At 35.7% G+C, this 144179-nt stretch overlaps 1 protein-coding gene and 1 pseudogene across 5 annotated transcripts; one reads left to right on the top strand and one right to left on the bottom strand.

Annotated features, from left to right (window-relative positions):
• Window positions 1-18662: 18662 nt before the first annotated feature.
• On the bottom strand, window positions 18663-118854 carry PCDH17 (protocadherin 17). Of its 4 annotated transcripts, XM_079778698.1 has the most exons (5): window positions 116251-118854; window positions 116041-116124; window positions 83034-83092; window positions 82730-82902; window positions 18663-21053 (listed from the first exon to the last, which is right to left on the bottom strand). In XM_079778698.1, the coding sequence occupies exons 1-5, from the start codon at window positions 118705-118707 to the stop codon at window positions 20371-20373; spliced, it is 3456 nt and encodes a 1151-aa protein (XP_079634824.1). In that variant the 5' UTR covers window positions 118708-118854; the 3' UTR covers window positions 18663-20370. The 4 variants fall into 4 exon arrangements, with proteins under 4 accessions (XP_079634824.1, XP_079634825.1, XP_079634823.1 ...); XM_079778699.1 differs by lacking the exon at window positions 116041-116124; XM_079778697.1 differs by having other exon boundaries at window positions 82730-82899; window positions 116041-118854.
• LOC307104581 (small ribosomal subunit protein eS6-like) lies at window positions 38311-41868 on the top strand (annotated as a pseudogene). The gene has a single exon. The product of its transcript is annotated as a small ribosomal subunit protein eS6-like (transcript).
• Window positions 118855-144179: the final 25325 nt, after the last annotated feature.

Raw genomic sequence — 144179 nt, forward strand, 5'->3', positions numbered from 1 at the left:
AGTTATTATATTCATTTACTATATTCTATTTTTATTATATTATATTATATTCATACTATATTTATTGCAGTAGGCTAAAGAGGAAATAGAGACAGAATTGATAGGTAAATAAAACTTTCATTTCCAATGGCATCAGGGTATGTATACTAATGAATGTTTTACAGTAGATCAAAAAGAGATAAGTGGTAAGAGATTTATGACACTGTACGATGCACAGTAGTTTAGCAATGCCGAACTTAAAACCACCTGTGGTCAGTCACTAAACAGAGCATTGTTCCCTATTCATATTCACATTTCAAGTGGCAATTTAGTTTCAACAAAACACAATCATTCATCATCTTAAATTAATTATAGTTAATTTGAGTTTTATTGGATTTGCATCATGTTTATATACAAACTATATTTGTTTCCATTTAGCAACCACCAATTATGGAATTCACATTCAAGTTTTGTATTTATTCTTGTACACATTTAATTAACATAATGTTACAAATAATTTGTTAATGACAGGAAACTTCTAGATAGGTTTTTCTTTGAGCAAATAGAGGTGCTCCAAGGGAATACAGAGAAATCTTCCTCAATACCAGACTTGCCAAGAGAACATTCAATGGGCTAGTAATTTTTTTATAGCAATTGGTCATTCTAGTACAGAGTTTTCTATTAATACATAGATTTTTAAACAAGTCACTATCTTTCAGGCATCCGGGTTTATATGTGCTGTTTACATTTCCTAGAATTCTATTCTTTATACCAATTTCTCCATCTCTCCATTCACTATACGGACTTCTACTTAACCTTTAAAACAGGTAGGTAGTTACTTCCTATGGCAACTCTTGCTGAATATGATTTGGAGAACATCTTATACATGCCTTATACTCAAAATTAATTCAAGTTACATTTCTCAATATGGTCCTTAAATGTCCTAAACCAAAACTGCCATTAAACAAATTGGCCTTAAACACTGGAAATATTAGGGTACATCAATGCATTTCTTATCAATCTCCAGAGAAACATAGCCAATTGGAGAGAGAGATAGATGATAGATAGATAGATAGATAGATAGATAGATAGATAGATAGATCAAATATCTTGTGGAATTGACACAAAACATCATAGTCTTTTATATATAATTAAAAATAAAAATATTATGAAAACAATATATTATAAGAAAATACAATAATTACCTTATTCTCTCCATAATCAATTCGATCCTTTAAAGAATATCATATATGATAATTACTTCAAAACTTCTTATTTTCATACCATTGCTTTGCTAGTGTTCTATTTTTATTTTTTCCTTCTTTATAAGGTATTACAAATGTATCCTTATCCCCTCATTGCCCCCCACCCCCACTCATACCCTCACCCCCCTGGTGTCTGTGTCCATTGGTTAGGCTTATATGCATGCATACAAGTCCTTACCCCCACCCTCTCCTACTTTCCCTCTGAGATTTGATGGTCTGATCGATGCTTCTCTGTCTCTGGATCTGTTTTTGTTCATCAGTTATGTTGTTCATTATATTCCACAAATGAGTGAGATCATGTGATATTTATCTTTCTCTGACTGGCTTATTTCACTTAGCATAATGCTCTCCAGTTCCATCCATGCTGTTACGAATAGTAAGAATTCCTTCTATTTTACCACAGTGTAGTATTCCATTGTATAGATGTACCACAGGTTTTTAATCCACTCATCTGCTGATGGGCATTTAGGCTGTTTCCAAATCTTAGCTATGGTAAATTTTGCTGCTATGAACATAGTGGTGCATATATCCTTTCTTATTGGTGTTTATAGTTTCTTGGGATATATTTCTATATCCCAAAGCAATCTATAGATTCAATGCATTCCCCATTAAAATACCAATGGCATATTTCACAGACTTAGAACGAACTCTCCAAAAATTTATCTGGAATAAAAAAAAACCCAAATAGCTGCAGCAATCCTGAGAAAGAAGAGCAACGTAAGAGGGATCTCAATACCAGATATCAAGCTGTTTTACAAAGCCACTGTTCTCAAAACTGCCTGGTACTGGCACAAGAACAGACATATAGACTAATGGAATAGAATAGAGAACCCAAAAATGGACCCAAAATACTATGGTCAATTAATATTTAACAAAAGAGGCATGAACATACAATGGAGTCAAGACAGTCTCTTCAATAAATGGTGTTGGGGAAATTGGACAGATACATGCAGAAAAATGAAACTAGACCACCAACTTATACCATACACAAAAATAAACTCAAAATGGATAGAGGACTTAAATGTAAGATGGGAAACCATAAAAATCTTAGAAGAATTCAAAGACAGCAAAATCTCAGACATATGCTGAAGCAATATCTTCACTGATACAGCTCCTAGGGCAATGGAAACTAAAGAGAAAAATAAACAAATGGGACTACATCAAAATCAAAAGCTTCTGCACAGCAAAAGAAACCATCAACAAAACAACAAGAAAGCCCACTGCATGGGAGAATATATTTGCCAATGTTATCTCTGATAAGGGTTTAATCTCCAACATTTACAGGGAACTCATACAACTTAACAAAAGGAAGATAAACAACCCAATCAAAAAAATGGGCAAGGGACCTAAATAGATACTTTTGAAACATGCTCAAAGTCACTAGTTACCCAAGAGATGCAAATCAAAACGACAATGAGGTACCATCTCACACCTGTCAGAATGGCTATCGTCAACAAATGACAAGTGCTGGCAAGGATGAAGAGAAAAAGGAACCCTTGTGCACTGCTGGTGGGAATGCAGACTGGTGCAGCCACTGTGGAAGACAGTATGGAGTTTCTTCAACTAAAAATGGCACTTTCATGTGACCCAGTGATCCCACTTCTAGGAATATATCCCAAGAAGCTAGTGTTCTTAATATGTTACAAAGTCTACTTTACAGGGAGATCTAGCACTGAATGTACCATTTACATCTTACACTGATCTTCCAAATGTAGACTCATTAAGTTTTCAAGTACTTAAAATTAAGTTGTGAACTGCATGTCAAATTTAGCTCTTTTTTTTTTTCTTTGAGATCTCCGAAATAAAACAGTAATGAGAATTGAATAGGTATAATTTCCTGAAAAAACCTAAGCCAAGGAACTGAAATGGAATAAAGAAAAACAGCAAAATAATCTAAACTTTATTGAAAGATAGCATATGGGATTTGTAGTAAATGACTCATATTGTCAACGTATTTAGTAGAGTCTGTTGGTGGATATTTAAAGTGCAATAATATGCAGGGTCTGTTTTTGTCAGGTAAGATGGGGAGCTCTGATTTTACTTTGTAACACAAACCTCTTCCTCCCTCCCCTCAATATTCAATAATGCCTAAATATTTTCCATTGGCAGAGATGAGAGCATTATAAGAATGAAAGGAGAGTATTTGGGGGAATATGGGTTTTCGTTGGTAGTTATTTATTTATTTATTTATTTATTTATTTATTTATTTATTGGATATCTTGAGATTGAACTTGAAAGTATATGCATAAGTACATGGGGACATTTATTTTTTAAGAACAATTTAGTCTTAAAAGAAGTAAAAAGAACTACTTAGTGAGTAGAAGTTTTTCTAGAAATAAGTGTGTTCTTAAATCTAAATTATGCTCTAACTGGTTTGGCTCAGTGGATAGAGCATTGGCCTGGGACTGAAGGGTCCCGGATTCGACCCTGGTTAAGGGCACATACCTAGGTTACAGGCTTGACCCTTGGCCAAGGTCGGGGTTCATGTGGTAAGCAACAAATGATGAGTCTCTCTCTCTCTATGTTTCACTCTCTCTTTTTCCCCCTCCCTTGAGCTCTCTCTAAAAATCTATGAAAAAAATATCCTCGGGTGAGGATTAACAACAACAAAAAATCTAAATTATGTCTTATATTTTCAGAAGGTTATTTTTTATATTTGATCTACTTTTTAAAATACTATTGAAGCTGTATGGTTGCATTACATTTTATATTTGGGTTAAAGAATCTTCCACTTAACTAACTTTTCATTTTTATTTAAAGTAAGTCACATAAATTGCCCCAATATGAGCTATTACTATAATTTCTTCTGTGTGCTAGAAATAATTTTTATGGGCATTTTGTTATTTCTGAATAAGATTATACACATTATTTTACTTTCCTTAGAAAAACACAATGAAACAAATGCTAGCTTTTAGGATTTGGGGGAATCAAAAATCAAGTTGCCTTTTCCAGATTAGATACTAATATTTTTTAAAATAATGCTTACTTACCCATGGAAATTTAACTTAATCCTATGCCATTGCTTTATATTGGCATTTAAAACAGTTTTAATGAGCTTTGAGAGGTAGGGTAACTAAGCACTTGCATTTTTTTCCTGGAATTTTTCCTCCCTTAGCATATTTTCTACTTCCTTAAAAGTAATTTTATTGACCTCCAAGAAAACTAACTAAGCTTTTTCTTTGGAGCTATTTTTTTAAGAATTGAAAATAAATAAATATTCATTTTACTTTTATAAATTGTCTCTTTCTTGAACATTTACCCTCCTCATTTTCAATTCTAAGCAGGTGTTTTCAAGTTGTTTTCACATTTGCCACCTCATTCATTTGTGATCCCCTTGCAATTTCCAGGTGCTGGGTTTCATTGGTTGCATATGCTACACAAAAATGAAATCATGTATAATCAAGTGCTTAATGCAGTACTTTAAGTGGAACACAATTATGTGTGATTTTGAAAATAATCTGAGGAAAGGTCAATTCATTATTTTAAATAAGAAATAGTTACAGTGGTGATACATAGTTTTCTAAAATTCCATTAAAACAATATTCTTTTCTGCCTATTGATTTCACTTTTTTAAAAAACAGCATGGATGGAACTGGAGAGCATTATGCTAAGTGAAATAAGCCAGTCAGAGAAAGACAAATACCACATGATCTCACTCATTTGTGGAATATAAAGAACATTATTCCATCCATGCTGTTTTTTAAACTGTTGAACAAAAATAGATAGAGGCAAAGAAGCATCAAACAGACTGTCAAACTACAGGGGGAAGGTAGGGGAGGGTTTGGGGGGGTAAGAGATCAACCGAAGGACTTGTATGCATGCATATAGGCACAACCAACAGAAGCAAGACAGTGGGGAGGGGGAGTGAAGACAAGTGTGGGGGGAGAGGGGAGGCAGGGGAGGACGTCAATGGGGGAAAAAAGGAGACATATGTACTACTATTTGTAATACCTTAAACAATAAAATAAAAATATTAAAAAGCTATAGTCTTAGCAACTATCTGAGTTATACAACAAGACTCAATTAGACCAGGTGGTATTGATTGATGTATTTAATGTTGGAATGAAGATGCCAACCATGACAGAATTGTTTAGTTCTATATTATGGCAAAATGCCACTTCTTTCACAAAGTTGGCTAATAATAAGTATTGCTTACAATGTGATGAAGGCTGTCAAGTAAGTTTATGGTATGCAAAATTCTAAGCTTTCAAGTATTCCTTTGAGATTGGCAGCATGGGCAGCCTATAGTGTGTTCCCTGTCTGTATAAGAAACAAACAAAATTGAACGCAGGATGGGCTGGCTAGTAAGCAGTCCACATTATAATTGATTAATTATGAATATTTCATATTCTATATCTATATTTTCTCTAGAATGTTCTTTTTTGGAGAGTTCTATATTTCACATTCAATTTTTATGTTTACTTGCAAGCATCGCTGGCCAAACATTTCAAAGAGAGTCTGTTGAAGAGGAAATTAGAGGCTGTGATTCAGAATTCAGTGAGTCTAGTCCCTGCAGAAACTTGGCTGAGGATAGAATCAGTTCTTGGGATGCCAAATTTAGTGGCCCTGGGCCAGAGGCTAATTTTGAATGCATGGCACACATCACTTTGTTTCCTGATTAAGCCATGTCTGTGAATCCCATGCAAGCACTGGAACAGATTTTAGTCAACACATGTATTAGCTTTAAGCACAACATAGACTTAATTCTGGCTTTAAACATGTGACAAAAATTACTTCCTAACATTATAAATTCCTCCTCTGAAAAAAAATGAATAAGGAATGCTAATTGACATTTTTATGTTAATGATTCCTTATTTGAATTTCAAGAATACCAATTGTGCTTATTTCTTATACTAGTAAAGACATATTCAAGAAGAAAGAAGTAATCTTACATAAATATAAAAGTTTAACAAATAGTTAAAATTATTTTCCCCTCCACTTCTTGCTTCTCTAGTATATATTAGGTAGAAATGTATTCATGAAATTAGATTTATTTGTTAAACTAATTCAGAAGTCTTAGAAAAGACAGAAAAAATATGCAGCAAAGAAAACTAAATATCAATGTATAAGACTGGATGAAAAGTTTGATTTATCAATATATTCACCTTCCTTGAGTCATACTGCTGTTTTATCATCTAGATACCTCACCAGAGTGCTTTCCACATTGGGAAGCGAACCTAAAGCTTTCAGTGTATCAGAGTCTGCAGAAACACGACCCTTTCCATATAAATACTTGTGGCATTGTTCTAGGTTGAAGTCATTTGTAAATATACGTACATATGTATGTTAAATGTAGAAAAATAAGTTACTAATATAGATTTTTAAAAATGGGAGCTGTTGCTACTGAATGATAGAAAGGATTAATGTGCTTTTTTAATGGACTGACCTTGAGCTGTGCCAACTTGCTTTGTTTTCAGTCCCGTTTAAAAAGACCAGGATGAATCACATTCAGCTGGCTCTAAGAATTATAATGAAATACAATATTCTTGTAAATCTATTGTCTAAGAACTGTATACAACAGCCTTCTATCTATACTAATAACTTTTAAAAAAAAACAACCAATGTATGAGAAACCCTTTTATACAGCGAAAAAAAGTCTACTAGTTAAATGATTGATTTTGTGCTCAATGTTTGTTCTCTACAGCATTTTATTTTCTCTCTGTGTTCCTTTTTAGTGTGTTCATGCAACTCTGAGTATTTATTCACCACTGGATACTTAAAAAAGAAAGGAGAGGAAAAGGCAAGAACCAAATTAGAATCCTTTTGAATTGTTGGCTCTTGTTCCAGCCAATCTTCTTCTGAGTCGGAAATGATATTGCTCTTTTTGGAATTAGAGAGAGAGAAAAAGAATTCAGTGTAAATTATATCGTTATTTTACAACAGGCTTGCATTGGCCTAAGGGAAACACAAATTGAAACAGAAGAAATTTTGAAGCACAGGATGAAAATAAATCTTGTTTCCACCCAACACGGGTTTGACTTTGAGTGAATCTGCTGTAGATTGTGGGTACCATGGCTGTATATAATGGAGATGAGATTGGGGAGGCCTGACATCTCTTAATTTATGTAGTCTGCCAGTGTAATGCTAGCCACCTCCTGTTTTTATTATACTAGTTTAATGCCAGCCATTTCCTGTTTTCATTAGACCATTGTAATGCTAGCCTCCTACTGTTCTCATTAGTGCAGGACTGTGTAATGGCAGCCACCTCATGTTTTCATTATAACAGAGCTGTATGGTGCCAGCTGCCACTTGTTTAACTTTACTGAGAAGCATTTGACCATGGACTACATAGTCCTACAAGCTAGTGGCAAACCAAGGTAAAGGTGTCCAGAGTTCTGGTGAAATAGTGGTTACGTGCTTAAGTGACTTATCAGCTATTAAACATGCAAGGAATATAGTTGCTGGTTAAAATAACTATTTTGTTATCACTGTTGTTTTGTTGTGTTGTGTTTTAGAATCATTTGTCTGACAAAGATCTTTAACAGGATATTGAAATTATCTGTTGTGGTTATGTGTGGAGATTTTTATATTACTGAGAAGAGTCACTTTGCAATAATGAAGAGCATTCATTGAAGAGCATTCATTGTGTCCAAAATGCATCTAAGCTCTTTATGTATTATCTCATTTATTTCTTATAGTTATCTTAGGGGTTAGTTACTCTCATTCACATTTTACAGATGGAGAAACTGAAGTACGTGGTGGTTACATAATGCAGGGCTGGCAAATTTCCTCTGTAAAGGAATGGACAGTAACTATTTTCTGCTCTGTGGGCCATACAATTTTGTCCTAACTACTCAACTTTCCTATTGCACTGGAAAACAGCCATAAACAGCATGTAAATGAATGAGTGAGGCTGGCTTCCAACAAATCTTTATTTCTAAAGTAGGCTGGGGGCTGGATTTGGCCTGAAGTCCATAGTTTGCTCACTCCTGATAAAGTCCCAGAGCTAGAGAGAGTAGTGAGAGGTGTCACTCTAAGCAAATTGCTAGAATTCAGTTGTACAGCCTAGGGTTTTCACCACCATCCAGTACTTCCTCTGTGCAACTTCTTAACTGGAAATACTTCCAGTTCCTTTTATTTGGAAACCTTTTATTGTGCTGTGATTAAAGTTTTCAAAAAGAAAAACAACTTTGCCTAATTATGTGCTTTTAAAACTTTTTTTGTTTTATTATTTATATTTTCATAGTTTTGTCCTGGATGCTTTTATTTATGAAGCACCTAAGACTTCTTTTGAATAATAACCTAAATAGAAAATGAATTATGGAAAATAAAAGAAGCATTTTCTATGCACAAAAAATAAATTTTCAAATATATTTTAACCTACATTTTTTCTTTATGTAAAAATGTTATGGAATTTTTTTTTTAAATCCAGCACTTTGTCACCATCAGATTGCTGTATTGTTAACTTACTGAATAAGGTAATTGACAGATGTGTATAGTTTGTTGAAATGATTAAAAGCTGTTGAGAATTGTAACCTGTCAGTGTTCCCTGGGAAACAAAGTCCGATCCATCTGTTAGGGGACTCTCTAAATAACTGTAATGAGTCACCTTTAAAATGGCAGCTGTCACCCTAAGATTTGAGCCTTGAAGCACAAAAAAAAAAGGAATGCGTTATATATAATGATGCATGTGCTTCAACAAAAAGGGGAAAATATGTCCCCAGATTTCATGTGTTTGATCACAGAAGGGGTCTGAAAGCAATGCTTTGTTTTATTAGTCTGTGATCCACAGTTTGCACTCCTGTCTGAGGCCAGTAAAAGACAGGCAAGCAGGAGTGACGCTAAAGCTGGGTGAGGCATTCTACCTCTGCACATAACTTCTCACTTGCCTTTAAGATTTCTCAAAATGAATACACCCTCACAATGAACTTAGCACAGCTCAGCATCACCTCTGAAAATTACTTTTATTGAACTGCAACAGTGAAGACTTAGGAAGAGGCAGAAGATTGAAGCAGAAAGCCAGTACTAGTTGTGAGAGCAGGAAGCACCTGAGTGCTTCCTGTCCTCTTGGGCTGCTGGGTTCACTGTTGCGAAGTGGGGGTGGGTGGGTGAGACGTTTCTTACACTTACTCTCTCCTTTCACTTCCTATTTTCTCAGTTTTATCTAAAATAGGGCAGGTGGAGTCATAACATTTGCTGTGAAATAAAATGCAAATTCCGCTATGCAAATAGACCATTAGAAAGTAAATTAGCTTGAACAGTAGTGGTATTTCAGCAATTATGCTGCTTTTTAATATAGAAAGATTCAGCATAAATAAAACCCAGCAAGTCTGTGGATGTGCTGGGGAGGTCACTGAGTCTCCACGGGAAGAAGGACCACTAAGGCTGTAGCTGTGGTTCTCTCTCTTCTCTTGCATGCTTTTCTAAGTGTTCCTGGCCTGCTGGCATTGCCACCATTTACTACAGTGCATAACAACGATATTTTTAACACATTTAGTGCATATTTAACCAAGTTATAACAAATAAGTTCTCTAATGTGGATTGGCTATAGTAATTATTATTTATATTCATTAGCCTGTCACCGTGCAGACTTTCCACTTTGCTACTGGGGTTCCTGTCACCCTTTTAACACATTACCATTAATATTTTTAAACCAGAGTCATTTCAAGTTCAAATTCATAAAATGTGCATTGGAACCACCCACCCTGTATTACAGATGGGTAAAACAGAATATGTGTCAAGAGAAATAAAACTTTTGAGAAACCATTTGCACTCACCTTCCCCTCACCTCATTTAGAAAGTCAATTTGACATTTTTGGGAATTCCACATATTACTTTGAAAGGATTAAAGTCAGTACTTATGGCAGGAAGAAGCCTGAGAGATCAATAGAGACATCCATTCTTCTGCATCCAGGCATGTGTATGGTCATCTAGCTTCTGCTCAAATGTTGTCATTCCTTGATCTACCACGTTCCTAACCATCATCGCCTTTTCCATTCTGGCCCCCACAGACTCCTAATGTCATGGTAGACACAGATTCCGCATACACATTAAGGACAGATGACTTGAGGTTGGAGGATGTGTTGATCCTGTGACCTCTAAGGCAATAGTGGACTAGACTCTCAAGATAGTCCCAGAGGCAGACTCTTCGCCTCCCTTTATAGCTGGGGAATGTGTTTCACCTGTCCTCCTTAGGGAATTAGCTTTAAACTGCTTTGGTGGAAGTGAACAGCCATCCCAACCAACACTTTTCCATTCCATGGAGATTCTTCCAATGTATGTGCTATTGGAACTGATTAGAATCTGAGATAATATTTTCAGCTGCAGGAAGCAGACTATACCCCCAAGAAGTTGGAAATAGCTCCTTATGCTAACTAATTTAGAAGTATTTTCAGGACTCCTCCCAAAACTCTGGAAAAAAACATGTCAATCCATTTAGTATCCAATGCCCATTATCTAAACCCAAATGTTGTTCACTACTCTTTTTTAAAATATTTTCTAAGGCAGGATTTTTCAACATGGACATTATTGACATTTTGACAGGATAAATCTATGGGGGGTGGGAGCTGTACTGTGCATTGCTGGATGTTTGGTTACTACTTGATGACAGTAGCAACACAGCACCCCCACCTCTTGACAACCGAAATTGTCTCTAGGTGCTGACAAATATCCCTGGGGGTCAAAATTGCCCCTGGTTGGAAATCACTAATCAAAAGTCATTATTCCCAATTTTATTGCCTAAATAATCAATAATTGTAAGCTCTTCTACTGATATGCATAGAACATTATGGAAGCATAAGATAGGACACATTATCATCAGCCTTTGGGTTCCTGGAACACTGAATACCATGAAAAAATTTCTTAGGAATCAAATTATTCTGCCCAACAGACTTCACACAGCAGATACCAGGAGATGTTTGGAGAATCTTGGAATATTAAAGAAATAAAACTCTTTTTCAGAGATGAAAATCATCCATACTCTTGATCTGCACTTTTTTCTTCTGTCTCGCTTTGCCTCCCAATGTTCCGAACACGATTACAGATTTCAAAGGAAAAATTATTTCTGGGAAGCTGGAAACATACACATAAATACTCTGCTGAAGGCTTGAAGCTGAGAATTGCAAGATTCAGCAAAGTTGGCATCGCCTTTAGATAGTTGGATGCAACCCAAGAACAAGGTGCTATTAGGCAGCATCTTATAAAGAATGGCTCACCAGGCAGCAGCAAGCTGTCCTAGTGTGATTTTCCTGAATTCACATTCAGCTTGGCAAGCCTCTCACAGAGCTCCCCCAGCTAGTGAGACTAATTCAGGTGTCCCCGAGTCTCTTCTTCCTTGGAATAGGCATGTGTGTGACATCTCATCTCAGAATTTGGTACAATTTCCAACTGGACCTATCACACCATTCAACCCTTTCTAATTTCTGACCAGAAAATATTCTGACTTATTTAAATGTTTTTGCACACACTGCCTCTCTTCTTCCCGAATGTATTTCCTGTATATCTCCACTGCCAAAATCCTGTCCCACCTTAAATGCTCAATTCGAATGATGACTTCTCTAAGAAGCTGTTACTGATTCCCTCAGTCACCTCTCGTTTCCTCAGCTGAAAGGACTTGCTCTCTCTTTTTTTTCTCCCACTGCAAGTTGTACTTCTCTCACAGTACCAACTACAAACTGTACTTGTGTAAATATATTTATTTCCCAGAATATTTAAAATTCTGTAGAGACAGAGGCTGCATTTTGTTAATATGTATGTGCTCCATTGTATTAAAAAACACAATGCATGCTCCACAAATTACTGTTGAATTGAATTGGATGGAATTGGATGTCACATTCCCAGAGAAGCCACATTTAACCCATTCATTTATTTCCATTCTTCCTCTGTATTATAAACAGAAAGTAAATTTTAGTAGTTATCCAAAATGAAAGTAATGATGAAGTATGTATAAGCTGAAATTGAGAAGTGGCCAGGGAAGAGATGCAGATTGAGAAATCATGAGCACATAATCAGAGTTAAGAGGCTTTTCTTATCTTCGATCAACACCAAATATTTCACATGATGAGATATTAAAATGAATATTTCTTAACATATAGAAATTTATAATATAGAGTAAAATTATTCACTTTCAACCTTTCAATGAAGTAGCTAGCACTCTTGCATAAAGATTTTAGCTAAGATCCTGCATCCTTACCTATTTACCCTTTGCATCCCTCTGTTATATCTTATTATGCATTTTGTTCATTTTAATACTCCATGTAGGTTATACCTAAAATATATTATTAATTTTCCTATAGGTTAATAAAACAATTTGGACATTTTACACCTTATGTAATTTTGGGGTGAGACATCATTGTCTCCATAATTGATCCATAAGCCTAAAGACATATGGAAATACATATAAACATGAACACCAATAATAGAAAAATAGATAAGAAAAACTACATAATAGTTGATATTGAGATAAAATTATTAAATAAAGGTAAAATAAGAAAATAGTTACAAATAAGACAGTAGACAAATATTATAGAATGATTAATACATTAAATGGATATAGATAAAAACCTGATTTTAAAAGAGAAAGGATAAGATTAAAAATTTAAAAATCGTTATCTCTAACCCAATTATTATATTGCAAACATAGTCTTTCAGCTGCAATAGTAGGAGAAAATATCAAAATATGATTTAATTTGCTAAAATTGTAGTAATGAGATATTCAGCCAATCAATAGAACAAGTGAATATCACATCCCACCTATTTGAATTTAGATTTCCAAAATATAAAACTAGCTAATTAGTGTTAAAAGAACTTTTGAATTTATTTCTGGATTTCTTCAGAATAAGGTTGGTTTTCTGTAAACTGTAAAAAGAGATATGAACAATGTACTAGTAAGTTAAATTCAGGCAGAATCAGAAAAAATTTCATTAACCAGCCTGAAAATGGCATAACTGACAATTGTGATCTCTCATTTTCATATGATCATTGAAGAATTGAATGATGCAATATTGTATCTAATGTAGTTGGGGCAGGTTATAAATTTTTTAAAAATATGTTGTTCATTCCTTAGCCATATTACTACTGCTGAAATACCCACTCTCCTTAATTTTGTGATACTGGTTTTTGGAATATTTGACTCTCATGCCTGTATATATAATATTAAATCACATGTAATGGATGTAATATTTTAAAGTTTCTTCAATATTACTAGAGTTTATGTAATTCTTTCTAAGAAGCCAATTAATAACCCTATTAGTTTAATATATGCCAAATGATGATATAAAGGAATTCCATAAAGTCTATACGACTGCTTTCAAGTGAAAATATATCAAGTTGATGGAAAAAAATAATGTTTCATAATATCATTTTAGAATATTTTGGAGAACATAACACCAATGTAGAAAAGTTGAGGGAATCTTAAAGGAAGCATGATTCTTATGTCATTAAATTTTCTTGGAAACTGTCATTCCTTTTCTCTGCTTTTTAATTTCTTTACTGTTATGAATGATTAACATAGAGGCTATCTAAATTCTATGATGTGACTTAATTTATAGGGGGAGGAATATTACTAGCATAATATAATTTTTCAGACGATAAATTTAAGACACTAGAGAGGCAAAATATTAGATAGGACAAGATTGCAGATTCACAAAATCTGAAACAAACACAGCAACAGGACTTTCAGTCCAAGTGTGGTCTTAAGGCTTCCTCGCTTAACGTCCTTGGATAAGTGCACTTGCCTTTTTGAACTTCAGAATCCTGAACTCTGTACTATCATAATTTTGTGAAAATGCTCTGTAAATTGGAAAGTTTTCTACAAGCAGAATTTATCAGTATTAATTTATATTTGTGTAACTCTTAGTCAGTCTGCCTGGTGCTGAAAACCCTTAGGGAAGTAAGAACGATTTTCATGTAAGCAATGATGAATACCAATATTTTCCACGAAATATGACAATCTGTATAAAGTCAACAGAGAGAGGGTTCCAAATTTAGTTTTTGTTTTTTAACAATCTTAAAAAATATTGTGAAACAATTTGACTGAGTAACATAACTTCAGGCAACTGGATTTTTAAATATAAATCATACTCCAAATTTCATTTATTAAAATGCTACAGGTAATTTAATGTGTATAAAAAGGAGTGGAATAAATATTAGGTCCCTCTTAAAATGAAGTGTTTTATTTGTAAGACAAAAATAGAATAGTTATCTTGATCTAATGGGTGGTGTTAACTGGTGTGATACAGTTTGCAAATGCTCCCTGAAATCTTCCCCCCTTAATCCATCTTTGGATGTAAGATACTCATTACCATTTAAACTAGTTTGGGGAAAAACAGTAATATTTTATGACTCTAAAATACTGAAAATGGGAACCCTCCTTTAAGAATATTGAGAATTTAATTTCTAATGTACAGTGGCTCGTCCAGTATTACAGTGTCTAAAATGAGCAGAAAATGATATATTTCCTTGGTGAACCATGTGCAACCATCTCAAAAACACATACTGAAGAGGTTTGAGGATGGTCCATTAACTTGCTGATTTATTTCTGTGTGCCATATCGATGAACTTTAAGAATGAGTTCTGTTCATATTTTACAAAGAGTCATTGTCTACAATTATCGATTAATTGTAACTTGTGAACATATCTACTTAAAAAAAACATAATTGAAGGGACTTCCATAGTTCATTGCCATGAAGTAAGCCTGTAATATATATTTCATTCATCACTTCCTCCTGATTGTAGCATGGCCAGGTAGGTTCTTCGTTTCAGCAACTCAGTGCTCCCGCAACCCTGATCAGATGGTTCAATTGAGTCAACGAACAGCTTGTTCTCATTTCACTCTTGAAAGCAGTGAATGGCATAATAGGCATGTGGTTTTTGTTCTTCTTAAGAATGAATTTATTTTAATTATGCAAAAGTAATGTTGTCATGGCAACATAAGGTCAATTTCTATTTTAGTGTATATCACCTAGGCACAAGCTATAAGTACTCGGAGGGTAAATTGTAATTGGTTTAGTTCTTTGTACCTCAGGGTCTTTGTGAAGCACCTGATACCTAAGTGTTGCTCAATGAAAAAGAAATAGAGAGGTTGACAAACAAATGAGCAAAAGACTGAGTAGGTAAGCCATGTAGTCTATCCCAATAACTGTAAAACTTAAACATCTTCTTAAGTATGAAAAAGCAATGCACTTTTCTTGATATAAGTTATGCCCTCACAAGAAAATTAATATATATATATATATATATATATATATATATATATATATATATATATATAAATGGGCAGACTATTATGTTGATTTGTAATTTAGGAGATGCCCCTCACTGAGAGTTAGATTGTGGGGTAACTGAGGAAAATGCAAACAACTAAATCCAATTTATAAACAGTACTGTGTATTAGAACTTACGTATTTGTTTCTCTCACCAGCCTGTGACCCAGGCATCTATCCTTTTTTACTGTTTACTCTTGGGGCATAACAGCCCAGGGCAAACACACAACAGAAATTCAGTAAATGTTTGTTGAATGAGTAGAAAGAAACACTTATTATTTTAAGTTGCTAAGATGAACATGTATTTGCTTTAAATTGTCATTTATAAATACGTACTTTCATCAATAATGTAAGATTATGAGAGGGCTTATAAAAATGACTTTTCTAAAGTCCTGGAGTAGTAGGATCTTATACCAAACTAGAGGCGCAGTGCACGAATTTGTGCACAGGTGGGTTCTGGCTAGCCGCCCCGATTGGGATGGGGGGGGCTCACTCAGGGGGGTGGGGCTGGCTGGGGGAGGGGCTTTGGGTGGTTGGCCAGCCGCCCCTGCCCCCTGTTCAAACTCCCAGTCAAATTCCTGGTCGAGGGAAAAATTTGCATATTAGCCTTTTATTAGATAGGATTACCCTCAAACCAGTTCTAAATATTAAAAACCACAAGTTTCTTTATAGTATGAATCCCTGGTAATTATTTGATTAGTCAATTTATCTAAACAATCTGGATGACTGTTAACCATTTCTGAGAGAACCTAGTGACATTATTGGTACATATTTTTTTTTTAAATCTTATTTTACTGTCAAACAAATAACTAGCATAAGCAGTTGTGCTGCCACAGTTGCTTTCCAAATTAATTATGACCAGGGTCCGTGGGGGCATGCAGTGTGTAACACATCACTTGTGTGTTAATGAATCCAAGGGAATGCAATGCCACTATTAGTAATAGCTTTTTATTCGGAGTCCTCATTTTCCAGATAGGTCACATAAACACAGCCATTAAACAATAGCATTGAGATAAATCCATAAAATGTATGCTGCTTTTGATGTTGTCTTTGTTCACCAGTCACGTGGTGCAGCTAAGAACCGTATGGTGTGATGGAGTTGATATATGGGAATAGCCAACCTTCAAAACACTGGGGCCAGGAAGGTCAGGTCTCATTCGATTATGGTTCAAAACAACACATCCTGATGGCCGAGACTCTCACTTGAATTAATGCTCTAATAAACGCTGTCTGTTGTCAAAATAATATAATATAATTAGACAATAGTGAGTGGGCATATATTATGCCAGACCTCAGTTTCCCAGTTGACCTCAGCAACTTCTACTCCATTAGGCAACGAACAGTTTTTAACCTGGTTCTAATAAAGCAGACTGTTCTCTTACTACATGGCTATATTTTTATGGTGTCATTTTTTAGATCAAGCAGTGCCTAGATCTTTTACAGGGAAGTCATATTTTTACAAGATCTCTGCTAATTTCGGGAAACAAAACAAGTCAATTTCCAAACCAGGAATTCAATTAATTTATAGAGCAGTGAGCCAATCTTTGTATATTGCCTGCAATTGGATGCCAGGTTAAGAAATAATATGAAAGCACTGTTTGAAATTGTGAGAAATGTCTCTCTAATGTTTACTTTGGTATAGTATAACTAAGACTGAGTCTTATTACTTTTAACTTTGATGAAAAGATCTTTCATCATTAGCATGTTGTGGAAAGATTTTGTTACTGATTTTTTTAGTTCATCAGTAAACAATTTTTAAAACTTTGACTTTCTATGAAAATTTATATAAACTATTATTCTGTGCTTGACATCAGTTATTTAAGAACCTAAAAGAAAAAGTATCATCAAAGTATTCATTTTGAAAGTGTGAAGTTTTTTTGAGGGTTAGTTAATGGAGATGTGAATTAATTTTTTACATTCTGAATGATGCTGAAACCCCTTGAAACATCTCTGTTTGATTGTGTATCACCTCTTAGAGCAAGTTGCTCCCCAAAAGGGTGATTTTGGCATCTCATAGACTTCCTTGGAAGTCAAGCACCAGAGGTCTGTGATAAAGGTAGTTGCCAGCCAAATGAATAAAAGCAAGATTCTCTCAACTCAATTTTAAAAGCTTAGAGTCCTGACTGCTGAATTACCACCAACTTGAAAATAAATAACCACTACTAAATGCAGATAACATGTTAAACAGCTAACACTAGTAAATCACTGGTGACAGAGAGCCGAAAGGGAAATCCCTCACACATTGGCACACCAATTCTTAAAGTCTTATAGCATTGTAATGTCTTCAGACACATATACTAAATTGAACAACAGGTTACTCAAAGTTAAGAATGTTTTAAAAATAAACCCTACTCTCTTTTTTATGTCATTTACATACTGCCTTAGATTTTACTAAGTGGCTATCTGTCTAGTAAGAGAGAGGCAACACTTGGTAAGACTAAATGGAAATCCATCAAATGTATGCTATCAAGCTAAATCAACCTGTGGTCTCCCAGCAAAAAGTAAGATCATATAACAGAGACAACACATTTCAGATACATAAATTGTCCAAAATATAGACAGTCAATTCAGTTTCACATGTACAAGATCCCTTCTTTTCTAATTTAAACATTTACAAATGATAAAAACCAATAGTAGAGCTTTGGAAAGGCTGTTACTAGGAACCAAATACAGTTCTCCAGAGAATAAGGCTGATGGGAGTTGTTCACTCTTCCTTTCAAAGCAGTTTGCAAAGGAGGTACAGTCTAAAATCTTGACAGCATTTGAGGGAAATATTTTCAGTTGAATTTGTTGAGGTTTAAAATTACAAAACTTAATTGAGTTCAGTGTTTGTTTTTACTCTTGTTTTTGTTAATCTAGGACTTTATGACATTTATGCTGTTTCTACACTAGCTTGGTGGCCGGAAAAGAAGGCACAGAATTCTCCACCAGTTTGCAAATAATGCATTTTTCTGCTCCAGTGCACAAACAGCCTTTATGTAACTCAGCGCCACGTTTTCTAAGGTATGGGCTGGAAGCTGTTTGTCATGAAGCTGTAAAATGCCAAAAAATTTTTAACACTGAAGGAAAATGTCAATCAAGGCATTTTCCCATCTGCTGCTACTTCTGCAAGTGCTAATTTTATTTTTTCCAATTCCTGAAATTTGAGGTTTCCTAGCCTCACATGGAAGTAAGTTTGAAACTTGCTAAATGACACAAGAAAAAAGGTGCAAGCAAATGAAGGAATAGAAGGTGTATTTTTCTCAAAGGACACCAATAAAAAGAGGCAGAAGAACATTGAGAAAAATGGAAAACATTCTGTTAAGACCCAGACCTCTTGAAAAACACTACACAATGCAAATAACCAGGGCTGGTATCACACATGCATTAAAGCATTTTTCATGGTTTTGAAATAAATGGGAACACACATCTTGAACCACATAAGATACTTTTAAAACCAATCAACAGTATGATATCTACAGAGGCAGAAACTGTGTGTTATTGAGAAAACATGAAGAAATTTCAGGTATTGGTACAAATGCAATTCTTGTGATTTAGCATGACTTTAATAGAAGCTTCTACAAGGACTTGCACATAACCATGACTGACAGATGTATTTTTTGACCTTTCAGATAGCTCCATCGGCTCACTCAAACACATTTTGAACAGATTATGTACTGTAGTACTTGGTAGACTATACATTAAACAAGAGACTTTGCTCTGAGGCACTGCTTCCCACACTCCATGGGGAAAAGGAAGCAGGAAAAAACAAAACTCATAGAGTTCGACAGCTACTGAGGCAACACTTGCCATTTACAATATAAGCCCAAATATTTTTGCAACACAACTATATATTAATTTAATAAAATACACAATATAGCTCTTATACACTCAACAATTTGGCTCATATGCACTGAATCTGCAATAAATCAATAAAAATATGTCATTTGATGTAAACACATTGAATCTTCTTACATTTGCACATAAAAATGATCATGTGATTCGTGTATGTCTAAGACATTTTCCCTTTCCTGAGCTATTTTAGTGTCCACAAATAAGTAAAACACATTAATCATGTTAATTTTCTCTAAATAGTATTACTCAATGGTAACTATTTTTCAGAATCTCTCTAGGTCAAATTAAAAATATACCCATCATTATTTATATGTTTGTTGGACACTAAAATGCTAAAGAGAAATTTTAAAACTTCAAATTTTCTCCTCTTTTAATGAAGTGAATTAGTCTGTGTGTGTGCAGGACAAAATGGACTATATCTTTTTACATTTAACTTTTATACGACATGAGGTGTCTTACAAATGACCAAGTATTTAAAAAAATTTTTTTTCAACTAATGATATGGAATGTTCTTTGTGTTTATATGTGTGGCAGGTAACTTTATACAGAAATGCTTACCACAAATATGTATTAATGTTTGGTGTAGCTTGGACTACTGCAAGGTCTTTGCGGGACTTTCAGTAGAAGCCTGCGATGACTGCTAAAAATCCACCACAGATCACACATTATGACCCTGCTTTGTATGGGGTTTATAGGTAAACAGTGAAGTCAGCATAAATCACGGAGGACAGTCTTACAGTGATCCGAAATACTTCACTCCTCACACGGCATACCTTCCTAACAGATTGTCAAAAGGTATCTTGCCTCCTCATCCTCCTTTTTCTTCTCTGTTTTTCTTTCCTCTTTGAGCATCATCAATTCTGTCCTAATATAAGTTTGGTCAAAACAAAACCATTGTTATCTCTGGGAGAAAAAAAAAAATAGCAGTGAAAAGGACATACTTGTGGGCACTTCAGATGTTCACGGAAAGCCTTAAAGCAGCATTGGTCTCTCTTCATCCCTATGGACCAGGTTGTCACCTGGAGGGATCATTTTTAAATCAACAGAAGAGATAAGAAAATGCCAATGCTTTTTTTTTTTTTTTTCCCCTCTCACTTTCTCACAGCTACAGGGTCATTTCCCCGACAGTCCTGCAAAAGCTTATCAATTTCTCTCACGACTTCCTCCGCATCCACCGACTCTCGGCCCAGATCCCTGTTGGGGTGGTCAAGCTGCTCCAGAACGGCCCCCATCTCGCTGGAATCGCGGCTGGCTCTGGAATGGACATCTGCGAAGACCCTTGCCATCTGATCGGAAGCCATGAAGGGAGGGTCTCTTGGTTGCTTACTTGGCGACAGATACTGACCGTCAGCGGGCAAATACTGGCTGCTTGCTTCGGCCAGGGCTCCTGGTTTTGCTTCGCAACCATCCTGGGAGCCTTTCGTTGAGGTGCAAGGCTCCATGCATGCCTTGGTGGGGCTGCTTGATGCTGAGGGGACCTCTTGGAGGAGAGGGCTCAGGGCACGTTTGGCTTTTAAATAAGGTTTAACATTGGCAATGAGAATAGTGTGCTCTCGCTTGTCTTTTCCAAATGTACAAAAGGTCTTTTTCCCAGTGGGATTCACAGTTTCGTAAGTCTCAGTCTCAACATTAGCTTCAACTGTGGGTACAAAGAGATTTGTGCGGTAATCTGCATTTTCAGCCTGGTTGGCTGCAGGGAACTGTGGCATCCAACACCTGTCAGAATGACCAAGCACTCGGCATTCATCTGTGCAATTAATGCACTCTTCTGGTTCTGCAAGACAAAAGAGAAAAAGCAAGTCCAATCATTAGCGTTGCCTTTACATTTCCACCAAGACTCTCTCAGCTCTCAGTGGGCCTGCTTGACCTCTGGTCTCTTAATTAAAAAGGAAAAGAAAACAATAATTAATACATTTCAGGATGGTTGCATAAACCTGCTGGTGGAGACAATGGTTTTATTTAAGTCTAGTCTCTAGATATTAACGAATTCCCATAGCCTGGGAAGAAGAAAAAGTGGCCATTGGAGAATCATTCTCAGTAGAATAGAACATCACTGTAAACTACTTTCCTTGGGATATCAGCTAGTCTTTGTTCTGTATAACCCATCCTGGAAACAGTGAGCGTCACAAAGGATTACTCGGATTAATTTTTCAAATCAAATAACAGGGCAAAAGCTGGATTGCAGACTTCTGTAACAAGTCCTAAGCTTATTTTTAATGTTTTATCCCTATTTTCCTTGTAATTGTTATTTTGGTGACAGTCATAAAATAAAAGGTTTCCTTTAAAAGCCTATTTTTCCTGCTGAGAGTAGCAAATGGAAATTTCTATCAGAATGTGTTATGAATAAGCTTGTCAAAAAGTGCACATTTCTATTTTATTAGATATGGGTATGGATCATGTAATCAGTTTTCTTCACTTTAGGTTTTTGTTTCTGGTGTAAGTAGGTGAAAATGGATTTAGTCAACAGATATATTTCAGAGTGAATGACGAATCATGATTTCCTATTTTAAATGATAGTGCTTTCTGTGAGAATTTTTGCTTATCTCTTTTGCCAATAGAAATATAGATAATCTAAATAAGCTTTTTTAACGATCCTATTTCAAAGATGCTGAATAAGAAAACATGAAAGAAAATGTCTTCATTACGACAACAGCTGCATACTTCCATGACCACAATATTTTAAACTATAACTTTGTCTTCCTAGTTGTCCTTTTCATCTAAAATAGCTATTCCCCTTAATGTTTAATGATCCTTTAAATCAGAAACTTTTTTTTTAAGGAGAGGATATTTACAATTTACCTCTGTGTGATGGAAATAGAATTCCCTACATATTTAAGAACCCTTGGGATTGACATTAAATTGACGCGAGAGGATCTTGACAAATTTATAGTGTCATGTGCAAGGAGAAAAATGTTCAATAGGAAAAGGAAATTTAATAGCATTGATAAATTTATACAGTTACTTTTCAAAGCCATAAATAAAATCTTAATTCATATTTAAAATACATAAATAATTCCCTCTCCAAAAAAAGAAAAAATATACAATACAACTCAATTTATCTCAGAAGGTTTTAAGATGAAGTAATTTCCTATGACATTAACATTTTTTAAAGTTATCTAAATACTGTTATGACAGAAAAAAATACTGTGGCATTGCACAGCATGTATCATTAACACGTGAAACATTTAAAACATATTTAGGTATGCCATATTTTGCCATGTTTTTAAAAATATATTTACCTGTGAATAAATTAAATATGTTAAGTTTATTATGTAATGCAGGTAAGTATGTTGAAATGCAGTTTCCAACTGAACTTTCACCCAGAGACTGGAATATTATCTGACATGAAATTGTTAAACAGATGAACACAAAGAGAAGCAGGAGGATACAGAAACATAAAATTTTCTAAAATGCCTTCTTGTATAGATTTAAAGTAGAGTAGAAATTTTATAGAAAAGAATATCCTGAAAAGTTTAATATCTGGTATCTATTTTCTTTACCTATTCTGAATGGGAATCATAAAAAATACTTCCATATATGTGCCAGTAAGAGTTAGGGGGAAAAAAAGGTATTATTTCATTCAACCAATTTTTCCTCCAAAAATACAGTAGAACACTTTACTACCTATTTCACTTGGTGATACTTTTGAATCTTTTAGAGTCAAAATTTTTTAAAAATTCATTTGTAATCCATACACTCTCTTTGAAACATAATAACATAGTTTTATATTCCAATTGTGACTGGCCTTCAATTTCAGCTATTTGGATAGTCTAACACTGAATAAATTCAATATGAATTTTAAAAGAGAGTGAAAGTGATAGAATAATGCAGATATATGAAAGTGAAAATCGACCTTGATTTTCAACATGAAATGATTGTTTGCACTTTACTGCTGAAAATCTGCAGCTTTTTACTTGTCTCATTCATGTCACATCCTAGGGAGCAAATTTTGAGTATTGATTGTGATACATTATAAGCTGTTCACCTTGTGATTAGGCTGCAATTTTGACGGCAGCAGTTCACAGAGAGTGAAGAAAATAGAATGGACACTTTTGCACTAGCAGCAGAAACTATGAGCATAAAGTAAACAATAGCTGCAGGGGTCAAATAAGAATTTATGACAGTAAAATTATTTTTGAAGTCACATCAATAAAAAGATAAATAGGTAGGTACTGAAAAGAGACATATAATGTATGATTAGCTAGACCAAAAAGAAAAAAAAAATCAAAGAAAAAGGGAAGAGAAGCTAAGTGAAGGGAGAGAGGCAGAGGAGGGAAGAGGAGGGGGAAACATTTTAAAGAAAGGGAGTTGTATTAGGAGGATTTCTGCCATGTGTATCTTTCGTCATATATTTGCAAAAACCCCTCAATAACCTAAGTGTGTATAATAAAGAATAATACTGTTGAGTGTTTTCTCAAGCCCTAGAACTATAAATGAAGGTAAACTTCTGCATCTTAGAGAAAATGGATCCCAGAATAGATATATTGAATTAGAAGATATAGAATTTTTTTAAAAGCAAAGTATAAAGACTACCCTACTTGCATAAATTAGTGTAACCAAAATCAAATATTTGTATTAGAAAACAAATCTAGAGACACTGGGCAGAAGAAATAAAAGCAAAAATAATTGATCCAAGATTTACTTTTGTCTTCTGGAACAATCTGGGATTAAAAGGGAATTGTTTACTTTTATTTTAATGCTGTACTCAATGTAACATGATTTCCCTTCAACAGAATGCACCCTCTACCAGAAAAATGGACTAATCCAAATGGTATGCAGATGAGAAAAATAGAGAAATAAGCATGTTTATATTGCAAAGACAAAGCAATTCTGAAGACCAACTGCTAAAAATCTAGACAGTTCCAATGTCTAATTTTTTAAAATGTATGATTGCCTGAAGAATCATGTGACAATCAGATAAACTGGAATACTTGTTTAGTATTAAGAATCATTTTCTGTAGTCATATAGCCTCATCTAACTATTGCACAAGCACCCATAGGGAGGAATCTAAATACTGTCATCCTAATTAGTTTAATTTTGCATCTTAATTTGTAAGATATTTTTTCAAATGATATAAAGTCAATCAAATGACTACAGTATTGCAGTTCATTCTGTGCCAAATATCTCTCTCTCTCTCTCTCTCTTTCTCTTTCTCTCTCTCTCTCACACACACACACACACACACAGATCTTTGTTTGTATGTGTGTGTGATAAAATTGCGCTTTTCCCAGGATACATAGTCCACATAAAATTTAAAAACTCAAATACATAACCAATGCATTCCTGAAAATTAACTATCAGTAATTACCATAAGCAATGTACAGGTGAGTCATTACAACATACAAGAATGTTCTATATTCATAATATGAGTGATAACATAAATATAGGGTGTCCCAAAAATGTATATACACTTTAACAGCTGATAGTTCAATTTTGAAAATGAAATACATGTTAATAAACACTGCCTTTATAACTATTCAAAGTGTGTGTATACGTTTTTTGGATATTCTCTCTATATAAAATATAAATATATATAAAGCATCACAAATATAATGAATATATGTATGTATAATTCTTTTTATCTAAAATCTATCATTGGCCCAACAACTTGACTACCTCTGATTTTAGAATTTTATACAATGCAAATTGATTTAGACATAAAGATGTCTGAAATACACATATTCACATTGGCTGACATATCTGAAAGCTCTCTCTCTCTTTTTAAGTATGTTTTTATTGATTTTTTTTAGAGATAAAGGAAGGGAGAGGGGTAGAGAGATAGAAATATCAATGAGAGAGAAACTTCGATTGGCTGCCTCCTGAACACCTTCTACTGGGGATCGAGACTGCAACCCTGGCAAGTGCCCCCACTAGGATCCAAACCAGTGACCTCTTGGCCCATGGGTCAATGCTCAACCACTGAGCCACGCCCGGCGGGCTGAAAGCACTCTCTTTTTTAATGTAGATTAAGCAGTTTAATAACTTAATCTTAGAGATAGTAGGTAAGCAATCATTTTGTGCCAAATATATCTTCAAAAGAACTGTCATTGAGGAAGTTACTAGTATGTGTATGTAAGGAAAAATATTTAGGCAAAACATCAAATGATGTGATCTTAAATTATTGGATTTTAGCAATCTTCCATAAAGGACACCATGTTTAATGCTTACAGTGTGATTTTAACATTGTAAAATCACCATATTATTAGGAATGCATGGCCATTTCAACAACGGGTAATACTCCTTGCATGTTATGACTCCGTGGTGCTCATTGCAAATGAGACATGTCCAGAAACCAGTCCATGAAATTTCTTACTTCAGAGTAAATCTACGTCTTTATTCTAATCTGTCTCATTCTCAAGCGAGAATTTATCACAAATCAGAAGTTAAGTTTATTTTCCCAGTCTTGGAAACACTAAACCACACCACCCAAAGAGAGATGCTTGGCAACTAATTTGTTACCACTTAGGGAAATATTAGAAAACATAAAAGGATTTCCTCTCCTTAGTTTCAAACTTGCTTTCTGCCTCAGGAGCCCACACATTTGTAAATCTGAAAATATGCATATAGTTTCTATCACTAGAACTTCAGATATGCATCTGATTTAATTTTTATAATGAGGAAATAATTGAGTCTTAGAAATGTGAAAACCAAAATCTATAAGTCAGGGCTTGAATGAGCAGGTTCTAAAGTGCTGTGGCCAACGGGGAAGGACATCTGAGAGTTTTCTCTGCTTAATGACTGTTAACAAAACGGCTTTATTTCTGCTTTAAATAGGAATTATGCTCCTCTATTAGTGTTGTTGTAGTTGTTAATGTTTCTAGCAGCATCTTAAAATTAGCATTGTTTCCAAGTAGACAACTCTATAAATGGAAGTCTGTTTTTTATTTGTTCTCATTTTTCTTTTTTATTTCAAATTTACCTTTTTTTCACTAACATAAGCTTTCATAACACCTAATTAGCTGTCTAGAAAAGCAGGGAGCAGAAAACATCTCCACTTATGGCTGGCACAAGTGTTCTGGAGATTAACTCTACAGAATGTAAACTAGGCACCCATCGCAGATTATCTACCCTCAGACAGATGAGCCCAGAATGTAGACTGGCAGTTCATTTATACTACGTTCCTACTAAACGGTTCTAATGGTGTAACAGCAGTTTGCTTTTACTGCCTTTTTCTTCTTCAGCACACACATACATACACACACTATACATGCACACACACACTACACATGCACACACAATTTCACACATACACACATACTTCCCTATAAGCCCAACAAATTGTGATTTACCCAAATATATTTTAACATATCAGAGAGAAAACATCGATACTAAAATAGAGATCTAATCAGAATAGAGTCCAACAAAGCTCTAATGAATGTTTCAGTAAGTTGATATAATTTGCAACATTCTGTGAACTGACACTTTTGCAACCAACAGTTCTTCCTTTTTTTGGTGATGCTGATTATTATTTACTTACTACACTTTACCATCTTATAAGCCCCTTACACTTGTTATAATAGGGTGAGTCATTCCATTAAAATAGCACCTTACCAATCTATACTCATTCAAATCATTTCCATTTGTGACTTCTATGTCCCATTTACTAGCATATTAGTTAAAAATAAACCTGATTTTACTCTATCTGACTATAAGAGGGGTAAAAATTTCACTTTCAATATCATTTCTAGAGACAGTGTCAGAAAGTTGTCTCAAAACTTTTTTTCCCACTGTATCAGAATAAAAAGAAATGAGTATCCCAATATTATAATTTTATCACACACTTTTTTTGCCTGCTAGTGTTCACATGCCTGCCAGCCTTAATATTAGCACAATTTTAATAAGCTTGGTGTAATACCTTATGGAGGGAAGGAATCATAAGGAAAAACAGTCACATCTGAGGACCAGTCACGTTTTTTAGCTAAGTAGCATTTCATCTATTACATTGTATTTCCTGTGTTTCTTACTTGTGCTCAGGGATCTATGTTGTTTTACTAATCAAGTAACTGGTACACAAATACACAGATGGGGGATGTCTTTTTGCTTCCTTTATTTCCTAATGTGAGGGGAATCATGCATTTTGTTACAATATGCTCATTTGTCATTTTATGAGGATGCCTGTTCCCACCGGCAGTGATATAATGATGAAACACTAGGCATAGGACTGCAGAAATATAATTTTTCCTAATAATTGCCCATAATAAATCATAATTTAGAAACATAATACACAATAAAAATGCTGTGAGACAAACATGTATTTTCAGGTGGATGCACTGCAAATCTGGCTTCTCGATTTTACCTCCCTCGGTTGTGAAATGCCATTCTATCTGCTTTTGATAAGTAGAGAGCACATGTTGAAGAGGAAGTTATTATAACACTATCAATAGTCAAGCAGTGCAGCTCTGAAGTGCTAATCCTCTAGCGTGCACCTGGATCGCACAATGCTTCTGTATGTATTGCCAGGGCTGCATTCAGACACCAGAAACCACTGGCCTGTGTCATGTTCAACTGAATCCCACTGCAGCTGTGTATTTGGGGGATTGGCACGTTCACACTCACTCTGCAGCCCAGCTGTACACCTTCGGGGTGGTTTTCAGTGTTTGGAACCCTTTGGACTTAACAACCTGTCTACCCGAGTGAACTTTTTGGCAGGTATATTGATATCATGAAGATAATACTCTGAGATAAAGAAAACTTAAGTTAAATGGAAACTTATGTTAAGCAATAAGAGCAAAATGATAAAAAGAAATTTGATGTGACAGCACCAGAAATATAATATATATACACACACAAACTCTCTCTCTCTCTCTCTCTCTCTCTCTGTGTGTGTGTGTGTGTGTGTGTGCGTGTGTGTGTGTATAATGAAGAGAGAGAGAGAGAGAGAGAGAGAGAGAGAGAGAGAGTCTAAGCCATGCATAGGGAATCTATGGCACAAACATAGTGATTATGTCCCAAAGCACACTGCTCTGAGATTAACATTCAAAATTCAGCTGCCTGCCTCCCCCAGTCTCATACTGTAGTTTCCGCCATCACCTGGGGCAGCAGCAGATGTGTGGAAGTGCGGGCCCAGATAAATGGGGCCATCTCTTTTTTAACAGGTACCCCGAGGAGAACTGGCTCTGAAGCTCAATACTATTCTAATGGAGCAAGTTTTTGTTTTGTTTTTTGTTTTGTTTTTGAGAAAAGGACTCTGAAAGAGCCTCTCCAAGGAAAGAAATACAGCTCAAATGCCTGAGCCGAGTAAAGACAGCTCAAATTCAGTGGGGACATTAGATGTGTGCAGTTCAGCAGTTAGTTTAAAGAAGTTATACTCAATCATCCATAATGCAGTTTTCAAGGAAAGGCATCTTGAACAGAATATAGTAGAATAGGTGTTATGTCAAATAGAGGTTTATGGTAAATGAACCTAAGTCTATCCACCTAAAATCCTCCAGTCTCGCCCGGCCGATATAGCTCAGAGGTTGAGTGTCAACCTATGAACCAGGAGGTCTCGGTTTGATTTCAGTTGGGGTACCAGGTTGCAGGCTTGATCCCCATGGGAGGCATGCAGGAGGCAGCCAATCAATGATTCTCTCTCATCATTGCTGTTGCTATCTCTCTCTCCCTTCCTCTCTCCAAAATCAACAAAAAATATATATTTTTAAAAATAAAATAAAATCCTCCAGTCTCTGATTATATCTCTTCACCTAGGAGTTTACACTTCAATTGGAAACTAGAAAAAAAGCTTTGAAACCATCATAGGGGAAATAACTCATGATAAATTACATTTATCATGAGTTATATTTTATCATAGCAAAAACACAGATAAAAGTCACCTATAATATGATAAAAGGCTTTGTACAAGAAGTGGTGTCTGATTGTAATTCAAAGGATGATCAGAGTTTCAACAGACAGTGGAGAGCAGGCAGAGCGTGATCCAGGTGAAAGGATTAGAAAGTGAAATACTCACCACACAGAAGTATGCATCTTTCAGGGTAATAAGAAATCAGCTTTGCAAGCCAAAGGACATATGTTGCAATGCCAAAAAAAATAAAACAGTAATGTAGGGGGAACTGGCTAGGATTTACAAGAGAATGGAAAAACTCTAATTAAATGAACAAATTTAATGTAGCAGACAATGGAACACTAATACAGGTATTTGAGCAGTTTATTGCATGTCTTAGAAACAACATCCTAGTACTTGATTGCAAAGGTACTGGGCAACATTTATGAACACACAAACCTGGGATGAGCCACAAGGCAAGTAGTATTCAAATCTGCATTATTTCTAAATAGAGATATCTAGAGGTTTGGTGCCAAACAAGGATATCTCCAACAGAGCACAGTAGGCCCTGGCATGATTCACTGGCTTAGTCATTCTGACCCCAATGCCACCCCATTCTGCTTGCATCTCATCAGACTTTTCCTAAACTACAGAAAGCTTTAATGTATATTTACTCAATTGACATTTTATATTAACAGTATAAATCTTGCATTTTATAATTCTGTATTGGAAAAATATATCTTCTTCCTACATCTAATGTATCTTGCCTCTTCCTCTACTTCATTATTTTTAAACAAGCATAAGAATGCATATGATCACATGTCTTAAAGATTAAAGAATTCCTTTAGAAACCCAGAAGAGGGAAAATCTGAGAAAGAAGATCCTTTTAGGTGTCTAGGAGAGAGAGATAATAAATACTCTTGAAAGGCACAGAGACTGACCACAAATAATGTAGATATTGAATCTATGAAACTCTTCAAAGTTTATTCTGGATATCAAGAAGAATTAATAATTAAAGAAAAGCCCTAATAATTTCCTCTGAAATAAGCATTTCTGTTTTGGATGAAGATAATGTCACCATTTTCCATTGAGTTGTATATTTTTGCATTCCTCCCTAACTCTTAGTATTTTTTAGTCTCTTTGCCTCTCACTGAGATCTTTATAACCCTTGAGGTTCAGACACTGACACCATGGTATGTTATTTCATGATCAATCCCTTGAGTACACAGAACAAAAAATTCACTTTTCTGAATTTGAACAAAGTACTGTAATTTAAAAAGGTATAAAATATTATTGGCAACCTACACTGAGTGGCCAGATTATTATGATCTCTGAATGCATAATAATCTGGTCACTCAGTGTATATCCTATATAATAAAAGGCTAATATGCAAATTGTCCCCTCGACCAGGAGTTTGACCATCAGGCAGACCGGCCAATCAACCGCCCATGTCCCCTCCCCCTGGCCAGGCTGGCTGGACCCCGCCCATGCACGAATCCATGCACCGGGCCTCTAAAATATATATATATATACTGAGTGGCCAGATTATTATGCATTCAGAGACCATAATAATCTGGCCCCTCAGTGTATAATAGAAGTGACTACCCCATGCAAGTGACTCATTTCAAATCCATTCATATGAGGATGTAATGTCAGTTACAATTGACACATACAGTAAAGTAACATCAGATCTGTCTGTTAAATACTATGTTTATATGAAAATCCAAAGTTCTTTATTTATTATTGAGGGAACCATTTTAAATACAATAAATCCTGCCTGTCATATATCCCCCTAAAACATAGAGGTCAGAGTATTTTCCCCTGAAGAAGTTTCTTAAACCAATGATACTTTTATTAAAATTAAAGCTTATATTTTAAAAAGTCACCTCTTTATAATTTTTAAATTATGGAAAACAGTAAGTATCTTGAAAAACTACACTTCAGCATCTATAGGTATGTTTCTTCTCACCTAGATTTTTCCTTTTATCCTGTTTTGATTCTACTGCATTGTCATGTCAAATATGTCATTTTCTCTCTTGTTTTAGTTAGCTGTCCTTCTATCTTATACTTTATCTGGCAGCTATCATCAACATATAAATTAATTTAAAAATCTTGTAATTTCAAAGTCTTGAAAGGGTTAATGCAGCTTCCAAAAGAACCTGATCTAGATGCAGTGAGAAACCTATGCTCTGGCATGCAATAGTTAGTAAAAGCTGTTTGGTTTACAAGGACAAATTTAAAATTCTAGCAACTTCACACTGTGAATTTCAGATCCAAGACTATTTAAATATGCCACTATTCTTCATCTTCAGAGAGGACATTTTCCTTATGCTTTTATTGCCTGTGAAAGCTAACCCTATCTCTGATAATGACACCATTTTTGATGACATGGATGAATATATGTAAAATTTAAGTTATCCTCCTAGCAAAGTGGTAATCCTGTAAGGAAGGTCAATGAAAGCATGCCTATTAAGCCAAAGTCTGTGTAAGAAGCAAGCAAGGTAGTCTTAGTGATTTTCTCTCAAGCCTGCTATCTTATTTCTACTAGAATGTACATCTATTTACCAGGTTAAATCCCCTCGTTCATCTTGTTTCTAGCACTTGTTTGTTTTCAATTGCTAGAGATAAGTAAACAGAATCAGGTATCATTTTTGGTATTCTCAGAAAAAAGTTCATTCAGATGCAACTAATCCTTCCCTACTTATTATTTAGTAAACAATAGGATTTGGGAATCCCGGAAGATAGATTTTTAAAAAGATCCTAACATTTTTATATTTTAATGACATTCTAATCTCCAAAAGCTATTCATTAAATTTAGAGAACTCTACTCTAGAAACAGACCTAAAGTTTCAATGAAGTTATCTTATGGACATGGTTCCAAAATTAACAGATGGGTGTGTTTTTCATATCAATTATATACACATATATTACATATTTAAAAAGAGAAATAATACAGAATACATTTTATTTTAAGAGTTAAAGAATGCCGAAACCAGTTTGGTTCAGTGGATAGAGCGTCGGCCTGAGGACTGAAGGGTCCCAGGTTCGATTCCAGTCAAGGGCATGTACCTTGGTTACAGGCACATCCTCAGTAGGGGGTGTGCAGGAGGCAGCTGATCAATGTTTCTCTCTCATCGATGTTTCTAACTCTCTATCCCTCTCCCTTCCTCTCTGTAAAAAATCAATAAAATATATATATTTTTTAAAAGAGTAAAAGAAGTGGGAAACATATATGAAACTTTGCCTCTCCATAAATGATTCCTACAAAAATTACTTATATTATAATTAAAAATAAACTGAAGCTAAATGTCCTCAATGTGTATGCATACACACACACTACAAGATAATATGTATTTTCACCAAAAATGCCTCTTGTCAAATGAAGTTTTTCCTATAGAACTATTAAAATTAATAGTGTCTCAAAAATAACTTTAGAATAAAATACAGGCAATTTGGCCCTGATTTTACTAAAACAACTCCTACCACTAAGCTGCTAATACTGCTACTATTATTGCTATTATTATTATAGATAGTTTTAAAATACATAAAGAGTAGGAAAGATAACAGACATTTTAAATAAGCTGTTCTGGAAATTACTTCTCTAAAACCATTATGCCATTACCTTTAGTGTGCTGTAAGTTTGCTGAAAGCTGTTTTTTATCCTGTATGATTGGGTCATCCCAATAATGAAAATTTGAGCAAAATCAATAAACTCAATATCCATGTTCTAGAGTAAATACACAGAAGTGTTTCTTGTAATGGGTTTTACTGGCAATGACAAACCATTTTTCTAGTAACAGCTTTAATAATTTGTAATCATTAAAACACACAGAAGCAATGAAGAAATTGGGAAAAGAGGTCAGGAGACACATATAGAAAAACAGGAGATTGGCCCCCTGGGTCACCCTGTTATGTAATCAAACCAAGGGTTGCAAAGCAATTGGACATGGCCATCCTTAAATCAGAACAAATATAAAAATATGCTTTTAAAAGGTATAAAAGCCCACCCATACATAATGCAACATGAAGATCAAAGGGTGTCAGCAGTGGTGCTTAGAATACGTTCTAACCTTAGAGTGTACTTTCGTGACTGAATTGATAATCAACTGCTCCCAGAAAATGAGCAGACAATAAAAGTGAAATGGATTGCTCATGAGTAATAATAACAGAGGAAAAATATAAGCATAGAAGAACTAATTGTATGTTTGCACTTATAATCTAAATCTAATCTGGAGGAAATTCATATTGACATCCCTGGGAAAATTCATTGAGACAGCCTTTTTAAACGCTAGCATGGTATAGTTGAGTACTTCCATTTAAAAATCTGGGTGCTCAGTCTCAGAAAGAAGTGATGCTTTGTGCTGCCAAACTTACTTTTGAGTAGCTGCTTAACAATTTCCTTTGCCATTGATGAAAAAGGTTATAATCTGAACTGCTCAGTTTGGTGTACAAAACCCTCCATAATCTGGACCAAATAAATTCTTCAGGCAATTCTACCATATAAGAAAAACAAATAAATTTAAATTCTAACAAGTCAAATTTGTACACTTTCCTTTACAGCAAATCACTTTGTAATCTTTAGGAAAGTGGCAGTGCTTTTCTGATTGAACTCTCTCATGCCTTTAGAATGTTGAAGGATTTAAGTCAGTTGGAGAATGTGTAACCTTTTACATAGTTGGCATCACAGTGTCTGCACAAAGGGAAAAAAAATTAAATTTGAGCAAGTCTCACTCTAACCTTCAATTATAAGTGATTTATTTTAAATTTTCAGGTTCAGATGAGTGTATGCCTTGATCTAAAATTATCTACTATTAAATCCAAGGTCTACCTATAAATAGAATAAAAATTTAGTATGTGATTTTACAAATTAAAATATATACATATATTTTTGCCCTAGCTGGTTTTACTCAGTGTATAGAGCATCAGCCCGTGGACTGAAGGATATTGAGTTCGATTCTTGTCGAGGGCATGTACCTTGGTTTCAGGCTCTATCCCCTGCCCTAGTCATGCAGGAGGCAACCAATCAATGTGTCTCTCTCTCTTAGTCACTCCCCTTCCCTTCCACTCTCTCTAAAAATTAATGGAAAAATATCCTCAGGTGAAGATTAACAAATGTATATACTTGTTAATGTTTATTTGTTTAATGTTTTTTATTAAATAAATAAAAATGTACATAATCACAACAGAAAATTATCTAGCTAATTATTATTGTAAATATGGTCATTTTGGTAAGCATTTGGTAAGCATATTGCATAATGGAAGAATCATTAATATAGAACTACTTAAAAAATAGAAACGTCCTATCTATTGGGTATAGTTGTTTTATTATTAAAAACATATATCTGCACATAATTTTGTATAAAAATTACAAATATAAATTATGTGTTATAAGATTGGTTATTTATTTTAAAATAGTATACTATCTAACATATTTAACTCATTGACCTACTTATTACCCATAAGCATAAGGATTATATCTATATGAACCATATGTTTGTGATATAGTAGTGATTTAAATAAAAATATATAGTTATTTTGATTATTTTATAACAGACATATAAAATTATTATATATAATATTTCTAGTATAATAATAATCAAATAAATATATATAAAGATTGCACTGAGAAAGCTCTGATAATTGAGTTCTAAATTCAAGAGTTTCATTATAGCATATATGTTAATGAAAAATATCCACAAGATTCACTATCTTGATACTTTGAAAATAAATATGATAACTTCCAATATGTTAACTATCAACAAAGAAATGCAACTAAAAACCAAGCATGCATATCCTTACATCCATAACCACTGTACGCATTACAAAACACATCCCTAATCTAGATGGGAATGAATGGAAGAAGCTTTGCCTAAAAACAAAATTATTCTAGAACCATTTCGTAAATATAAAAATAAAGGCCTAAACCTCTAATGACAGCTTCTAGTTTCCTGAGGTTCAGTTACAACTCTCAAATAGCTTTGTGTTTTAGGTTGTTAGACGGTCATGGGAAAGCAGAGGTGTGCACATGCACAGACATATACATGTACCAGGGAGCATACACATGTACATGATAAGAAAATGGATGTCAGATAGAGAGAAAGATTTTTCAGGAGCACATAAAATATTGCAAAGAAATGTATGCTCTAAAATGCTTTGTTGTTATCCTTGAATTAAATTTCTACAAAATTAGAAAATAACTCCTTTTCCCAACTGATTATAATTTAATGAAAGTGAACTCACAACTATTTAAGTTAGGTAGCAGGAACATTTTAAGTCATTGCATGTGTGTGTGTGTGTGTGTGTGCACGCACACATGTTAAACTTTCCATATCACCCCAAAAAACACTAACAAGTATAACTGTCCTAACTCCAATATTATTTAAGAATTTTGCTCATATTTTCTCCTCAGTTTCCATTCATTTCCATACAGAAAATAAGGCAAGCTCTTCTTTTTATTCTGGCATGAGTAAAGCCACACAATTATAACAGTGATTGTCAGATTGCTATAACATACATGCATATATTTCAAGCACAGCAACAACCGGATGTACTGGTTTTCTCAACAGGCTTGTTTCTCTTATGTAGGGATTAAACTACTCAGGAACCAAACAAATCTCTCTAAAGCATTCAAATGACTCAAAGACTTGGACTATAGAGTCTCCAGATACAGAAAATCATGTGGTGAGCTAAAATTTCACCTGAGATAGATACTCCTTCCTGCCTTTCACTTAATCCATCCAGTTATTTCAAATTTCAATGTGTTTTCTCAGAGTATCTGTCACATCCGGAGCATACTTAAGAGATTAAAATATATTGGCAAAATGTATTGAGTTCGGGAATTTTAATATTGAGCTTTATTAACTATTACAACTCATATGACTTTTGTTCTGCCCTGGTTTAGGAATCTATATTAATGTGGTGTGTAAGGATTTTACAAAGTAATGTGCAAAAAAGTCTTTAATATATTTCCACAAAACAACACTTGTCTAATATGGAGTGTAATTGCCTGTTCAAAAGAAAAGAAGAATTTGGGGACCCAGTTTGTCAGGTGAAACACAATTCTTCAGGTTGTAATAGTGAAGCAGGCTGATTTATACCCATAACTAATATCTAAAAAAAAAAAAAAAAAATCAAAACCCTTTCCTGTATCAGCCAACTTTTCATTCCATGAATTTTTCTTTAGCATTTCCTGCACTGTTTCCAAAGTGAAATTGCTATGAGTGAAAGATTTTTCATGTTGAATAATTGAGAATCGAGCCACTTAAAACTCCTTTAAGAATAATAAGCTTGGAAAGCCTCTATGTAAATGTTTAGATTCTCGTTTCAATTCCTAACACTACACAGCTTTTCCTGAAATATTAGTAGTACCAAAGCAGGTAGAGTAGAATAAATTTCTTAAAGATATTTTCCTTTAAAAAATAAAGTCTACAAGTTCTGCATGGCTATATATAGAGAAAGCCATTTTTTTTTGTGCACATATTCTTATGAGTGCCATCATCTAACAAGTAAAATTCAGATCACAGAGAAGAAAGCTAACAGATGAAGAAATTGCTCACCTGTAGGAAGCAGATCAACAGACTGAAGTCTACTTGTGATGGTGTGTAGGGTGAGGATAGCAAAGGAAAGCAAAGTCGGGAATGCTTGAAAAATAAAATATTTTTAGTTAACAAATAGAAAAACCAAGTGGGAAAAAAGGGCCAATTGAATCATGAATATTTTATTGATTTCCAATTATCTTTTAAAATCCTTTAGATTGACCAATTCCTAAAAAAATAAGGTCATTTGGCATTTCCCCAAATAGATAAGACTTATACTTATTGGAAGAAAACAACTGTTTTGGATAATTTCAATTTAGATGAGATAGAAACAGTACAAAGTAACTACAGTAATGCATAGGTTGATGGGAAAAATACTTTAGTGATGATGATGGATTCATTTATCCTAAATAAAATAAAAACTTTTCAGCAATAGTGGGTAGATGTAAACAAGCAGGCCAGCAATATTAAAGTTGTAAACTGTCTATTTTTTAATTTCCTTAGAAAGCAAGGCTTTAATAAAAACATTTACTGCATCTTAATTTACTTACACAAATGTCTGGAACTTGAAACAACAGACTACTTAAAATTTAATTCTTTAGTCAATCACATAGAAACCTTCAATTTTTAAAAATGTATTGACTTTAGTAATGAGAAAAAAAATATATTTTTGTAACAATTTCTACTCTATTTTTACCAAAAAAAAAATTTATGTAATATAAAAGTAAGGAAATATTACATTTTTTGTTTTGTTTTTTATGACCATGTAACTTAGGTTAAGTATAGATATATATAATTGATCAATTCCTTAGACTTAAAAAAAGAGAACATTTTGTTTGCATTGATCTTATTTATATGTGTAGTGAATATATGAAATTGATTACTGTCTAAAATGCTTCCAAAAAAATGTCTGTCAGTGAGCAAAAGTAGCTCTATATTTTAAATACTCTCACTTTCTTATTTTCAACCTTATTCAACATCTGTTGTTTGCTCCTCCCCTGGAATGTAATTATGCAGGATTCCAATGTAAAACAGGTTGCATAGTTAATAACAAGAGCTCAAACGTTTTTCCACATTGTTGGCCTACAGATGTTTCTTTCATTATTTTTCTGTTATCCCCTGGCTTCTTGTTTAATTTGTGTATGTTTCTCACCTATTCTTAAAGTATATTCCCACAACAGATGGAAACACCTGAAAATAAGTCTGCCTCATACACATGTTTAAATGATGCCTATTGTGATATTTAACATTGTAAAGAGAGTAGAGGATATCCAGAATATTTGTTTAGGGGAAAGGAAATAACTAATATGTAAATTACCCTGTTACTATGCTCAATTCAAAATTCAGAGGAGATAATCTAGTTCTTGCCAAAGACATATGAGGAATATAGTCTACAACCTGTTTGTTGTTTCTTTTTTTTTTTTTTTTTTACCAGACTCACTTGTCTTTTTCTGCATTTGACACAATACTCTTAAATTTTCAGTCCTACCAGAAATTGAAAATTTTCTACCCATTGCCCATTTTACAATGCAAAAGGCACTTTACATTCTCTTGATAATAATCCAAATTCAGAAATCAATATCTAAAATATTTTAGATATATTCAAAATATGCCATATATATGTATATACACACATATATGTATATATTAGATCATATATATATATATATATATATATATATATATATACACACACACACACACACTCATATATATTAGATAATATAACCAGAGTCATATAAGGTATAGAACCCCTTTAATTCAGAAAAAATATATCCCATTCAAGTTGTAGAATAAATAAATGGAAAACAGTATAGGCTGAGCACTGGGTTGTATATTATCTCCCCCAGTAGTCATATCCCCTGTAACAAAAGAATATGATCTTATTTGAAAATAGGGTCCTTGCAGATGTAATTACTTAAGATGATGTCATATTGGATTAGAATGGATCCTGATCCAAAATCTGGTGTCATTACAAAAAGAATAAACTGGGACAAAGAGTTACACCAGGAGCAAGCCACATGATAATGAAAGTAGAGATTGGAGCCTTTGTCTAGGCTTGCTGGCTGGGACAAGGGAGAATTCTCCCTGGAGCCATCAGAGACCATGGCCCTGCTGATACCTGGATCTTGTATTTCTGGTCTTCAGAACTGGGAGAGAATAAATTTCTATTCTTTTAAGCCACCAGCCCAGTTTATGTTTTGTTTTTTTTTGTTTTTTTTATTCTGGCAGTCCTAGGAAACCAATACTGATTGTGGTACCTGGAAGGGAAGTGAGGTGCTATGACAACAAAAACCTAAGACTATGGCACTGACTGTGGAATTGGCTAATGGAAATAAGCTGGAAGAGTTTTGAGATGCATGATTTTTAAAAGCCTTGATTGCCTTGAGTAGACTATTAAAAAATATGAACATTAAAGGTGATTCGGCTGGTATTTCAGAAAGAATAATAGCTGTAGAGAAAAGTGTCTATCGTCTTAGAGAATAAATTTATGGCTGTATTATCATGAACAGAATGTAGATAGAAATGTGAATGTTAAAGGTGATTCTCCTGAGGTCACAGACGGAAATGCTAATGGACACTGAAAGGCAATCCTTGTTATAAAGTGGCAGGAAACTTGGCCAAATAAATTGTTGGACAGGAAGTGGAACTTATCAGTAATGAACTTGACTATTTAGCTGAAGAAATTTCCAACAAAAGAGTGATATGAGCAGCCGGGTTTCTCTTTGTTGGTTACCGTAAAATGTGAGATAAAAGAGATTAATTGAGGAATGAACTGTTAAGCAAAAAGAAACCAGTACTTGATTTGGAAATTTTTCTGTCTATCCAGTAATCATGCTCTGGGAACAAGGACAAAGGTGTGGCTGGACAGTCATTTGGTATAATGATTAGACGTGCGACTCAGGGCCCAATCAACCAGCTCAAGAAAAGTCAGGGTTACAAATGGGGTCATTGAGGAAGAATCTGGGGAGGATACTCTTGTCTAATGGTGTGGATTCCCTGAATGTCCACAGAAGACAAAGTTATTAAGAGTTTTATACTAACAGAAACACTGCTACCATGGACTGAGAGGAATAGAGATGGGGAAAAATGAAATACAAATGACTCCAAGAATACTGATGTAGAAACCAGGAAAGGCAAGTTACTGCCCCAGAGTGACAAGCGAGTTTAAAGTAATAGAGAAAGGTAAAACATAAAGAATTACTCTCAGGTCCTGGTCAGTGTGGCTCAGTGGGTTGGGCATGGTCCCGAGCACAGAGGGGTTGCCAGTTTGATTCCCGGTCGGGGAATATGCCTGGATTGTGGGTTCAGTCTCAGGTGGGGGCGATCAGTGTGTCACTCTCACATCAATGCTTCTCTCTCCCTCTCCCTTTCTCTCTCTCTCTCCAGAAATCAATAAAAAAATTTTTTTTAAATATTAGCATTACTCTCAGGCCTTGAAATCTCATGAAATTTGCCCAGCTGCATTGCCAGCTTCCTTTGGACTAGTAACCCCTGCATTCTTTCCATTTTCTCCCTTTCACCGTGAGAATTATCTATCCTATACCTGTTGCACCATTGTATTTTGGAAACAGGTAACTTGCTTTGTAATTTGATAGGTCTGTGGAAGGAGCAGAATGTTGTCCCAGGAGAGACCCACACCACACGTGATTTAGGTGGTGAAATTTGGGACTTTTTAAGTTACTATTTAGATGAGATTTTGGACTTAAGATTTCATGCTGGAAAGGGTTAAGATATTTGGGTGATGTTGGGAGGGGGTGAGTGAATTTTGTAAGTGGGATGGACATGAGTTTGGGGGTCCAGAGGGTAGACTGGGTTGAATAGAACTCCCTCAAAATTTATGTCCACCTAGAAAATAAGACCATGATCTTATTGGAAAATAGGGTCTTTGCAGATATAATTACTTAAGATAAAGTTACTTAAATTAATAGTTGCGTGTGTCCTAACCCAATGACTGCTGTCCTTATAAGAGGGTAAACGAGAGACAGAGACAGTCACGCAAGAACACCGTATGAACACAGAGTTTGGTGAGGAGCAACCACCAGAAGCTAGGAAGGGGCATGAAGGATCCATTCCTGGAGCTGTGAGAGGTCATGGCCCTGCCAATACCTTGAATTTGGATTTTAGTTTCCATAACTGTGAGAGAATAAATTTCTGTTATTTTAAGCCACACACTTAGTAGTATTTTGTTACAGCAGCCCTAGGAATCTAATACAGACTGTCAAAAAATAAACTTCACAACAGAAAATATCCAGATAGCAAAGCATTACTGTCCTGAGTGAAAAATGGGACAAATTAAAAAGTAAATTCTAGGAAAGTAAAACGAGATTAATGTGACTAAATTAAAATGTTGTCTTCTATATTCTGACTCATAAACAAAATTTGGCATAAGAGATAAGTACACATGCCAGTAAAATTGATGCTGCTGCCACTGAGCGTAAAACTCAACCGATCTCTTTTTTTGTGGTGCCTTCAAGGTTGTAGGTCAAGCATGTCAAATTCATGAGGCATGTGGCCCGCTGGCCGCGAGTTTGCCATGCTGGCTGTAGGCTGCTTCAGGATGAAGCTAAACATCTCTTTCCCAACCACTGGCTGCCAGAAACTCATTGAAGTGGATGATGAATGCCACCTTTGTAACTTTGTTTGAGAAGCATAAGGCCATAGAAGTTGCTGCTGACACTCTGGGAGAACAGAAAAGTTATGTGGTTCTAACCAGTGGTGGAAGGACAAACATGATTTCCCCATGAAGCAGGATGCCTTGACCCATGGTCATGTCTGTCTGCTGTTGAGTAAGGGGCAGTTCTGTTATGGATCACAGAAGACTGGAGAGAGAAAGTGAAAATCTGTTCAGGGTTGCACTGGGGATGTCATTCTCAGTGTTCTCAACTTAGTCATTGTAAAAAATGGGGGAGAAAGATACTCCTGGTCTCACTGATACTACTGTGTCTCCTCCCCTAGGGCCCCAAAATGCTAGCAGAATCTATAAACTTTTTAATCATTCTAAAGAAGAAAATGTCTGCCTCTAAACAAAGAAGGTAAGAAACCAAGAACCAAAGCATCCAAGATTCATCGCTTTGTTACTTGCTCCACATGTCTTGCAACACAAATGTTGGTGTATTGCCCTGAAGAAACAATGTACTAACAAAATTAAAGCCCTAGCTGGTTTGGCTTAGTGGATAGAGCATCTACCTGAGGACTGAGGGGTCCCGGGTTCAATTCCAGTAAAGGGCATATACCTAGGTTGCAGGCTCAATCCCCCACCAGGCAACCAATCAATGTGTCTCTCTCATATCAATGTCTCTCTCTCTCTCTCTCTCTCTCTCTCTCTCTCTCTCTGTCTCTCTCTTTCTGTTTCTCCCTCTCTGCTCATTCTCTCTAAAAATCAATGGAAAAATATCCCCAGGTGAGGGTTAACCAAAAAAATAAAAAAATAAAAAAAAATAAAGAAATAAAGAAAGGAAAAATAAGCAAGAGGCAACAGAATATTCTAAACTTGTGGCTAAGAGAATGAAGAAGGCCAAAGAAAACGCCAGAAACAGATTGCCCAGAGATGTAGGCTGACGCCTCTAGAGCTTCTACTTCTATGTCTGAGTCTAGTAAAAAATGAGATTTTCTACCCTGACCGATTTGGCTCAGTGGATAGAGTGTCGGCCTGCAGACTGAAGGGTCCCAGGTTCGATTCCGGTCAAGGGCATGTACCTTGGTTGCAGGCACATCCCCAGTAGGGGGTGTGCAGGAGGCAGCTGATCGATATTTCTCTCTCATCAATGTTTCTAACTCTCTATCCTTCTCCCTTCCTCTCTGTACAAAATCAATAAAATATGTATTTTTTTTAAAAAGAGATTTTCTAAGAGTAATAAATAAATCAGAACAAACTAACAAACAAAAAACTAAAATCACCCACAAAAATTGTGTTTATATGATTGTTCCAAATCTTACCAAATACTTAGAAAGAGACTATTTTCTTAAAATACTTGCAAATTAGTTGCTCTTGTGCTTATTTTATGACTAGAGGCCCGGTGCATGAAATTCGTGCATGGGGGGGAGGGGGTCCCTCAGCCCAGCCTGCACCCTCTCCATCGGGGACAACCCTCTTGCAATCTGGGACTACTGGCTCCTAACCGCTCACTGGCCTGCCTGCCTGATCTCTCCTAACCACTCTACATGCCTGCCTGATTGCCCCTAACCCTTCTGCCTGCCTGCCTGATTGCCCCTAACCTCTCTGCCTGCCTGTCTGATTGCCTGTACCTTGCCCCCCTGCCTGCCTGAGCACCCCTAACTGCCCTCCCCTGCCGGCCTGATCTCACCCCCAACACCCTCCCCTACAGGTCTGATCTCACCACCTAGTGACCTTTCCTGCCAGCCTGATTTCGCCCCCAACTACCCTCCCCTGCCAGCCTGGTTGACCCCAACTGTCTTCCCCTGACGGCCTGGTCACCCCCAACTGCCCTCCCCTGCCAGCCTGATTTCGCCCCCAACTGCCCTTCCCTGCTGGCCTGGTCACCCCCAACTACCCTCTCCTGCCTGCCTGATCACCCCTAACTGCCTCTGCCTCAGCCCCCACCACCATGGCTTTGTCCGGAAGGAAGTCGGATGTCTGGAAGATGGCCGGTCAACTGAGTCTAATTAACAGATTACCCTTTTATTAGTATAGATAATTGACTTCTCTTTTCAGTTTGTATTATATTTTATTTTATGTATATTAATCACATTTTTAGTGCCATCTGCATAGAAACCTTACTTAAAATTTCCATGTATAGCCTGATTGGGTGGTTCAATTGGTTGGAGCATCATCCCATACAGCAAAAGGTTGCAGGTTCGATTCCCAGTCAAGACACATACCTAGATTGTGGGTTGAATCCCAGATCAATGTTTCTCTCTCTCTCTCTCTTTCCCTCTCTCTGTCTCTCACTCTCGCTATTGCTCTTTCTCTCAAATCAATAAAAATATATTCTTAGGTAAGGATTAAGAGAAAAATTCCCTATATACTAGTGGGCTATTAAAGAAAATGTGTGTCTGTAGGTATGTGTACATATGTGCACGAGTAATTGGATTATCAATAAAATAGTCTCTTATAAAGAGAAAACATATCTCCATTTTTGTAAATATGACTTCAAATTACATGCATGCTTTTAACCAGAAACTTACTATAGATAAAATGGAGAGATGATTCAAATGCACAGAGATTCAACCAAAAAAAAAAATCAAGGTACATATTAATGCATTTTTCCATTGTTTAGGGGGATAAATGCACAAACATTAAAATACTCATTTTTTTATACATTTAGTAGGAGACATTTGGCTACATTTTTAATTTAAATAAAAAATAAGGTAAATATATTTCCCTTAAGAAGTATGATAATAAATTTCACCAAAAATATATTGTACATCAGCAATAATTATATGCACAATTACCAAAAGCATTACTTTTTTACATTAATTTAGTACACACACACATACATTGTGTGTTATTTTGGCCTTTATATTAATACTAGCGTTCCCGTTGCAGGAAAAATCCTGCAATAGGGTTTCCTGCTGCACTCTACCCCACCCTGCCTGCTCTCCTCCCTTTTCACCCGCCCCGCGATCTCTGCCAGCCCCTCTGCTTTTCTAACTTCTCTGCCAGCCCGCTCTCCTTCCTTCTTCCCTGGCCCCGCCTCCGCTCCTCCCTTCTCCCCCGCCCCGCCTTCTCCGCCAGCCCACTCTCCTTCCTTCTCTCCCGGCCCCACCTCCGCTCCTCCCTTCTCCCCCGGCCCTGCCCCTTCTCCCCCGGCCCCGCCTGCTCAACTTCCTTCTCCCCCTGCCCCGCCTCCGCTCCTCCCTTCTCCTCCCCCTGGCTTGCTTGCTTCTCTGCAGCTTTGCTCCCTTCTGCAGCTCTTGGCTTCTTTCTAAGCTGTCGCGATATGCAAATTAGCCGCCATCTTTGTTGGGATAATTTGCATATTCGTCCTGATTGGTTGGTGGGCGTGGCTTGGCTAGTGGGCGTGGCTTGGGCGTAGTGAAGGTGCGGTCAGTTTGCATATTTGTCTATTATTAGATTAGATTAAATCATCTTTTTTTCTGTGAGACACTTGTCTTGCTCCATTGGGCTGCTATAATAAACTACCATAGATTGGGTGCTTATAAACAACAGAACTTTATTTCTCACCATTCTGAAGGCTGAGAACATGTCCAAGCTCGAGGCACCCACAGATTCTGTGTCTGGAGAGGACCCACTTCCTGGTTCACAAAGGCAGCCCTTTCCCTGTATCTTCACATGGAAAAAGGGAGCCACTTCCATAAGGGCACTAATCCTGTGCCTGAGGGCTCCACTTCTATGATGTACAATTATCACCTCCCACACGCCCCACCTCCTAACACCATCACACTGGGGATTGCCTTTCAACATATGAATTTCAGAGAGGTAGAAACATCCTATATAATAAGAGAGGAATATGCTAATTATCCGTTTTGCCTTGAGGCATAATGACTGACCACGTAATGACCGGATCACGGATCAGCAGGAGGGTGGGGCTGTGAGCTACAAGCAGCGGGCAGAGAGCTACAGGAGGGGGCAGCAAGATATGAGGGGGGCTGGGGAGAGCTACAGGAGGGCAGGGCAGCGAGCTAAGAGCAGCAGAGAGCTACCAGCGGCTGTGGGCGGGTGGCCAGCTGAGGCAAGCGGCAGCAAGCTACTTGCACATGGATTTGTGTGCAGGGCTACTAGTTCAGTTAATAAAAACACTCTACTTAATAAAAGAAAATAAGTGCCGTGGGAAGGGAGAAGATTAAATGTCAAGTAGATCTAAGAAGAAATTGAGTCAAATTCACAACTGGCCTGTTTTGGAACTACTTAAGAATAAAATAAATAAATAAGTAAATAAATAATCCCCCCAAAATTGGATACATAAGCATGCATCTGTGTCTGTGTGGATATACATGTACATATACACATGTGATTTATTGAGTATTCATGTGTCCTTTGCAAGTGGAAAACCTAAAAATCAATCCCTCCAATTTACACACTAAATTTGCGTGTAAAAACTGACAGGATCTTATACACAAATGCAAGAAAATATTTCTTATTATTTTGTTATACTGTTCACAGTATACTCTTTTTATCAAGTAATTTCAGTTTCTTTAAATGAAAAGAAAAATCAATTCATCCTTTATTGTAGCATAGCAAATTACCCCCTGTCACTTTGTTTCAAATAATATCTTCAAAGTGCCATGCCTACATCTTGGGTTTCAGTGGGTTCTTGCTAGGGATTTGAGTCACTGAGCCAGGCTTTACAATAGGAAACAGCTATTAACTTTTTTTTCTTGATATTTAGCTCTCAGCCATTATGCTGACCCAGAAAAATAATGCAAAGTTAGATTCTAAAAACTGACTTATATTATCAGAACTATAATCAAAGTCGAAAATGCTCAATACACTTTGGGTTTTATACAAAAATTTCTGCCGACTACTAGACTGCTTTAGTGAGCAGATTTTGTAATCTGTACTGCTTACCAAAAAGCCAGAGAGACATAATAAGCCATATCATCATCATTATCCTTGACAATGGCTAAAGAGAAGAGGGAAATCATTTAATCCACATTACTTCAATGTCAAAACAAAATGGCAAACTGACAGGTATAGGCTGGGTTTTTATTAAATTTCTAGAGATTACAAACCTATATAGCTGAATTCTCATTCATTTTAGTCTTGAAATCAGAGGATAGGTACCTAAGAATATTAAAACAAACTAATTCAGAAATAATTTTTTTCTGAAAAAAATTCTGTGAATGCCCTAACTCAACACATTAACAATAACAGTAAAAGAAAAAGATAACTCACTATTCTTATGACAGACAGCAAATATCACTAGTGGTCTATGCAATCAAAAGTACCAAACTTATATATTCCACAATAAACAATGAGTTATGTCCTGTAAGTTTATTCATTATTCAGACTTGGAACATTCAAAATACATTTTATTACTTTAAAAGTCATAGTGCCCTGGCTGCTGTGGCTCAGTTAGTTGGAGCATTGTACCATGCACTGGGAGGTCATGGGTTAAATTCCCAGTTGGGGCACCTACCTAGATTTCTGGTTCAATCCCTAGTCAAGGTGATTGCAGGAGGCAATCGATTGATGTATCTCTCTCACAGCTCTCTCTCTCTCTCCCCCTTCCTCCCTCCCTCCCTAAAAAAATCAATTAAAAAAAAGTCATAGTAAAATAGATTCTTAGTTTAATTTAGATAAACCTGCTAAACTCGTAGGGTGTCTGACTATAGTACTAAGAATACTAACTCTGGCTTTAATTTGAAGTCCTACTAACAGGGAACAATAAAATAGTGGAAGTGCTCCCTCCTTCCCAGACACAGAAGTGATTCTATGGATATATGAAATAAGAATTTGTTTTACTACATCTCCTTTGCTCTCCCTTCCTTATATTTCCTGTGCTTAACACTCTCTCGTCCCCCCATAGTTCACTATGCTCCCAAATCACCTAAAGACTTTTCCTCCCTCAAGAAAACAAGCAGGAAAGATAAATATCACATGATCTCACTCCTTTATGAAATATAATGAACAACAGAAACTGATGAACAAAAACAGATCCAGAGACAGAGAAACATCCATCAGACCATCAAACCTCAGAGGGAAGGTGGGGGAGGGTGGGGATAAGGGAGAGAGATCAACCAAAGGACTTGTATGCATGCATATAAGCATAACCCATGGACACAGACACCAGGAGGGTGAAAGCATGAGTGAGGGGTGGGAGGGGGGTAATGGGGGAATAAGGACACATATGTAACACATTAATCAATAAAGAAATTTTAAAAATAGAAAGTATATAGAAAAAAAAGAAAACAAGCAGATCTTATCGGATTGTGTTATGCATACAGCATGGATGCAAAGCGATTAAATCATATTCACATTCATGTAATAAACCCCAAATTTTCCCAAAATTCAGAGAAAAATAAGGCATCTTTTATGAAATCTTTAATGAATTTCTTGGCCCAAGAGTTCACATCTTTATAAAATGGAGACATTTACAAAATGAGTTAACTGCTTCATTTGTGAACTTTTAATAAAAGTAACCTGTTAATGGGAAATCACAATTAAGGCAGAACACACAAATACACACATGCACCTGCACACACACACACACACACATAAACACTTCTGCGAAGAAAAAGGAAGGCCGGTGTCATGTGGGAGCCTGCCAGCACCCATCGCTGTGCCTGGTTCCACTGGCTCTTTCCTTCCCCACGTTTCCAGGGCACAGTGAGCAGCAGGGGCTCAGGATGTGTCAGACAGTGAGGAAGGGACAGTGTTCTGTGGATGTGGGTCATTCATAAGTCAGGCACTGCCTGTCTTGCTACATGCAGCTGCGTATTGTACTGCCTGAGAGCACACTGGAGGCAATGAGGGGGCAGTCATAACTTTTTTTTTTTACTTTAATCATCTGTTCTGTTTGGGGAGCTTAAAATTTCAATATCTCAAGCAGGATGCCTACAAATATCAATCATGTTGGGCACTTAGAATATTGCGGTAGAACGGAGACTGAGATTAGCAAACTCCACAGTTGGATCCAAAATACTACTACATGTGTTCTGGGTCAAATTGCTTAACTTCTATATCTTTCACTTCTTTATCTTAAAAATGGGGATAGCCTCATAGGCCTGTTGTGAGGATTAAATGAGCACAGACATGTAAATTAGCACTTAGAACAGTTTGTGAAAACCACTGAATGAATGTTACCAATGGGTTATGCTAGGGCAGAAATGGCAAGTCAAGGAAGTACAATACAATTTGAACACAAACTCAGTTTGCATACAGAGCCTCTTGCAAGTGAAAGCCATTCATTTTGGAACTCTATGTTTTAGCATCAGAGAGCAAAACACAGTTATTGCCATTGCTCTTTTTAATATGCTCAATATAACATTTCTCACCCCACGCTTAAGCATATAATGAGTACCATACATAATTTTGGGGGGTGGTATTAATTTACATTTTAGGTTAAAAGGTCATAAATATACTATTCTTTCCATGTGGGGCATTTTTTGTAGCAAATTGAATAAAAATTCCAGAGCTGTTGATTTATCTGTTTCTCTTTCAGGAAAGTGTTAAATATACACAAAACAAAAAGTAGACAAGACACATTTTCCTGAAGAATAAAATTTCTAAATGGAAAATAATTGAAATCATTATTTCTCTGTTAAATCAAATACTATTATAAGACAGAAAGCCGAATTGTGGGTATTTTTAGCAGTTGTTAGAAGACTCATGAGTACGCATTTATTATTCTCTGTGTTTAGGGATCCCATCGTTGCAAATCTGAGCAATACCAGAAAGGTAAGGGAATCTGACTTAGCCCCCACACAAATCAGACATAGATTAGGGCCCTGGCCAGGGTGGCTCAGTTGGTTGGAGCGTCCTCCCAGACACTGAAAGGCTGTGTGTTCCATTCTCAATCAGGGCACATACCCAGGTTAGGGTTTAATCCCTGGTCAGAGTGCATATGGGAGGCAATTTGTCAATGTCTCTCCCTCACATCGATGTCTCTCTCTATCTCCCTGTCCCTCTCTCTAAAAGCATTTTTTTTAAATAAAAATAAAAAGGAATGAAGTAGGATTAGAACACATTCCCATGTCTACCGTACAAGTTCTTTTGCCACCCTCCAATTCCACAAATTATGTAACAAAAATCTCAGAGGCAAAGAACAAAGCAAAACTGTGACAAGGTAAACTGAAAAGTGATGCAAGGTTTTGTCTTTATTTGATTTTTTAATAAACAAAATTCAGTTTTTAAAATGTTTCCATCAGATCTTAATACTAGAAGAGAAGAATGAAAGGTTTATTTTCAGATTGGCCTTCTATGTGTAATTTTCATATTGTTTACTCATATTCAAAGAAATGGTGGCACAAAAAAGTACATCTGATTTAACTCTTAATTGAACACTGTGGAGAAAACCCTATTTTCAGAAATGCTTGGCCTGAAGTTTTCTTAGAGGTTCAGGTTTCTGTACATATGACTCAATGTCATACTATGAATAATAGTTTCATTAATTATCTTATATTTTCTAAGAGTATTTTGACAATAGCAACGTTAACTCTAAACAAAAGAAAGCAAATATTCATCCAGATATCCAGATCATCTCTTAAATCAAGTATATCCATCTAATCATCTTTACTTGCAACTCTTGTTTATATGCATGCACAATCTTTGTGTAGCTTGAATCTCAAAAGAGATGCAACTATGTGTGATACTTTATATTTTGGGGATGAGAAAATTTTTTTATTTCTTTATTGATTGAGGTGTTACATATGTGTCCTTATCCCTCCATTACCCCCCAGGTCCCCCCCTCACTCATGCCCTCACCCCCTTTTTGTCTGTTTCCATTGGTTAGGCTTATATGCATGCATACAAGTCCTTTGGTTGATCTCTCCCCCTTCCCTCCACCATCCCCTACCTTCCCTCTGTGGTTTGATAGTCTGATCGATGCTTCTCTGTCTCTGGATCTGTTTTTGTTCATCAGTTTATGTTGTTCATTATATTCCGTAAATGAGTGAGATCATGTGATATTTATCTTTCTCTGACTGAGAGACAGTTTAAAGATCATGCAATAGAAAGTCTTTATTTTTTAGGTTAGAAAATTGAAGTTCAGAATAGTGGCAAAACAAAAATGATTCTCCTTATCCCAGGTATAGCTCTTTGCCCACATTACATGTGTCTAAATATTTCTCTTTTTATGTTATTTAGTTGTATTCATCCATATCAGGATGACCACATAATATATTGTCCAAACAAGGTGTGTTTTTTTTAAATGATAGAGGCCACCTTTAATAATCATGCCTGGACAACAGGTAAGCAGCGAGTAGAAAACAACACATAAATATAAAAGAAGAATAAAAGACATTATATTCAGAATGAATATACAAGTATGCAAAGAGACAGTGTGAATTAATCATACAAAACAGAAAGAGGAACTACAATGCATAAATTTAATGAAGGGATTCTGGTGGTGCTCACTTGAGTAATCAAAGAATGACAGATCAATAATTAAAATTAGATAGATAGCTGAGAGAATAGTTTGCTTAAAATTCAGGAAATTAATAGAAAGGAACTTTCACCCTCTTTTTAATTTGGGGAAGAAAAAAAACAGAGATATGAAATATTTCCCTCTCACACACACACATACTTTAAAAACACAAATCATTGAAATGTAACTAAATATAGACCTCCTAATATCTTCTTTGAAACAGCATCAATGCCTACAAGGGAATGCACACATTATAATAATACTAGCAGAAACCATTCAGATTTACCATGGCTAGTAATTATCTAGGACACTGAAAGATACTGGCAAAAGTCAATCCAATAAATCTGCCATTATCTCTAATACTTCAAATCTGTGCCTTGAGCTAAGCAGTTGTCAAAATGGAGCTCTGTTTACACAGAACTGAATCTGAGTTGGGGGAGAGGGGGCAATATGTCAAGGCTTTTCTATTTTTTTTCCTTTCAGTTGTTCACATAAAATGATTAGCTTGTATTTTCTGATTTTCCACAAGGTGCCAAAGATCACTTCTTTTTTCTCATAAATATTCACTACCTAACGTGACTGTAAAGGTGACTGTTCATTTGACTTCTTTGGCTCTGAAAGCGGGCTCTGGCAGTGTGCAAGGCCATTCTGCTAGGCAATGCTTCTGATTATGGTGTCTCTATTACCTGAATAAAAGCTGAGTAAGTTTCAGAATAAGAGACAATATTTTGGAATATCTTTGGAAGGTTCACCTAATTAAATGAATTTTTGTAAAATAAGTAAATTCATTTTGCTAGATAATAATCAAATTAGTAATTGAAATGGTGAAACACAGTATGCTGCTATTTGGCACTTTCAGTCACATGAGCAGAAAAAATTGGCTGGATTCTATTATTGGCCTGTGTTTCTCAGGAAGATTAAAAAAACACACACACAAAAAACAGTGTGATCTTTACAATCTACTGAAGACTAGTATTTGAGCCCTGATTTTCCTTCAGAACTGTGACTCTATACAAGTATGCCTCAATTTCTCTATCAGGTCAACAAGTGAAGCTTCTTCCAATTAGTATCTCCCAGTAATGGTACTTAAAATAAACATACAAATAAAGAATCTGATGTTATTAAGATAAAAACTAAAGAAAACAAAAAAACCTCCTCTTTCTATATATTTTCCATATTCATATATACAATGCAATCAATTCAATGAACTCAAAATATTTTATAGGCCTATAACACTGCAAAATACACCACCTTGAGGTAAAATCTTAATTGATGAAATCTCTTTGTACACTCTTACACCAAAATATAATTTGACTACTCTATCGAGATTATGGGTTGTGACTCTCATTGAACTCAGACTCTCCATAGCTATGACTTAGTTACACATGGGAGACACTGAAGAATATCTGGGATGCTGAAGTATATATATATATATATTTTAACATATTTTTATTGATTTTTCTACAGAGAGGAAGGGAGAGGGATAGAGAGCTAGAAACGTTGATGAGAGAGAAACATCAACCAGCTGCCTCCTGCACACCCCCTACCGGGGATGTGCCCGCAACCAAGGTACATGCCCTTGACCGGAATCGAACCTGGGACCTTCCAGTCTGCAGGCCTACGCTCTATCCACTGAGCCAAACCGGTTTTGGCTGAAGTATATGTTAATATATTAGGAAGAACAGTGGAAATCCTATATAAAATTATGATCTATTTGATTTCATATAATAAAGGTAATATAAATTTATTTAACATAAAGCATGTCACACTTGGAGTTTTGGTTCTGTTTTGTTTCTGATCTCATTTCAAACTTTCTTTATGGCCTTAAAAAGAAATCACACTTCCTTTGAGCTGTAGGATGAGGATGCTAAACATATAGACTCTGTGTTTTGTGTCATTATCATTATTCTATAATCTTTAAAAAAAAGTTCTAGAATGTTTGACTTTGGATGCTATATATGGAGCATGTAGAGACAGGCATTGCTGTTGTTTGTTTGTTTGTTTGTTTGTTTGTTTGTTTTAATCCAAGCAGTACGATTTGGTAACAATGGGTGGTTCTAGTTCACTTTTGGTAGAAATGTGGCATCCTAAAACCTATTCATGTTGGATATGAGAAACGGTTGACTTCTTAACATCATTTTCCCTATTTTGCTTATTTGGCAAGATCTCTGCATTCTATTTTTCAATGAGTTCTATATAGTTAAACATATTAACATAAATTTAAAAAGATGGTTTAGAAAAACCTAGTACCTCTTCAAGAATAAAGATAGTCATAGATTTCTAGCACAAAACACTCAAGCAGAAATTTGCTAAGTCACTGTTATGCAACATGGCTAATAATCATTTTATTTTATGAATAAATAAGAACTATTCTGCATAGCCATAAAGGGCTAAAAAAGAGTAAAAAGCCAGCCTGAATTCATGGGGTTTTCACTTAATGAAAACAAGAGCAAGCAGCTCAATGAAGAGAAAGTTATCTGAAAATTTAAGCAGATGCCAAAATGAATAAAAGATTGTTTCCTTAAAAGCAGGACCCCCTTACCATAAAAAAGCAAGTGGTGCCTCTAAAAAAGTAGTTTCAATAATAAATAAATAAATAAATAAATAAATAAATAAATAAATAAATGGTAGAAGACAAAAAAAGAAAACCCAACAGATGTTTCCACTTGATGAAAGTATTTACTAATAATTTCTTCAAATTTACCTTAATAATCCCCAAATTTAACAATTATTTAAAGCAAATCAAGTGGGCAATTATCAGTTTGCTGAGAGTGTCAATCAACAGTAGATGTGGGAGGAATTTAAGTAGAGGGAAGCACTTCCAACCTTTATATTTGACTTCTTCTACTGACACCGATAAAACTTCAGCAGTTTCACTGCCATTTAGAAGCAAAAATGATTTATTCCACATTGTGAATTTTAATTTATAATTATTTTTTGATTTCTATTGTTATTACTCAAAAGGTATGAAATTTCATGCCTTGCTTGAAAAAAGAACCACCAACTTCCTCTATTCAGTGTAAAGGATAAAAATAAGTTTTAATCTCATTATTAATTCTTTGAAATATGTAATATTTTGCTAGATCTAGGTTAAGATAGAGTACAAAGGATTAATTCTAGGGCATTTAAAAACAATCCATTATTTTCCTAATTTTTTTGTTTGCAAAAAAATGTATATATTTGTCTTTTTCTTCATTAAATGAATCTATTTGATGTAACTGATATCTTCTACTGGTAACCTATTTTAATAAGTGTCTCTATTAATTTAATGTGTGCTTTTTCTTAACATGTTTGGACTAAATACTATTATTTTATATGAAATTGTAAATCCACTTTTTGAAGATTTATAAAATAAGAAAAATTTGACTGTCTAAAACTGATTTAAATAATTTTATACCATCTACAATTTTCTTTTTGTATTTTAGACTCATAATATTTTCATAAAATATTGTTTGTTGAAAGTTAAAAGAAATTGGCTTTAAAAATCAAAGTAATAGTTTAAAATAAAATATAAAAATCAACCATCTATTCCTATTTCTTATTCAGAACAACGGTTATAATAATATATACATATAGAGTTATGAAGTTTACACATTTTGCTCACATGTATCAATACACTTGCACTTTATTTCTAAAGAAGGTGGAATTTATATGTAAATTGTTATCAGTTTTGGATTTCAAGAGTATACTAAAATACAGAGTTAAAGGGACAAGTGGCAAAAATAAACTAGAATCTCGGTTTTCGGCCTCATTGTCTACTTCTATATGAAACAAAATACATTGACTGGCTTAAAATATAAGAATACTTGCTGAGCAATAACCTAGTTTTTAGTAATAACATCTAAATTGCATGATTTTCTTTTAAGACACTGATGATAGCTGTAAAGAGTTGACACAAAATAGGGACATGGTAAATAGCAGATTGATATTCCACCATACCAGCCATGATAAAATATGGCCCAATTTTTCTATCCATAATTAACTTAGTACTTCAGAAAAGCTTAGATTTGGGAGGGAAATATGTCAATCACAAAACTATAATTTAAAAATAAGTTTGTTTCCATTGAAATAAATGAATAAATACCATATCTCCTGAAGACATAATTTACCTTTAGAAATCATGTTTCCCTTCCTTCCCCTGCCTCCCTCCTTCCCACTTGCATCTTTCCTAATTTGTAATAGCAATTTTATATTGTATGTTTTTATATGAAAGCCTTATTTCTGACAGCACCTCAAAACCAAGGCTATTGCTAAATAAGCAGCAGTCATTTACAAGCAAACTAAATGTGACCATGTCCCTCCTTTTTGAAAAAAATACTTGATTTCTTTAACATGTAAATTATCAATATAATTGGAGCCATTATTTTATACCAGATACTCTACAACAGAGAAAATGCAACTCAACTTTCTCTTCTTCTCCATACACCTCGTTTTAATTTATTGGAAAAGGAAAAACATAGTTGATTTCATTTCTTGAGGCTGTGGGAATCTTTTCTCAAAATTATATTAAATTGGACAATGAGACTTTCACTTTCTGGAACAAAAGTGTGTCCTACTTATCAGATACACTGAGCAGCAATCTAGTGGTTAATAAAACACAAAACACTAAAATCTATATAGCACAAAAGACCAATATCTTTCTATATCTCATAAGGGAATTGTAGAAACATCCTGACCCAGCTCCTTGGACACACAGGAGTTGCCATCCTGATTCGGATCCTTGATTAATATACTCTAGAATGATACATCTGGCAATGGCCTACATAAGGTCTCTCTGAGGAGTGGGGGAAAAAATAGACTCTATGAAAATGGAACGATTATACACCTTATACTACAACTGTATTTTTGGTTTTCGGCAAAATAAAACAAAACAAAGATTACAAGTTTTAAAATAATCAAATGCTGATCTCAAGGGAAGAGACTTCACTTCAGGATAGTGTTAAATAAGGCCATTTTATCTTTACATAGTTTATTTTAGAGACTGAAACTAGTATCAAGTGAGTTTATCAATAATAAATGAACTCACACAGATTTCATTTTGAAGGTTAAAGTGAAACTTCTGAATTAGCTAATGATTAATAACATTTTTCCTAATACTGTATGCACCCTTTCCACAGGGAAATCCCTACATGTAAGATGAAGACTCAATATAGGACAGTCTTTCATTCTCACCAAAATATTTTCATACTTATTACTTATTGGATTTTAATAATTGCTCTCCCAGATAAGAATGCAAGGTATTGCTGACAAAATTTTACAGAAAGGATGGTAGCTATTATAATGTATCAACTTCATTGTGCCCCCAAAACTACTGTAGAGATACCCCTCTTCACCAGGCATTTTCAACAACAAACACCTCTGGCTGAGAAAACAGCATAAAATTTCATACAGGGACTGGTTTAGTTACTTCTAGCTTTCACATCTTAATAACTAAGTCAAGATCCAACTTTTGCCATATCCAGGTAGGGTTGATTTCATTTTGCCTCTAACTTTATCCAGAAAGAAAATATAAAACATTGCAATGAGACATCTGAGATGTGTTGCTATCAATTATCTGGACCTCCATGCTATGCCATTCTTTATGTAGATTGCCTTGAAAAATACTTCACTGAATGCTGCAATATGGCCTTAAAATTTATATATCTACAGTTCATAAATTGGAAGTAGTCTTACAAATTACTTTGACTTTAATTGGTCTCTGAAGACATGGCTTGAATTGTTATAAATGTATATAGGATATAAAACTGTAAAAACGTAACAGTTCGTTAGATATTTCTTAAATTGACAATGTATAAAGCTGTATTAGATTTTTTTCTGACAATATGTACACCCTCCAAAGACAATAAGGTATCATAAAATGTGAAAAAATAACAGAAAAAGCTTTATATAATTAAGAAAACTATTAGATTGAAGATCTGTACTGTGCAATAATTTAAACCTTCATATAAAAGATATCTCTGAGTAACTGAAAAATAAAGCTATGATGAATTACTGTGTCCCTCACCCCAATACATGAAAAATAAGATCCAAATGATTTTAAGTAATTGGACTTCGTTTACCATTTTCAAATGAAATATATAGGATCCACTTCCATTCTCATCTACCTGCAATTCCTTTAATGATATTGCTGAAACTTAACATAATAAAATATTAGGGAATAATGAAAAATATTAGTAGATATGAACCTCACAACTTGAGTATTATTTGAGAAAATATATTTTGTGTCCTAACCCCTAATATGCCTATGAAAGTACGTAAACACATCAGGTTCCTTTTGTTTTTAATGTGTTTTTTTTTTTTTACTTCAAATTCAATTTTAATTCAAAATGAACTATCACACTGAAATAAAAAAAAAAATGTTGATCTGACTTCAACTGTTCACCTGCACTACTTCAAGAGCTTCCTTGGTATTTGAAAATGTGTAAATATCTTAAAGAGGAAGTACTGACAACAGGCACATCCCTAGAGAAGAGGAGTCAGGAATTACAACCTCCAGTCCAAGCTGTGTCATGGATTTCTTCACAGTGAAAGAAAAGCTGAAAAATTCCAATGTCTTTATTTCTTTATTTGAAGAAAAACTTAAATCTCTTAAAATTTTATTTATGAGAGAAATGGACATTTTAAAATTTGATTATAAAATAAGTTCAAATGAATATAAAATCAAATGTTGTATCATATAGATATTACTGCCAAATATGTTTATTATGTTTGCTTTTTAACTGATATGGTAAATTTGAAAATGAGATTTACTTTGATAAGCTGAGCTGGAAAAAATTAAATAAGCAGTTTCCCCCTCACCTTTGAAAGAGGCAACATGAAAAGAAGACTAAAAGAAAAGAGAAAGAAAGAAAACAATCTAGAGTAAGTTAATGTTAAGTACAATTTGTGGTCTTCCCTTCTGCTCTAGATTATATTAGTTCATCTAGCATTGTTTTATTTCAATATAACTAAGATTGCCAAATATCAGCCTACTTAACTTCTAAATGTATTACAATATTTAAAGTAAAAATTTAAAGTAAATTAATTCTGATATAATTAACTGTTGATAACTAAGAGAACAACTAGCTAAAGTAACTTTTATTTGATGTAGAAAAAATGAAACTGCCAGTATGCTTTCTTGGGCACAGATGAGAACTGGAGAATCTCTCACTTATTTATCCATAAAATTTCAGACAACTTAGAAATAAGTATAAAACTATTATTCATAACACGAAAATGCTAAATATCAATGTCTGGATTCCAGAAAATAGAGACTAAAACAAAAAATGGTAGGGAAAATTTTTTATCAGTCTGCACCAAAAAACATTATCAAGTTTAAATTATCTCCGTAAATTTTATAACTTTCTGTTCTCACTGACATTTATTAAACCACTCGAGGCCTGGTGCACAGATTTGTGCACTGGTGGGGTCCCTCAGCCTGGCCTGTGGGGATCGGGCTGAAACCGGCTCTCCGACATCCCCCAAGGGGTCTGGAATTGAGAGAGGGTGGTTCTCGGGTGATGCACCCTGGAATCGGGATCCCTCCTCTCTGGTTCCTGGTGCGCCACTCAAGAACCACCACTGCCAAGTTACTGCAGCTCAGCAGCTCCTGCATTGAGCATCTGCCTCCTCGTGGTCAGTGCACATCATAGCTACTGGCTGGTTGGCCGGTTGCTTAGGCTTTTATATATATACTAGAAGCCCATTGCACGATATTCGTGCAAGAATAGGCCTTCCTTCCCCTGGTTTCACTCCCAGCCGCTGGGGAGCTGGCAAGTCCCCGCTCCCTGGCCACCCAGGAGCCAGCACCTCCTCGCTCCCGGGCCTCCTAGAGCCGGCAAGTCCTCGCTTCTGTCTGGAGCACCACTCCAGTAGCTCCCTCTGCCGCCACCTCTTTCCCCTCATAGCATGCTTCACTCTGCTCCGTGCCTGCATATGCAAATTAACCTCCATCTTTGTTGGTTTAATTTGCATACTCATTCTGATTGGCTGTGGGCGTAGCAGAGTGATGGTTAATTTGCATGTTTCTCTTTTATTAGGTAAGATAGATAAGTAACCTTAATTGGTTTACGTGTATTAAAATTTTATAAGCTCTAGTATACATTCAAAATAGAAAGACAGTCTGATATGTATTCAAAAATAGGTTTTCCATTAATTCAAAAATAAATCACCTTTATTAATGACATAATATTGCTAGGTTTATTTATTTCGACAAAGGCAAATATATAAAGACATTACAGTTTCACTTTGGCAGCAATTAAAATTATTCTAGATAGGCCATTTTATCTGTGAATTAAATTAAATTTTAAATAATTTTCTTTCTAATGAATTCCATTTCAAGAAACCCATTTCAACTTCTAAATACACAAGGGAGTTGTGTAAAGCTATCTGTAAAGCCATTAAACTTTTAATTGATAGTATACATACTATATCTGTAACAAAAATAGCTTGCATTTTTAAAATTAAAATGTTTTAAACATTGTAGCAATAAAAGATAATGGCAGAGGGGCCCAAAAGAACAATATTAATTTTATTTCTCACTTTTTATCCCTCTACTGTACTTATATTTTGATTTTCTTGAAAAGTCACTGTTTATTCCATTATTTTTAAAAACCCGATATTAGGCTGACCATAGGTTTAGATTTACCCTGAAAAATATGACTCTGGGAAGGTATTAAAAGTATTTCACCCTAGCCAAAACCGGTTTGGCTCAGTGGATAGAGCGTCGGTCTGCGGACTGAAAGGTCCCGGGTTCGATTCTGGTCAAGGGCACGTACCTTGGCTGTGGGCACATCCCCAGTGGGAGGTGTGCAGGAGGCAGCTGATTGATGTTTCTCTCTCATCGATGTTTCTAACTCTCTATCCCTCTCCCTTCCTCTCTGTGAAAAATCAATAAAATATATTTTTTAAAAAAAGTATTTCACCCTAAAAAACAAGCAACTTTGGATAATAAATAATATGTTCGACCCACTAAATTATGTCATTAAGTGCTGTTAAAATGGTTATGAGTTAAGGAGTTAATGAAATTCATTTCAAATGACATAAAGTTTGTTTCATATTCTTTCTATACATATATTTTCATTTAATAAAATATTGGCTGAAATCATTAAATGTTTGTCCATAATTTCTTTATGTTCAACTTTGGAACACATTTTTGATTAATTAATTGGTAGTCACCAAATAATTATTAATTTATTATACTTCCAATAGCAAGAGCAAATGAAAAAAAGATATTAGAGATATTTTTCAGAAAATGTAATTTTTAACTCAAATGCTTGTAACTTAAATGCCTGCAAAATGATTCTACCAAAATGTTGAAGCTGTATTTAAAAATCACAAAGGACACCATTTTCAAAGGTTATATAGTTATACTGTTCAATGAAGGGCATACAATATAGTTAATGTAATTATTGAACATGCTGTGGATAGATTATTTTGAGCCATTGTAAGCAAGTTTGATTACAATCTATAAATTGTACCTGGCACAGATACAGATTAGACAGTTTACATATTATACATCATCACATAAATGAGACCATGAAGGATTTGTATTATGGCTCATGCATTGAATCTTTTATTTTCTACCTATGAGAATTTGGGGTTTTATTCAGAAAGTACATCCTCTGATTATAGCTAAATACTCAATAAACTATTTAACCTACTAAAAATTCATGATTTTGCTCATTTTCACTTTTTTCATTCAGTTTCAGTTGCATAATTTGATAAAACAAGGTATATTGCTTCATTAATATTATGGTCATAATTTTAGGTTTTCTAACTTGCTGAATCTAAAACTTAAGTCCCTTACATCTTTAAATGATCGCTTTACATTCTGATTTAAATCAGAATTTTAAACACAATTTCCTAAGCTCTATTACATTAAGTTTATATTATAGTATTCCCTAAAACTAATTTGTGAAAACAGTTTTGCCTAAATAATGCCAACTATGTAATAAAAACTCAGCATGAATATGGTTAGGGTGCTGTTATAAAAATTAAAATAATTATTTTTATACATGATTTCTGAAACCTAATTAAATATAAAATATAAAAAATCTAATTTAATTTTCTTAAGAATATTTTCTTTATACATACTTGGCTGATTTTGCATGTCAAAATTTTGAGGAATCTATAGCTTGTTAATTTTATTTTAAATTACTATGAGGTTTTAGAATCTCTCAAGAATCTTAAAAAAATATTTGTACTCTTTGAAACTATCATTTCACTCCTACAATCACTTCCTAAAGAAATAATAAGATATATTATCATTATAAATGTCATCTTTAAAAGTTCATTATCTGTGAGAGTAATTAAAATAGCCAATTGTTTATAAAATAATTATAAAATATGTGTACTAGTATATGTGTATTATATGTAATTTTTCTAAAATACAAGCACGCTTCAATAAAGAATTTCTCAATACTGAGTTTGATTGAATATTGAGTTAAATAAGACTAATGCTTATGAAGACATTTAGAGGTTAGGAACATGCTCAGCATTAAGGGAAATGTACAAATTACATATTTGGAATGAATCCAATTGTGGGATATACTGTATATATTCACACACAAATACCAGTACATTCAAGACAACTATTGATTAACCATGCAAACGTCTTTACAAAGGTTATCTCTAAGCAAGTTTGATTACAATCTATAATTCCCACAAAGTTTGGTGTTTTACTCTAAGAGAACAATAGATGACTCTTTCAATAAATAAATCAGAAACATCTTCAGTAAGATAATTAAGCAGGAATTGTGTCCTTTCCACTTTCTCTGACTATATGGCCCTATACTATCTACTGTTTTCTCCCTTTCCTATGATACCTTCTTCTCTCTCAAACTCACTTCCTCTACTCCAGCCACGCTACACCTTGTGCTTTTTATTTAATACTAGAGGCCCAGTGCATGAAATTCGTGCACTTGGGGCGCAGTCCCCCAGCTTGGATTGTGAGAGTGCACAGGCCAGGCTGAGGGACCCCACCAGTGCACAATTGGGGTGGGGACAGATGTGGAAGGTTAGCCAGCTAGGGAGGGACCACAGGAGGGCTCCAGGGTATGTCTGGCCCACCTTGCTCAATCCCGATTGGCCGGACCCCAGCAGCAAGCTAACCTACTGGTTGGAGTGTCTGCCCCCTGCTGGTCAGTACGCATCATAGTGACTGGTCGACTGGTCAACTGTCTGCCTCCTTATGGTCAGTGCACATCATAGCAATTGGTCAACTGGATGACTGTCTCCACCCTGGTGATCAGTGCACCGTCATAGCGAGTGGTTGAATGGCCTTAGCATATCATTAGCATATTATACTTTGACTGGTGGCCAGGTGCACAAAATTCATGCATGGGGGCGTCCCTCAGCCCATCCTGCACTATCTCCAATCAGGGACCTCTTGAGGGATGTCCAACCGGCAGTCGGACATCCTTCTCGCAATCTGGGACCACTGGCTCCTAATTGCTCACCTGCCTGCCTGCCTGATCTCCCCTAACTGCCCTCCCCTGCCGGCCTGATCTTGCCCCCAACTGCTCTCCCCTACCGGCCTTATCTCATCCCCAACTGCCTCTGCCTGCCTGATTGCTCCCAACTGCCATCCCCTGATGACCTGATCTCACCCCCAACTGCCCTCCCCTGCCAGCCTGATCTCCCCTAACTGCCTCTGCCTTGGCCCCACCACCATGGCTTTGTCCAGAAGGAAGTTGAATGTCCGGAAGATGGCCAGTAAACCCAGTCTAATTAGCATATTACCCATTTAGTAGTATAGATAGATTATATAGGATAAGATTGCTTAAATGGGCAGGGTGGGGGGGCCTTTTTCGTCAGAAGGAGATGCTCTTGGCAGACAAAAATATATAATCCCTATACCTGGACTGATAGCCAGCCATATACACTATACTGCCAAACTGGTCATTAAAAAATTAAACCGCTTTTTTACACCTTACACCAAACAGCTGTTGCCCTTAAAACCCCTCCTCAGCCCCCACCTTAGGTTCTGCCTTCACACTTCACCCAGATTTGGTTCTGATTGGTCAGTTTCTATGCCAGTCAGTGTCTCCGGGCCTATCAATAGGCCTGATCAGAGAGGCGAGACTGATCAGCAGCCCCAGGGGAGGCCCAATAGAAAGAGAGGCTTGGCTGCTGGCCAGGCCCCAAGAGAAAGAGAGAGGCAAGGGCTGATCAACAGCTGCCACAGAGGCTACGGATCAGACACTGCTTCTCTCTCCAGGCCTCTCTTTGGGTCTGATCCGCAGCCCCCTCAGCAGTCAGTGCTGGGTCGCAGCACCCGCAGCAGCAGCCATCAGTGCTGGGTCGCCACAGCAATCCAAAACTGACTGCAGGACTGACTTCCAGTAGGTCAAGCCTTCGGTCATTTTGGATGTTACAGACCCTGGGTTTTTATATATTAGGATTGGTTGAATCACCAACTGGCTGACATGACACTTAGCACACTAGTATTAGTCTTTTATTATATAGGATGCCAGGCAAGCAGGGACTGCACTGGGAGAAAGAATCTACTTGGGACTTTCTCCACAGAAAGCTACCTGGTTGTACTTCCTCACTCCCTTCATGGCTGTCCCTCTTCATCACCTTCATACATTAACTAGAATGCCATATTCTCCGTGAGGAGTCCTGTCTACAATATATCTGGCTTTAAGTGAATGAACCTTATTGCTCAGACATTGTTTCAATTATTAGCATATCATCATCATCCTTATCAACAGTAACAGCAGGATTGCTGAAAGTTTGAAACAATACAAATAAATTCCCTCTCTAACAAATTCTCAGTTTTTGGTATTACCTATGTAGAATTAATCATTTTCCTATACTGAAAAAATAATTGGTAGAATTTGAGTAGAGGTTGAAAAATCAGTCTTACAATGGGAAAACTTTTCAATTTCCATATATCTGTATATATACAGCATGATAAGGTGGTAAGACATTTTAGAGATAATGTAGTTTTGTCCTTTTGTTTATAAATAAGGCATTTAAGACTTAGAATGGTAAGGTCATAGCCAAAGACATAGATATGTAGCTAGTATTAGTACTGGGCCAAAATTAGAACCATGTCTACTAATTCCTGATCTAACATTCATTACAGCGATGTGGAAAGTATCAAGTCTTCTGTGTATATGACAATGCATTAAAGCAACTTTGCATAACAGGTAGGATTTCTGCAAAGACTCATGCAACTGTAGCTCATACTTAAATTTTAGTAGGTACTTGTAAAAAAAAACAAAACAAATTTTGAATTAAAAAGAAAAATCAATCTCAGATATAATAGTCTCTAACCTTGCTCTTTTCTGACCAGAACAATAAATAAAAAGCATTAGTATGTGTTGATTAGAATAAAAATTGAAATTTTATTATACTTGCTATATACAATCACAACTTTTCCTAAATAATTTTTAAATGCACTAAATGTCTAACTATACCTAGAGAAAAAGCTCGTGATCATTAAAGATTTCAGAAAAAAAAAGTGTGGTGGGGGTAGGAGAATGGTTGGATTAATCTTTTTCAGCAGGGGACATAATTTTCAAAGATGTTTATATTTCACTGCACTATGACTGATCTAGGTAAACAGTTCCTCTCTACATAGGTTTTCCCAACCAAATACTCTTACAGGATCCCAACACCTGAAAATATTTGCCCTTGATGGGTGAACACAATCTATCATGTTCCAGGACTTTGTTCCCTTCTGGGAGCTTCTCCAGAGCTTCAGCCTCAGACAACACTGGTAGCGAGGCAGGAGAAAACTGTTCATCACCCAGGAATATACATCCTCTTGTGTGGACAAAAATTCCAATATTATTTTCAGGTATTCATGGTCAAGTTGGTGGTAAAATGTATATATATTTTATCCATTTTAATCATAAAATTATGTCACACGCTATTGAATCAAAATAAAAGCACTTTACACAGCAACTATAAACATGGGTTTCCCTCCCCTACCCAGTGAACTACTTCATAGCTATACTTTTGATGATGCAATGTTAGATTTTTTTTTTTTTTTTAATGAAGAGCTAGTTTCTTTTTAACAATGACACCAAAGGGCCAGTCGAGTCTATAAAATGCAAACGTAAATCCAGTTGAAATTGTGTTGAATTTAATAGTTATTTTTAATTTGAACTCTTCAAATCACCTACTAAAACATTCTAGGGACCTCCATTAACATCAAGAGGACTGTTCTACACAATAAGAATACGTTTCATATCTCTCTCGCTCAAGTCATTACTGGTGTGTTGTGGATCACTTTCAAATTTGATAATTCCATCCATTTACCCTTTTTTAACAGTTTCAAAAGTAATTTACTTTTCACTTGTAAAATATGGGACATGAACTTATTTTTAATAATCAAAAGTAGAAATGTAAATGAGAACAAAATAGAAGTTAACTACTTAAATCTCATCTTATCAAATGAATTTGGGATTGTAGCAATGTGCAATTTTTAGACTTTTTTTTATCACCAGTAATTACTATTGTGAACAAATATTAGAGATTACTGATTAAGTGATAGTCTGGAAGCTACATTAAGAGGATGTGGCATACAGTGTGCTTATGAAAAATGTTAAGGTTTCAAATTACACAATAATCATAACAAAATTATTATGAAAGAGACTATAGTGATATTTGAGGCTCAAATTTCCAATCATTCCTTATTCACTGGTCAAAAGGTTTCAAATTATTTAACCATGCGACATTCCTGGAAGATATGATTAAAATTTCATTTAGCCCTGGAAACTCAAATATATCGTATTTACCTTGTCTATTTTAATCACCAGCAAGTCCAGTTTCTAAATCTAAAATTGTATTATTTCCCTACTAGAGGCCCGGTGCACGAAAATTCATGCACTGGAGGGGGGCCCCTCAGCCCGGCCTGCTCCCTCTCACAGTCCTGGAGCCCTCAGGGGATGTCCTACTGATGGCCTAAGCCACACTCTGGACTCCCACTGTGGGAGGTGACCAGGTTGATCAGGAAGGCACCGCCCTCATCATCCTGCTGCTGCTGCTGCTGCCACTGCCAGCCGCAGGGGCTGCAAGGCCTGAGCCCTGGGACTCGCAGCTGCCTGAGCCCACGGCTGCCTGAGCCCACAGCTGCCTGAACCCATGGCTGCCATGAGCCCCAGGCCTCGCAGTGGCCTGAGCCCAAGGCTGCCTGAGCCCTGGGCCTCGTAGCTGCCTGAGCCCATGGCTGCCTGTGCCAATGGCTGCCATGAGCCCTGGGCCTTGCAGCCACTGGGGCTGCCTGAGCCCCGGGCCTCGCAGATGCCTGAGCCCACGGCTGCTGTGAGCCCAGCGCCACGCAGCACCAGCCCCACTGCATGTGTCCGCTCTGGGGTTGCCCGAGCCGCCCCCCTGCCTCTGTCTCTGTCTCTGCTCTGGGCCTCACTGTGCTCGCAACCTCCTCCAGTCCAGTCGTGACCCATTGGAGTCCCGGCCTAATTTGCCTATTAGCTCTTTATATAGAGAGATTCTATATCCAGTTTATCATGTTGTAAATCTCTTGTCTAAATCACCCCAACTTTGTTTCTCCAACAGACTTTATATCCAATAAATTGCCAATATTGTTAATTAGCTTTTTATACAGTATCAAACCTTAAACTTTTCATTATACTAAACACTACATGAATCTCATCTTTCTCATTTTATATGGAAGTTTATTAAATCATATTGCTCTCCTTGACGCCACCTTTCCCTTCTTACAATTTATCTGTGCAGACATAGAAAAAGTTTCCTTAAATGGCTGCATTAATTATGTTATGCTCCTGCCCACACATTTTAAATGGCTTCTTCCTAATCATTACAAATGCTCATATTCTTATGTTAACATCCAAGATTCTGCACAATTTGGTCTGCTCAATTTTTTTTCTGCTGAACTTTGTAATTTTTAAATAAACTTTAATATTTAAGTAGTTTTAGATTCACAAAAAATTTGAGAAGATACTACAGAGAAGTCCATGTACCTTGCACCCAATTAGCTCTATTGTTAGCATCTTATGTTGATATAGTATATTTGTCACAATTAATAAAACAATATTAATACATTGTTATTAACTAAAGTCAGATTTCCTTAACTTTTGTCTTATGTTCTTTTTCTGTTCAGGGATTCTATGTAGGATATCAATCATTCCTTAATATTTATATCTAAATGGAGAAAAAAAATCCATCCTACATCTTCCACAGCTAGAGATAAGGTAAAATTTTTCCCCACCCAATTTTTAAAGTTTACTCACATATTCATTCATTTTCATATGATAGATTTAAAGTGTGTGTTTTCAGTCTGGTGGGTTTCACTGACAAAGTCAAATTAAATTTTTGTAATTTTGTATGGTAATTGATGGTAAGTAGACTTCGTTGTAGCATTCATTTTGCAATGCGTACAAAAAAACAAATCATTATATATATGCTTGAAATTAATACAATGTTATATGTTAATCATAATTCAATTTAAAAAGTCAAATTAGATGTTGATCTAAGAGCTTTGATTAACACAAACCTCTACTGGGGTAAAGTTACAAGAGATCAGGACTTAGGTTTGTTTTGTGCATAATTTCATTTTTTAGCACCTTATACAGTCAGTGTCTGGCACAAAGAAATGTTGAATCATTTAATGCAAATTATATTTGTATACCACTTTGAAACATCAATAGTGTTTATATATCACTATAATTATTACTGAGTAGATATTTTACCTTGTCCAATATTTTAATAGATATTTCTCATTAAGAGCATGAACATAATTACAAAAGGATATTTATAGTACTAGGAGAACAAAGTACTTTTAGTCTTCCTCAAATCAATTAGAAACAAATTATAGATAACATACTAATTACTATCTAACATATCTATTCATCTTTGAAGATTTTAATAAGAATTATATGGCAACATACTATTGACTCTATTAGAATTGCATACATCTTTGAATCAAAGCAGAGATCTGACTTTTTTTAAGTAATTCATGATGCAGATAGGTCCCCCAGATAGAATTAATGATGGTGCTCTATATTAAAGTGAATTTGAGTACTGCACTGATAACAGAGAAAAACTGTTTACATCTGAAGAAAATAGTAACAGATAACTCAAACTGATGGTATGAACAAACGTACCCAGAGTGTTCAAATACACTGATAATATGGAAGCAATAAACATACTAAAATGAATGTACATATTTATATTTATAACACCATAGTTATAAAAACTAATTAAGCTAAATATAAAATCTCTATCAATAAATACATATCATTTATAACATAGAAAAAATAAATAACTTGCTTTATGGCTTTTTAAAAAAAAAAGTTTTATTGGCATTGCCACAAAAAAAAAAAAAAGCTTTAGCCCTGGCAGGTTTCTCAGTGATTAGAGCATCCTCCTTGGACCAAAGGGTCACAGGTTCAATTCCCAGTCAAGGGCATATTCAGGAGGCAACCAATCGTGTCTCTCTCATGTCAATGTTTCTCTCTCATGTGGATATTTCTCTCCCTCCCCCCTTTCTCTCCCTTCCACTCTGAAAATCAATGGAAAAATATATTTGGGTGAGGATTAAAAAAAAAAAAAAAACTTTAAAAGGCTTTTTCTTTCATTCTTTTCAACATTCAAAAAAAATTTTAATAATGGTTAAAAAATATTGCCTTGTGAACACAGAAATAATTTAGTTGGTAATGGGTTTTGAATAGTCTTGTGCTAATAAATCTATGTAAAATGCATTATTATATATTGTTTATACATTCTGTAATTTTAAGGACAAGTCTCTAATAACCTGTTATAATTTCCAGGCACAATTACACTTGAGAAGTTATTGATATCCTGGTGCATGTAAGCTAAGTGTAATTTAAAAATTAAAAAGAGCTTTTGCTGTTCAAATAGTGAAGGTAAATATATGTGTATACATAACCTCACATATGTTTTCATATATATATATGTGTGGGTATATAGCAAAAAATAAGCTTAGTAATCAAAATATAGAAAGTCAGCTATAGCTCATAAAAACCAGTTTCATAGATGTGTTTTCTAGCCTGTATAGTTTACAGACCCTAGTTTTGTCTGTCTGTTTTGTTTGTTGTTGTTTTTTAATATCAATATTTTATAGAAGAAAAGAGGAACCAAAAATATAGCAATGCCATCCTCAGTAAAATGCAAGAAAGAAATCTGGTAAACTTTGCCTTCTAAAAAATTGTTTTTTTAATCTTTATTATTTTAAATACATATTCTTCTTAAAGTATAAACTCAAGGGAATCTCACATCATGCCCTGAAGAGGTACACTTATCCTTCTTTTAAGAAACTATTTAATATATGAGTACTTTCCTTCTATTCATATATATACTAGGTGTACCGGTTAATAATGTGTGTGTATATATATTGATTTCAGAGAGAAAAAGAGAGGGAGAGCGAGATAGAAACATCAATAGTGAGAGAGAATCCTTGATTGGCTGCCTCCTGAATGCCACACATTGCCGGCAACCCAGGCATGTGTCCTGATAGGGAATTGAACTGTGACCTCCTGGTTCATAGGCCAAAGCTCAACCACTGAGCCAAGCCAGCTGGGCCTTTTCTTCTATTCTTATATTTAACTAGCATTCCCGTTGCAGGAAAAATCCTGCAATAGGGTTTCCTGCTGCACTCTACCCCACCCTGCCTGCTCTCCTCCCTTGTCCCCCGCCCCGCGATCTCCCCCAGCCCCCCTGCTTTTCTAACTTCTCCGCCAGCCCGCTCTCCTTCCTTCTCCCCTGGCCCTGCCTCCGCTCCTCCCTTCTCCCCCGCCCCACCTTCTCTGCCATGCCCCCTGCTTTTCTAACTTCTCCGCCAGCCCGCTCTCCTTCCTTCTTCCCTGGCCCCGCCTCCACTCCTCCCTTCTCCCCTGGCCCCGCCTCTGCTCCTCCCTTCTCCCCTGGCCCGGCCTCCACTCCTCCCTTCTCCCCTGGCCCCACCTCCACTCCTCCCTTCTCCCCTGGCCCCGCCTCCGCTCCTCCCTTCTCCCCTGGCCCCGCCTCTGCTCCTCCCTTCTCCCCTGCCCCACCTCCACTCCTCCCTTCTCCCCTGGCCCCACCTCCGCTCCTCCCTTCTCCCCTGGCCCCGCCTCCGCTCCTCCCTTCTCGCCGGCCCCGCCCCTTCTCCCCCAGCCCCGCCTGCTCAACTTCCTTCTCCCCCGCCCCCGCCTCCGCTCCTCCCTTTTCCTCCCCCCGGCTTGCTTGCTTCTCTGCAGCTTTGCTCCCTTCTGCAGCTCTTGGCTTCTTTCTACGCTGTTGTGATATGCAAATTAGCCGCCATCTTTGTTGGGATAATTTGCATACTCGTCCTGATTGGTTAGTGGGCGTGGCTTGGCTGGTGGGCGTGGCTTGGGCGTAGCAAAGGTGCGGTCAATTTGCATATTTGTCTACTATTAGATTAGACTAGAGGCCCAGTTCATGAAAATTCATGCACTGGAGGGGGGGTCCCTCAGCCCAGCCTGCCCCCTCTCACAGTCCAGGAGCCCTCAGGGGTGGAAGGTGACCCGGCGATCAGGGGAAGGCGATGCCCCATCACACTTCTGCTGCTGCCACTACTGGCAGCACAAGCCTTGGCCGGCCCTGGTTACCTGAGCCTTGGGCGGCCGTGGGCGGCTGGGCAGCTGTCATCTGAGGCTTGCCTGCTCCTTGGGCTGGCCCTGGGTGGCTAGGAAGCTGAGAGGACTGGGGGCCTCCAGAGGCAGGTGCCCCAGCGGGACTGAGGGGACTGGGCGCCACCATCTTGTGGCTGTAGGCACCACCATCTTTGAGGGCGTGGCAGTCAATTAGTATATTCCCTCCTTATTGGCTGTGGGTGCTGCCATCTTTGAGGGCGGGCAGTCAATTAGCATATTCCCTCCTTATTGGCTATGGGTGCCACCATCTTTGTGATGGCGTGAGGGTCAATTTGCATATTTCCTCTTTATTAGATAGGATGTTGTCTATTGTCCATTTTGACAAAACTTTCATTTTCACTACACCTCTTCCACTTTAGATGAACTTATCTAAATTGATGATATTTAAAACCAATACATATATATATGACAAACTGTATAAATAAACACTATTGTTTGGGTATTCAAATCTAATTATCTACACTAAAAGAGAAAGATGCAAATTGACCATACCTTCACGACACCCACTAGCCAATCAGGAGTGAGTATGCAAATTAACCCAACAAATATTGCGGGTTAATTTGCATACACAGGTGTTCTGCACCACCCCAGCCGCTCCGGGTCTCTGGGCAGTGTGGGAAGGCGAAAAGGCGGCTCCAGGCCAGAGCAAAGGCAGAAAGGCAGCTCTGATCTGGAGCGAAGGCGGTGCTGGCAGCGAAGGGAAGGAAGGCCCATTCTTGCACGAATCTTCATGCATCGGGCCTCTAGTTTTATTGTAAACATGGATTCTGGATCCAGTAATATGAAAGACCACTCCTGAGCCCTGTGGAATCTTTACCTGCCTTATCTAAGGTTCTGCATTGCATTTAATTGTAATATGGTTTCATTTTATTGAGTTGTTTTGTGTGTTTCATACTAGCAATGCTTTACTCTTTTCCTGAATGTGTCAGTTTATCCACTTGCTCTAAATTGTGTATATACTTTATATAACCCAAATTTATCAAATTTTCCCTCACTATTAAAGGATATTCTGAGTGGGTGCAGTCATGTATTTCAAGTGCAGCTCCCACATATTTCAAATAGACTGCACTCACGTTTGCATTGTCCCCGTCTCTTCACCCTTCCCCATTACACCACATGCTTACTCTGCACTTCACTTTAACCAGCCAGTACTATTCAATACCCCAACAATATTGGTAAGGCTTGATAGAAGTTTTTAATACTAAAAACTTTCTCTCTTAATATTCAAACTCTCTTTATCAAGATGTTAAGGTCTTTAGTGCTCTAAATATAGCCATCCCAATGACTTCGTTAGAACTTTGTTATTTCTCATGTAACTATTGCCACTACTAGAAGGAAACAATGGAAAGACCCATAAAATTAGACTCAGAAAATTAGACTTAGGTACCTCAGGCTAAAAGTTTGGATCAGCCACATAGGAGCTCTAGGACCTTAGATTGCTCATTTTCTCTATTCAAAATGAAAATGGCCATGCCTATCTTATAAAATTATTCAAAATTGTACTTTAAGTGAGATAATTTAAATAAATGTGCATAATTCAGCTCTTTGAAGTTATTAAATGTTTGTTGGACCTGTTTGTAACTGCAACAGAACTGGTTTCCCTATAGATTAATACAGTATGTTCTTTACCCGATCAAGATCCTTTAACATTTACCAGTGACTTCAAGTTCTCTAAAATCTTCTTAATCTGTGGTTTTCATCCTTAATAACCCCTCTTTTAATTGAACATTGGGACTACATTAGAGAATCAGAGAAGCATCTCCTTTGCACATGCAGCATGCAGACTACTGGGGGAGACAAGTTTGTGCAAAAGTGGTCTCAGCACTAGGAGCTCTGTCTTGAGAAAGAAAAGAAGAAACTCCACAGCAGGAGTACAGTGAGCTAGCAGGAGAGTGACACAAGAGGAGGGGGCAGAGCGCAAGGTTAAAAGTTCAGATATTTCTCCAAGTACTTTGTGGGTTTAATTGGAGGAAAATTATTGAAATTCCATTACAAACATGGCAACAAGAGAAGCAGGTGACTACCTACGTGGAAGGGTGTTGTGATGAAAAAAAAAGAGGTAGCATCCAGGGTGGGTAAATATATTGGAGGTAAGTGAACTGAAGAAATGTCAAGTAGAATTGGCTGGTGTTAACAGCATGATCTAATGATACATGCTGGGATAAGGAAGAAAATGGAAAAGAAGAGTCCCTTTGTTTCTAACTGGGGTGACTAGGTAGACGATGGTACCATTTAGTGAAATTAGAATGGAGCTGGCCGTGGACAGCTTGGGAAAGTGGAGAGAAAATGTTGGAAGGTTTTGGATGGAGAAATAAAATAAGTAAAATTTACTCAAGTTTTTTCACCATTTTGATTGTGCAAAACTTTGGTCAAATATATGTTGAACCATGAAATGTATATGGACTATAGTGTCTTGCAAATAAAATTAAATTTTTATATATAACTTAGATATCTCTGAGTAGACTGTCATAGTTCTAAAAGTAACACTGATGCTAGAGCTTAATACATGCAGTATTGCTTAAAAATAACAGAAGTACCATTTGTCAAACTTAAGAGGCAATGATTGGGGAATAGAATATAGAACTACAACTGTCTTATATCCTACTTTTACCAGTGATTACATATTAATAAGCTAAACAGAGATGACTCTTGGGAGTATTTGGAAAATAAATTATTTTTCAAATAGTATCAGTGTGTTAACATTGGAAGTTTTGTACTTTATGTCCATTTTTTAAAAGACAAGTTAGGGTTAACTGAAGAATCGATAGCAATGAAGTAAAGGTTATTCTACATAAAGGCTATTCTACATAAAAGTCTATACAAAGATGAAAAAAACAATAGTCTCAGTACTAGATGCTTCTGCACAGCAAGTCAAAATTATTATTATTAATAATAATAACAAAATAAATGGCAACTAATTAGATGACTACATGTTCTGAAAAACCCTTCATAACTCTATACATTTAGGCATAAAGAATCAGATTCAACTCTACTTTCAAAAGTAAGATACTTATTTTCAACTTAGGAATGCTAGTATATCTGCCTTGCAAACTCTCTGTTGAAGACTATAAATAAGCAAAAATGACTAGAGTGGAAAGAACACAGACATGGCAACAGGCATAAAACTGCTAATGGCATCAACTATGGGCAAGTTACTTCGGTTCTCTGATGTTCAGGTTTTTCATCTAATAAAAGAGATAACAGTCATCTCATCAGCTTACCATGAGGACAAATTTGTTTAAAAGGGCTTGTTTCAGTGACTGACTTAAAATAGATGTTTAATAAATGCTATCTTCTTTTTAATTCCATATTACTACTAGCTGATCTTTTGTTATCTGATTAAGTTCACACAGTTTGTCATATATTTATAATCTTTCAAGGATTTCATTGGGATTTATATTTAAGGTAGGGTTGCTGGCTCTGCTTTAAAATAAAAATGAAAGGAAAAGTCAACTGTGATCATTATTGACAAATATAAATAGATGATACATTGAAGTGTAAACTTTTTTTGAGTTATGTTTATTACTCAGAGTAATTTAAGTTGAAACTATGGGGCACAACAATTAAATTACATGACATTATGTTAGACAAAAATTAGAAAGTATTAAACCTACCTCTGTGCTTTTGAAACTGAATGAATGATCCAATTGACCATTGGGCTTCTCTAGTCCATTATTAATTGATCATTCCAACAAACTCTGAACAGGTAACTCCAATCAAAATAAAGTTTTTAATGGCCTATAGAATTATATTCAAACTCCTTAGTATGGCATTCAAGGTCTTTCATAATCTGACCCAAACACATTCATTTGGTCCAATTTCTCTCCATTATAAATCTACACCAGATAGTCCAATAAAATTATGTCTATTATTTGCCATTCCTGGATTATATACTGATTGCCACATCTCTAAGTCTTTTTTGATCATGGTATTATCCCAGCTTCAAATACTCAATTTACCCCACATCTTGTAGTCAGGTTCTGCTTTCAAGTCCCTATTAAAGGCACATTTAATTTGTGAAGTAATGCTTTATTCATTTCTATAGCAGAATTAATTGTACTTACGGTATACATATATCACAGTATTTAACTAACGGAATTACAGCTAGATGGACAGAGGAGTGACACCCTCAAAGATAAATACCTTGAAGGCAGGGTGTCATCTATATGAGTGCTGAAACAATACTTATTGAATTAATTTATTCATGTATCAATTAATGGTGATGAGATCAGCCCCATGAGTTAAAAAATTTATCAGATATTAGTATGTTTACTTAAGATTCATTCTATTGTCTTTTGGTTTCCTGCAGTGTAGAGTAATTCTTGTGAACATCATAGTCATTCTGCATGTATTAAAATTTTCTAGTGTTTTATTGCCATCTTTCCTTAAATTCCTTAAAAATGTTAGTTTGTAGGGATCAAAGGTCAGATATCTATGTAAATCATCCTATATAATCAAAGCAGAGTATGCAAATTGTCCCCTCAACTGGGAGTTGTCTGGGAGTTTGACCAGGGTGTGGGTCCGGCCAGGGGAAGAGAGGGAGGTCCTGGCCAGCAGCCGGCAGCCGCTAGGGACTCTACCAGTGCATGAAGTTCGTGCACTGGGCCTGTAGTATTATATAACAAACAGTAATTAAAATTAAGCAGGAAATGACTTGAGACAAAAAAATAAATAAAACAGTTTCATTCCTCAATATCAATTCTCAAAGCCTCAAAGAAAATAAAATCCAGGGCAGACAAATCAATCTTATGAAATATGTACTTTGTTTAAAAAATATACCCTGTATCAGATGCAGGGGTGCATTTGTTATCAGTCTGCAAATCTTAAAAGTACTACTCAAAATGATCTTATGAACTGTTTAAACATTTAAATGTTCCTAGATTACCCTGGCTTCCCAAAGTAAATATTTATAATATTAAAACTATTACAGGGCTAATGGATAATTTTTTCTATATTTGGTCTGAGGCAAGAGACCAACTGCACATTTCTAATCTGATTTAATAGGAAACTGTATAAAATCACTTCTCTTGGTGGTAGACAATTTTTTCATTATGTTGCTCTTTGAAAAAGCATCAGTATAATTCATTGTCAAGGCTTTAAGGGACAATAAACCACAACATGCAAATTAAGGACAAGTCTACATTGTCTATATTTTGAAACTCCCAAAACATTCAGATCTGGCAGTTATTTTGTTACTCATTTGATAGCAAAAACTGACTTGAATTGTTATGGGCTGTTTAAATTATTCTTTATTCCATTAGTATGAATATTTAGCTTTTCACTAAAAAATCATCATTGTGTTTGATTGTGAGTACTGCCACAGATCCCAATAGTAATATTACATACTATATGGCATATGGATTATATCACTTTTGTAAAATCTGAAAAGTTACTAACTCTGGAAAACTTCTGGTTCTAATAATTGTAGGCCTGCACGTCAAAACATTAGCTTTCAACAGTTCATGTTAGTTATGGAATTGAAACATATAAGAGGAGTTAATTTGAATATGTTAAATGTTTGGTTTGATATATTACAAGTTCTTATATCTTGTGTCTTAATTATGAATGAAATAATGGTTAACTCTTCGTGACAGACATGCATCTTCTGCCTCCTGACTTCTCTGACTGCCAAATTGTAATCACCAGTTGCCCCTTCTGATACTCATTTAAATGTCTTCTTTTACTTCCTGAATGTTTCCCCTTGGTGACCTCACCCTGTCTTCACCTCCTCAGTAAGCTGAACTCAGTTAGCTCAGTCATAATTCTAAGATTCATTATCACACAATTTTAAACTACCTCACTGTGCTCTCGAAGTTCTCTCAAAGATCTGGTTAACTGAAGTGATTTTGTTTCTGTTTTCTCCTGGTGTCTTTGATTGGTAAATTTCCTTTAGTATGACAAATTCAGTATGCAAATAAGCATTCGTCATTTAGAGAAAATGATAAAAGTTTCAAACATGTATGTGTTAATTTAATATATGTGGTATATATGTACTATATAAAAACTTAAAGGCATTAAATAATTCAAGTGTTAGTCCATTTATTTGGGTATAAAATGGCTTTTTCCTTTAGAAACCTTTATCTCAAAATCAATTTTAAATGAATACCAAGCAATTCATTATCATTATAAAAGCAATGGCATATAGTAAAACAAGTTTTAATCTTTCACTTGGTTCTATTCTTATTACCTCTTTACTGCATTGGGCCTTATTTTGTCTTGCCCTGGATTACTTCTCCAGCTTCCTAATTGTATCCCTGTCTACCCAGGCATTGGCATAAAAAATCACCTCTTTAAAATGAAACTTTGAGCTATTACTTCCTGAACATCCAATGGTCCCCTATCAGTCAATCTATCACTGGGCTTCTCATACTCTCGAGAGTCTCATACTCACCAATCCTAGTCTCACACATCACTATTTATCTGCACCTAATAGCAACTTTCCACTTTGCTTCATTGCATCTCTGCTTCTGAGAATGCTCTGTCCTTCTTCTCCCAACTTTACTCTGCCAAGTGAGCTAAACATTTTTTTAAAGGATCAGCTCAAATGTATCCTCCTCCAGGAATTTTATTTGATTCCCCCAAATTTGGTCTGGGTGTTCATCCTCATGACATCATTAGTACTTGGGGCATACCTCCCACTGTGCAAACCTCATAGCTTATATGTCAAATTCTTTTAATACAGTCTGAGCTCCTTGAAGACCCAGCATGCACCTTAGCTCATGTTTTTGTATCTGGCATTTCCTAATTGGAATGTTTTAGCAAAAGTTATTGCTGTGCTTACTAAAAGCAAGAGAATCTCAAAATCACATTGAGTCTATAGTAAATCATGCAACACTTGTTAGGAAGGTTTTATGATGAGCAACAAATGTGAGGGTGATAAAATCTCTCTTTCATGATACCAGCTGCTGGCTCCTAGAAACAGATGTTTGCACAGGAGAAAAAAGAGATATCATTGAAACTTTTAAAGTTAGGTGAACTATGGGACAGTTGTAATGTATGGCAAGCAAAAATAAACAGTGTGTGGATCATTTTATCCAGAAAAATGGAAAAATAGATGAATTCTGAAAGTACTAAAAAGACAACACAGGAAGGAGGAGAAATGGATATTAAGGTGCTCTTAGATAAGTGCAGTCCAATAAAAACTTACAGGGCTTGAAAATAATAGGAATTATTGGCAACTAACACAATTTCTTAAAAGCCATGTATGTGAGTCTTAAAGCATCTGTGCCTTTAAAAATTCGTAAATGATTTCTTTCTGAAATTATGTATGCAAGAGTTCCTTTCCCCTCCCATATGGCAGTAAATTTCTACTTCCTTCCTAAGTTATATTTACAATTAATAAATTTATAACAATATTTCCTTTAAAAATTATTTTCAGCCATTGCTGGTGTTGCTTAATGATTAGAGCACTAATCCACTTACCAAAGGGCAGCGGGTTCAATTCCTGTCCAGGGCACATACCTGGGTTGCAGGTTTGATCCCTGGCCCAGGTCAGGGAATGTGCAGGAGGCAACCAATCAATGTGTCTCTCTCACATTGATGTTTCTCTCTCTCTCTCTCTCTCTCTCTCTCTCTCTCTCTCTCTCTCTTCCACCATCTCTGAAAATTAATGGAAAAATATCCTAGGGTGAGGCTTAACAAAACAAAAAAAAAGACTATATATATATATATATATATATATATATATATATATATATATATCAGAGGATGCCAGATGGCTGTTGAGAGGATAGATATAGTCATTACCTTCATGTTCTTGCTTATGTAGAGGTGGATTTGCTGCTGCCTATTATGGGAAGGTGTGGGAAAAGACAGTGCTTGACTGAAAGGGTCAGAACTGCAGTAACCATAATGAAGGAGAAAAAAAAAAAACAGAGCAAAAACCTAAGAATATAAAAGCACTATCCTCGTACTTTTCTATTCAGTGTCAGTTCTAGGGGAAATTGCAAAGTAGGTCAAGTTTGTGTTCAGTGCCCCAACCCTCTGTCACAATGACTCCCTCCCCAATCCTGAATGTGTGGCTCTCCTCTCAGAACAGGAACCTCGGGGGGATTTAAAGGAGTGGGGCTCAGAAACTTGTCCAACTCTGAAATCATATAACAAATCCTGCAGTCATTTAACTGATATAATCATCTTTTGAATATGGAGCACACAAACAAAATTCAAGCCCTGACATAAAGAAAAAAAATCCATTAGGCTTTAGTTCTCATAATTTTCTAAAATGTCCTCTGGGAAGACGAAAGGCAACCCTTAAGAATGCAATTTAGTTTTAAAATTGAAATTCATTGGAGCAAACCTGGCTCATTTGGAATTTCTATTCTTTCTCAACTTTCTATTGATTTATTTTTATTAGATTCTAATTAGGGATTCCATTGTGAAATGTTTTGAACCAGAATGTAATTTAAGGAGTCAGATTTTTCTAGCAGTAAAGAGAGAACAGTGGAAGCACAGAATTGAATGGGGGGGAAAAAGAAAATTATTTGGCAATTAAATGAAATGAGGGAAAAAAATAAAAAAGAAGGTGAGCAGAACAACTCCTGAGGTTCAGTAAAGCCCTGGAATCCAGAGGAGGGATTGACAGCTGGCAATGCAACACAGGAGTTAGATCCGTGACTGTGACTCTTTCACTGCAATCCTTGGCCTGGGTTGTCAACAGTCATAATGTATAATGATATTCCACTGATTTCTGGCTTCAAGAATCTGGTCTCAGTCAATTACAAAGATATCAAGAAAACTGATTATCCCAGACTCATAGAGAATAGGCAGACCGCTCCGGAGAGGGAGTGTTGGGGGGACGAGAAGGTAGAAGGATGAGCAAAAAAGAAAAAGAAAAAGGAAGTCATGGACACAAACAACAGTATGGTGATTGTGGGAGATTGGTGGAGGGTACAGGGGGGATAAATGGTGGTGGAAAATTAAATGAAGAAAAAAAAAAGGAAAATTGAGAGCTATCACTTGGTATTAATAAGAAGCTCAGATAAATCATCAATCAGCATTTATGAAAACTGCATAATTATTATTTTTGGAATCAACAGAAACTACTGAATTTTAGGGCAAGCTTATTAGTTTCTTAAAAGAAGAAATGTTTATTGCTAGTAATGAAAATAGTTTATAGTAGATAGAAATTCAAAGGAGCAATATTTTCTTAAAGAAGTCAAAGATTTAATAATATTCTGAGGCATAAGAAGTAAATTAACTTAAAAATGTTTTGACTTTTATTATTTATAAAACTGTATGTGACTTATTTAAATAGATAACATTACATGTATTTTCTTTTTAGTTCTTGGTATAAATTGGTTTTTCTTACTCGAAAATATAAATTCAGCAAAATAATATCAAATGTATTTTGGTCAATTTTCTGTGTAAATTTCTGATAATGCTTATTAGAAATATAAACATTTGCATCTCTAACTAAGTAATGTCCTACTATGTATGGTACCATACAAATTCTAAAACATTTGGATCCTTTTATCTATCGTTCACCTACCTATAATACTAAGCGAAGTTAGTATAGAGAAACTCTAATTGGAAAAAAAAAAAAAGATAACACAAAAATGCAATTAAATAGAAAAATATAAATACTTTTTGATAGTTTTTTAAATCACAATACCTAAAATAACCTTTTTCTATTAAATAGTTTATTAACATAAAATCCTTGAAGCTATCCTCAGCTGTTGTGTAATACAGTATACTTTCAATTAACTACTGATTCCTTTCAAATATTTTTACTAAAATAATGGGCAACATATACTCCTGCTATATATTTGAGATGATTAAATTGATGGTAGAAAAAAATAAACAAAATATCAGGAACAAAATGAATGAAAAAATCTAACTGCACAAAAGAGGAGAAAAAGTAATATTTGAGCTAATAAATCAAAAGCTCAAAAAGGCTTAATCATAGGCAAAGGAAAACAATTATTAGCACAAAAGATTCCACTAAAAATGTGGAGATTATTTTTTAATGTATTTTAATTTCTAATTTAAAGAAATATTTCAATTTAGAAATAGAACACTATTTTTCTTACTTGAGATCATTTAAATAGTGATGGAAGCCAAAAAAATATAAAATGTAATATGCTACTGGTTTCTAATTGAAATCTGTTAAAGCACTACTACACAATTTTAGTAAGAGAAAAAAACTGATAAACAGGTTTCTTTTTGTTTAGCTTTCAGTTTCTTGTTCCTAAAAGAAAATATATTTTTGTTCCTTTATATATTAAAAATTTTAATAGATATTAATTAAATGAGTGCATTAGTGAATCCAATCATTCAATGAAAGATTATTTAAGCTAAGTCTTCAAGTTCATGTTTTAAAGTAGAAGTCCGTATCCTATATAATTTATTGATTACCTAAGTGTGGTTTTCAGATTCATAATAATTTCCCCATATTTATTAATAAGGAGATCTGGAATCTATTTGTGTTACAGGAGATATTTCTACTGTCATTCTCACCCTTAGACTAGCAATATTTCTGTGTCATATTAATTAAAATATATGCCAAATATATTTTCTTTTAAGAACAATAGTCACCTTTCTAAAATATTGTTTTTGATATCAATTTTTTTAAATCATGTTTTCACTATAATTTAAACTTTCAAACATAAATAACTTTCTTTTTCTAGAGAGGTCTTTTTCATGCTCATCAAATACACTGTTCAGTTAGTGCATGAAAAGGAATGAAAGTATTAATGTGAGCAACAGTGTACTTGTTTATGTTGTTGATTAAGAAAGGAAAATTGGAATCTCATGAAGACAGACAATAACTGCAAACTCTTTACTTACCATATGCAACTTTACAAATAGTAGCCAAAAAATCATCTGTTTAATTACTTTATTATACACATAATTGGGTCTGTCTTATGCTATTCATTCACATATCAAGATTCAACAACCCATTATTTAAAATGTGTCTAAAAGATTTACATAATATCACATAGTCACAACCCATCAAGACATTTAAATCACATTCAAGTAAACATTCTAATTTGCAGGAACTGTGAATATTAAGTAAGTATTTAAATAGCTTTTGTTAGCCCTAGCTTGTTTGACTCAGTGGATAGAGCTTTGGCCTTCAGACTGAAAGGTCCTGGGTTCTATTCTGGTCAAGGGCACATGCTTAGGTTACAGGCTCAATCCCCAGTAGGGGATGTGCAGGAGGCAGCCGATCAATGATTCTCTCTCATCACTGATGTTTCTCTCTCTCCCTCTTCCTTTTTCTCTGAAATCAATAAAAATATATATATAAACACAAATAAATAGCTTTTGTTAAAAAAAACTAATCTAAAAAAACAATATTTCTGTTAACACAGAAAATTGTGATGGTAAAAGGTCAGAAGAAAGTTATCTATCTAGCACTTATTACTTAGAAAAGAAGGCCTTGGGGAGGTCAACCTTAAAATAAATCCAGCATAATAATAATCAGTGCAGAAATATTTATATCTATGTTTACTTATTTTTGTATTACATAGATATTTGTGTATGTATATTTGTATTAAAATTTGAATATGATTAGAAAAGTTAGTAAACATTATATCTGCTAAGCTATATGTGATAGGACAGAGTGTACTACAGGCAAAAAATTACTTTCTATGAATCATCAATTAATAAATGACTTAGCAGCTATGTACATACAGTATAAATCAAGTTTCTCATTAAAAACTGAAATGATAAATATTAAATATTTAATATCGTGACTATTTTGAAAACTAATAATACATTAACTAATGTAAAATAAATCTGTAATTCTGAAATACAACTTATAAAATAATTATTCTTTCATTTGCTATAATTGGACATTAGGAAAAAGCCTATGGTTTCTAGTTCTTACACATGCAAGTAGTTTAATTCTCTTTGGGTAAATCATCAGCAAATATTCCATTGTGCTTGAAACAATGAAGACATAAAATTTTTTAACAAGCATATCAAATGAATAAATTAAAGGTAGACTTTTAGAATGTAAGTACTTGTTAAGAAATATTTTTTCATCTCTATCTGCATAAACAAGTTCATGCTTATTTGATATCTATGAAGACTTCAATGTAAAGCAAAATAAAAGGAGCAAAAACTGTGGCTTAGCTATTATTTGACTCTTCAAAAACTAAAATTCACACTAAAAATACACCAACCTGCTAGAACTATACAATTCCAACCAAGTTTTCATTTCACCTAAAAGTGTTGAATTTACTATTTTAATCCTATATATGAGTATATTAAAATGTGGGTTATAGGTAGTATATGCCATATTTTGCTTGTAAATAAAATGCAAAATAGGAAAAGTTAGGAAGCATTCATGAAGATAAGAACAAATCTAGTGACTTGATCAAGTTCTTATATTAAGAAGATTATAGACTGCTATCGATGGCCTTGCTCTCTCTCTTGTTACAGAGGTACTTGAATAGTTGTTTTTTTGTCTGGGACAAACTTGGGATTTGCTATTTCTTTTGATACATTAATGGTCCATTCCACCGTAATAAACTGCACTCTAGTGCTAATTGGTTCATAATGATTGCTTAAACTTTACACTTGGTAAGCATTGGAAGGCTTCACTCACCTTGTTCAAGTGGTTGGCTTTTAGTTGAAGTAGTTTTCATCTTGAGTGCCTCCCTAACAGACATGTCACAGCAGGAGCCTTTGTTAGTGTCTTGGTCACTGTCAGCCTGATCACTGTCCCCGTGCCCACTGTCTCTCAGGCTGGCTCTTTCTGGGTCCTTAAACGTGGAGCTACTGAAATACATATAAAGAAAAAGAAGAGAAAGTGGTGTCTCTACGAGTTGGAGTCTGGTGTAGTTTCTTGCAAAGCAATTTTGACACGAATGCAAATGGGGAAGCTGAGAAAGTTATTTAATAGGCCTTACCTTTGAACAAACTGCTGCCTGCTGCCCATGTAATTGGGCTCTGCGGGAAAATTGTCTGTCTGTGAAAGAGAAGGAAAAAAATACGTATAGTTGTACACTGGACAAATCTCCTGCAGAGCAACAAGATTTCCTAGTGGAAAAATGATTAATAATTCAAAAATTCCCTTAATCTTCAGATTTGTACATTTTAATTAAATTGGAAATTGCTGACATGTAATTATGTACTCAGAACAATTAAATGATTCCGGTCCACAAATTACCTGTTAAAGTAAACAATGAGCCTGTCATAACTGGCATTCTCTCTTAGCACCAGGATGGATAACACTGTGTTGTTTCATTATTTAGATATTAAGATTGAATATTTGTGGGAGGAGTAGAAAAATGACCTAATTTCTCCATAATAAAAGTGTGAATTATTTAATAATACTCATTTTTAACATAATTACATAATCTTCTGGGATCTTATGCCTTCTTTGATGTAATATCATTTTAAAGTCATCTACTCCTCAATTAAGAGATACTGATCCTTTCCTTGCAATTACCAGAGAGTAAGGAGGGTGGGAGAAGGTAGAAGAAGGTAAAAGGGAGATAAATAGTGATGAAAGGAGACTTGACGTTGGGTGATAAACATAGAATGCAGTATACAGATGATGTATTATAGAATTGTACACCTGAAACATATAATTTTATTAGCCAATGCTACTCCAATAAATTCAGTAAAAAATAAAATAGATAAGCTGGGCCCATATAATTCATCCTCAACTACATCCCTACCATAAAAATTGCACTCACACAAGACAATGGAAAGATGTATTCTTTCCTGGTTATTAAAAACAACGTAATAGAAAAATAAGAAATAAAATGTTACTTGAAACACCGAGAGTAAAGACATTGAGAAACCAGGCTTGTTTTTTGTGGTTGTTTTTACTGCCTCCAAACTGACCTGGAGATCTGCCAAGAAGAACTGAATTCTCCTTGTATCATGGAACAGAGTCTTTTGGGAGAAAGAGACTAGATCTTTCATAGATCTCCCTATACTGTACATTCATACACGTTACTTCTTCTTGCAGCTGACTCCAGGACAAAGGTTCTCCTGTTTGCTGCATCACTTCATATCACGCCATTATGCTCTGAAGCAGCTATGGGTTCGTACAAGATCATCCAGCATGCAAGTATCAGTGGCACAGGAGCATGCAATTCATGAAGCAGAGGGCCCAAGGTAAGGCTTAATGTAGTGCAATATGTGTTTTCCTTATAAATAAGGCTAATTTATGTTAACAGTACTCTTTTACTCCCCATGTAATAATTTAAATTATTTGGCTTTTCAAAATTTTCCTGGGGGTGGGGGAGTACGCTAAGAGTAACATCTTAAAGCATTGAGTTGCAATGTCTGTTAGAAGTTTGGGGACAGAAGAAATCCCTTACAAATATCTTAATTTGTAATCTTTTTGTTGTTGTTCAAATGAATTTTATCCAAAAAAAAGTAAAAATGTGGGTAAACAAGGACAATTCATTTCTCACACCTAATTTGTTTAGCTAGTAGTTGGTGGCATACATTTTTCATTGACATGTTTTATTTTTTCACAGGCTCTGTGAAGCACCTTATTTTGGTTTCAAAATAACAAACTATCAATTTTTAAGACTAACTTAGAGATCTAATAAAGATAATGGAAACCAGCATGAGGGGCAAAAATGTTTGCAAAATCATTTTTCCAATTTTTAAAACTATAATTAGTTGAAATTCCACATTTTAATGTAAAAAATCTAGTTCATGTTTTTTAAATATATATTTTTAAATTAATTTTGGAGAGGGAGGGAGAGAAACATGAATGTAAGAGGGAAACATTGATCAGCTGCCTCCTGCACACTCCCTACTGGGCATCAAGCCTTCAACCAGAGATCAAACTCATGACCTTTTGGTGCATGGGATGACACTCAACCAACTGAGCCACACTAGCCAGGGCTAGTTCATCTTTTGAATTGGTCAGAATATGTATACATATGCTTTCAGTTAAAAGTTCAGGATAAATGTCTTAGAACATTTCAGAAAATGAGAATCCTGAGTATTAAGGAGAGAGTAAAATGTAACCTGAAAAGCAGAAACTAGTGAGAAAATAGACATGCTATTAAAAGTAATCTTGTGTTTTTTATTGCTTTAATTAAATGGAGCCTTATAAGAAGTTGATACAGGGAGACACACTGGGGAAACTTTTCTTCACCTGTTCTAATCAGGATAGTATTTAAAAATGTTTGCAAATTATTAAAGTTCTAAGGAGTTTAAGTAAAATAAGAGACTTAAACAAAAATAAATAAATAAACATGTTCTCATTGAGTGAAAAGATGTTTTTGAATATGATTGTGCAAAAGCATGTATGTGTTTGTATGTTTTATGTATATATTAGTAGCTGATGAACTGCTACCAAATACAGTTTTGATAAAAATAGAAAAATAAGAGGAAGTTAGAAAAAAAGGGGGGGAATTTTGAAGGAAAAGAGAGGGAAGAAAAATAACAGAAGTGAGAAAAGCAAGAAAAAATAAAGAAAAATAATAAAAAGGAAATATATATATATATATATATATATATATATATATATATATATATAAAGGAAGATAAATGAGGGACTTAAAATGCAGAAAATTTAAAAAGGAATTGGTTTATTATTGTAGAATTTCACAAAGAACATTTTTTTCAAATATGAAATTTAATCAGTAGCACAATAACAGAAGTTTCTAGTTATGACTGCATTCACCCATTAAAATGGGTAGGAATGTGAAAGATTTGTGTGTATTCATAATTATCATAATGAAACAGCCATTTTGTCTTAACAAACATATAATAATTCACTATAAGAAAACCACACTGGCTTTATTATAGAAAATAACATTTCCATTATCCAAACTCCAAGGATAATATCCTGAATATAAAATAACAGTATTTGCATAGAAAAATAAAAAATAGAGAAAAAATAGCCATATTTATCACATCATTTCATTTAGAAGTAGAAGGGCTTTCAGATATTTTTTCAATATTGTACTTAAAAATTGACTTCTACCAAAGGACTTGTATGCATGCATATGAGCATAACCAATGAACACAGACAGTAGTGGGGTGAGGGCACGTGCTAGGGGGTGGGGGCGGCCCAAGAGCGGTCAATGGGGATAAAAGGAGACTTATGTAATACTTTAAACAATAAAGATTTTTTTAAAAAATTGACTTCTACCTGGTAAATTTATAAATTATCTTTTAAGTTTAAAAAGAAAGTAAAATTTGAGGTCACACACTTATAGTTTTCTAAGTTCCAGCAGAGTAATTAAATGTGAATATTTATAACTTCTAAAACCTTTATATTCTTCCACACAAACTCTTCACTAGATTTTTTCCCTTCAAATTCAACTTGAACCTAGTTTAAATATTATTTTAAAAACACATAATTTAGTATTGAAATATATGTACCCTGAATTGGTGGGTAATTACAGAAAAGTTCTAAAGTAGACACTTTAGATATCTTTTTAATCTATTTCAAAATCAGGAATTAAAAGACAGAAGTTTGTTTTTTTAAGTGATTATTTGCTCATAAGATAAAGAACTTACTTATAAAACTGAATATGCCCTCTTATTTTGATTTTTTCTTTCTTGTTATTTTTGATGAAGATTATATAAAATTAGATATTATTTGTTTTTATTTGTACAGAAAACAAAGAAATAAACAAGTTATCAAATAACCCACAAAGTGGATATGAATGATTTATTTTAATTATTTGCCTTTATGCTTTTCTCTAGTAGTATTCAGCAAATTGTAGTAAATTTATGTTATATTCAAAATCAAAAATTTTATCAGCAGTAGTTAATATTAAAATATCATCTTCTACAATTTGCTCATCCTTTTAGAACTATAAAGATCACATAATAATTTGAAAAATTAGTGTCTTTGAGAAAGTGGAAGGAAGCACTTACTAAAACTGAACCAAGTTGGCTAAAATTGGGAAAGCTCTTCATTTATGGAAGTTGATTAATTTGATACAGCTACTTACATATGCCTAAAGAACTTGAACAGAAAATGGATAGTAAAAGGAGTCAAAATAGTTTTTCTACACAGTAAACTAGTAAAAATAGAAATTGTAAAGACATATCAAGCATTTGACAAATTCAGCATCTATTAATGATGAATTTCTCATCAAATAAGAATAGAAAAACTTTCTCAATTGTATTAAGGGCATCTATAAAAAAACAAAGGGTATAACTAATATAGTACAGGTGAAACACTGAAAAAATTCACCACTTCTATTAATCATTGCACTGAAAGTCCTAATTGTTCAATAAGGCAAGAAAAATAGAGGACACACACATTAGAAAGAAATTGGAAAAAATACAGACAATGTCATTGTATTCTCAGATAATATTATGAGTTAGGAAGTAGGAAGGAATTAAAACAAGGAAAACTTCTTAGAACTAACAACTAAATTAAGCAATGTTGCCACATTCAAGGTGTCACAGAAAAGTTAATTATATTTTTATATTCTAGCAATACACTATTGGAGATCAAAATTGCAAAAGCAATACATTTATATCAGCTCCCTAAAAATCAAATACTTAGCAAATAATGATTTTAAAAACTAGTATAGAATCTGTATTCTGAACTTTACAAAAACTCATTACATAAATCAAAAAAGTTTATATAATGAAGACATATATATGTTTATTATTTGAAGATACAACACGGTAAAGATGTCAATGCTCCTCAAATAATCTATACATGTAACATAATTCCACTCAAATTCCCAGCTCGATTTCCTGTAGATATAGACAAGAGGATTCTAAAATGTATATGGAAAAGCAAAGAAACTATAATAGCCAAAATACTTTTTTAAAAAAAGAATAAAGTTGAAGGAGTAACACTACCCTATTTTAAGACTTACAATGAAACAACCCTATCAAGACAATGCAGCATTGTTGATGAAAAAGACATATAGATCAATTAAACAGAAGAGACTTTCCAGAAATAGTTCACACAAATATGGTCAATTGATTTCTAACAAAGTTGCAAAAGGCAATTCAATAGGTAATTCAAAAGAAATGTATCTCAACCTTACACTTCACACTTTATATTAAAAAAAGAATAAAACAAAACATCCTCAAAATAGATCATAGATCTGAATTTAAAATATAAAACTAAAACATTAGAAGAAAACCTAGCAAAAAATATTTGTGTTAGGCAGAATTCTCAGACGTGATACCAAAATCATGATCTATAGGAGGGAAAAAGAGCCAAATTAACCCAGCAGTTTTGCATTTACCTTAGAGAAATACAAACTATGCTCACATAAAAATTTGCATATGAATATTTACAGAAACTCTCTTTTCCAAAATTGGAATCAGCGCAGATATCTTCTAACAGGTGAATAGATAAACTGTGGTACATACATACAATGGAAAACTACCCTATATTATAAAAGTGTAATATGCAAATCGACCGGACAGTGGAACGACCAGTCGCTATGATGCGCACTGACCACCAGGAAGCAGACGTTCAACACAGGAGTTACCCACTGGTGGTCAGGGCGTTCCCACAGGGGGAGTGCCGCTTAGCCAGAAATCGACTCACAGCTGGCAAGCACAACAGTAGTGGCAGGAGTCCCTCCCACCTCCGCTGCAGCCCTAAGGATGTCCAGCTTATGGCTTAGGCATCCTGCAAGGGCTCCCGGACCACAAGAGGGCGCAGGCCTGGCTAAGGGTCCGCCCCCCCCCCCCCCCGAGTGCACAAATTTTGTGCACCAAGCCTCTAGTTTGGCAATAAGACATGAACTATTGATGAAACAACTTAGATGATTTTTAAAAGCATTATATTGAGTGAAAAAGAGCCAGTCTCAAAAAATAGCATACTATATGATTCTACTTATAAGACTTCTCAAATAAATAAATAAAAAAGTCTATTATGAAAAAGAACAGATTAGTGGTTGCCAGGGGTTAAAGCTGGCTACAGAGATAGACTGAGGAAGCTTTTAGGGTAATAGAACTGTTTAGTAATCTGACTGTGATGCTGGTTTCATTTTGCCATATATGAATAAAAATACATAGAACTCCACACTCAATAAAAGATTCATTTCACTGATTACTAATAAAAGGTATTTCAAAAAATATATGCAAGGTAATCATCTGCATCTCATATATGCTGAAGATTCATCTGTTTCATAGAGTATTATAAAACTACTAGAGGCCCAGTGCATGATTTGTGCATGGGTGGGATCCAGATGGCCCATCCCAATCAGGGCGGCCTGGTGGTTAGCCAGCTGGCCCCACCCCCAATGTGGGTGGGGCCAGCCAGGGAGAGGGGCCACAGGCAGTTGGCCAGCCGGCCCTGCCCCTGGGTCTAACTCCCAGTTGAGGGGACAATTTGCATATTAGCCTTTTATTATATAGGATAAGTTATTTTATTAAATAGTCTCAATAAAGAGTGTTTCTAAATTTTGTCCTTTAAAATTATACTGAGCCAACTTTTAAAACCTATGTAGAAAACCCATTTTCATTTGGACAGACTACAAATGGATTCAAGATATAAAGATCTATTTAACCACACTAGCAAACACAAGCAACAGCTCTATAAGACAGGCACCTTACATATGAATTATTTAGCTCAATTTTCATTTCTTTCAAGGATTTTTTGTGTGTGTGCAGTTCCCGTTTACCCAGCCATAAAGTAAATACTTTAAATAAAGATTTCAGACTGCCTTTATTGCAAAGGAATAGCTTTTCCTTTCAGTGCAGGAAACAAACCTGGCTAGATCATGAAGCACTGAGAGCCATCCTGAGAAATTGCAAGTTTTTAAATTTAGAAATACCTTGTAAAATTGATTCTACATTTGAAAGTAAGTGAATGCATATCTTTATAAAGCCTTTAAAACCTTTTAATATGAAACAATTAGCATCTAAGATGTAGCAAAGGATATGTAAAATATTGTCAAAATAATTTTACAACTTTGAAGCAAAATTAGGATAATATTATCTAAAAATGTGTGGGTTTATATCTCATATGAGCTAATACAGGGAAATTTCTTAGTTATATAATACTAGAGGTCCAGTACACAAAATTTGTGCACAGGGGTTATCCCTCTGCCCGGCCTGCATCCTCTCCAACCTGGGACCCTTTGGGGGATGTCCAACTGCCAGTATAGGCCCGATCCTGCCTTCCTGATCACCCCTAACCACCTCTGCCTGCTGGCCCCTAACTGCTCCCCTGTCAGTCTGATTGCCCCCAACTCCCCTCCCCTGCCGGCCTGATCACCCCCAACTGCCCTCCCCTGCTGGCTTGATCGCCCCTAACTGCTTGCTCCCCTGCCAACCTGATGGCCCCTAACTGCCTCTGCCTCGGCCCCTGCCACTGCGGCTTTGTCCGAAAGGAAGTCGGACGTCTGGAAGATGTCTGGTTGACCCGGTCTAATTAGCATATTACCCTTTTATTAGTATACATAATTTATGTTATAAGTTTTTAATTTTTAAGCTTTATATGCAGCATAGTAATGATTGTGAAATCATAATAACTGAATGAAAGTCTGGTAAATTTTGAAACAGTATTTGGATTTCTAGAAAATTTGAGAAATTTGGGATGAGGAAAATAAAGATGTCATAATTTTGAATATTGTTTTGAATGAATTTCAATGAAAAAATATCATAATACTAGTCTCAAAATGTATCCCTGCAAAAGAAAGAGAGAATAATGTAAACATTAGGAAACTGGGTTCTATGGTTAGTTTTCACCATCATAAATACTATTTTTGTAAATGTTGCTAGGGTTCAAACTTTAATCAGTGCGATCCCTATGTGATTAATACATACATACCCCCCTTGGTGCTATCTAGCCAAAATTATGTTATATTTCCCATTATAGAGTCATGGAACAGTCAGGGAATTTTGTATGGAGAGATCAATTTTGGTGTTACCAGAATCATGGTTGCAAAAGGTAGGAGGCTGTAGTTTATAAACTGCTAGCATTCTTAACATCCTTTTGCCTTTCTATGTCAGTTTCTTTACCTAAGAGGACACCTTGAGAATAAAAGCCTCCTTACATTTTGAACCCTAAGTACCTCCCATGTGTCATCCTATCTCAGGCCTAAAGGAGAGAAGTAGAAGATGTAAAAAAGAGCCAAATGGCACTTCTAAAGATGAAAACTACAATATTTCAAATTTTAAAGAACAATGAATAGGCTTGACAGCAGATTCGACCCCAAGAAAGAAAAGATGCAGCATTTGGCAGCAAGTTTTAGAAACATTTGCCTCAATATTTTATATAATAGTAAAGCTAGTTTTATGTGTTTATCTATATAAGCTTTATATAATACTAGAGGCCCAATGAATTAAATTCATGCAAGAGTAGGCCTTCTTCCCCCGGCTGCCAGCACCGACTTCCCTCTGGCACCCAGGACCCAGGCTTCCCTCTGGCTGCCAGCAGGTACCTGGGACCTGAGCTTCCCTCGCAGCCCCGGCTTTGTCCAGAAGGTTGTCTGGAAGGACGTCTGGTCTAATTAGCATATTACTCTTTTATCATTATAGATTTGTCTCAACATTGTCTTTAGGAATTTGCAATATATTAGAAAGTAAAGACAGGTATGTCAAACACAAAAGAATCTCCCAAAGGTTGTAATATAAATATGAAGAAAGTTTTAAATCTAGCAATAATGATCTAGAATAAGAAATATTAAGAAAAAATGAAAGTATGTATTTGAATCTGAAGTCATCATTAAGAGAGTAACTTACTTCTCACAACTAATTTGGGGTTGGGTATGTTGTTATAGTTTTAAAATCATATCATTTTAGCTTCGAGTATAATTAGGTGATCAGTGTTTTCCTAGTCTAGGTGCATAGGGGAATGGAATTTTGAAAATTCCTTTGAATTAGGGATACCGGTTGATTGCATATATTGGAGCCATTGGGTTGAAAAGGAAACAAAATAAATTAAATTTTCCCTTAATTCAAAGGCACTGCTTTTCACATTGATAACAAGAATTCTCTTTGCAGTAGACTAAACACAAGGGAGGATTAAGAGGTGAATAATTCACTGTAAGCCTTTTCATACTGACACTGCTTCTCATAGCTTTTCCTTCAACAGAATATATGGTGTGGTTCTGCCTACGTTGCTGAAGTAGGCAACAGTATTTTAAGCCACCACTTATAAAGTTATCTGACAGCGGTATTCTTTGGCATTTTTAAAGTATGTGAGGTATGGCAATAACTGTACTTATCAGTGATTTTCAAAATAATACATTTTATACCAATTTAGTGTGGTTGACATTTGTGTTTTGTTACTAAAGGCACAATAAAAGCATGAGAAATCTGTACCACATTTAGCAAAGACTAGCATTATTTTAAATTTAAAATGGGAGGACAACAAATCCACATCTTTAACCAAGAATTTAAAATCTACTGCTCAGGATGATTTAGTTGATTTTTCTTGTTTTCCATTTTATTTTATTGAATTTATTGAAATTAATAAAATAATACAGATTTCAAGTGTACAACTCAATAAAACATCATCTGCATATTATATTGTGCACCCAAAGTCAAGTGTTCTTCCACCATTTATCCCCGCTTTGTCCTCTTCTACCTCTGCTCACACTCCTTTCTCTCTGGCAATCACCATACTGCTGTCAGTCTCTGCTATTTATTTATTTGTTTGTTTGTTTATTTATTTATTTTGCTTAATCCCTTACCTTCTTCACCCAGCCCTCCCACTCTCTCCCCTCTGACAACTGTCAGTTTGTTCTCTGTATCTACGAGTTTGTTTCTATTTTATTTGTTTCTACTTTGTTTGTTAGTTTATTTTGTTCATTACATTCCAAATATAAATGAAATCATATGGTATTTGCTTTTCTTTGCCTAATATTCAGTATTTCACTTAGCATAATACTCTCCAGGTCCATTCAGAATGTCGCAAAAGATTTGCTTCTTTTTTACTGCCAAATCGTATTCAATTGTGTAAATATACCACAGCATTTTTATCCACTCATCTACTGATGAGCACTTGAGCTGCTTCCAGATATTGGTTATTGTAAATAATACTGCGATGAACATAAGAGTGCATATATTCTTTTGAATTACTGTTTCGGGTTTATTTAGATATATTCCCAGAAGTGGAATTTCTGCATCATAAGGCAGTTCCATTTTTAAATTTTTGGAGTACCTCCAGTTTTCCTCAGTGGCTATCCCAATCTACATTCCCTCCAACAGTGCACAAAGGTTCCCTTTTATCCATATCCTCACCTACACTTGTTGTTTGTTGATTTATTAATAGATAGCCATTCTGACAGGCATGGGGTGGTATCTCATTGTGGTTTTAATTTGCATTTTCCTCTGATTAGTGATGTTGAGCCTCTTTTCATATGTCTATTGGCCATCTGTAAGATCTGGCTGCCTATTAAAATATCTTACAAATGTTAACCTTCTTATAAATGACACTGATGACTTAATAATTTCTGTGCCAGAATTTAATTGTGCAATTTATAAATCTTACAGAAAATCATCTTTGACAAGAAGAAAATGAGATAAAATGTAGGATGAGTGTTATTTGTTATCTATAAAAGCACACAAAATAGAGAATGCTGCACATTTTCTATATTTCTGCTGAAACTCAGTGTGCAAAAGCCACTGAGTTGCCACTAAAAGCTACATGTGCTTTCTCATTGGCAATGTCAGTGTGTTGTGTCATGAGTTGATGTCTTCTGATAAATATCCAAACTTACTTCCTGGGTGCTAATTTCCAACTCCTTGATTAATCCATTCTCTTCAGTGAGGTCAGCCTTTCATTTCAACCCTGTCCAATAACCAGTCTCCTCTTTTCCTTCCAGGGTGTAATAGTGTTTGTGTGTGGCTGGGCGCAGCTTAGCTCTCTTTTCTCTGCTGATATTTTTCTATCTCACAGCCAGACATTTCGTCTTAGGGAAGTCTCCTTTTATTGTGCTATTGCCAATCTCTATTAAGAACACTAAAGAATTTTTCCAATGGATGAATATATAAAACTAGATTATCTGCAATTGGACCTCCAAGACTAAAAACTCAAAGTTTTACGTAGCCAATGAAAAATTGTTACAGGTCTGAACTTCTTCTAGAATTCTAGGTATGAAAAGAAAGAGAGAGAGAAAATGTAGGGAAACAAATTGGTGGCCAATTATTTTTCTGATTATCACTACAAATGCCGAGTCTTCTGTGATACATTATTTAAATATTTTATTAATTTTAAGGAACTTGCTAGTTAGGAAAGAAAATTTTTACATATTAAATATTTAAATTCAAACCAGTTTTTACTCTAATTTATTTAAGTAATATAGACATGCTTTGAACCTACACTGCACTGAATCTAAATGTATGTAAATAATGTCATTGCATACATCCTGTGCTGGGCAATTTGAAGGATGCTGTCCTATATTAGGATCTACAAAACAGTATTATTGATATTTATTATTCATTCTTCTCATTGCGCTAGGAGACAGAGTAGTGTTACTGCCCACATTTTTGTAAAACAGACAAACTACAGATAACAGACTTCCATAGAATCGTCCATCATATTCCTGATTCATTGGAGAACAATAACACTTGCCATAGAGTGCCAGTCAGTTGCTGTACTGGCTCTCTAAGAAAGAGAGAAAGATAATGCTCTATCTCCATATTTCATATCCCCATATAAATAAGTTAATAAGAAATTAATGTAGCTTATCTTGAAATGCTTTTAAAAATTATTATCACATACTAAGCAAAAACAGTACTACTATCACCCTAATAACAAGATGGTTCTTTGAAACAGTCTGCAGTTTTGCCTTTCTATACTTTAATGTTGTTTTTTTAATAGGCTGAATACTTTATATGTATATATAACTCCAACAATTAGATATTTCCTTTGGTCAATAACATAAAAAGGTAATAATGGCATTTATTATTAAATGTTCTAATGCTTGTAGTATTACTAAACCATCATTCTAGTCATATAAATTATCAAAACAGCAGCTTCTCAAAAAACACCTCTTGAAGTGCAAAAAAAATTTAAGGTATTACATTTATTAATCATACCTAATAATAGACAAATATGCAAATTGACCATACGTTCGCTATGCCCGCGATTGGCCAGGAGGCGCGGGGGGAGCAGGACTCAGGGTGGCCGGGGTGGCCGATTGGGCCGGCGGGACGCTGAGCTCGTGTCTCAGCGTCTGCGCCATGGCTGTGCTGCGGCACAGAAGGGGCCTCTGGGGCAGCGAGCTCATGTCCCACCGCGGACCATCAAAAGCGTGGGAGCTGGGTGCCTGTCCGCTCAGGCACCAGGCCTTTCAGAAGCCTCCGCCGCGCTGGAGGCTTCTGAAAGGCCTGGTGCACCAGCGGACAGGCACCCAGCTCCCCTGTGATCGAAAGCGAAAGCGTGTAGGGGACCCTAAACGTGCATGATTCAATCATGCACTGGGCCTCTAGTCATTATATAATATTCCCAAATAACTAACTTAAAAGGTGAACCAATCTGTATATCTGTTATCCATTTTATCAATTTATTTTTTCACAATACACTAAAACTAAAACTTTATGAATGCAACGATTTAATAAACACAATTCACCAGTCTTACTCCTCAAAATATTAAATTGTTAGTCAGAAGATATAGTCAATTATTTACATAATGAGTTACATTTCAAAAATGAAATAAAAAGTGATGAATAAGATCAGTTTCCTGTCTGATTTTGCATCAGCCTGTATAATAGGTGCATTCTAATTTCTAATAGAAGGAAAAAAATAGAAGGAGTTTAAGGTGAATTGAATGATGCAACACCTTTCTAATTTTTCTCCTCTACATCTTGATAGGCACAGAGAATGTTTTAACTCTTTATAATTATAAGCAACATTTTAGCCAACCAGCTAAACAAACAATATATTTTACAATAATTAGTAAATACTTTGGGGGGATTTTTAAGTCTCCAATCTTTTGCATGGGTTTCAAAGATAATTTACTAATCCTTTCCAAAAAAACAAAGCAAAAAAAAACACAAAAATAATGTAAAAATTTTAAATTCCAAAATAATTTACCCATTGGATTTGAAATTCTGGTTTGAAAATGAACTAGAAATTGAGAATACAATTATAAAAATTTAGGAGATAATATGCAAAGAATTTGGAAGATTTGTCCTCCAAAATGATTAGTACAAAGGAAAGGGTGTCCCTAAATTTGAGGAAAAAATTAATTATTAATCAAATCTATGAGTATTAGATTACCAGAATATTTATCATTTCCCCCTAAAATACAAGAATAAGTATTACATTTTAAATGTATGATTCAATGAAAATAGTCTAATTTAGGTTGGTATTCATACCTGAAATTAAAATAAAGCTGAGTGTCTTTACTAACGTTAACATATTTTTAACTAAACATTAGCACCAAATGAAATGAAATATCTTTGACTCTTTATCACACTCTCACTTAATACCTAAGTCAAGCATTTCTGGCTCTTTCTTTGCTTGAAAAGTTTAATTAGAAGAATTTTTCTCTTCTTATAAGAGAAGCATTCTTACCTAGACAATCCCTTCATGAGATAATAGGCCTGTATTCTTCAATCTCTAGTTTTGACATAGCACTCACTTTGATTTTATTGGAAACTGTTTATAATCTACATGATGCAGTGTTTTACAATAACACAAATGGAAAAAAATAGAGATATTGTTAAGATATAATAATGCATTACAAAAGTGGTTGGAGAACTCTGGCTGGTGACCCACTATCTGTTTTTTAAAATAAAGTTTTATTGGAAGTCAGCCATGTGCTTTTATTTACACGTTGTCTATGGCTGCTTTCATGCTTCCATGGCAGAGTTGAGTAGTTGAGACAGAGACCGTATGGACCATAAACCGTAATATATTTACTATCTGTCCCTTACTAGAAAAAGTACAGGCTCCTGGACTAGGAAGACTAAATCTCAGTTCTTAACTTTATAATTAAAAATTTTTCACTACTCACTCCCATAGATAAAATACTAATGAAGCATTTTAATATATACAACATGCTTAATTAGGTTATCGTTTAGAAAAAACACAAGTCATTTTCAGCCTCTGTAGAAAACAGACTTCCTTCATAGTGTATGCATTTGAAGTGTGCCTGATTAAAACACTATTCATATATTTTTAAATGGGTTTCTGTTTTAGGTGATTTTTAATATGTTTATATTCAATTCCAAACTACTTAAAACCATGGAAATAGAACTATCATGGGAACACCTGAAAACAAAATGCACTTCGATATATGAAGCTTCCTGAAGTACATTACAAATTTCTTCAAAGTGTGCTTAAAACAAAAGTAATTCGTGTGTTTTTTTTCCCCTAGGGGAAAATAATCTTCATTTCTTGGTCTTTTGTCTCCTGATCTTCCTTATGTATTTTACAGGGTAACCTTGTCATTATATTTTAACTCTTCCAAATATATTATTTCCTTTCAACCTTAGAAGCTGGGGCTATCATAATTATTTCTATATCATGGATGGAAAAACTGAGGCCTGTGGAACTCATGAAAAGCCAGCTGGAGGTCCAGATATGAGTAAGTAATAGGAAAAAGTTACTCTTGACTCAAAAGTCTGCACTCTTTCAAATAAAAAATCGGCAAATATTATGTGATTCATCTCACTTTTGTGTGTACAGTTATTTGCTTTCTAGTCTATTCAATTTATCATTGTCTGGTTTATTTTACAGATTTATTATTTTCATTCTAATTGTTAATCAGTGCTTCCTATGGAGTTCTAATACCAGGATACACTCTCTTGCATGGCTTTTTTCCTATAACTCTTCAGTTCTTAATTAGTTTAAACACAAACAAAAACAATGAGTTCTACTGGACAATTTTGGTTAGAATAAAAGAACCCATCTAATTCTATGATCAAATCTGAGAATCCTGGGCTGCTCTGGATTCTCCAAAATTTGGATTTATTTCACTTTACAGGACCAAGTCATATATCCTCTTAAAACTATTTCTGGTTTATCAATTGCAAGATCCTGTGGCAATGTGTTGTACATAGGTCCCAGCAGAGTTTTTGATGCTTACTATGTGGAGGCCTTAAATAATTCTCTTCCAAATGGACCTACAGTCTAGGAATGATATTGCAATACATACTTCATACCAACAATTATGCATGCTATAAGATGTTCTCATACTCCATGCATACCACAATAGAAACGCATGCCAAATGTGATATCCCAACTGGTGTAGGAGCAAAATACCTAAACTTTGGGTCAGATGACATTAGTTCTCTATTCCTAGCTAGCTGTAAAAACCTGAATAACATTTCTTTGCTATCATTTTCTTACATGAAAATAAGTGTAAATGCAATAAGATATTGTCATATGTTTCTAACTTTCTGGTATTCATTGCCTTGCAACAGTTCTTTGTAGAATCAAGGTCTCCTTGCCTTAAAAAGCATAGTTCTTATGGAAGACTTCATAACATCTTTCTACTTGAGAGTTAACTTTGGTAATTTAAGAAGTTTAAGATATCTGGAAACCAATGTTTGCAAGATAGTCTATCAAAAATTGATCCCTTTTTAACATGTCTATTTACCATACAATACTAGTCACCAATACTGGTTTAGAGAGGTAAAAATAAAATCTGCAATAAACTAAATCAGAATTCCAGTAAAATTACTGTTTTATAATCATAAGTACTGTGGAATAGAATTGTACTCTTATATAATTACTAACACTTATGCCAACTGAAATAATTGTTTTCACAGAGACTTATGTCTGCATAGCTGTATCTAAAATTTAACAGCACCAGAATATTTTATGCAAATTGCTGCTAACAACAATAATAACGATATGTGTAATATTTATTAAGCATAGAATATTCTTCATATTCTTTATGTGCATAATCATATTTCATCTTTAATTTTTATGACAGTCTTATGAGCAGCAAATATTATTACACCTGATTTAAAAAAGAAAACAGAAAAATATGAGTTAGCAACTTGTTCTGGACTGAATAGCTAGTTTATTTTAAAAACCAAAAACTGTGGGAATAGAATCGCACTGTAAAGAATTTGTCAATCAGAGAGAAACTGACTAAAAAATTAAAAGATATCTATTAATTGTCCCAGAAATCCACCATTGTTAAGAGAAGAAAGAAAAAAGATAATATGAAACTACATCACTGACATGAGAAAATACTTATATTTATATAACGTTAAGCAAAAAAACAGCTTAATACATTATGTTAGCATATACCACCTGTTGTAAAAACGATCTAGTTTGTGTGATAGAAAGATATATGGATTCACAATCCTTTATTCAAAACCCTTGCATCCAGACATGTTTTGTATAATCTTTCATATTTGAGAAAAACATTTTGTTGTATATTCATGTATTACCCATCTCAGCAGGGACTGGTTGGAACAACACCACATATTAAACATGTTAATATTTCTTCAGTAAAAAATAATGCTAATATTAACACTAAGTGGAATAAGTCAAGATTTAAAATTACCTTGAATCAGTTTAGGTCTGAATTCTTTGGATTTTTTAACTAGAGAAAGGTGGCAGATCTGAAAACAAAAGATTTACAATAGCTACCTCTGACTATAAACAAAAGGTTTACAATAGATACTTCTCAGGTTAAGTGCCCAGCCTGTTTTGTCTTCCAGGGAAAATATATTGTCAGTCACCAGTGACTGACTGGGCACTTAATGTGTTAAATTATCAGCAATTACAATTTCTTAAATGCAACTTTTTCTATTTTCAGTTTACAAGCATGTAATAAGTTCATACTACATACCAGGTGCTGTTTTAGGTATGGGTTTTTAGTAGAATTTTTGCATTAAGTATGAATTTCTCTTTAAATTAGGGGAAGATATAATCATTTAATTTTTTAAAAAATAAAAAGGGTGGTGTTGGGGGGGCAGGAAGAGATTAACCAAATAACATAAATGCATATATGCATACCCCATGGACACATACAATAGTATGGTGAAGGCATGGGGTTCGGTGCGGGCTGGGTTAAGGGGGAGCGGGGATAGGAAACATCTGTAATTCTGTCAATAATAAAAGAAAAGAAACAAAAAAAAAAAAGAAAGAAAGAAACTTAGAGACACATATAATGAAAAAAAACTTGAAATTCTTTTAATGTAGAAACTTGGATTTTGCGTATTGGGGTTTTATTGTTTTTCCCAAGAGTAAAGTATCTTCTAGGGAAACTATCAACTTGCCAAAAATCAAACAGAAAAGGAGTACCTGGCCCTGCAGTAAAATGTAGCCAATTCATCCCTGGAGGCTGACTACAAATTCCCCAGTTCAATGATAGAGTGGTTGAAATCCAAAAGACACTAGACTAGCAGTGCCTGAATCTCAACTAGATAGGTCTAGAGGCACAGTCTCAGGGGAATAACTTCCTCTTGGAATATCTGTCATAGAACACACACACACACACACACACACACACACACCAAAAAAAAAATCAAGGGTTTAAAAATCTCATATATTTATATCTCAATTGTTTTTGAAGAACTCTTCTTTATAGATCATCTATCTATATTGTTATTAAAAATATTATGTCTTCTTAATGTAGAACTAGATACCTTTTTGTATTAATATTAAGTGCAAAGTAGAAAATTATCTTCCAAAAGAAATGAAAAGCAGAAGAATTGTTCTCTTAGCTGATAGCCTGCTTTCTCCTTCCTTCTTTTCAAAACAGGGAATCGGGCTGTCATACATAGTTGGAAAAATAGGTTTTGCCTCTCTGTGAAGGAGCATGAGTTTATTCAAGCCGAGTCAGGTAGTTTCTAAAAGCTACACACTTAACATAAAAATGACGAAGTATTAAACTCTTCCGTAAGTCTAATTTGATTTAAGGATCCTGATACCCTTTTCCTTGAGAAGCCAGAATATCACAAACATGAAATGGTGCACCTGGTAGCACAGCATATAAATCGATCATGCTGAAAGCATAACAATAAGCTCTCCATCTATTATTGCAGAACCAATAACTAAGCAAAATGAAAATCATGACACATTATTACATTATTCTGTATTGTTTCTCTTCCTTAAAAAAAGATATGGGTGAATTTAAAATAATTTTACATGTCAAATGACAGTAAGCCTTGCAATTGAGATGATACTGAAAGGAATATCGGTGTAAAGGGCAGATACATGGTCTTATGTGGCTTATATCAAGATTATGATAGAAGTATGAAGAATCTGAGAAATAATTACTTCATAGCAAAATGGCAGTAGTATAACATCCAAACATGTACATCATTCACCTGTGCTTTGTATTTTTTATATTATAAATTCAATAAAAACATATTTAAAAGCTTCAAAAAATTCCTTGTCATTTAGGCCTAGATGGATTCTATTTTTTGCAGTTTCCCTGTTGATTTTATATACTAGATTAGATTAACCGCACTGGCTTATAAATAAGGAAGCTCTGAATCCTATTAATGAAGATATGCTGCCAAAATAATCAGCTTCATACTTAACAAGTTTCCAAGTATTTGGAAAAGCTGTGAAATAGGATTATAAGGTTAAGCTGTGTACATCTGGCTCATCCCTACATAAATATTTCAGAAATTTGATCTCATAGATGAAGAAACACCTGTCTAATCATGACTCATTTCCAAGTTACATGAACTTCAGTGAGCAGAGCAATATACAAATGCTGACAAGAAATCATGTCAATTTACATAATCTGCTTCTTGTGTTAGGTGTATAATTTTATCATACATCATCTTTCTGAATGAAGATATAAAAAACATTTTAGGAAGGTTCTGTGGTATCCTACTGAAGGGTGCCAAAATTTTTGAAACTTGGGATAACCACTTGAAATATCAAATATTGCTTTATTTACGTCATGGTATGTAATTTTAGTGTAATTGGATGTTGTAAGTATAAATGTAGTCTAATACAGACCCAGATAATAATTAATGTGAACCAGGAGTTGTACATAAAATCACAGTAAAAAGTTCAGTAGGCCTTCTAGTTAATCGAAATCTTAATGAAGTTGAACATTAGCTACTTTAACCAGATCTAGGATTAAATAACTATGCTGACTTTTTGTCTAATATACACCAGCCCATTAAACCTGATTTTTTTTTCATTTCATTCAAAAGGTAATTGCGTTGAAAGTGTACTGAATGTGACTCTTATCAGATTAACTTCAAACATCCAACTTGAAAACATAGAGTTCGAAACTGTGGTCCAAACTGGCAGCTAAAGGTCAATGAATCAAATTTCCAATTATATTTCCTGGGAGCAGATGGGTGCAATGAAATCTAATGATTGAATTTTAAATGCTTTCATTTCTCCTTTTATGTTTCCCAACATGTTGATTCTACCTTAATGCTCTAACAAGATAATAGGTTTATTACAATTAACCAACTGAAATGGTATTTCCATTTTCTAATTATTTATATCATGTTACCTGGGGATATTGAATCAGAGCTCCTGTCCTTCTCCCACCCCCAGTGCCTTTCCATCACCATAGCACATTTCCACCAAAAAAAAAAAAAAAACCCAAACTGTAATATCATTAAATAACAGATGTGTCCTTGGAGATTTGATTTCTCCAGTAAAATAATGAGAAAAAATAAAGCTCAAGTTCACTGAGGATCAATGAGAAATTTCAAACGAAAATAATTTTAAGGAATTTGTTGGCTAAATTTATAAATTTCCTTTCCTTATGCTATAAAATGATATGTTAGTTTATTTCTCTGATCTGCATAGGCATAAACATATAAAGAAGGTTTATCAATAGATAAAAACATAAAATTAAGCAGTCTAAGGAGTGTCAGGTGGGGGATTTAATCTCTACTATATCTCAATAGTGCACACTCTTGCCTGAAGAATAAGAAGAGAGCATCATCTGCAGAGGTTCATTTTAATGCTTTTATATAAAAGAAAATAAACATTTTACCTATTAAAATATGTACTGAAGTTTGTATTAAAGGAAATCCAAAAATTCTTTATTTTAACTAATAAAAATGTTTCTTGTCTATTAAATGCATTTAAATAATGCTAAACATAATATTATTCAAACCAAACCATCTGAAATCTAATCCAATCCTAAATAGCTCCACTGTGTCATATCAATATATGATTATCAGATTCAAATGTACATATAGTTAAATATTAATCTGGTGGTAAACACCACCATGGTCTCATCAACATAGATATCTAATTGTTTAAAATATATTTACATTAGATATAAATATACAAGGCTCTTAAGGTATCTCTGTAAAAAAATATATTTTCTGAATGGATATCACAGAAGAGACTAGATGGTAAGAATAAGAAGAAAGAATTAGAACAAGTCGGTATAAGACAAATACTGCTTTGTTTTTGCTTCACTCAAATTATGTGTTTTGTGATGCTTTTTAAATATTTAAACAACTTTTTGAAGTTTTTAAAAAATGATACATGTTTTAGGTTATATAGTTTTGTGGGAAGACTAATATAAATGAATAAAAATTGGTATAATTGCAAAACATTAACATTTTTAGCAACATTGTTTGAAAATCATATTTCCAGTACATTTCTAAGCTGTATTTAAAACAGCGATTTTCAACTGGTGTGCCACAAGCATTTTTAAAACATGCAATACCTGACTATTTAGTCAGGAGCACAGATCCCTTTTCCCTTAGATTGTCAGATAAAATGACAAAAGCCAACACAACAATAGCTGTTGGGTGTGAATGCCCTATCTTGAACCATAAATATACTAGTATAGGTCAGATAATAAAATTGCATGTTAGTGGTCATGTGGAATAATAGGTTAATTCTTGGTACCAAAAATCCTTATATACAAGTTATAGGCACCTGAATCTTTTAAAAGTCACCTTGGAGCAAAAAGTGTAGGTAATTACTAATATTATTTTTAAAACAATCAAAATTATATCTATTTTTGTCAGATCAGCAAAAGATATATTTTTTGGTGTGCTGCAAAATTTTAGTAATTACTTTACATGTGCCATGAAATGAAAAGGGTTTAAAATTGCTATTCTAAAAGAAAGCATGTATGATCGTTCAAGAAAAAGCACATTCAGAGAAATGAGTAAATTTCAGACAGGTTTTGGAATACTATAGGCTGTCTGAGAAAATACCTGCTCCCAGGTAAGCCTTTCCTAGTGACATGAAACCAAGACTTGGCCTGGTAGCCCACCCAGAGAGAGCACCCATTGCAGATGCGCCTTCTTTCCCCAGATGATAAACATTCCAGGGTGAGTTTACAGATGAACGTGAACTATAATATTTAGATAATTGTGGGTGCAAATGTCCCCATTGAGAACTCACTATTTGTCTGTTAATCATATAAAATATTGGGGGGAGAGGGAGACTTATGTAATACTTTAAACAATAAAGAATTTAAATTTAAAAATCATATAAAATATTTAACACTATTTGTTTAATCTTTCAGAGTCTTTCTCATATTTTTGAATGTTTTGACAATGAACATAAATTGCTTAAATTTACATTTCTATGCTCCTTTCTATTATATTGTCCTTCGCTTTGTATCCCAGATACTCTGGCATGTGGAATAATTAAATCTTAATACTGTTTAAAAGCTCATTCTACCTGAAGCCTTTATTCTATCAGCCCCCTCCCCTTTATTGTTTGATATAGATTTTGCAATTAAAAATTTAAATTCAGATACATAGTGATTAAGTCCTAGAATAGCTTAAAAGTAGTAAATTATTTTAATTAAGGGCATTTAAAGTTATTTCATTTTTAGTAATTGAATTAATGATTATGGATTGAACTCTGCAGGTGGTAGATTTATTTTAAATAACAACACTGAAATGGGTATTATATTGTTGATAAGAGTGCTTAGCACATGTTTCCTCAATAGGTGCCTGACAATTTCCTACCACCTATACAACATAGATCCAGAAAATTTGAATAGAATTTTGTAAGTTGCATTATTATTATACACATGTGATAATTATCCATGGTGATTTTCTTTTCCCATTATCAGATGGCAAATCTAATAATCACTTGGTACCAAAGTGAATATCATAAAATCACATATCAATAAATGTAAAAAAATGTAATCCCAAGATAACTATTTATGGCATATATATAATTTCATTTCTTTAAAAGTCATATCAAAATAAGCATTAATATTATGGAAAGTCTTCATAAGAATAAGAATCTTAAACTTAAATATATAAAAAGGATCACATTGATTGCTTAATAATTTATTAGAGCTGAGTGGTCTTAAAGCCTTAACAAATAGTCATAACATCTAAACTACATAGTTTCAATACTTTATAAACCACACTAAGAAACAGAACAAAATATAAAAAGATATGTCCTTACCAACACTATTTTCTCTTGAAATATTCTATATACATGTATGTATATATACATATACACATATATATCTGTGTATATATATAAAACACAAATTATGTGAAAGTTGATGCTCATAATTATGAACCTTGATCAAGTTTTATTCATGAATTTTTAATATGACCAATAGAATTCTATAGGAATTTTTATTGTAGTTATTTGAAAGGTAAAAACTATAATTAATAATTATCAAAATAAGTCATCTTCAAATAAATTATTTTCCAGCATGTAATTATTTCAGCATTTTATTGTAAATAATATTTCAGACTTTGGCCTTAGTAATTTTTAAGCTCTGGCTCATATTTGATTACTGGTCATAGGAAATTATAAAGAATTCTAATTTTTAAGTGCCTACTATGTATGAGAAACCATGCTAAGTTCTCTCAACTACAAAAGCAAACAAGAGAATGTGGCCCATGTCCTCAAGTGTTCTGCTATCTAAACTGCTTTGTGACAAATTATCTTCACTGCTGGTTATAACACTGACTAGGAGGTTTAAAATTCTTCAGCCTGAATTACACACATTATTTGTGTGTAGATCAATTAGATCTTTATTAAGAACAGAGATCATACACCACAATCCAAAGAAGGAATAAATGGAAATTGGTAGCATGTTAAATCACCTATTATCCAGTCTCAATATATTCATTAGGGCTTTTTAAAATTCTTATGCATTAAGTAGCTTTAGGATCAAGCATAGAATGAAAATAGTTTCATTGATTTCTGATGATTAAATCTTACTTCATATTTCAAAGAACTGCACTTTTCTTTTTACCTACTCGTCTAAATCCTTCTTTCTAACACTGCTAAACGGTCCTACTACCATTTACTTCAAACTTAACCAGGCAACAGAGGAACATATGGAAAATATTATCTAATTATTTGCTAAGATTTTACGTTGTCAACTTTTCACCTAAGGCAAATTTTAATAGTTGACATGTGGATCTTTATTCTAGAGTTATACTATAGAAACACTGACATAACTTTTAACCACAGCAAACAGAGCCACTCTAATAAGCAGTTGACACCAAATCCAAAAATGCATGAGGAACAGAAAGATCCTGGCAGGAATTAATCTGCCATTTTCACACATCTGCCCAAGGGAGGTATTGTAATTGCAAAAATTTACTCTAAGACTGCTGAGACTCATAGTAATTATGTTTCTCTCTTTTTTTTTAATAGAAATAGCCACAGGTAGTAACAAATTGGGTTTTGAGGTGGGGAATTGGGCATACATTCTAATCTAAATTACTGTGTAATTGTCTTGATTATGAAAAAATCATGGAACATCTATTGCTCAACAACAAAAAGAAGTTTCCTTAAATGTATGCCCTGTCTTTTATTTTCTCTCCAATTAGGCATACTGTTTCATTTGTTGATATTGGGGGCTATATCTTATATTAGGGGTTCACTGTAGAATAGGCTTTTGCCAATAACCCTTAAAATTCCTGTGAGTATGATTTGCTTAATAGGATAGTTCACTTATTTTCTGCCTTATTTTCATCTAGGGATAAATAGTAGCTTTCCTAGAAAGTCAGGACTCGGAAGTTTAGCTGATAATTACTACTATCCAGGCATCTACCAATACTAAACCTGCAAGGTTACAGACTTTCTTTTTTCAATGTGTGTGTTGCATTAAAATGTTTGCTATTTTACATATATATGTATGCTCTCAATAACCCTCTATCTTATTACAATTAGGCTCATGCATTAACAACAACAGATTTTCACTGGTTTTGTACAATTATAAACCAAGCCAAGGAAGAGTTAATGTGTATCATCATTTTTTTAAAATCAGGAAATACTGATTTAATCAACCAAGTTTAAGATAAGAGATTAGACACTGGTTTAAAACAAAAAGGAAAAAAAATACACCACATTTTATTAATGTAACACAAAGTAATGTAAAGATTAAAATAATAATAAAACAATCAAGTTTTATGCCTTGATGTGAAGTTTTATCCTAATGATAATGCTAATAAAGATAGATCATTGATTCTCTTTATTTTGCATGACATACAACTTCTCTTATTCACATTCTTAATGCAATAAGTTGATTTGAAATAAATTGCTTAAAAATAGATGCAAAATTGGAAAAACAAAATAGGAAGCAAGATATTTATACCCCAAGAAGAGACTGATTATAATTCACTAATATTTAGACAATATTCATCTTGGGTTGTTTTTTGTGGGCTTTTTGTTTGTTTGCTTGCTTGTTTGTTTGATTTTTTGCTGACAAAACTATAAAATAAAAATAAATTATTTTTAAGGTTGCTCAGAAAGTTATGACACTATATAAAGATGTGTCATTAAGCAATTACCAATTTTGAGTTTGAAAATAATCCCTTTTGAAGTTAATTCCTTTTTCTCCAAAATGTTAAATTATATTTTTCGTAGCAAATTTTACTGATATTTTAAGCATATTATTTCTCAAACAGTCTAATTTCCTATTGTCATCTCATCTACTGAAATGAGGACATTGGTAAAAGCATATAGCAGCCACTTTACACTGTACTTAAATAATCCTTCACGATAATCATAGGTGAATTATTTTTATAAATATCTGTTCTGCATGTGCAATTGCTATGGTGAAATTGTAAAAAGAAATTATCAAATATTCAGTCATAAAGTAATAACAGTGTATTCTGATATAATATGCTATGTGCAAAATAAACAGCTTAACAAAATAACATGAACAGCTTTCAGCAAAGGTACTTATATTGGGGTTTGTGAATTGAAAAGAAATGTTATATCTATAGTTTTAGGATTCAAAACTGATGTATGTGTACATAGTGCAAATAAATAAAAATTTAAGACTTTTATAGTCTAAGCTTGAGTTATAAAAATAAGAAAATATATTTGGAACCCAGCCATTTCTACCTACAATAAAATACCTGTTGCATTTCTGCTTTATAAAATTAAACTTTTGGAATTCAGGATATATAGCTGTATTTCCATTTGAGTTTTATTGAATTGGAGGACACAAAAATTATAGGTAAAAGTATAATTAGCCATTAGTTAGTGGAGTCAGATAGAAATACTATAAAGAAGTATGCTAAATGGTGACTTACTGGTATGCTTACATTACATTTTAAAAAATGCATCACTAAAGAAGCTTAAGAAAATATATCTAAAGCACCAAGTTATTAAAAATAAATTACTTAGTCACATTGTAAATTAAATCTGTTATTTAAATATATATATGTGCCTTGGCCAGGTGGCTCAGTTAGTTGTAGTATTATCCTGTACACCAAAAGGCTGCGGCTTCCATTCTGGTCAGGGCACATACCTAGTTTGTGGGTTCAATCTCTGGTCAGGACATGTGTGGGAGGCAACCGATAGATGTTTCTCTCTATCTTCCTTTCTCTCTCTAAAAATCAATAAATATATCCTTGGGTAAGGATTAAGGAAATATATGTATATGGTATATGTACATGTATATATGCTATTAGAAGAGTATTAGAACCTTTCTGCATGTAAAGTCATTATCTATATTATGTGTTAATATAATTTAAAAACATGTACCCAGTGTCTCTTAATAGCAGTATATATTTATTAAACAATATAAATGTGAGCTTTGAAAACTTGAAATAGTGTTTTAATGCTCTCGTTTTCAAATTCCACAAAGACTGCTGTTAGCTGATAAAGAGAATAAGCAAGAAATTGTCCTTCAAGTGGTCCCTTTAATGTGTTCCACCAATAAAAAGTCATTCAAAAACATTGCAAGTTTAAAAAATAATAAATATTGCTCAGACAGGGTATATTCCAGAACCAATCTTACAGGGTTACATTTATCTTTACCTTGCTTATTTTTCATCCAATGTAAATATGGTGCATGACTATATTATTAAATAGGAACATAAATAAAATAACACAGATCTTTAAATATTTCAAAATGACTGCTGTAAAATGCATTTCTAATATCATTAAATTATTTTAATATATTCCATTTCTCTAATCAGACCAAAGTCTATTTATGTAAATTAGTTACATCTAAAGTCTCATTTATCCAACCTGTATTTATCCTTTGATCACAAAGCTTGTTAACTTAAATTGTCCTTTATTGTTATGATTCACTTTCCCATAATTATGCTGTTTGACTACCTTATTTTTTGAATAAATATATGCAAACGTGCCAATCATGTTCAGCACAGTTATGCTAGATGCTCAATGAACTGTATGAGCCATTTCACTACAATAAAACTGCCTGGAGTAGATCCAGGGCAAGGCCTACAAATACCAGTAATCAGAATGTCAGTAGGACCAGGACATACAAATGGAAGTGTGTCACATGTATATCAATAGATTCTCTCAAACACTGTCTGAAACCAATTTACAATCTATCATTGGGAAACCCTGGTGCATACAAGTGATAGATACCACCTACACAGCCACAATTTGCATCTGTTGTCTTTTTTTTTCCTTTACCTTACAAATATTGAACTTAGACTTCTGCAGTGGCACGGAGCCTCTAGCAAGCTTCTGCTTAGTCACAGCAGGAAAGTTTGATGTCATTAAGGACTTCTTTATTATGGATAATTTATTTCAGAAGACCAAAGGATAGTAATATATCACTGTCAAAGCTGGTGGTGAAAGCTATGACTAACTGTAAAATACTGTGCGGCCATAGAAAGAAAAGCTTGTCAATGTCTCTTTTACTAAAATAGGTTGACAATAGATTAGTGTAGGTCTGATGAACTTTAAAAGCATTTTGTAGGTAGGTGGTAAAAGTCACACTATCTTAAAATTGATAAGCAAAATGAACTTTATGCTATTCTCTAACAAATATATAGTCACTGGTTGAAGGAATTCAATACAAAAAAATAAATCCTTCCCTAATGGCTTGACTAAAATATGACTTTAAGATAATGCCCTGTGGGATTTATTAAACAGAAGTATCACTGAGGGGAATACATTCTGGAGCAATGACTAATATCATAATTAGCAGGTGCATTTGTAAGAATTTGCTCACTATTGAGTGTATTGCAGTACCACTCAGCATAGGGAGTTAAGTTTTACTTCCGAACTGGCATGAGCCCAGTTCTGGTAGTTGCATCTTCCTCCTCTTATTTCATCATCAGACTCACAACATACCTTCTCACAGTGCTGCCAACCATCCTACCATCCTCCAGAAGAATCAGAAACTTGCAAGGTGTTGTCTTTTTCTCTTAATTTGCACAAGGTCCACTGAATGCTTGTTGTTCCTTAACTTCTTTTCTTCTCTAGAATGACTACTCTATTCTAAGGAACTTCAAACTGTTTGAAGATTCAACACAGTAAAATCAAGTTTTTACATATTTTCAAAGGAAAACAAAGGTTTGCGCTCCTCATTAAAAAGTGAACTGACTTTGAACTAATAAAGTATTAAAATGAGCTAATGTCTGTGCTTATGTATTTGCATACATTATACTGAAAATATAAAGCCAAGTTTATATCTATTTATATTTGAATTTTGCCAAGAAGTTTTATTGTTCACATTTCCATAATTATAGGCAGAGCCAACCTTTGCTGTACTAAATGCATATAAGCCTTCATTAATTTAAAAAACACAAAATAGTTTCTTAATTTACACCTTTTATTTTATAGATATATTTCTATTGCATAATATTGCATAAGCAGAACTAATAGTAAAAAAAAAATTGAAACCTGACAATGGCAATGAAACATGATAAACTATAAATATTGTATTTTTAACAAGAATTTAATATTTTTCTGGAGATTTTTAAGAATTTTTCTCTTAAAATATGTATACTTCTTAGTAATCTCATAGAGGTGATATTTGGAATTATTTTAATAATTAATTTATTTTAATATCTTATATAAGCCTGTGCCTATGCATTCTAAAAAAAAGAAATAATGTATATTATAACAAAAACTTTATAGAGAAAAGTTTCTGGAAAATATGGCATTGGAGGTTTTTTTGGTGTGATTTGGACAATATAGTCACAGGCAATAGAAAAGAGTTTAAAACATATAATTTTCTTCTTAACTAAAAAACATGTTGAAGCAGCTGAGAGAGAAATTGTAGGGCATACTTTTCCATGGCCTTATATTTTTCATGATTGCACACAGCCTTAAATAACATAAAGATACCAAAATCCTCTGTGTAGACTTACATATACTACTAGTATTTAATGCAATTATAAAACTCACTCATAGAACCCAACTAAAATGTAAAATTATCTTGCTTTTACATTTATGAAAGACTGATGGATTATCATCTCAGTGTAAGAACAAGTATTGCCTAACTAGTATTATGAAAATTTTATTGAAAACTAAAAGCTAATGGATGAAGACGTTATTAACTTATGAGTAGTTATATCAACTAATATTAAAATAAGATTCTCAGGTTTCTAGTTCATATTTTGCATTCATTTATGGTAAAATTGAGAAATGCACACCGATTTATATTGGAGCTCAGATTTTTATGGGCACACACAAAACTAAGAGTAAAAGTAACACTATATCAAGAATGATGATAATATTTTGCATTTTAAATTCTTCTGTAAATAAAGTCAAAAACACCTTAATGACTTATTATCTTTTTAATTAAGTTTATTTGCACTTTATACTACTTTTAATATACAATAAAACAGGAAAAAGTTTTATGATTATGTACTCATGTTAATTTAAAGCAGGAATTAATCCTACCTTTAAAAAAATTAAAGACACGTGTACAAGACAGTCCTGGAGGCATGTAGTAAGAAAGAACCATTTCCTTTTTACTCAACCAACTATTACCCCTAAAAATAAAGATGTATATGAAGTTTATGGAAATGATTGCATGTAACTAATTAAACAGTGCCGAGTTAGAATAATATTGCAGGAAAATATCTTCAAAATTATAAGTGAAGAAAAAAATATTCACACACTTTGTGTTTGTTACTGAAATCGCTAATACACTAGTGTGTAAAGTTTTGAAGATCATGATCTAGGGAAATCAGCTGGGTTCCTGTTGTCAAGAATCTCTTAGAGGATAAAGAAGTGGGAATAGAAGTGTACAATGAATAATGTTCCTAGTAAGGATACAATTTTTCTTTTACCTTTTCATACTAAAACACTGCATTTATTGTCCAGACTATAACACTTTAGTCATGTATGTCTCAATTTCATTTTTATAGACTTATGTTTTTAACATAAAAAAATCTAAAATCAACCTTAATGTGAAGCTCTTTAAAACTGAACGGTAAAAAACTGTGTCAGAATATATTCCTTTTAAAATTTTACTTTAGTAGATATTATTCTGCTGGCTCTATACATTTTCTTCTCTGAAAGCATACTAAGATGACTTGTAGTAGTGCTACCAAAAAATATGAAAACACAGATGTTCAAACAAATACTGGAAATACTCCCACTAGGAAGAACTCCCCAGTCTTCTCCCTCTTCTCAGCGAAGTCTTCTTTGAAAACACCTGTTGAGAAGTTTCTCTGAGTCTTAAATAATTTTATAAGTCACAATAAGCAGTTACTTGTGACAATTAGTGATTATCTCTATTTGAATTTAGATTCTAATATTAATACATGATATAATTCATATGGAAATTGTTTCTATGAAAGTGCTTTTATAAATTTGTATAATAATCTATTTGCCTTACCTACCACAAAATCTATGCTCCTATTTTTCAAAATAAATTTTATAGCTTTAAAATGAATAAAATATTTCATTATAACAATCTTTTATTATGAGTCACGCTACTGAGGATATTTTAATCACTAGTTTATTGGTTAAACACTTCAGAGACTACTTTACTTCAGCTGATACTTGAAATAAAATCTCTTAAAAACCCGAAATAAAATCTCTTCTCACAAAACCCTCTTTCTTCATTAGTTTACATAATTGTACTGCATCCATATTCAATAAAAACACCCTTATACCCAAGAACCTACAAATCTTAACCTTAAAATTAAGCCCTACGACACATAAAATCTTTTGATACTAAAATAAATCTTAATTTGAGCTGTAACATGAGTCTTATAAATCCTGAAGTTTCTAAGTTTTATGTCACCACTCTCTACCGATGCATCTCAAACAATTAGGAAACTCTTTTCATTCCATCAATAGAAATACACCATACACCTTCTATATGCTGGAAAATAAGATAAACCAGGCCTAGTGGCTGCTAGTGCAAGTGTCCTCTGATGGATTAAAATTCATCCTTCAGAAATACACATGAGATTAATAGTGTGTTTCTTCAGCAGGCTGTGTTAAATACACTAACTAATAAATGCACTTGAAACAAGAGTATGGGATACCTGAACACTTTAATTTAAACATACCACTTAAGCCCAGAGTATTTGTAGCACGCTACTTTAAAAAATAAAGAAAAAAGTAGGGTAACTGTAGTCAATTTACTCTGTTCTCCAGAGTATATATTGAGAAAAACCTGATACATTTCAAAGGAAATTAACTTAGTAGGAATTTACAGAGCATCCCTTATAGGATTGCAAAAATTCAATAGAAAAAAAAAAAGCCTGTTTTAACAATTTATATTGAGGATATTTCTAGATTTCCAGGGTAAGAGCAATATGGGAAATTGAGCCACTTTGGGCGGGGGGGAGGGGATTCAAGAATTTAAAACACTTTTTCTGTGTCTTTATGGTGTGGATTAAGATTCAAGAAAAAATGGAAGGGCAAGGAAGTTTGTCCTTCTGTTTAAACTATCTCTTTCCTTCTCTTCCTGTGTGTGTGATTTGCTTTTCCTCAAGTTTTACTGCTAATGAGAAGAATCATCATCATCACCACCACCACCAGCCAGCCAGCCATCAAGCAATGACCAGCTTCAAGAACACTGTGATATAAATACAGTGTGGCCACCTCAACCCTCAAAACCTCCTGGATACTTCCATCCAAGATTGTTCTTCACTGATAGACCAAATTCATTTTCACATGGAACCTAAATAAAAATTCAACTGATAGAGCTTGAAGTGGAAGGTCCAGCATTAACCCTCTGTGATACCACTGTAATGTCAATGGTAAAAATATAAGAAGAGCATTTAACATGTGTATTTGTGAAATGACTGTAAAAGATTTATAAATATATATTTTAACATCTCTATTTCGAAAGATTATCATAAATATCAGTTTTAGACAGTCACAGAAAGACTTTCATAGAAACCATGATTTTTTTAGGGATAAATTTCTTGTTCGGTGTTATACAAACCTCAAAAAACCATGATTACTGGTATCAGTAAACACTAAAAAGTGGAATTTAATATTAGTACAATTAATACTTTGGTATATTCAGTGGCATCAAGTACAAGAATCTCTTTTACAAGGGCATTATACTATTATAAGAAAATAAATTTTGCTAAGTTTTAGCATTTGTTACACTTGTCTCAGAAAATATAAGGTTATGAAATTTTTAAACCCTATTTTAATAATAAAAACATTACTTAATCAAGTGTCATTGAAAGGTGTTTGCTTTTGAAACCATAAAATAATGAACAAATTATTTTCATTTGCCCCAAACTAATCTTCCTCCCAAAGTGTCACTTATAGTGAAACTCAGTTTTGAATTTCAAGTACTGCTCATCCAGAGTAATTTGTAGTAAGTCACATTCATAATAGGGGAGGATTAAGTTTTCCTGTGACACAACTCAATAGTGGATAAAAGAAACTAGGCAATCAATGACAAGACACAATACAGTCACCTGCTGCTATTAAAATCTATGTCCATGCTGGGTCATTTTTTTCATATATCAAAACCTTCGAACGATACTATCTAATACATAATAAATATCACTCAGATATACAGAAAATACACAGTATGCAAACTTAAATGCATCTTGGAATTCTTTATGGCAAGTGCCTTTAGTGCAACTTTGCTTCCTGTTTTCAAGAGCTCCAAAGCAGTCCATGACCTTATTGTGAACTTTCTATATTCATCAATGACACACACACACACACACACACACACACACACAACAGATCAGGAAAACCACAGGACAGAATAAATTTAAACTTTTCATAGATACTCATCATTATCCAGAGTATACATTTATACAAACTTTTGAAAGATCTTAAGAGTATATGTCAACATTTCCAAAGCTTAAGCAACTTAATGCATTGTGCTGCAGTTTTAGTTAAAGAGTAGATAAAATTAATGTCCTTTAAAATACTTTTTAAATATAAAGCTGACTTTGGGGGTGGCAGTGAAAACTGGCTCAGATTGATTCAGGCTCTGGAATTCTGGCTGATAGTTAACTCCTTAATATTTGGGTACACATTTCTCTCCCTTGGCATCATATGTTTTAATGGACTTAAATTCACTTTTAAAGTGAATTAGGTAAAACAATTTTTTTTCTCTATTCTGGAAATCCTTTCTTACAGAAAAAAAAAATGTAGAGCATCAAACAAAAATAAAGTAAAATAAACTATGAATACTTAACCCTGCTAACATTTTTAAAACTACAAAAATAAACTTTTAAAATGCAACAAAAGTAAGACATTTACATCTTGTAGATTTTAGACCGTTTACATGGGAGAGACTACGTATAGATAATGTTGTACACACGCAGTGGCAAAAGTGTAAACCGTTTTCATTAAAAAAAAAAGAAAGAAAATCCCCTCTCACTGCTGCTGGGCAGTGGCTTTGTCCTGGAAGAAAGGTTTCAGGACAGCTCCCAAACCAGCAATAAAGTGAAGTGCCAGGGATGCTAAAAGTCTCCTACCTGAATTATGGACATCCGCGTGGCGGGGGTCTCGCTCGCATTAGTCCCTTGTCCCGTGAAGCTGGTGTGGCAGCCCGCGTGCCCCTGAGGAACAGTCAGGCTGTTGGAGGCTGGTTTGAGGTACATCACCTCCGACCGGGGCGAGCTGAGGGGCAGGCGGGTCTGGTAGTCGAAGTACATGGGGGAGGTGGCCAGGGAGGGGCTGCTCACCACGTTCATGACGTTCATGGCGTTCCTCTCCTCCACCTCGCTCTGCACCAGCATGATGTCGTTTTTGTTGATCTTCTTCTTCTTGCCCTTGCCCCCGCCCAGCTGCGGGTGGCTGTACTCGGCGATGCGGCAGTTGTAAGTGCGGATCTCCTTGTTCTCCCGCTTGCACTTGACCGCGATGGTGATCATGGCCGCCAGAAGGATGATGGAGATAGTGCTCAGAGTCACGATGAGCGGCAGGGACACGTCCCAGTGGTGCTGCTCCCCGTTCACGCGGGGGACCCCCTCGGGCAAGGAGCCGCTCACCGAGCGGATGATGAGCTTGGCCACGGCGGACAGGGTGGGCTTGCCGTGGTCGGTCACCTTCACGACGAGCTCCACCACGGGAGTCACGTCCTCCCAGAAGGGGTGCAGCGTGCGGATCTCGCCGCTGGACGGGTCGATTTCGAACAGGTGGTCGTCGTTTCCGTCTACGATCTCGTAGGTGAGGCGCCCGCTCTCGCCGAAGTCGCTGTCCAGGGCGCGCACGGTGCTCACCAGGTAGCCCAGGCCGGCGTTGCGCGGCACCTGCAGCTCGGCGGTGTCGTTCTGCAGCGTGGGCAGCACGATCACGGGCGCGTTGTCGTTCACGTCCAGCACGGTCACCCTCACCGTGGCGTTACTCTCCAGGTGCGCGGGCGCCCCCGAGTCCTTAGCCAGCACCTTGAACTCGAAAGCTTTGGTCTGCTCGTAGTTAAAGGAGCGCAGGGCGTAGATGGCCCCGTTGGTGGGGTTCACGGACACGTAGGTGTAGATGGACACGTCGCCGATGTGCGAGGGCAGGATGGAGTAGGACACGGTGCCGTTCTGGCCCAGGTCGGGGTCCTGGGCGAGCACGGAGCCCAGGTACTCGCCTGGGATGTTGTTCTCGTGCACCTGCAGCACGTAGAGTCCCTTGGTGAAACGGGGCGGGTTGTCGTTCTCATCCAGGATCTTGACAGCGAAGGACTTGGTGGAGTTGAGTGGAGGGGAGCCCCCGTCCCGCGCCACGATGGTCACGTTGTACTCGTCCTGGGTCTCCCGGTCCAGCGGGCGGTCGGTCACTACCGTATAGAAGTTGTCGTAGTTCTCCTCGAGCTTGAAGGGCACAGGTCCTCCGGACCCGCCCAGGCCGCCGCCGGCCGCCCCACCTCCGCCCAGGACCCGGCACTGCAGCTGCCCGTTCTTGCCGGAGTCGCGGTCGGTGACCCGCACTAGGGCGATGACGGTGCCCGGCGGGGCGGCCTCACTCAGCGCCCCCTGGCGCACGGAGACGAAACCGATGGACGGCGCGTTGTCGTTGCGGTCGACGAGCTTGACGGTGACCTTGCAGTGGGCCGGGATGGGGTTGGGACCCAGGTCCCGAGCCTGCACGTCGATCTCCAGCATCCCACTCTCCTCGTAGTCCAGGTTGCCTTTGACGCGGATCAGGCCGGTCTTGGGGTCGATGGAGAAGAGCTCCCGCACGCGGTCGGGCACGTAGCTGCTGAAGGAGTAGAGCACCTCGCCGTTGGGCCCTTCGTCGGCGTCGGTGGCATTCAGGTCTAGGACCACGGTGCCCATCGGGGAGTTCTCGGGCAGCTCCACCAGGTAGGAGGGCGCCTCGAAGACGGGGCTGTTGTCGTTGGAGTCGATCACCTTCACGTTGATCTGCACGGTGGCGGAGCGCGGCGGCTCGCCGCCGTCCAGGGCGGTCAGCACGAGCGTGTGGTGGTTCTGCTGCTCGCGGTCCAGCGCCTTCTGGATGACCAGCTCGGGGAACTTGGTGCCGTCGCCCCGGGACTTGACGTCCAGCGCGAAGAGGCCGTGGTCGTCGCGGGTGAGCAGGTAGGTGCGGAGCCCGTTCTCGCCGGCGTCGGGGTCGTGCGCGCTGGTGAGCGGGAAGCGGGTGCCGGGGGCCGCGTTCTCCGAGATGTCCATCTCAATCTGGTCGGAAGGGAAGGAGGGCGCGTTGTCGTTGATGTCCTGGATCTCCACCTTGATCATGCAGATCTCCTTGTCGTTGGCGAACACCTCGAGGGACAGCTGGCACTTGGCGTTGTGGCGGCAGAGGGACTCGCGGTCGATGCGCTGCTTGGTGTAGAGGAGCCCGCTGTCGGCGTCCACGTCCAGCAGGTGCGGCGCCGAGTTCTCCAGCACCCGGAAGCTGCCGGACTTGCCGCGCCCGCCGCCGCCGCCGCCGCCGCCGCCGCCGCGCTCCGCGGGCGGAATCCCCGGCTGCAGCCGCGCATCTTTGCCGATGTTGCCGATCACCGTGCCGGCCCCCTGCTCCTCCGGCACGGAGTAGTTCAGGTTCTTGAGCGTCAGGGCCGGGGCCCACAGCAGAAAACAGCAACAGATGGAAAGGTACATCCCAGACCGGCGGGGTGGAGGCAGCGACCAGCGGACCGGAGGGGAGAGCGAAGGGGTGCGCGTCAGCCGGGAGCCCCCGCGCAGCATGCGCGCGGGGACAGCCACAAGTCCGTGGGTCCTTGCTTCCCTCCGCGCCCGGGCCGCGGGACCCGGCGGTCCCTCCCGGTGCCGCTCAAGTTCCCGAACCTGTTGATCTACAGCATCCGCACTGGGCGAGAAGCGGAGGCGCAGCGGCGCTGCGGGAGCACGGAGCCAGGCGGCGGCGGCTCCCCGCGGCTGGGGCCAGACCCGCGCGGCTTTGTCTCTCTGCCGCCCGAACTTGAGGCGACTCAAACTTAGGCGACGGTGCGGGGATAAAATGCAAATCTAGTCTGGGAGAGGAGATAAGGAGCCCAGAACGCGGAGGCTCTCCTCGCTCCCCCTAGGACGCTGCAAATCCACTCGCGCCGGTCGCCTCCGGAACGCGCTTCAGAGTGGGTGGGGGAGGGCGCGGGGAGGTGTGTCTTCAGGCGGATCGGAAAGTGAAATCCTTACTTGTTCCTGGTCGCCTTCGGGGAGGAAATGAATGGGGATGGGGAGCAGCGAGGAGAGAGGCGGGTAGATTTCCGAAGCTTCCCCGGAGCGCTGTGAAATGTCTGTTCTCAGGCCGTGTTTTACTGCATTTGGAGATCTAATCTTGCGTTTCTGGCCGAGGCGGCGGCGGCGGGCTGCGTCTCCCAGCCAAGCGTATTTTTTTTTTTTTTTCCTCTCTCTCTCCTTTCCGAGCAGCCTAAGGGAGGGGAGGAAATGCGGTGCAAAGAACTAGTGTCCCGATTTGTAGTTTCCTCCCTCCGCCAAGCTCCTCCCTCTCTTCCTCCGAAAAGGCTCTCTCCCCCAAAGTCAAGAAAGCCACAGCCTGATCCGCGTTTGCGGCGTTAGTCTACGGGGAGGGGTGGGGGTGGGGGGGAGGGAGGGTGTATCGAGGTATCTCCGCCTCCGTTCGGACGACGCGCACTCGGGTTTCTCTGCGAGGAGCCAGGAGCCGCCGCTACCATCCCGTTCTCTCCCGGCGAGCAAGGACTTCTCTCGCTGCAGTTTAATTCCAGTTTGCGTTGCTTCTCGGGCGAAAGGAAATCAACAGGCAACTCATGGCTGGATGTGCAGATTCAAGGGGGGTGGGGGAGGCGGAATAGAAAGGCAGCGGGGGGGGCGGGGGGGAGGGAGCCACCTCCCAGTCCTCGCACACACACACACTCTCTCCCTGTCTCTCGCTAGAAGGGAAACAGTCTCTGCATTCACAAGGCTGGGCTGTCGAGTGCCTCTCTTTTCTTTCTATTCAGCATCTCCTTCCAATGGCCCTGCCTCCCCGTCCTCGTCATCTAGAAAGGAAAGGCTTGGCGAGGAATAAAAGTGGTGAACATTTGAAGCGAATAAAGTGCGGGTCTTTTTTTTTTTTTTTTCCCCTGACCCCTTCAAAAAAAATATATGTTTAATAGTAGGGATAAGCTGGATGGAAGAAATACATCAAGGTTTGGCGTGATGCATCCTGCAGTCTGGCTCTCAGTCTCTGGGCGACTCGGGGAGGGCAGAGGGCGAGGAGCTGCGGCCGCGCCGGTCCAGCCAGCCAGGGGCGCCCACCCCGGGGGGCTCCCTCCGAGGGGATATCAGACACAGGTCCGTCTGCGCATTATTTCGGGTTCTCCAGGCGCCCGGGCACTACGGGAATGACACATCCAGAAATGCAGGTGCTCCGATCTGCCGGGTGAGTCAGAGGCGGCGGAACGAATCGTATTCACTCTCGCCTCCCGGTCTTCCCTGCACAGACATTAGTTGCGGCTTCCTCCTGAGGCTTTTTCTCTGACTCACTCCACGGACAGGAAAGCCAGATTCGAGTTCTGGAGAAAGCGGAAAAAGCGAGAGAGCCAGGGAGGGAGGGGAGAGGGAGGGGGAAGCTGACAACCCAGCAGCACTTTTACTCTACCTCTCTCTGCCGGAGTCCAAGGCTCGGAAAAACAAGGCGTCTGTTTTGCTAGGTGTATTTATTTGTTTATTTAGGAAAAAAGAAAAAAAGAAAAAAGCCTTTCCTTTTGCTTAGGCGTGAGAAACCACAAAATCGTTCAGAGTCTTTTTTGGGGGGGAAATCAGGATTCCAGTGAGTGTTCACAGCTTAGCCCCGCATCACAGCTCAGGATTTTCCTCCCAATGTTCTCTGTTCACCAAGTCCAGCCCCGGTGTGCAGAGTTAATTGTGCAGTCCGTTGTGGAGGGTTTCTTTTTTTTTTTTTTTCCTCCTCCTTTTCTGTCACGGGTGGTTTCTTTCAATCTGGTGTCTGTCAGGATCAGCTCACAGCCTGCAAAAGACGTGCGGATTTCAAAGCAAATAAAGCCATCTCCGAAGGCAACGCACCGAAGGAGAGGAAAGGCGAGGATTCAACAGTTGGAGAAACGTCTCCCCAGCCGCCCTCCGCCGCTGCCGCAGCCCCCGGCTCGCAGTCCCAGCTCTCTCCCCAGCGCCTCTTGCTGACTGACTATTCACCTCACGCCGCCGCTTAAACATTGATACTGATTCCCCGCCAGCCAATCCGCGCGAGGAGCAAAGCCCCGCCTCCTAGGCCCGCGCCCAATGGGAGGCAGAGAGGAGACTGGCGGGGGGCGGAGCCAGGAACCCCAGCGCCTCGGAGTCATTGATTAGATCAGTTAGCAGGGAGACCGGCGGGGCTAGCCCAGCCTCGCCGCCGGGTCTCCAAGTATTGGACTGCGGGGGAAGGTCCTTCACCGCCTTCCCCTGGAAAAGAGAGACGTCACAGGGGGGAAAAAAGTTAGGCAGCGGGATGTATACAGGAACCCGGATCGCGGCTTGCTTGCAAAATAAGGTAGCTGCGGTCTTCCTGGTGGGTTTCTGCGCACACGCACACACCACATGCACACACACACACACACACCCCCACATGCACACACTGGCACCACGGACACACCCATAGCAAGGGAGGCGTGGATCTCTGGCTGCGTGTGGACCCGTCTGAATGAGGTGCAGAGGGGTGTGTGTGTGTGTGTGTGTGTGTGTGTGTGTGTGTGTGTGTGTTTCTGGGGGGTATGATGTGTATTTCAGTGAGTGTGTGTGAATGTGAGGGCGCTCGCGCGCCCGCTTCTGCCAGCGCTGCTGCAAACACACCGCGAGCAACAGCAATCAATAGGTAACTTTATCCTCTGAGAAAAATCAGCTGTCCCCAGGCACCCATGCAAGCAAAGTCCCTTGATTACGAAAGTGTTTCAGAAGACTAGTAGGAGCCCAGTGAAAGTGAGGTCGCCTCTCCCCTGAGAGAAAAAGGCGTCTCTCCTTGAAGGAGAAAGGCTCAGCTGTCAATTCAAGCTTTGTGGCTTGTTAACCCAAATCTGGCTAAATAATGTTTAGGGCTCTACCTTTTCCAGGCACCCCCTCTCAGTCCAGATTCAAGGTAAAGCGGACACGCGCCCACGGACAGGCAGGAGGTTGGATGTTTTGTTAGCCTCAAGCTTGCTATTCAAGTTCCATAAGGCAATTTGAATTTTATCTCCTTAAGACCCAATTTCAGTGTTAATAACCACATTTGCCAACACTCGTATGCATAGAAGCTGAATCATAAACATGAAGGCAGATCAACGGGGGATCTGTTGAGACTCCTGTTTTGTAAATAACACCACCATCACCAGGACCACACGTGCACAGGCACACACAGGAGGTTTAGGGGGAGGGGCTGGAAAGAGAGAAAGAGGCTCCTGATTCATTTTCTTCTCCAGCTTCAATGCCTAATCGCAGAGACTCTTTCTTCCCAGACTATTATCACAAACATGCACAAGTGAGGGCTGGTTTGCTAGTGATCCAGCAGTTCTTGGGAAGAGTTAAGAAGAAAAAAGAAATTGAAGTATTGAAATAGAAAAGGTGAGTGTTTTGATTGCTATCGTATTGATCGCAATTCATAAATACTAAAGTTAAGTTGCCATTTATAAATTGTGAATGACTAAAGTACAAGTCTGTAACATGAATCATTCAAGATTCAAAGAAAATCAAATCCAGACTTACAAGAAAGTTCTGATGATTATTGTTTGGGTAATTGCTTGAACACTCAGGTTTAAAAAAGAAAAGTTATTTATTCCCCAGTGAATTCAATGATATAAACCTACAGTCTGAATTTGCAGTCAGATCTGTATCCAAAATTCACCATTCTCTTAAGAGACTATTTTTAACAGCTGAAATTTTAAAGGAGGAGCTTTTAACAGCCAGACCTCCAAATCCTAAAATGACTTTGTGTTTTCTCTAATAAGTAGTTTGCCATGCCTATACCTTTGCTAACCAAGGGAGCTAGAGCTTTGTAGAAATCTGGATTGTTTTGTGCTCAGTGGGTGTTTAACCATGCTTCGCTGTGAAACCTGATCTTTACATCTCTTTGATGTTGGTACCTCTGTCCCAACTTATATACCTTGAAAGGTGAGGCTTTGAAGCTTTAAAAGTTGCAGTTAACTTAAATAAAGAGTAGTGATTATACACTCACTTATTAATCATTACTTTTTTAATACAACAAATCTATGGCTTTTTTGCATTGCATACTAATTCAAGGAAAGTCATAAAATATGTTTACATGAGGTTTAGGAGAAAGCAAAAACAAGAGAACGAAAAAATTCCAAGGAAAGGGTAATATGGTTTATTGATTAGCCTTAATTATCTGTTCTCTTGTGCAAATAAGGGGAGAGACAAGGTTTCTGAGGCCAGTGATAGGAAACATATCCTCCTAGACATGAATCTGCCCACACCCTTCCAGAGTAATTATGTCACACCTCCCTCTAGTGTATAGAAAGAGAACTACCACGCTTATGTTGCATACCACAGGGCTTCTGCCAAAGGAGTAAAATAGAACTGTAGCAGATAGCTGACTTACATTTTATATAATCTGTAGTATTGAGTTCCGTTGTTAAAGACTAACATACTAGTATACCCAAAATAATTCATTTTTATCATTATGTCTCATCCTTATTTTATTCTTAAAGGAAATGGAATCAACTAATACTTCTAATTCTTTGGCTTCCCTCTAACCAGACACAATTTTAAAAATTATAATCAGTCCTAATTTCTAACCATCTCATAAATTCTACCTCTTTTCACCAACTATATATTTTTTTCTGTTTACAACATAGTTATTGAGGTGTTTCTTTTAGACTATGCATAAAACATTGAGGTCATTTTTTCAAAACAGAGATGATGTAAATATGGTCAAACAGTTCAAAAATCCTATTGGTTTTTGTACTGTAGTACATAGGCTATGGACATATACTAGTAAGATCTAGTTAAGGAATATAGAAGAATGTAGTGCTTTTCATAGCTAATGATACCTACAACCTCACATTTCTCAAGAAGAAACTGGTTCATAATCATGATTTATTATTATAAATATTAGTCTTAACATTAAATAAAAATGTGTTATTCCTTTTTATTTACACATATATTGAATAGCTAAAGATCTTGTATGATTTAATAAAGATATATAAGTATACACACTCACTGAGAAAAATTATTTGGAAAGATTTCTATGAACCTAAAAATTTTAGTTAATAAAATATTATGCTGTCTAAGTGAGTTTTAAAATAAATTGGTATATTGAAATAGTTTCAAACAGAAGTATTAATGCCTATTTTTATAGACTGATAAAGACTGATTAATATTGCTACACTGAATCAATAATTGAATTAATATTATTAAGGAATAATCTTAAAGATGCCTTTCAAATGAAATCTTATGTTATTGAAGTTATTTAACTTAGTCTCTGATAGATTATTTTAAAGATGCCTTTCAAATGAAATCTTATGTTATTGAAGTTATTTAACTTAGTCTCTGATAGATTATTTAAAATTCATATTCACTAGCTGCAGTTATAGTTCAGAGAGTTTATGCTTAGAGCTATAATGGCAGCAGTTATAATATTTTTCTAAAACTTGTCCTGCTTGCCATGTTCTTGAGTTCAACCAAATGCAATTCTTAAGAGATTTTTGATGCTATTTAAACACAGCCACTGTTTCTATGAATAGAAAATTCTTCATTCTTTCCTTCTCCATCATTTTTACCATTATTTTATTACATGATTTCATATTTTTAACAGAGAATTTTTAAAGATAAATTTAATAACTAAGCTGTTTTAAATATATTAAGTACCAAAAGTTTCCACATCATATTTAAATCCTCAAGTGTATGATAGGATTTCATTTGCAGCTAGTTCTCCTACTTTTCATTGTCTTTTACAGATTTCAGTAGCTCACCTCTAACACACTGCTACTGTCTACTTGGTGATGTGAAATCAAAAATGAACTTTATAACAAATAACAAATTCACACTTCTAATTGAATAACTACTAAAACATACCTTTTGTCTTTATGATAAAAATGAATTCTAATAAAGCAACACCAATTAATTAACACTTTTAAGTTCCAGGGGAAATGTTTATAAATTTAAAGGTTTTTGAGAACTCCTATATTACAACAAAATAGAAAAAGTGTAAAATATCTCCAAAAATAATCACTATTTTAATAGAATATTATTTTACTAATTTTATTTAAATTATTAAATCTTGCTATTAGGAAATATTTGTCAAGAAATATTAAATACATTTTAATTTTTCTATATTCATGTATATGTTATGTTACAATTTGATAACATATACATATGTACATGCTCTCCTTCCATGCATAGGGCGTGTGTTCCCAATAAACAGTCAAAAATAAAGTTACAGGAATAACCCTACAAAAACAGGCAACTTCTATTAATCTGCAACTCACACAATAAATGAACTAAATTTCTAAATGGAACAGTGACATATTTCAAGACAATTATTTTAAAGTATGAGACATATTTAAAAGTTAATTTAAGATTTGCATATCTCAATTTTGACAATTGAAGGATACTTGGTGTGGTTTAAATAAATTGTGTGTTTGTATACTCGTGTGCAAACTCTTACTTCAGAGAGAGAGAGAACATATCAAAACAGAAATTGTCAGAGCAAAAATGAATCTGTCACATTATATCGAATGATAAATATATTAGCATATGTTAAAGAGGAGTTGGATTACTGTGCAAAATGAGAAACTTATCTTAAGCTTTATAAATTCCAAGTGACATATTTATGTCTTTTTCTGATTTAGCTAGAAATAAAAGGGTTCAATTAATTATGAAACCTCCACTCTCCTGCCCCGTAAGAAGTTACATGCTAGCTCCTCCTTGTGGTCACTTCCATAATAAACAGAAACATTCATTTTAGAAATTTCCTTCATAAGACAATTAAGTTTGTTTAACTTGCATACTTCTTTTTAAAACAAATGAAAAGCTTGTGAGTGAAATAATTAATTTATAGGTGTGACTGCTAGATAGCTAAAACAAAGTGGCAGAGCAGAAGTTGGAAACAAAAATAAGTATTTCATGCACGGTGCATCAATCCCATAGTTTCTTATAGTGCCCATGTTAGGACAATTCTAAAACTGAGAGACTAGCCATTGGAGAGATCCCAGGAAATTTGATTCAGTAGGTGGCACTCTTTCCTCAGAGTCAGTTTTGCAATGTTGACCTGAAATTATATTTCAAAAAGCAGTGTCACTGGAGGTCCTATCTTTCAGGTGAGGAAAAACCCGACAGCTTATAATCACTTCTGGTTATAACAGATCACACATTTCTTTCCATTATTCTGAGGCATTTAAAACTTCCTGTTATGTAGCTTTTACACAGAGATCAATGAAAAGGATATACAGGAAGTACACTGAGCAATTCAGAAAGAAATAACTGCTCTACAAATTCTCTGCATTTTAATTATCATCATAATCATTAACCATCCCAAGCCTCAGCCACAAGGTCTTACTTGGATAATTATGTCCTACTTATGTAAATCCCTCTTTTCAGTGAGCGAGGCATATTATTTCCTCTTATCTTTAAAAATCCGGAGCAGTTCAGTTGAAAACCAAGCACTGTTACACAGTACTGTCTGTCACCCTGGATATAGCACACGTTTGTTTTAGGTAAAGCAACTTTGTTTAGTTTTCCCCTCCCATACATACCTAACAAGTACTCATCCAATAAAGTTATTTCTGTTTTTACTCAAGTGATGTTTTTGAAATTAAGGAAAATGTTAAATAGAAGGAATCACTGGAATGGATCATTTTTAAAATTACCGAAGCCAGAATGATCTGTGGAGCTCCTGAAACCTGATTTCTAACCTCAGATTCTTAGCGTATCCACAGCTTTCTGAGTCAGTGTCACCTGTTCCAGGAAAGATGAGAGCAGAATATGCAGAAAAAAGGCCACAGTCATTTACCAATTGCAAATTCTAAAATAGAGATAGATGATTTATAATATTTTAATTAAACATTGAAGAATTTTAAAAGAAATACTTCTCTAGTAGTAAATGATTATATTTGTTTCTCACCAAAATTATTGTAGTATGTTTGATATATGATAACCATAAGCATAACACTACACAAAAACTAATCTATAAGCTTGAGTGCTTATTTAAATATTGGCCAACTCATCTTAGAAAATCACATCTTAAATTCTGAAACATATTGGCTGTAATAACTAGATGAGTTGAGATGATCTATTTTTCCCTTCTAAATGGTTTGTTTGGGGCATAGGAATCAGAGAAAAAAACTGGAAAATAATTTAATATGTATTGCACTGTTTACCCATTTATACAAACATAAATTAACAATATTCTGAAGGTATACCAATAAGGAACTGAGTTAATTAAGCTCTTGTGACAAGGATCCTTTCAAGAATCTGCTGAATGCTACAGAAACCCTTTCCAATAAATTTGATGGTAATCTACAAATTCCATTTGTACAAATACTTTCATGAACACTTGTAGGAATTGTACATACTGATTAGCATACCCATTGTGTACAAACATTGAAGGAACTGTTTGGAAAATTATCTAAAATCAGCTTTGCTCTGGTAGTGTTAAATTTTAAGAGATGTGAGATGAATTTGCGTGGTGCACTGCACTATATGAGCTACCGGTATATTTTAATAATTGAAAAATACATTTTTTAAAAAGAAAAAACCTCCTGTGCTTTGAGCAGAAGCTTGATTTGCAGTGGGAAGTGTAATTGATTATAACTATTGTGATACAAGTGAATCTCATGAGCAGCAGGGAAGTAAAAGATTGCCGAAGGAGCAGCCTTTTCCTCTGTACTGTTCAGGTTTAGCGGCAATAAGTCCATTGAGATATAGAGATCTTTCTCACTCTGACTGCTGAAAGATGGACATATAATTCTGTCTGGTTAGAGGTAAAGGGCACCGCTGATGTGAACAGGCAAGAACAGTCGGCAAAGGGCATCAAAATGGTGAGGGTTTAAAAGTTTATTTTATGGCTCAGCCATTTCAAGAAGTATAAATTAAACAATTTCCTAAAAAAATGGTAGATTCTGGAGCCATGGACACTGCCAATATCTACTGAATGTTTTGAAACTTATTTCTAATACATGTGCTTATAAGAATGTAAATTTAAAAGATTACATTATCTTAAGGGAGCATTTAAGAAGAAACAACTCATAGTGTTGCTGGTGCCTCATGAACTCCAGATTACAAGAATCCTGAGCATTTGGGGTAGCATAGAGTATCACTCCAAGATGTTTAGGTTAAGAATAAAAACCTTTAAGAAAGGGAAACCAAAGTACTTGGTTTTAAATGCATGCAAACATTAAAAGAAGAAAAAAATGTTTACAGTTAATCACTCTAAAACGTTGTCCTAGTGTCAAAGTGAATTGGTGACATGTGCAGATATCACTTACCCCTCCCTCCCTTGCCTCAAACATTACTATATTGTTATTAACAATATCACTAGAAAAATAAAGGCAAATAGTGTGCAAATGGCAATAACGACATATTTGAATAACTAATGGTGTTTTATAGATATGGTTGAGATAGAACCAGATTGAAGGACACTTTTCAAATCTTAATTCCCCAGAGCCACTTCCCTGTAAATAAATGTAAGAAACCTGGAGAAATATCATGTACCCTAGTGAAGTCAAAAGAGTGGGATCGTGGGGAGAAAGGAGTTGCATATTTTGTTTTATCAGTTGTTTTTGGAATTGCACCAAGTGACAGAGCCTTTACTTTAATCTGAATCTGATCAAAATCTGTACAATCTCTCAAAGAAAGTGTCTTTACCTCCAGTGACCTCCCCCTGTGAAGATGAACAGGGTAAATGGATCATTCTGAAAAAATTGGTTCTACAGTGAGAGTTTCAGGGTCACACTGAGGAATCAAAACATATATTCTCTTGTGAAGTGGAATTAATGCAGAAATAGAAGAAAGTCTTTCCAAAATTCCAGTTCGTATGCTCAAAAATATTTTTGGAGGTAGTGAATCCAAGAAACTTGAAGAGGTGGCCCCGAATGGGAAATCATGTAGAATTTTAAGTCATGATTGTGGAATGTGAAACAACAGTAGGTGCAGTCAATAGCAGAAAGAATATTGCAGAAAACTTAGTGAAATGTATTGAAATAGTTCAACTATTTTTTTCTATAACTCAGAGAATAGGGGCCAATGAAGAGATAAATAAAATCAAAGAAAAATAAGTATAATGACAGGTACAGAATGTCTGTTAAGAAAACACAATAATAAATAATAAAACAGAAACTATAAAAGAGAGGGCAAAATAAATGGGAAAATCTATGACCATAAAAATATAGGAAAAAAAGGTTTTGAGGGTAAAAAAAAAAGTCCCTGGTTTATTTATTAATTAAAATGGCTTCATTGACTACCAGGCAAAATGTAAAAACCAACACAGAAATAGTTCCTTGCCGAAACCAGTTTGGCTCAGTGGATAGAGCGTCGGCTTGCGGACTCAAGGGTCCCAGGTTCGATTCCGGTCAAGGGCATGTACCTTGGTTGCGGGGCAGGAGCCAACTGATCGATGTTTCTCTCTCATCGATGTTTCTAACTCTCTATCCCTCTCTCTTCCTCTCTGTAAAAAATCAATAAAATATATTTTTAAAAAAAGAAATAGTTCCTTGATTTTTGAATTTCAAGGATAGTGAAACAATTATTGTTCTGTTAATTCCCAATTATGCTCCCCAGTGCTGCTTTGGGTGGGCTGCATCTGTGGGCAGAGAGAGCAAGATAAACTGCAACCTGCTACATTTACCCAAGTCTCAAACCCACTGGTCAGCAAAAGAGTGGGCATCTACCATTTCTAGGATAAGTGACATTTTTAGAGAGCAAGCTGCTGAGAAGAGCAAGACAGCATGAAAAGTTCATTCCTTGACTTGTAGGCAAACCACGGAAGAAGCCCGGGTTCTACAGTACCTCAGCTGCTCTTCAGCATTTGGACTCAATTTAAGGGTTTTATAAATAATATATATTTCTCTCTTTGTGACTGTATTTATTGAACAAAATCATTCTACAATCCTCTCTGGAATGAGGAGTGGTGTTTCAGTCTTTAATACAACCTTGACCCCATGTACTCAAAGTCCTTTGGCACTCTTTGTTTTGTCCACCCCTGCACGAGAATAAATGGGCAATTTCCACAGTTCTGCCTGTTTTTTCTTCCTAAGTTGCTTCTTTTTTTATGATTCACTAAACAATATAATATTTTTCTGATTTTACTGAATTAATTTTTTATTTCTGGTAACTCACTTTGGTGCATTTCCATTCTCCTATCAAATAGATTTCTCTTCTAAATGTCTCATCCAAACAATATTATATTTTTTTTGTATATTTTTTCATTATTGGTAGTATTATAGATGTCTCCCATTTACTACCCCTTTACTCCCCTCCACCCAGCCCTTACCCACCACCACCCCCAGATCTTCACCACCCTATTGCCCATGTCCATGGGCTATGCCTATAGGTATATAATTTCTTCTGTTTATCTCTTCTCGTCTTCCCACCCCCAACAGGCTTGTCAGTCTGTTCCAAGCCTCCATGCTTTGGGTTTTATTGTATTGGTCAATTCATTTTGTTCATTAGATTCCACAAATAAGTGAAATCATGTGATATTTTCTCAGATTGCCTTATTTCACTGAGCATAATATTCTCCAGGTCCATCCATGCTGTCCCAAAGGGTAAGAGATCCCTCTTTTTTATAGCTGCATAGTATTCCATTGTATAAATGCCCCACAACAATAGTATATATTTAATATGCAACTTCTAACTCCTACACATCAAGAAAATTAGAATTATCTCTCAAGAAAAAAAAACCTTTACAATTGATATTAAAAATCAATTAATAAAGCAGAAATATGATTCATTCATTTAGTCATTAATTCATTCAGCAAATGAAATGTACATTTTAGGTTTTGGAATTATTATAGTGAAAAGGGCAGACCAAAACAGACTTTTGTCCATGACCCAAGATTGTTGGCCAAATTCACTCTGTGACTACAGGAATGAGGTCTCATTTCCTTGCTCTTTGTCAGCTAGATTTTCTCAGCTCCTTAAGGCTATTTACATTCCTTTTTAAGTTGTCCTGCCATCTTCCAACTGGTACCTTGGACCTATTATGTACTCTTCCCCCTTTCAAAACTAGCAAAGCAGACTTCTCAAACTTTGAATCTCTCTGACTTTTCCTTCTGCTGCATCTCTTTTACCTCCAGCTGGGTAAAATTCTCTGCTTTTATGGGTTTATGTTATTAGATGCGGTCCAATCACACAGCTCAGACAATCTCCCTAAATTAAATTATTTAACCTTATTTACACCGAGAAGTGACTTTTTCAATGAACTATAACATATTTGCAGATTCCAGAGATTAGGATATGGACATTCCTTCAGGGAGCACTTGGCCTGCCACAAAGGGATTGGGTAAATACATTGTAGAACAGCTAGCTATATGTTAGCATTCTATTCAGAAAAATTAACAAAATGGAACAATGCTTAAAATTTACATTAAACATCATTTAACAAAAGCAGAGTATACCATATTAGAACTTTTTATAAACTTGTGTATATACATTTATACACAAAAATTGAGTGGCCAAATAAGCATCAAGCATTTATAAGGATATACCATAAACACTTATGAATGAGTGATAGATGACTTTTAATATCTTCGATTTTATAAATTTTCTATTATGAGCACATAATAATTTATGTTAAAGAAAACATAAATAACCTAAGAACACCATTTCCTCTCACCAATAAGTTAATTTCAATCACTTCACTATTTCTCATGTAAGCATATTAACTTTGCTTCTGTGCTACTTCCCCATAAATAAGTCTTTTTTTTTAAGAGAAATTACTCAGTTTTTCAAAACTCTAGAGTTCAATAAGAAACAATTGGTTACTTATAAATGCTTTCTCTTTTTTCCAGTGATACATTCATTGTACATACTTTATCCTTCAAATGGAATAGCAGCATCCTTGCTGTAGGTCCATGACTAACATTCTCTTTTTTTTTTCCTTTCTATTGCATTGTTGGGAAGCCAGTCAATGCTTAAGATAGGAAATGCTCACTATACCTATTATATAGGTAAATGAAATAAGAATCCATTGACTTGGTATGCCATAACGTGACATTTCAAAATTAAAAAAATTATTGGTACATCCCACTTTTATTTATATGACTTAAATCTTTAAATAAGGCATACTAAATTTCTGTTTCAATATTGTTGAACTAGAGACTTGGTGCACGAAATTTGTGCACGGGGGGTGGGTGTCCCTCAGCCCAGCCTGCACCCTCTCCAATCTGGGATCCCTAGAGGGATGTCCTACTGCCCATTTAGGCTCAATTCCTCTCAAAATCCAGGACAACTGGCTTCCAACTGCTCACCTGCCTGACTGCCTGATTGCCCCTAACCACTTCTGCCTGCCAGCCTGATCACCCCCTAACCATTCCCCTGTCAGCCTGATCGACGCCTAACTGCTCCCCTGCCAGCCCGATTGCCCCTAACTGCCCTCCCCTGCCAGCCTGGTCACTCCCAACTGCCCTCCCCTGCCAGCCTGGTCACCCCCAACTGCCCTCCTCTGCAGGCCTGGTACCCCCCAATTGCACTCCCCTGCTGGCCCCATCACCCCTAACTGCCCTCCCCTGCAGGCCTGGTCCCCCCCAACTGCCTTCCCCTGCAGGCCTTGTCCCTCCCAACTGCCCTCCCCTGCAGGCCTGGCTGGCCCCCCAACTGCCCTTCCCTGCAGGCCTTGTCCCTCCCAAATGCTCTCTCCTGCAGGCCTGGTCACACCTAACTGTCCTCCCCTGCAGGCCCGGTCACCCCTAACTGCCCTCCCCTGCTGGCCTGATCACTCACAACTGACCTCCCTGCAGGACATCTTGTGGTGGCCATCTTGTGTCCACATAGGGACAGCCATTTTGACCACATGGGGATGGCCATCTTGTGTGTTGGAGTAATGGTCAATTTGCATATTACCTCTCTATTATATAGTATATGTAAAGTCCAATACCTGAAAGGTTTCCTTAGTGAATCAATTAGATTAGTACCATATTAGTAAAATACTGTTTTTCTTATAAACGTATAGATTGACTAATTGAAACTCATAGTTGTCTACATTTCTATACAATTGAATACACTTATTATTCATTCCAATGAGTTTTAAATATCTATGAACTAAACAAAACTCATTGGTTTATATGGACTTAGTGAGCATTTTCAACAAAAGCAACAATGAATGTATTCAACAAAGCATTCATAAATATAATCACAGTATATAATAAAATACATGGGTTCACTGACAGTCTTAATTGTGCCTAAAAGTTTCTTACAGTCTTGTTGTGGGGCAGTGGTGGGCTGTTCAGGATAGGGTGTACTATTAATGATGTGAAAATGTTATTGGAAGACCTTGGTTTCATTTGGTTCAGTAGGCAAGTTAGTTGCCTTTCCAGAGACTAAATTTTATCATCTCAAAAATTCTAATAAAATATCTGATGATCCTTCCTCCCAAATTTGTGGGGACCAGAGGACATATGAGATAGATTTTGTTAACTCTACAAAAACAATTGTCATCACTATTTTTATACTATTAGTCAAAATACTATAAATTATGACAAAAATGGACATAGTGAGAAGTATAAATTTGTCTTTAAATATAATAATTGTATTTATTTATTTACTAGAGGCCTGGTGCACGAAATTTGTGCCCAGGGGGTGAGGTGGAGGGGTTGGGGGGGGTGGTCCCTCAGCCCAGACTGCAATGCCTGTGTCCCGCACCCCAGCCTCTGTCCAGAGGCCCCTCCCTCTGCTTGGCTGGGGCGCGGAATGCTGGGCTCGCATCACCCCCAGAGGCCCCTCCCTCTCTCCGCGCGGCCGAGGCGCGGGACGCTGAGCTCGCATCACTGGGGCAATTTTTCCAGCATCCTGCCCTGGCCACTATGGGGGCTTCCATCTTTGTGATGGAGTGATGGTTAATTTGCATATTACCTTTTTATTAGATAGGATAATTACTACCTCTTGACCACCCTACATGCCATTTAATTTCTTATCAAATGTTCCAAATGTTTAGAAATGTACAATTTTGAAATTTTGTTTCATTAATCTATTATTCTACATAGTTGAACTTAACCTGGCTTTGATTTATATGTTTACGTGTAAATAGCTAACAAGGTCAAGTTTTGGTTTTGTTTACTTTTCCATTTGTTTGCTCCTGAATGTGTGGCAGCATAAACACAACTGTAAAGAGCACAGATAAGCTCTCAAAATGTTACATGGCATTTTACCAAAACATCTGTCAAGTAAAAGGTTAGAATTTTCACTTCTAGAAGAAAAACATACCAATTAGTAGCAATATTCTGCTGCCTCTGGCATGATTTTGGAGGGAAACTGACATGCTTGTTGAATATATAGAGGGCATTTTTACGTGAAGGTTTTTCTGCTGAGTACCTACAAGTTGATTCAAAAAATAACCTCTGCACATTATTTAGATAGTTATCTGATACATATACATTTGGCTGCAACATGTAATTTGACTACATGCTAAACATATTACCAAAAAATGTCAGTTAAATTAGTTACTAATAATCGTACATATTCCAAACTACTAGTGGTTTGTAAAGAGAATTTTCTATTAGAAATCTTACATTGAATAAACTACTTGAGGCTATAATAATATTTTTAGAGTCACTAAAATTCTTAAGTGGGAAATCTAATATGGGAAAACTACTAAATAATTAAATTTCTAATTTTTTAATATGAGAGGTTTTAATTATTTAGATTATTATTAAATATAACTTGAATAAAATTCTAAATTTGTGTTTGTTATGAAATAATATTTAGTACAAGATAATATTAATATACAATTTTCAAAATGTGGTCCAGTCATAGATGCAGCAATACTCGATCACATTGGTAGGTATACCATTATAGGTAAGGTATGAATGTATGCGATTAGAGTTCTAATCACACTTAATATAATTTATTTTTTCCTGGAATTAATAAATTAAGCGCATCTTTCCATACTAGAACATTATGCTTTTGAACAAATATGTAAGATTTTATGGTGTAGACAAATACTCACATATATAACAAATTCACTTTTAATAGGTATATTGATCTGATCTGATGTTTTATTTTTAAAGTGTTGAAGCTGACACAGTTATTAACATACTTTTATATATGTGTGGACATTTTTTCACATAAAATTAATTTATGAGAAATTAACTAGCTATATCAAAAGAAATGAATATTTTAATAACAATTAGCTATATTCTACTAAAGGTTAAGGAAACTATATTCTTTATAAATGTCCATGTCATAAAAGACAAAGAAAGACTTTGGAAATGCTTTAGATTAAAAGACAATTATATAACAATTAAGTGTAATACTTGATCCTGGACAGAATTCTGTACTGAATTTTAAAAATGCTATAAAAGTACATAATTGGATAAAGTGAAAACATTAAAATACACATAGTTATTAGAGAAAAAAGTATCACTGTTACTTTTTATGTCAATAACTGTGCTGGAATTATGTACGGCAATGTTCTTTATGAGAAATATACAGTAAACTATTTAGAAGTAAATAGCCATCCTATATAATAAAAGGCTAATATGCAAATTGACCAAACGGTGGAACAACTGAACAATCAGTCACTATGACATGCACTGATCACCAGGGGGCACACGCGGAACACGGCAGGCATGGGCAGCAGGTAGCCAAGTGCGGAACATGGTGGGCATCGGCCACAGTGGGATGGTGGAGCAGGTGAGCAGGAGCACCAGACCACAGCGGGGTGCCGGTCACTGTCATCGGGGCGAGCCTCTGGTGGTTACTGAAAATTCCTTGCTCCCACCTGACACTTGCACCTGCTTCTGGAGCCGGAGCTGCTGCTCGCACCTGCTGATGATGCTGGCCCCACTCACACCCACTGCTTGCACCGGCCCCAATTGCTCCGTGCCATCAGTGGGTGTGAGCAGGGCCGGTGCCGTCAGCATATGGGAGCAGTGGCAGCAGGAGCAGGGCTGCCGGCAGACAGGGGCCCAGGGTCCATGGCAGGAGGGGCCAGCAAGGGCTTGGAGGATGGGCCGAGACCCACCCCTGTGCCCACCACAGCCTTGTGGCCCATAATTCCTTTCAGGTGCACGAATTTGTGCACTGGGCCCCTAGTCCTATATAATAAAAAGCTAATATGCAAATCGACCAAACAGCAGAATAACCAGTTGCCATGATGCGCGCTGACCACCAGGGGGCAGGTGCTCAATGCAGGAGCTGCCCCCTGGTGGTCAGTGCACTTCCACAGGGGGAACGTCGCTCAGCCAGAAGCCAGACTCATGGCTGGCGAACGCAGTGGTGGTGGCGGGAGCCTCTCCCGCCTCCACGGCAGCACTAAGGATGTCAGACTGCCGGCTTAGGCACAGCCAGCAGTCGGACATCCCCCGAGAGCTCCTGGACTGCAAGAGGACACAGGCCAGCCTGAGGGACCCCCCTCCCCCAGTGAACGAATTTCTTGAACCGGGCCTCTAATGGTCTATAAAATTTACTTTCAAATTATTCAGAAAAAAAACCTGTTTGAGCATATGAATGGTTTCATATGTATATCTATACATATATGCTTTCACGGAGCATGTGAATGTACACAAGTGCCATAAAGAGAAATGAGAGAGAGAGAAAGAGAAAGCAAATATGACAAAGTGTTTACAAAAGTTAAATCTTGTAAAGAATTTATAGGTGTTCTTTGTACCATTTTTATTGTCGCAAGTGCTCTGTATGTTTGAAGTTATTTCTAAGAAAAAAGTAAGAGTTAATAGACATTTACAAATTGCTCTCACAAACTCAGACTAACTATTCCCGTTCCTCTTCCCCCATCCTTCTCTTTTCTTTAAACATAATCTATCACTTTCCTCCCTTTATCTTCCATTTTCCTTCTTTCCTTCCTTGCTTCCATTGTCAAAAATTCATTAGGAAACTCGAATGAGGTCGGCAGTGTTGGGCTAAGCAGACTCCAGTCAGTGCTGCCTTGTGAGGGTACAGCAGTCCGGCAGTGATGGGAGGGTTGGCTACACTCAAGAAGATTGAGATGACAAGAGTACTGTTTCACACTACACCAAGGGAAGGGAAGGGACCACAGGCCAAGGAATGAGAGTGGCCTCTAGCTCAAAAGGGAAAGGAAACAGATTCTCTCTTAGAGTCTCCAGGAAGAACTACAGTCTGGTTGGCACCTTGATTTCAATGCAGTGAGACCCATTGGGTTCTGGCCTCCAGAACTGTAAAACACTAAATTTGTGTTGCTTTCAGCCACTTAGTTTATGGTAATTTGTTACAGCCCCAATGAGAAATGATATAAGGGCATTCTAAAAAATGTTTGATTTACTAGTATACTCAAACATGTTAAATTGTAGGAAGTCAAGGAAAAACGGAAGCACTCTTCCAAATTAAATGACTGCAACAAAGAACTGGGTGCAATGGTGATTCTGAGTTGAAACTTTTATGACAAAGGACTTGACTGAGAAACCTAGGTTTGCTGAATAAAGGACACATGGTAATTTTTCACTGTTCTTGAAATTACTTTTTATATCTGAAACTGTCAAAATACAATTTATAGAAATAAAGCAGGGCCAGATTAGAACCTCACCACAATGTATTCACTGTCTATTTCTGCATATTGTTCCATTAGGGATATTATAAAATATTTTTCTTCATTGCCAAAGTAACAAATGAAAGCTTATAATTTGATTATTAGCAATTTACATTTTTATTTACAAAGGGAAGCATTTCTAAAAATCAATTATATGCTTGATTTTTAGAAAGTTTGTTTTTTGTTTATTAAAATGTTGGTCTATGTAAGACTGAACATCTTAATAAAGTAGAAAAACACAGTCTAAATAATATGTTTGCTTATATACCAGTAAAGTTATTAAATTAAATAATAATATATTAAGTTTAAAAATATAATATAAATGTAACAAAACTTTAAAGGGTTCAAAAACAGGTGGTTTAATTTAACTTAAATATATTTAAATGCACTTATTAACTTTTTATAGCCAAAATAAAGCATTTCTTCTCCAAAAGAAAATGTGGGGTTCAGTTGCAATTTTTTGGATCTAGTTGTCTAAGTTTTTTAGATACTTAAATAGAACTTGTACGCCATCTTGCAATTTATAAAACACTGTACTTATTTTATTTTAATTATGCAATAAATACCCTTCTGAAACATGTATGTCAGAAATTATTCTCCTGTTTCAAATAAAAAACTAAGCATCACAGAGATCAAATAACTTTCCCAGGGTCACAGAGCTATTAGATATTATCTATAGATGGCAGAGATAGGCCTGACTATGATTCAGTTAGTGTAACCAAAGCATTCATGGTCTTTTGAATCTATTTTATTTTTCTTTAATATGTATTAATAATGAAAAACTGGGAATACTTGACAAGGCAGCTGAACTTTGCATTTCAGAGTGAAGTTACAAAGCTAGATTTCCTCAGTCCAAATCCTCCTTCCACATTTACTTGCTGTGTCACTGTAGGCTATTTTCTTATTCTGTCCGTGTGCTCTGTATGTAGTTACTGGCCTTAAAGATGCAAAAGCCATGATCCAAATCTTCACAAGTAATGAATGCCCAATAAATATTTCACAAGTGTATTATTATGATTTAAAATAAAAGTAAATGGCATTGATCTCATGAAATATCTTAAATCAACATCATTGGAGAAAATAGCTTATGATGATATTTCAATGTTAAATCAGCTATTGAATGTAAATCACCTACCTCAGGATGTGAAATAACAAGTTCAGGTTTCATCGTCATCATCATCATCATCATCATCATCATCTTATCTTCATCATTATCTATTTTCATCTTATAAAGAAAAGTTATATGACCTGGCCTAAAACAACATGTAAAATTAATACAAAGGAAAGCTCTACATGCAAATTTAGATCTCTTCTATGTTTTTCATAGTCTAAGTCAGTGATGGCGAACCTATGACACGCGTGTCAGCACTGACATGTGTAGCCATTTCTGATGACACACGGCCACTGAGGCAGCCGCATGCCGAGGATGAAACATTTGCGAAATAATGTTTTTTTCCTCAAAGTGACACACTACCCGAGTTATGCTCAGTTTTCTGGCGAAGTTTGACACACCAAGCTCAAAAGGTTTCCCATCACTGGTCTAAGTCCATCATTTGAATGATGCTTTTACAGTTAAGCCCAGAATTGCATTTGAGTCTTGTATTACCTGGGTTTGTATTACCAGCTCATGTAAATGCTGGATGTTTGGGAACTTGGGCAAGATACTTAAACATTTCTATACATCTATTTCCTCAAGTATAAATTGGACATGATAGAAAAGGTCTAATTTTGGCGGGTGTTATGAAGATTAAAGTGTCTTTGACAAGTCATTACAACATATGCGTCAGTTCAGTGCTTGTCATATTTTTAAAATCCTGTTGTTTAAGATGCATTAATAATGAAGAGGGACTCATTGGAATTCAAAGTCAGCAGTAGAGAAGTTAACAAACTATTGTTCGTATCGTGTCACACCTCTTCACAAAATGTTCTTTTTGTGAAACTTCATCTGACCAAGGTGGCCCTAACATCCCCCTGAGCTTGACTAATGTTCAGAAAGGCTTCTTGCTGACTCTAGGCCCCTAACCTCTGTTTTCTTAGAGAATTTGCTTTAGGAAACTTGAATTGTAAATTCTTTTTTCTGCAAACTTAGAGATGTAATCTTCTCCACCGAGGAATATCTTCCTCAAGGACCTGGGGTCATCTCTTCTAAATGTAATCATCTAGAAAGATGGGGCCCATCTCCCAGTTTCTGAGGGAGTTCAGAGCCTATCTTGCATAAGTGACAATTAGCAAATACAGATAACCACATTGAACAAATCTCCTCACTAATGCCCTCTAGTAATTTTGTATTAGCACACCCGAGGGTTTAAAAAGTCTCCTGCCTTTTGTTTCAGTGGAATTCAGGTTAATCTTTCTCCCCTATTGCAATAGTCCTTACTAAAGTCCTCATTGATATTCAACTGACCTAGTGAAATTTTTCCTTTATACATCTTATCACAGAAATTGTCACCAGAGATAGAGAATTTATCATATTATTGTGTATAAAAGAATTAAAATCTGTTAAGTTTTCAAAGAGAGTCATCAAAATTTAATAAAAATTCATGTTTATACTTTCATTTAGGTAAAAAATTATCAATTTTGACTCTGTATGTTAAATACTTGACAGGATTAATTTTGGAATCACTTTATGATATATTTTTAACTTGCTTTATTGTTCCAATTATCCATATAAAATTAATTCCATATTTTACTCAAGTGTCAGATTCACAAATTTTAGCAAAGTGCTTCACTCATATGACATACATATAAATGACTTGATGTTATAGTTTGAGATGTATTATGATAATTAATCAAGGACTTAATTCTACTTTAAGATGAAGTCACCCAGAAAACACTTTCATTCCTTTAGTCATTAGCTTGATCTTAGGATTAAAAATAATTTATGAGATACCAAATTGTCATAAACACAACAGCTTGCTATTAAAGTTTTAGTTAATTTCATATGGTTTTAATATAATGAAAAAGGTTTACATATTCTTCTACCTTTACACACAGTCCAATTGCTAAATATATGAAAGGATATTTTAAATTTAAAGTATACTAGTAAATGGTGAGTGATTTGGTTGGTAGGTTAAATGAAATGGTATACATTAAATGCCATACATAGGGCAGTAGTAGGCATAGAGTGAATGGCTTTGCTCTCCATTGCCTTAGCTTTTCTTAATTTATTCATTCATTTGGAAAAATAAAAACAGAATGACACAAGTTAGGTTAGAATGGTACATAATATTGCCAAAAAGTGGGTTGGATATAGATAAACACAATGACAATATGAATTGAACAGTGACAATAAAACACTCACTGTATTACAAATGAATTTGTGAACCTATCATAAATCTTAAATGAACACGTTATTGGACTGAATATGGTTTTGTTTCTTGTCATTGAAATAGATTAAAAAAAACATGACAATAATTACCTCCCAGAATAAGCCAATAAGTTTTTGTCTTTCAGTCCATTTAGTATTACTTAATTAAAATAATACTTTATCTATGTCCAAACTTAGAAAAACCATAAATAAATATAAACTATAATCACAAAATAAGTGCAATAGAAAAAATATACAGAAGAAAACTGAATTAACAATTAGTGATTTCAGTATGCAATAACAGACAATATGCCTTAGTACATGAGAAATATAAAAAAGATGTAGAAATTTTTTAATCACTTAGAATTTGAAATATTTCTAAATATTAACCAAAAAAATTTGTCATAGTGATTTGACCAAAAACTGCGTTGTTCTCACAGCTTTTCTATTGGTTTTATAAGAATAAGATTAATCTCTTTAATTTCAACTTCAAAAATATAGTTGTTCCAAAATATCCTTATTAACAGATTTTTAATAAATTATAGGTAAATTTATTTGACCCTTTCTATTTTTTAGTGAGTATATTACTTAATGAAAAACAAAGCTTTTAATTATAGTGAAAAAAATAGAAAAACAATCAATACAAAATATGACTTAAGAATGATTTTTAACTTTTAAGCAGACCATAATCATTTTAAACTTTTAAGCAGACCATAATCATTTGAAGATACTGCTTTAGAGAGACAATAAACTATGTACCCAATTACATTCTTTTTTCAGACAACAGTTTACCATCAGGAGAATGTGTGATGAGGTTTAATCAAAGATTAGAACCTTTTCATTAAATAGGGCCTTTTGTGACTAGTCATTTGACATTAATTACTGTTTTAGTCAAATTCCTTTTGATTTGTAAAGGGCCATGAGTACTGCAAAAATTATATCACATCACAGAAATTGTTGATAATTAAAGCAAAAGCTTGTCTTCATCAGCCCATCACACTCCTTAAAAGGAACATCATTTTAAATGTTAAATGGCTGTCTTAGACAAACAGACTAGAAGCTTTTAAAGGAAAAAATAACAGATGGTATGTCAAGCCAGTTGCTTTGGATGGACAGTTTGAACAATGTTAATTGTAATGATTTATAAGCTATTTTAAAATGTTTAGCCACACTTTTAGGTAATGGTAAGAGGTATATGTGCAGTTCAAAGGCTCAACACCTCTATGAGAATCATAAACCTAACTCCTGCCACTGCTATGAAAAAGAGGTCTTCAATGACACAATAGTAAAACAGAAACTGACCTAAAAGTTTAAATATTTTATTTGTGGACCCATGGAGGATACAATGTAAGTTGAAACTATTTTTGCAAGATTGTAACTCTACATCCAGATAGAATACCCATAAAAAGAACCACCAATTTGTCTCTTTGTGATTCAGATATACATTCAAGGGTTAAAAAATAACAAAAGGATTTAAAACTCAATAAACTAATTTGTTTCAAAAGAATCTTAGAAAAAAGGTAAGAACATATACAGGTAAAGGTAATTGAAAAAAAATAATAATGTACTATTTATGTAAGAATATAGTGACTTGAATTCTACAGACTTACACCCCAAATTGTTTTTCCAATTGTGATAAAAACATCACATTTTCTCTGTGCTAGCTGCTTTGTAATGGAGGGTATTCAATTTTAGTACAATTTGCCTTAGGTTAGGGTTATGGTCTGTGGACGGAGTAAAACTAATTGGCCTGAAAAGGGATATCACTCGGCTTCATTAGCATCATGCGCCAACCAACTGAGTTAAATGGACACAGTAGTACTAAAACAGAACTCTAAAAATGGTTGTGTGAACAAAGGATGAACAGTACTGAGAACAGAACATGTGATTAATTTTGCCTTTAGTAGATGATACATAAAAGCTAGTCAGCTAAAATGTGTTCAGCATAACTGTACTTAAGTATCTTAAAGATAATCTCTCACAACAGCAAAAACTACTTAAATGATATCAATAAAGCCACTTTAGTCTCTATTAAAATTAAAATTATAAATATAAATTTATAAGAGGAGATCATCTATGTTGATTTATTTAGACATTTTAGTAGCTAATATTTCAAGTTAATGGTTTAGGCTATTTTCATGTCCAGTGGAGACTTAATATGAAAACACCCAAAAGTGGAAATTAATTGCTCATTATGGTGAATAGCTTGAGGGCATTGAGAAGACATTATTGACCTCGCTCCTCTCTTCTCCGGCACTGGGATAAAATAAACTGGCTCCACAACAAAGGACCACAACAGTGCCAATTTCCCAAGATAACTAGGAAAATGGGCCATATCAAGTTAATAAGCTCAAAATATCACTAAAACTGATCTTATATCTTGGGTTTCCTAGCAAGTTGCAGAAGTAAAGAAATGCAAAAACCAAAAGACTAGACAGAACTTTACCATTAATGATAATAATTATCATTTATGTATTGCTGGCTAATTACCAATTTCCATGCATCATGGCATTTAATCCTCTCAACAACATTTTTATGTATGATTATCCCCATTTTACAAATGAGAAATTCAGAGAGGTTAAAAGTTTCCAAGATGATCCAGTTAGTTAGTAATAGCCTAGTTAATATTTTACATCATGCCTATATTTGGAAAACAAATCTAAAATGAAAAGTAAGATTAGAAAAATATTAGTTTTAAGTGCTCCATTTGATATTTTAATAAGTGGAGTCCATTTATTTTAAATGTTGTGGTATCACAGGAGGTATAGAAAACTAGATAAAAAAATGTGGGGGAGAAGAGGAATGTGGTTTAAAACAGGTATTGAAGTTCCACAAGTACAGACTGGGAATTTCTCTCCTGAGGATTTATCTGTATATTTAATCACAGTCTGTCCAGCCCAACCTTTGCCTCAGTACTTTCTGACCATCCTTAGTGCTGGAGTTTTTGGGCTGCTATCAAAATCAAGTATGTACTCTTTCAAATCTCTCTCCCACTCATATGAACAAAAATTCATTTGGGAAAAAAAAAATCAAGCCTCCAATTCTTCTTTCACCTTTAAAAAAGAATCCCACAACTCCATTTGGTTATAAATATAGACCCCATATGAAAGGAATTCTATGTTCTTGGTTCCTTCTTTCCATCCTGAGGTCTAGACTCCTCCTCCAAGTATTACAAGTTCTCTTTGTGATCACTTATGCAAGTTCCTCTTTGTTGAAACAAAACCACGACTTGTACATGAATGTCCC

Source organism: Cnephaeus nilssonii (assembly GCF_951640355.1).
Source record: "Cnephaeus nilssonii genome assembly, chromosome: 8".
In the NCBI taxonomy this organism is placed as follows: Eukaryota; Metazoa; Chordata; class Mammalia; order Chiroptera; family Vespertilionidae; genus Cnephaeus; species Cnephaeus nilssonii.

Coding starts and splice junctions, on each gene's coding strand:
- PCDH17 (XM_079778696.1), bottom strand. CDS start 118,707: ATGCTGCGCGGGGGCTCCCGGCTGACGCGCACCCCTTCGCTCTCCCCT. Junction 83,093..116,040: donor CGCGGATGTCCATAATTCAG/GTAGGAGACTTT, acceptor TCTCTTTCACAG/ACAGACAATTTTCCCGCAGA. Junction 82,903..83,033: donor AGGCAGCAGTTTGTTCAAAG/GTAAGGCCTATT, acceptor TATGTATTTCAG/TAGCTCCACGTTTAAGGACC.